Source organism: Neopelma chrysocephalum, unplaced genomic scaffold, assembly GCF_003984885.1.
Source record: "Neopelma chrysocephalum unplaced genomic scaffold, ASM398488v2 Primary Assembly neopelma1_25, whole genome shotgun sequence".
Classification (NCBI taxonomy): Eukaryota; Metazoa; Chordata; class Aves; order Passeriformes; family Pipridae; genus Neopelma; species Neopelma chrysocephalum.
The window spans coordinates 19,635,348-19,779,526 of NW_020897694.1; the positions used below are offsets into that span (position 1 = coordinate 19,635,348).

Below are 144,179 nucleotides of genomic sequence, written 5' to 3' on the forward strand. Positions count from 1 at the left end.
TCCAACTTGGCCTTGAACACTTTCAGGGATGGGGCATCTACCACCTCTCTGGACAACCTACTGCAGTGTCTCACCACCCTCATTCTAAATAATGACTTCCATATGTCCAATCTAAATCTACTCTTTTTCAGTTTCAAACTGACTCCTTTATATATTGAAAGGTCACGATCAGGTTTCCCCAGAGCCTTCTTCTCCACGCGGAAAAAATCTACTCTCTCAGCCTGTCTTCATATCCAACTTTTTATGCAGTTCAGGATACTATTTTGTTCTACAGACTCCAATAAAAGTATACAACAACAATTGCTGGGATATTTTAAAGTGAAAACTGGATCAAAAGTCAGAACATGTTGACTTGGAAGTTGCAGTCATTAATTCCCTCAGTTAATTCATGAGAAGATAAATGCCCACCAGGTCTATTGACCTGAATGTGAACAGGTCTTTCATACTATCTTTGTCAGTGCTTCTGACAATTAAAACAAAGATGTGGGATGAGCCCTATGAATCCTGTATCCAAGATTGATGGATACTGCCAAATACCTCTTTTGCAGCTTAGTCAATAGACAGTCTACCTTTTGGCAGTGGCAGAAAACATAGAATCACAAAATATCCTGGAAAGATTAACTGGTTGATTTTCAATATCTTCTAACCTTTCTGTTGCTCTTTACTCAGCTGTATGGCGTCTGCCTACTCCATTTGCCCTGTAAAACAGAAATGCTTTCTCCATTCTATCTCCTCTTTTCCTTCCCGCTGGGTAAAGCTTAACAGGACTTGAACTCAGCAAGTTGGTAATTAATTAAATAAATTAAAAGCATAACCCCTGAGGTTTGACCTGAGAGCGGAAATTGCTCTGGCCGCTCAGTGACACAGAATGTGATTACTGAAAGATTAACAATGGGAAAGACAGCTGAAGAAACCACCTGAATAGATAGTCACAAGGTGCCTTTCCACTCTACTAGATCAAGAGCCATGCAGCTGGATCTTAGCAGATAGTCTCAGTCTCTTGTAAAATATTTAAGTATGCCTTAATTCTGTCTCAGGATTTCTACAGAAGAAAGAGCCTCAATTTATTGTATTCTTACTGCTGACAGCAATAGTCCATTGAAATGGCAGTGAAAGCACAGGGAGACACTGGGGTTACTCTGTCTTTCTGGCTGGCTGCCCACAGAGGCAAGGAAGTCCCTACTATTGTAATGCAGATGACAGAAAACAAAGCACACACTGCAGCTGAATTAATTGAAAGAAACCAACTACACACCAAAACATAATTTAAACTTTAAAAATAAATCTTGGCATAATAATTAGCATCACGTATTTCTGAGAGATCGTCACCCAACTGAATTATTAAGCTGTGCAGAACAGAAATTTTTTTAAAACAACCAGAAAGATTTTTATGCAATAGCCAATTTGGAAAACATGGCTTTTTGTTTTGGTTTAGTTTGGTTTGGTTTTGGTTTTTTTTGTGAGGGGGAAGGTGAGAAGGAAGGCGGAGGGTAGAAGGAGTAAACAAGGAAATATTAATCACCTTTGAATTTTCTCAACTGCAGTTCCAAACAGCATTCTGTGACCAGAGGACTTTCCAAAATAAATGGACTACAATGATTTAGATATGAAATGCACTTAATGACATGACCTGAGACTCTTACCTGCACGAACTTTATGAAAAAGAAGTTTACTTACTTCAGAGGAATTATTCTTTATTTTCGTCAGCTTAGCGGAAAACAGAATTGCCCCAAAATTATGCTAAAATAAGAACACTAAGTTTTGAAAAATGAACTATTTTCAGCCCTTAGACTATTTTCTCATGATATTCTAATATCTTTGTAAAAAAAAGGTTTATTTTAAAAAGATACAAGTAAAATTTTTATTGGAAATGCACAGACGATCTCTCTATTCAACTCCCGTACAACTAGCTTTGTCATCTTTAAACACTGAAGCCCCTTTGTCTTGGACAGAGGACTACTGGACACAGTGACTTCAATCTGTGTGTGTATTTTGGTGACAAACACGATTAAATTCCATTTTTTTTTTCTGTAAGGCAATAATGCCTTACATATAGGGAAAAACATACCTCTAAACGGAGATTTAGATTTTGCAATCTTAAGACTTCTTCAGCCTATGAATACCAAGGTCAAATCTTTGTCCAATGAATGAATGAATAGTGGCATCATCCTACAAAGACTTTTCAGGTGAAGGTCTTGCTCCAAAAGAAAAAAGGTGAAAGACATTTGCTTATTTCTTTTCTAAACAACCTTCTTTATGGAATAACTTTTGTATAGGAGTCCATACACTAGTTTCTACTTCAAATCCTTCCCTGACTTCCCCATTTTCTTGGCACCACCATAGGTAAACAGTGGTTCAGCAGGAGTCTGTATAAATTCTTTTATTTTATAATTATTTTTGAACAAAATTCACATATTTTATAGAAATTTCTCAGAACCTTCAGCTGTATACCACTTCAGTTTATCTAATAAAAGGATTTCCGCTACTATTTTTTTGCCATTTTTACTTACTTTAATTCAAATTTGACTGTAGACTTCTCAGGGCAAGACAAAAGTTCTGTTCCACTGTTAAACTGGTAATACACAGGTATTATCATACTTTATATTGCATCAGGTGAAGACTTGTAACATTAAATACAGACCATCATAAAATATAAAGTCAAACCAAAAATGTTCAGAAATATATTATTGTATATTATGAATAAAGTTGGTAAACAAGGTTTGATGCAAGCATAAAATGAATTTATCTCATCCAGTTTTAGAAATAAAGAACAGGAAAAACTGATAAAATAGATAAAGTATTTGAGCCAAAAACCTAGACTTAAATGCTGGTGAAATAAACCATCAGAAATTCCCATTAGATTAATTCTGTCTTGCTCTCCTTTGAATCTCAGTCTCATTCTGCTGGTGAATACTGCAACTACAAGTGCATAAGCTTTGCAATTTTGCAAGCCTGTTGATTATATTAAGACTTCACAGATAACGCTACATACAGAATTAATTGTCTTCCCTTACCTATTCAGGAGAAAAAGCTATTCATCACTGTGAGAATTAAAAACCATATCTCAATCATATCAAAACTCATTACTTTCTCAAAATTTTGATTCTGTTCTTCTATCTAAACTCATAAAAACTTGTGCACTGACATAAAAAAAGCACACTCTTGCTTCCACCTCCACCCTTTCAATAATTAAAAGAGACTATAAGGGGAACATGAGGAAGAATTTTTTTACAATGAGGATGGTGAGGCACTGCAGCAGGTTTCCCAGAGAAGCTGTGGCTGCCCATCCCTGGAGCTGTTCATGACCAGGTTGGATGCGGCTTTGAGCAATCTGGTCTAGTGGAAGGTGTCCCTGCCTACAGTGGGGGCTTGGAACTTGATGAATTTTAAAGGTACTTTCCAAAACAAGACACCCTGTGATTCTATGAGTGTCATTGCCTCATTGAAAAATAGAAGAAGAAAAAAAGAATAAAATAACATCTATGATAATTGTGACCTATATTATTTACTGTATTTTAAAAAATAATTTATTTTATTATTGTGAAAGTCTCAACACGAAATGAAGAATTTCAATCAATATGACCTAAAAACTTGTCTTCACAAATAATGGCTATTTGCGAAAATGAAGAGAGTGTATATTATATGTAAATGATATTGAAGAAAATATAAAATAATCTATGAAATTTTGTAACAATGACAGTGAATAACTAAAAGTTTCTTTGATATATGTTTTCATTAAATATTTGCCTCATGCTATTTGGATTTTTTTTTTCCTTTTTACACAAAATTGAATGCCTTACTAGTCATTTGCAAACAAAATTGACCAAAACTATTAAGAAGCTATATTCTTTAATGCTGCCCATGCTAGGATGCTCTACAGTGACATACTTCTGCAAAGTTATGAGCTTTTCAGAACAGCCCAGGAAAAAGAAAAGCTTTGTCTAATTATGTAAACATGTTTGAATGGAAGCACATTGATGCTGTAGCCGATCATTTACCTACGGTTATGTCCCTCTGTAATGTTTGTCTGTAGATCCTCTGCTCAACTTTGATACAAATCAGCCTCCTGATCCTGTGATTTTCTTATGAACTTCTCTGGCTTACTTTAAGTATTATGGATAAATAAATTGCATAAAATTCCATCTCATTCTTTAAAAGGAAATAATCTCTAGATCCTTTATGAATGATAATGTCTTTTAAAAGAGAATTTGAGATAAAGGGTACAACAACTAACCAATTCTTGATGAATTAGAGTTAGGCCATCAACTAGCTGAGACCAGCTCTCCAAAGCTAAGAGCTATAGGAGAAAAAAAAGAAAAGAGTCAATAGTCTTTGCCCATGAAAACTATACAAAGACAGCAAGACTTGTCCTTTGCTATGGGAAATTGTAAGATTGTTGATCCAGCCAAATTCAAGGTTTATGTTTCAAAGGGCACTAATTTCTACTACAGAAACCTTGTATGAAATTTTGTTATGTTAAAAAAAATAAAAAATCCCTCTGCGATTATTAAAACAAATCAAATTAAAAGCTTTAAGAATCTATGCAACATTAACTTTTAAAAAAAATCCAATAGAAAAAAAAACAACTCAAAATGAATATTAAATGTTCAGCTGATTTCCCAGGAATTTATTCTAGTTGATAGTTGTAGTCAATTGTACCTTTCAGTTAAGAATTATATAATCATAACAAACAAGTTTTCTTGGGGGCGGAAAAACCTGAATATTAACTGTCAGAATTTTCTTTCTAGAAAAGCATTTCTCACGTTTTGTCGGCAGATGGCAGCAAATATCCAGTGAACAGCACAGTTTTCCAGCGTACACATTAAATTACATGTTGCTACATCATACCAATGGGAAGATCAAGTTAACTGTCATACATTTTATTAATAAAATTATAAAAATATTTAGATAATAATAAAAATATACATCCTAAAGTATCAATTGAATGAATTTAATGTGTTTTTCTGAGTCAAATAAATAGACATCATACGTAGGATGGAGTTCCACAGCTATGGAGTTTCAAGCAGTAAAATAGGTAGGATTTGACTTGAAGTGAGAAACTGAAAATGCAGCACTGAGGTTATCAACTGATTAAATGTCTTGTGTCATAGGTGCCACTGTTTCTTATATATGCCATTTATATTATTCCTATATTTAGAAATCTCCCTTGGTCATAAACCCATTCTAACAGATACCATGCAAAAATAACAAAAAGATCTTACTGTTCATTCATGGAAAAATGTATGTGTGAGCCAGTTGAGACACTTCCGCTCTTTACAAAGATTTTTTTCTTCAGTGGAGATTGGATTTTAGTATACCTTCCAAAAAGTAGGTCAAAAAGTAGATATAAATTTAAGGCAAATTCAGAAGTGTCTAAGAACACATAGAGCTACAGTTAGAGTTCACATTTGTCTGTCAGATAATTGAGTTAATTTCTATTGCTTCTGCTTTTTTTTCTTTTTTGATCATTGAGCAGTTGAAGTTCAGAAATGTGTTTTGAAAGGGAAATGGATAGTTTAGGTATAATATTAGCCTTGGATTTTTGTAACTGATTGTGATGGCCAAGAAAGATAGTCAGGTTTTTGCACTTGTGCTCCCACACGCTCACATCCACCCTACACTGCTCCCCTCTCCGTTTTAATGGGTGAGTAAAAGCACTAAGATACGGTCAAATACGAAAGTAGCTGAATGGGTGCTTTGTTTCTTTGTATTTGTGAGTTCTTCAAGGTCAAAGGCTGTAAATCCGTACATTTCTAGTTGAACCTGATTATGTTATAACCATCTAGACTGTTGACCAAACCTGAGACTAAGTCGATCAAGCCACACCTAGACCCCTCTTGGAAGTTAAGAAGGCAAGGGGGTCTCACTGAAGCTCATGACTCAGTGGGAGGGACCAAGACCTGCTGACACTATAATCCATTGTAATAGATGACAGAGTTGTTATTTAGATACTGCATCAGCAATATTTAGCTGCTACAGATCAGCAGATTATGATCAAACATAGTCATCCACATTGTGTCCTATTTCTTGTGCCTGGCTGAGAATCTTCTCTTTACTACTCTGTACACTGATTAAAAAAAAAATATTAAAAATTGGATTTTCATATACATAGGGATATTTTTTCTCTTCATAAAGAAGGCACTGTAGGAAGTACTATGATCCTACCTGTCAGCTGACCACATTGGTGCTGTGTTTGTAGCTGCTGACATAAATATTGCTATGAAACACAATCAAACGAATGGACAGGGTGATTGCTGCTGCATTAGTAACTGTAGGCAATCTGTGAATTATAATGGCAATTGAGGAGCAACATCAACTGAAAACAGTCCCTGGAACAACCTTCCCAAGAACATAGTAGAGTCTTGAGGTTCTCCAAACAAGTGGACAGAGAGCTAGATAATCTCATCTAGGTTTTTTTCATCTCTATCTACTGGGAAAGTTTGGACCAGTCATACCTTTGAGGTCCCGTCCAACCTGGGCTGTTTTATGGCTCTGTGAATATATGCAGATGTTCATTTTTTTTCTTTTAGTTTTTTCTTGTGTTTTCATGCACGTGCTATATCACAATAACTGAGATCTTTGATCTCATTCTGTTACAAAAACTTCAAAGGAAGGTACATTAAAATTGTAATGGGGAAAATCTCCCATGGCACAGAAATTCTTGACTTGTACTTGATTCTTTCAGAGTTTTCCATTAGTCAGTTGAGTTAGATTAAGAAATATTATTAAAAAAACCCCACAAAAACAAACAACAAAAACCAAAACAAAAAAACCCTATGTGAGTGGAAAACAACCGAAACAGCTAAAAGTGCTGTTATACTGAATTTCAAGATAATGAATTGTGCTGGTCTGTGGCCTAAAATTCACAGTGAAATATTGCCTTTACGTACATTACTGTCAAAATATTTAATTTGTCTTGGTCACCTTTTTCTCCTTTTCATTCAGAATCCTTACTGTCTTGTATCAGCATCTTTCATGGAACAGCTTCCCCCAGAAGCTCTGCTAAGGCACATGGAGAATAAGGAGGTGATTCACCAAGGGCAAATCCTGTGTGACCAACCTAGTGTCTTTCTATGACAGAGTAACTACACCAATGGATAAGGGAAGAGCTATAGATGTCATTTCTCTGGAATTCAGTAAAACCTTTGACACAGTTCTCCCCAACATCCTTCTCTCCAAACTGGAGAGTGATGGACTTGATGGGTGGACTGTAAGGTGGATTAGGAATTGGTTGGATGATTGCATCCAGAGGATAGTGGTCAACGGCTCAGAGTCCTGATGCACAACAGTGACAAGTTGTGTCCCTCAAGGGTCCATATTGGCACCAGTGTTATTTGATATCTTCATTAATGACATAGACAGAGGGATTAAGTGCACCCTCAGCAAATTTGCAGATGACACCGAGCCCAGTGATGTTGTTGACACACCTGAAGGATGGGATGCCATCCAGAGGGACCTAGACAGGCTTGAGAAGTGGGCACAGGGGTATCTGATGAGGTTTAACAAGACCAAGTGCAAGGAGCTGCACTTGAGAAGCCTTGCACTAATGTAATCAATCTATTAAACGGCAGCTATATTTGAAATATTGTGTGCATGTATATTGTCTCACAATAGAAAACAAAATACTGCTAGCACTACTTGTATTCTGGCTCTAATCCAGGATTTGGTGAGTTTTTTGTGTGAAACTACTTCTATGCTGCAAAGCCTTCTACAAAACACAAATGGTGTGTTACCACATAATATTTTGATGTCAGGTTTGCATGTTAGCAAAATGACAACGACATCTTTTTTTTTTTTTTAAATTACGTTATCTCTCCTATATGAAAGGTAATGTTTCCCACTGACTTTACATCCAATGAATGCTTCCCCTAAACTTTTTTACTGTGTTAAGCAATGCCCTGGGAAATGTGAGCCCATTTATTTTTAAGTTCTTTAGTGTGACACTGACTACAAAGGCAACAGCCATCTTAGGTGCATTGCTCACTTTGGTCTATCCTCTTCTTCGAGAATGAAGAATTTATCTCTAAAGGACACAGTCCCATCTAGAAGGACTGTATGGGATTCAACCCTGAGTGGATATAAATGCAGATTAAATTATGGACAAAATGTTGACAAGTCTGCAGCAGAAACATGGAAAGAATGAACCTTTTGCAGAGCTAGGAATGTGAGTTTCCTAAGAAACTTTTAGAGTCCTCGTAAATTACTATCTAGACACAGATGAGAATAGAAGTCTCTGTTCCTGATGAATTCTCCTAGTTCTTAAATATCTGAAGTGAGTGCAGTAGAGGCTTTACAAATGACCATTCTGCAAATGGTTTCCCCAAACATTTTGCTTGATGGGAAAATAAAAGCTCTTGCACATTGCTCAAACTTGTACAGTGATATTGTGCACTACATCTGCACTTAGTAGCAAAGATGGTATTCTCCCCAAAGTATTCACTGTGCATAATAAAGCTTCTTTAAAGTGTGGAACGTAATTGCTTGGTGTTGACTGCACACCTACAGAACTATATGCCTAGTGCTTACACTAATATAGAACATCTTAGGAGAAGAGAAGCTAAACCCCAGGATTTTTAGTGCAGCCTGCAGACAGGGTAATTGGGGTCCCAGGTAATTAAAAAAATTACGTCATATCCCCTGTGAATGTCTGCTGTTCATAGCGACATTCTAACATATTAAAATCTTTTGTCCTACCACTGGAAAATTCAGTAGGGGTTTCTTGAGGGTAAATAAATTATCATGCCCATCTTCCAGATTAGGACTAGACTGATGTACTGTATAATCTTGAGTAAATTAGGAGTAGCCAGGAATAGAAAGAATGCTTCATTATTTTACAACCCAGAGAAATCACTACATGCAAAATTAGGTTCCTGTAACCACTCAGGTCTGTTCAAGCCACTCCTGAAATTCCTTCATGATGGTGGAGGGGGCACACACCAAGATAATGTTTCCTTGCTACTTTCACCAAAACCCTTCCCTATGGAAGGCAGAGCATACATGGTTTCAGGGAATGGAGTGGGCCTTACACTGAATTTTTCTTCCTTCAGTCTTCTCAGTGTAAGATGCAACCACATTCTCTCTCCTTTGAATGACTGTTCAGGTGTAACTAATTTCTCGGGTACCTGAGCAGTGATCCTGTATTTGGGATTTTATGATGATTCTCTTCTATTTTCTGGGGAAGGTAATGTCCAGGACATGAAGTTAGTTCTTCCTTGGTTATCATGAGGCTTAGGAAGGCACTGGCAAGTATGTGAAAGACAAACATCACACATGCAGACAAAATAGCAGGTAACATCTCCACTCTGCAGTATTTCTGTAAGATCTGAAAAATCACAGCATTCCTTATTCTTTGTTTAATACTTAAAAATGAATGGGCATATTAAGTTGTCTAGCTGTATTTATTCATTTCAGTAAACAGACTTTTTCAGTAATTAATTAATTTTATAAGTGAACTGAAAAGGTCCAGATTTCTTCTGCCACGGGGGTTACTATATGCAGATATGAGTGTGGGTGTAAGAATTTCAGAGGTATCGTGGAAGTTGAGGCAATGTATGAAAACATGAATAGTGCATGCAGCAGTTGCTTAAAACTAATATAGTCTTGTGCAGTCAACCATTCTTTTTTTTCTACCTTTCTAGCAAATACTGGAATAAAATTGCTTGCTGTCTCCTTTATGAGAATAATTAGTCCTTCTTGTAGTCCCATTGCAGTACTCCTGCAGAAAATTGGTTTTTTTCTTCTGTTACTGTTCTTATGGAGCTTTTTATTGAGAAAATAAATTGTCAAGAATAGTAAAATTAGACATAACATCAGAAACATCTTTGTGAGACAGAATTTTACTGTTTGATGAAAACACAGTAAAGGTTGTTCTAATCTCATCTGCGCTTAAGCTTTCATTATCATGAAACCTTCTGACAGGCAGAACCTAGCCAGACTTGTAAAACCAAAGGGAGAGCTGACACAGTTGATTACCAATTCCAAAACTTATGACTTGGCTTAAAGACTGGAAGATGGTCGTGGATATGGTTTTATTTTTGGTTTTGTTTTTTGGCAACAAGATCTGAAAGTTATCAGCAGTTCTGTTGCTGAGACCTTAAATGGCCAAACTGAGTTAGAAATGTCTTGTGCTTTGGACCTTGTTCCTTGTTTGACAGCAGATGATTCAGAGTATGCAGTGGGTGGTTTATGACAGCCTGTACAACAGAGGTTGTAACGTTTTTAGTTTGCAGTCAGCATTATGACTGTGAACTCAAGGAACACTTGGGCAATAGGTACGAAATAATTACGGATAGGTCTCCAGAGCCTTAAACATTAGCAGAGAATTCAAGTGAAATATTGTCTGGGACTATTCAATGGTTTGGAAATGTTGCTGTGCTTATACATATTGATATAATTTAATTTCCCATGGTGAAAAAACTAACCTGGACATTGGCAGTGGTGGAATGGTCTGCACAGAGGCTTTGAGAGTTGCAAATTGATGTATTACTGAACACAGTTCTGCAGAATGAGCTGAAGCCATCTATATTTGTCTGCTTACACTTCATGACAGTGATCTCTCAGAACTTTACATAGGTTAAAGCTGATTAAAGCTGTGTTACTACTCATTTAAGAGTTACCCTGCCTTGTGATAGTGCTGCAGTGCTGCTGAAACCTGTTCAAGATATTAACTGCTAGAGTTGTCACAGAAAACATAGTGCACATCTGCAGACATGCCTGAGAGTAAAAAGAGAGATTTTTACTGTTTTTCCAATCAATATTCAAAATATGAGTTAAAAAAAAGCTTGTAAGGATAAAAGCTAAGTGTCTATCAATGGATACTGTATTGCTATTGCTTTGGGTTGTGATAAAAAATTATAACACTGAAGAAAACTCGTGTAAACTCCTGAAGCTTTTTCAGTAACTTGATTTTTCCGCATGTGTTTTTCAAAGACTACTCTTTGATATTAAGTCTTGAAAAAGTCTCTTATGAAGTATTAGTCAAAGGGTGCAAAAAAGTAAGGCTTTTATGCAGAGATATAAAAATACTTGTTTAAAAACTGAAATCTGTATTTATGAATGCACTAACTATACAGACAATGATATTGGTAAGAATGTTGCAATATTACCATGTAGATTTTCTCTATTTGTTTTTATTTCATTTTCAAAGTCTGTAAAAATACTTTCATGTGTCTTTGGAGGGTTGAGTCATGCAGGACAGTAACACAGAACACTTTCACCTCCCTGGGTCACCCGTGCAAATGCAAGGGTAGGAAGAAATAGTAAAGGTTAAGAGTCCACTGAAATACAAATATTTCTCTTCAAATCTATAAAGAGAAGAGTGAGGACAAATTAAGCAGAGCACTGATTTGAATGACAGCTTTGGTGATCAGGGAAGTTGTCTGCATAGCCTCCCATTCCATGTTGTGACACTCCATAAAATCAAGTGGAGGGTTGGGAATACATCAAGAGCCAGAGCCAGGACTTCTTGCTTAGTAATTAAAGGTCTCATTTTAAGAGGCCAACAATACCTCAGGTCTTATCTAGGCTTAAAAAAGGGAGAATTTAAATTCACATTTCCTGTCCTTGAAAAGTGTACTAGCTTTCAGGTGACAAGTCAGTCTTTAAACTTGTGGTGAGTACACAGCTGTGAAAAGGGGAAGCCCTCCTCTTGCTGCTGCACCCTTGTGTCTGCTGGACCACTCAGGGAGTCATTTTAGATCACTGAAATGGCAGAAAACTACCTCAGAAGAAAGGAAAAAATAGCAAACAAGTAGAAGACAGCAACCTGACATTCTAGTGAGCTGAAGTGGCTTGAGGGAGCCTCTAAGTAGTCCCAGAACAAGTGTAGAGGGAGCAGGAACACTCCTCTTTATGGCTCTGTACAATTAAACCAGTACATCTGCTTCTGAAATGGTGCTTAGGAGAATCTTCCCTTGATTCTGTGATTGCTGTGCAACAGCTGAGGTATGCTGGGCTTGAAGGAACACAGAGCAAAGCAAAAACCTAAAACCAAGTGTGAGTCTAAACTTCTGCTAGAGCATGTGCCTGGTGGTGTCCTGGCCACCTGTAACAGCCCGTGTGTCTTGTATTTTATAATCTGTAAATACTAGGTAGTAACTGGGTATGTTACCCAGAAGACTTCTGATCAGTACATGAGTGACAGAAGGTGAAGCCAACCATCCTTCTCTGGTAAAGTAAGTCTTCCATTTCACTCTCTGACTTACAGTCTCAGCCCCAGATCAGTCTCCTTTTCTACTTCTTCCCATTCTCCTTCTGTCCCAGTTTACTAATTTTTTTTAATCCAGTTCAGCTTTTATCCCAACTGGAATGGAATGTGTCAGGCCACACCTATCGAAGTAAACCACACTGTAGCAGGTGCCCCACAGCTGTCTATCTCTGCTTCCAAAATACTTCCGGGCACAGTGTGGCAGTCAGTGCAGGTCAAGGACTACCCCCAGCAGGCAGTTTAGAAGAAGCAAGCCTACTTTGAAAGGCAGATGAGAAGGGACCATGTAGGCATACCAATGTGACCTGTGCCATATCTGTCCACCTCAGAGTCAGAGAGCAGACTCTATAGACTATGGAGACATGTAGTGACTTTTATCTATGGCTCAAATCCACTGAAAGAATAAGAGAATTCCCTGTCAACAAGTTCTAGCACTCAACTCCACAAAGCTCTGAGACTGTAAATATGGCCTTACTTCTACATCTCTAAGGTGGAAGGAATCAAGTATTTTGTTGGCCTGATATGTGCACAGTTGCTAAAGGAGACTGCTCAATGAGAAGAGAGTTACTGGAGAGTTTATCTGCAAAGTTTTGAAAAAAGTTCGTAGAATATTCACAAATGGCCATAAAATAAACACAAGAAGTTCTACCTCAACATGAAGAAGAACTTCTTTACACTGAGTGTGGCAGAGCACTGGAACAGGCTGCCCAAGGAGGCCACAGAGTCTCTGGAGATATTAAAAACCACCCAGATACATTCCTGTGTAATATGCTGTAGGCAACCTTGCCCTGGCAGGGGGATTGGACCAGATGATCTCCAGAGGTCCCTTCCAGAGGTCCCTATCCTGTGATTTTGTGAAATTAATTTAAAAGAATATAATAAATTTAGCACCCTCTTTCCAACCTTTGTCATACATTTCAAAAGCAGAATTTCTTTAAAGACATCACCAGATGTTTACTTATCGTGCAAAAAATAATGCATGGCCTAAGCCTTATAATTTGAAAGAGGTGAGCTACTTTCATTAAAATTTTAAACATGCTCAATTCTAAGGTAAGATGGAAGGAAAATTTTGGGAATCTGCTTTTGAAAACTAATGGGCAACTTCAATTATGAGCAGAGCTACTACTGTTCAGGTTTGATCACAGAAATTCACCTTACAAAAACTGAGAAGCTGGTATTTTGTTCTAGTGATGGCACTGAGGAGTGCCATTACTGATTCTGCAGAAGTGACAGAGATGTATCTGGATTACGCAAGAGAATAAAGCCTGCAAAATCAAACTGAATGTATTTGTTGAGAATTTATTCCAGCACTTCATAGAAAACTGAGGTAACCCTAACAGGAGCAAAACTGAAGTCAATATTACAAAAAGAATAAGAAAAATCACCAGTGAATTTACATGTGAAAGTACAACCATATACCATTCATTCTTTACATGTGTTCAAATTTGTACATGTTTCTGAAAGACAGATTGGCTTAGTTTGTTGGCAATCCACAACTACTTTGAAAGCACAAATGAAACGATGTTACTGTACTGTAACACAGTATGACATTACTATGAAAGACTCAAGACCCCTCCCTCCCTCTCTAATCTCATTTGAAGTGTGACATCATCAGATCGGCATTGCTAATGCACAGCCCCTCCCCCCCTCCCCGTATAGTGGGTCTCATGTTTGCATGCTCTGAACTAGCTTTCCATACCCTCTTCACTTCAGACTTGTATAGGACTCCTAGCCTTGAGTAGGCAGGAATAATTAGTACACACGAATGAAACACATTTATAAAAGACAACATTTTAAAACTAAATGTGCTTGCTCTTGGACCTTCTACAGTCTGGACATGATCTGCAGTTTGATCTCAGGAAAACTATTTCAGTTTCAGATAAAAACATTTGGAATGTCAAGAGACTACTGAAAGTCCTGAGAACAACCTTAGGAACATTACTGTTATAATTCAGTAAAATCCATTAATGTTTCCCATAACACTGAATCTAAACATGCATTAATGTGAACCATGAATGATAATTCCAAATTGCAATATGGCCTAAAATTTCCAGATATCACAGAAACAAATGGTTGTGGTCATTCACAACACAACAATGCACAATGTAGAATAGAGTGCCTCTTTTTAATATGTATATGGAAATTCCAGAAGTGTGATGAGACAAAAGCAGATATATTTATTTGAATTAATTTATAAGACATGTTAAAGCGACTATCTAATAAAATAAAAACCCGATTACCAGGTAAGAAAATCTTTTTTGAAATGCTTTCTCTTTTCAAAATGTACAAATTCCCTGCTGGCAATCTTACAAAACACATATATGCTGCAAAAATGAAACATACAAGAGCAGCAATGAAGAATTACCTCAGCTTTCATCACCACTTCACTTGACTGAAACTGTTCTAATGTTCCATTAAGTATAATAATATATTTGGAAAATGTAAATAACCTAATTACATTTTCTTCTTTCAAGCTGCCAGGCACCAGTCATATATCGCAGTCGTATAAAAAGAAGATCCCTGCCCATCTGCAGCCAGCTCCAAAAGGGAACTAACTTAGAACCTGTGATTAATGAAGAAGAAAATCAGAAGGACATTGTTAGAAAAAAATGAGCATTGGTAAGACACACACTTAAGCAGTCTTGAAACTCTGCATTCTCAGCACGCTCAGTCCCACAACTTAGATCTTAATAAAAATTTATATTTTGAAAGTTATTGCTTTATAATAATTACACTTACGTCATAGGTGGGAGACTAGTTTGCAAGCAGCACAGTAATTCCATGTGTGACAAGATGCAGTTTTCTCCATGACAAGCCTTTATTCAAGTAAATAGGAACCTGAACACCAATAATTAGGCAAATGATCTTTTTATTGACTTTGGAGAAGAACATCACCACCTTGTCTTACAGCAGTAATATGAATGTGCCAATCTTGAGGCAAGTAAGGAACTCACACCACGAAACCAAGCCTTCTTCCATCTCTGCTAACATTTGTGCAATGCACGTGTGGAACTGCACTGAAAGGTAGCATTTCTTTTCTAGCAAAGCTGGCTCAGGATGTTCTCTACTTGCACCCTTTATCGTCACTGCAGTTCATTGTACTATTTGTTGTTCAGGAGTTGTGTTGAGGGGAAGAGTTTGAGGTCAAGAAAAGATAAAAACATGAAAAGGGTAAAAAAAAATGGAGGAACTGCATTTGATGGGAAGGAAGTGAGCAGAAGCAAGCAGTACCTCTTAAGCTGGCTCTGCTATGACGAAATATGCATGGAGCTATACTTTCCAGTAACCCAGTGTCAAAGACCTCCCTATGGGTCTGAAAGAACATCACATCTTAAGAAGAGATGGTGCCTTAGAGGAGGCCTTAATAGCTGAGAATTTTGGAAGGCAAGACACAGTGAAATGAAGTTGAATCAATAAGCAATGATGGTCAGACTTCCTGCACAGTATTTTACAATGGCTCTATTTTTATTAACACATTACAGCAAGAGGACATGCCAAAGTAGTGTTTTGTCCTAGCAGTATAACTACCTACTCTGGCCTCCAGCGGGAGTGCAGAGTTTCTCTCTCTTGTTACCCCTTCACCTACTATTCCTGTAAAAAGCCATGGAAGAAGGCTGGCAAGGACATGAAATTCAAAATTTGTATGGAAAGAAGGCTGTGAGTTATCAAAACTGCATAAAAAATGGGCAGACCCTTGGACACTTTATTCTGGATTGACATGTAAGGAATCTTACAAGAATATAAAGAATTTGCCTACCTTCTATTTCAGTCCAGTTGACAGCAACTTCTGCTATAGGTATTTTCAAGCGCTGGGCTATATAAAGAAGTTCCACATCAAATGCCCTGAAGAAGAACAGGAAATAGAAAATACAGTCACACTTATTTCCAGAAGAAAGACAGTGGCAACGTTAATTAAATCCCTTGCCTGATTTAATTGGTATCAAGCGCATAACTGAACTAATTGTTCAGTTATGCAGTTGATACCAGTGCTCTCGAGGTCAGATGCACAAGGAAGGGAAATTTATTTCCCTGACTGAACATCACAGAACACAGCCAATATACAATATTATGACAGTAACAATAACCCTTCACTGCATCCTGTTTTTGAAGTATAAGGTCATGCTGTGGCCAGACCACTGCTTGCTTTTCATTCTGGCCACTATCATGATTAAAACATTTTTAAAGACCATGAAGACCAAGCAGTCAAACGTACAGCGTCACTCCACATCTCTAGGGATTTCATCCAAGGGGACAACTATGTGCAGTGGCTTTACGTCGATCTGATGGTTTCTCCTTGTACTTTCTAAGTCAAGAAACTCAAGGCAGCAGCACAGAAGTGAGAAATTATCTAAGTTACTGTGTATAACAGAACCTGAACAACAGTTTTACTTTATCCAGTGACCATTTGAAGCACAACACAGAAACCCTCTTGAGACACATGTTTTTTGCCGGCACAATTTTTGCAGGTTGTGCAGCAAAATGAACTGGGGAAGTGATCCTGTTTTATGTCAGCTGCCCTTTTCTGCTCACTTTGTCCAAAATATACCTCAATCCTCTCAGTTCTCTGCACAGAGGATTGTTTGTGTGTTTCATTCTTGAAACCACATGCTCAAATGGGCCTTGTGGACCTGAAGCACTGAAGCTTTTGACGTTAGACAAGTAGTTTGGCAGCTTGTGCTCATGTAAAAATCAGCATATGAAACTGCCAGTAGCTACTACTGACAAGGGTGAATGCAAATCACAATTATGAAGCTTCTGGTGATTTTTGGTAAATTTCTTAGATTTATTAATTGCTAGGTCTTTTTTTTGTAGTCTTCAAATGTCACTAGAGATGTTCTTCTTCCTTAAATGAGTTTTAATAACTGGAATTTAGGCTAAACAGTCCTCTATTCCCCCCAGATAAGCAGCTTTTTAAAAATACTAGTCTGTATTGGAAGAAACCTGCCAATGGCCTTTCACATGTAATTTCTACTAGATTCAAAACATATCCAAATACAGAGGTTTTGAGTTTCTTCCCCCATAAGACTAAACCTTGAAGGTTAAGGAACTGGAAACATTGTAGCCAAGCTGTTGGCAAGATTCCCAGTTTGAAGTCAGTGGAACAGATGTTCAAGGCCAGCTTACAGAGGGGTCTTGAAAACACGCCTGTGAGGCAGTCAAGTACAATTCAATATTAGTCCACATTTTCTCACAGCAACTTCATAAGTTTAGATTCTCCTTAAATTCTCATTGCTAAGTCCAAGACAGTTTTCTTTTGAAATGGAAAAAATCTTTTGCTACTGGAGAAAATGTATGCAATAAACCCCCCACATTATTCATTCATGCTGCAAGGGTTGCTTGAATTCAAGTCATTGGTAATTCCATTTAACATTACAGAAAGGGTAGAAAGAGACAGACAGGTGATCAAGAGCAGGCAAAGACATACTTTAGCAGGTTGGTAGCCAAATTCAGAAGTTATTTCCTTCTACTTCAAAACACTCTCTCCTTTTTAGCAGTGTATTTCTGCAAAACTATTAATGAATGCAACAACAGCAGTCAACTCTGAAATAAGCCCTTAGGTATGACATATGCATCTAGGTTCCCACTGAAGTGCAGACCACAGCATGTTGGCTTGCTGGCGAAATCACGGGCAAACAGGCATCAACCTGAACTTGTGCTCTCCATGTACGTTACAGGAGAACAACTGATATCACTGGACAGTATTAAAATATGCAAAGATAACAGATGTTATCTACAGAGACTACACTTACTGTGTATGGAGAGTTTAGAGCTACTTTCTAAATCTGATTTTGATCATGACGCAGGCCTTTTAATTGTCACCAAAACAGTTACAGGAATAGAGTTTTTTCATCCTCAGTGAACTGAATCTGCTCCAAGCAGCCTTGCCATTTCACTGCTTTCTTTAAATGAGGGCTGAATATTATTTTATTAATTATGCCATAGTCTCTTTTACTGAAGATATATTATTTAATTTTTTTGCTGACATTTTACATTTGTAAGCCAAAAAAACCATGTATTCACCTTTGAATGTTTATGAATCGTGTATTAAGACTTAATCTAATTTTGTAATACTTACTATTGAAATGATTAAAAATCTTAAGAGACACAGACGAAGTGTCTGCTGAATTAGACTATATGAGTTCCTCTAAAAGTATTACTACATAAAGTATTAGCCTAGTGAACTAGTAGTTATTTGCAACGATTCCTGTGGACAACTGATTACTGGAATGTCAGTATATACATCACAAAACAACAACATTAAATAGTTCTGTGAACTACAGTGCTCAAAGTAAAAGATTAAAAGCACAGAAATTAATCAGCTTGAACACTAATATTGTTACATGTGCTTGCCCTTTGGGTAACAGTGAACATATCCTGAAATTAAAAAAAAACCCTAATCAAAGCTGAAGGGAGAATGACTTTAGTAGAATATTACTGGGGTATCTTTTTTCTTCCCTTTCCCCCACCACCTTTCAGTATACCAGAATAGTTAATCAGGGAATACAGACCACAGTGTCTTCAATACAATGACAGCATTACACCACACTGCTGATCACCAGATCCAGATGGTATAGAAGAACCATATAGAACCTTCCACAGCGAGGATTTAAGGGTGAGTATGTTACATGAAGCCTGTCCTAGAGGAGATCACAGCCACATCAGTGGACGAGTTGGTGACTGTGATTTGCCAGGAAGCCATTTGTGACTAGTTAACATGTGACAAAACCACTCTTTGAAACAGCAAGGTATTACTCACATCCTGTACTTCATCCTGCTGCAGAGACTCAAAGTAGGTGCCTCTTGGAAGGGGGACACACAGCTCAGAATACCTAAGTTTGGCTCCAGCCTGAATGAATTCAGGCTCCAATCTAAGTTTAGATCCAAAAAATTTAGACACATAAAAATATATGGTATGAACAATTTCCCCATCTATTTCTAACACTGGCACCATTATGTGTTAGTTAACACTAATATATAATGTAAAATAAAGAAAAAATTCTCCAGGTAGTTGCGTTTTGGTTAAGTTACAATTTAAGACGATGCTGGCTAAAATTAATTTGAACACCAAGTTGGTATGTGTTTAATTAATTCAGTCCTTTTAAACTGAACCCTTAAAATGCTTGAGCTTACAAAATACCTATCCTGAAAAATTATTCTGTATTTTAAAATTGCACTAGGACTCTTTTTTTTTCTGGTCCTATATTATGTGTTTCAAAAAACAAATTTAGACCTTCAGTTATTAAGTTTTAACTGGAATTCAGTACTTTTGTACACCCCAGATATGTTTTTCCAGTAAACTCTTACTGGGTAGAGAAAACTTCCAATGGTCAAAGAGCTCTAAGAATGAAACAGGATGTCAAGTGGGTTAGTCTGCCAGCACTGCTCTAGTTAAACTGGGGCTTTTGAAAGTCCACATATGTCTGTCAGGAGCAGGACTTTTTACAAGACAAAAGAGACAAAGTTAAAATAGCAAAATGTTTTTGTGTTGATTAGACATTAATAAACAAAACTAATTGCCACGCACAAAGCCAGGAAAAAAATTCATTCCACTACTTGTGTTAGTCTACAATGCCAAAGAAGTAGGGAAAAAACCCCCGTGGCAATATGAACGCTAATTTTTCTGTAATTTTTATATAGTGACTCACAACTAGAGATAACCGACAAACTGGAGAAACAAATGCTAATTTTTTATATTGATCTTTCCAGTTTTAAAAGTGAAACAGCATGGTTTGTCCAGTGCACAAGGCAACTTTTATAGACAAAAGTAATAGCAACAATTTGATCTAATTACTGATCTGCTGGCTTAGGTAATATACTACAAATTGCCACTTCACAAAAGTTTGTCGATCAAACCAGGACTGGAACCATGTTTTGAATTTCCCCTCCTCTTATCATTATTCCAGGTAGGACAATTATCTCTGCTATGTCTAATTTTCCTAAGGATGGACATTTTCTGGCTGGAAGGAAATTTTCCTTTTTTTTGTTGTTGTCAGAAGAAAGCAATGATCAAATTTAGGATAGGAAAATTCTGCCAGTGAGACCATTTAATTTTCTAGCACTTCTCCTGTGCATCAAAATTTAACACAGTTACATTTCTCAGGTCAAGACTGTAGATGCAGAACTAGACTTTCTTTTGTAGCCTGAAATGAGTAAATACAACTGTCTCTGTTATGTTTTTATAATATTTCTTTTAATTTTAAGTTTTAAATTAAAAAATGTGCTCCATCCATTTCTGAAAAACAGATTAATAGTGTAGTCAGAGTCAGAACCTAAACCACAAAGCATATGGTCTCTGTTCAAAAGGTTTTTCTCATTTCAAACTAATGTCAAAACATTGCTATTTAGAAAAGTAAATTTCAAGAATGTTTGGTTTGTATTCATTTACGCACAGCCAGCTCTCCAAAGGACAGTTAAACAAAAAGACAATGACAACACTCACAAAAAAAGGACAGTTTAGGATTTAAGCATTAGTTCTTAATATTGAATATATAAACAGTTTGAAGTATCTATTAATTTTCAAATGCTTTCTAAACTTTAATATGCTAGGAAATATTTTGGTCTCTCTTTAAAAAGTGTTACATGATCCTTATTGCCATAATGATAAAAGTGCATTTTTCCTTGTATAGTTCAGTTTGCTTTCAAAATTTCCTAAATAGAAGCATCTATAAATCAAATTCAACACAGCAAGAAGAAAAATGTCATCTGTTTTCTAGTACATTTAACATTAAAGAGGTGATTTTCCCATCAATATCCACTGGAATGGAAAAAGCATGAAGAAAGCATAAAAAAGTCAAGGTCTAAGCAGGTAGAAATTACTAGATAGCTGATTTTACAGTGATTTTATATTAACATCATGAGTAAACATGTTTTGCATGAATTTTAGTCTAAATATTTGTTACATGCTCACACAAGAATTCACCTAGCACTGTAGTACCTCAAAAAATCCTAGCCTGACAAAACTTGAGCAGACAGGACAGATGACCTGGTTTTTGCAGAAGCCTCATGTTCATTCCCTTCAACAGCTCACCACATGCTCCAGTGCAGCAGCTGGGGAGCCCTCAACAGATTCAAGGAGCAGGATGCTCTCAGATGGCTTTTATTCGATGAAATGCTGCTTGTTTGGTGAATATTCTCTAGCACTCTCCTCCATTATGCACTGACCCTCCTGAACTGAACTCTTCTTTCAATACCTAACAGAGCTGCACTTCACTTGTGGGATTTTAAGACTCAAAGAGAATCAAATAATTTCTTCACATGTTGAATAGCTCCAGCGCAGTGATGTAACAAACCCAGATTTCAGAGCCTCTTACCCAGTATCAAGATAGTGGTTTCTCTGCAACCCCTTGCTGATGGTCTCAGTATGAATGAGCTGTTCTGTGACACAGCTGGGGACCCCACGCTGTTTCAGGTTCCAGCAGAAATACAATACCAACGACTATTTCTTACTCTTACGTTTTCACACTTGTGGTATATACAGAACCATTATGGCACAATATCTAATCAGTTTTTATTTTCCTTTTTACACAAGTTATGCAATGGAAAGGTATCAGGGGCCAGATTTGTTTAAAATAAAAGCTTTCCATTATTGGGCTATTTCTGGTTCTTACATAATTACATAGAAAAGAATCTAATGGGATGACTATTTGATATCCCCATATAATTTCCAACTGCAATTATCCCACTTGTTTGTACAACACTGACATTTCACTTAGGACTATCATTTCCTTTAATTTACCCACTCTCCTCATACACTTATACCTCCCCATGCCCCAGTTTATTTCCGGATCTTATAAATATTAACTGGGAAAGGGATAGTACTCTGTTTTGTGCACTGACAAGTTACACATGTGAAATGACTAGCTGTGAAGCTGGTAAGTAACTTTTGAGTCCTTATTGTAGCTTTTTTTTCTTCAGCAGTGGGTTTCTCCCCCTAAGAGGGTTTCAGTTTCCACAAAACTTGCCAAAACTTTTGATCTTGAAATCTCTACTGTTCTGCCAGATTTGGTTTAAATTAGCCAATAAATATGAAAATGAAGGCAAGGAAACACAGAAACTGTTGACAGACAGATGAAGATAAAAACCAGACAATATATTTCCTGTTTTAGTGGAAAATTAAACCAAACTAAAAAACCCCAAACCAACTACTGTTGCAAATTTGTGACTTGGAATTATCTGAATAGCTTCTTTATTAGAAGAATTTGACATATTTGACAAATTCTTTCCTTGACAAACAAAACAAACATTTTTCATCATTAAGTAGTACATTTTTGATAAATAAGAAAACGCACAGGGGATTAGTTTTTGCATTACCATAAATAGCAAAGCTAGAATAGAAGGCAAATTTTATAGCAGCACATACAAGGCACAATGAATTAAGATATGAAGATCTGGTCTGTTACATATCAATAATATAATTACTATAAAATAAGTAAGCAATATTCTTTTTCATTGCCTCTATTCCCAGATAATGGGGTACAGCACAATTATTTTTACTCTTTCATTCCTTCGGTGATAGAGAATTGAAGTGGCAGAAGAAAGCTTATTAAGATTTTTTCTGTAGAAAACACTTTATATAACCAGTAAGTGCAATTACAACCAGAATCTTCAGTTTAGAAAAGAATAAAATTTAAGATTGCATTTTTACAGCTTAAACTGATTATCCTCATTTATTTTCAGTTTTCTTCTTGAAGAGCTTAATTTATTAAAGTTAAACAGGGCAATTTTGGGATGTGCACTTCTGGACCTCACATACGTGTTTAACCATGTATTTAGAAAATCCCTGCATGCGAAATTTACAGAACTTTACAGATCAAGTTTGGGTTTGGAGGTAGCAGCACAAACCATACTTCTGGCTCAGCTACAGTTTCCTTTAGAGCGATAAGCAAACCACTCCAGTAGAAAAGTGATTTTCTGAATGTTGACTGCTCACAGTTACAGATTCCATACAACAGAAGGTCTGTGTTCCACACTTATGTGCCTAAACACTACCTTTGCAATTTCATTCTGGAGGAGCAGTGTAGCTCAACTATCTCTGCCAAACCTCAACCTAAAACTAGATGTATTGGACTTGACTAGCTACTGTAGGATTGCACACATTTTTGTACAGGAAAACTGTTCAGTAATTCTGTTCCCTGCCAGCAAGCAGTAGCCCCATGAGAGATTTTCTTGAATGAAGACAACAGTTTGAAAATATTTGATTATACTTAATTAAACTATCCTTTTTAGCAACAGTTCGGGTGCAGGAAATTTACAGAAACGTTAGCAATTGTGTGGAAACAGTGTTTTAGTCCCATAACAGTACCCATGATTGTATCACTCTCATAAGGGAACTGTTCTAGCTAAATTACAACAAAAGGAGCTCTAAAGTAATTCAAAGACTATAAATCATCTTCTATTGTCTTAGACTAATGATATCTATCAGTAGTCCTCTCATCAAATATTTTAGCAAGAAAATAAGTAAAGAATAGGTATTTGCTTTCACTTGAGTGTTGAGCAATTACAAACATCAGATATTGATTCTAGGTAAAATGTTTTGCTTAAGCAGTACTGAATTGTAAAGAATATAGAATTTCTAGCAATTACCAGGATATCCAAACATAACAAGAAATCCAAGCTGCCATGCAAGCAGTACCATAACTGGTTAAACTGAGCAGCTAGGATTTATACACAGACATGACATGCTTCATAGTAGTTGCAATACTAAAATTACTTTTTCAAAACCATGTTCAATCATAAAAAAAACCCCAACAACAAAAAAAAGGAACAATTTACCAGCGTTCTATATGAAGAGTTGAGAAAGTCCGCAATGCAGCTTCTCTGGTTAGAAGTTTAAATCCGCACTGTGTGTCCCTGATCTCTTTGACACAGAGAAACCAAACAAGGAAGTGGAAGCCATACATAAGGAGAGTTCGAAAGTAAGAGCGCTGTGGACAAAATGCAGTAAGTTAGATGGTTTCATTTAAGTGATGAGTGAAGTGCTTGAACAGAGCTGTCTTACAGGACAATAATACTGTTTTGTGACAGCTTTCAAAGTTTGTAAACTGGTTTTGGTTTGCACTGGAATAAAAACAGAACCTATCAATTGTTACAGTGAAACAAAACTACAGCTGAAAGGGAAAGACTTGCCAGCCAAGTGCTCTCTAGGATAGGAGAAGTCCAAGTTCTTTTTTCTGCTTTCCCCAATTCACAGGAGCTTTTCACTTGGAATAATGCTTTATTAAGTAAAGCAGGAACCAGCACCTGGATTTCAAATAATGAGTGGGACAGCCACAGCATCTTCTGCATGATTCTTTGGGAATTCCCCAAGGAAAAGTAGAGTGAAGGAGGAAGAGGATGGCATGTTACACGCTCTACTTCACTGGACACTTTTAAGCTATTTTTCCCTCTGTCTAGTCCTCTTGTTTTTCTAAAAATTGGTTGCACAGATGCAACAAATTCAAAAATTACCAGGACAGACAATGGACAATAGCAGGACTCCATAAAGTGCTACTCTTAAGAATACACATTTAAAATAAACAGGTTCCAGCTGCTAATCCAACAAAAAAACTGAAGAAGTTTTTTATTATTAAAAAACCCAAATGGGACCATCTCTTGTAATTTGCCACCCACTTCTTTCATTCAAGACTGTAGGATCGCCAGAGCTTGCACACACCATGTTAAGGCACTTAAGAGAATGCAACTGAAGAATGCAACTTTTTGCAGTACACAACGGACCAAGTAAACACCAGGTCTACAGTAAAAGGTACTGTGCAAGATAATATTTCATTTTATATTTCCAGCAATGTTACACAGTCATCTCTTTTGTTCTTTTGCTTTCACAGATATATTTTATGTTCCTGGTAAACGTTCTCCCAGCCTGCTCTTTGGTTACACTTTTGTTCTTGATGCAATAATCATACGGATAAGTTTGTCCATGGACTCCAGAGGCTGGAGTCTGGATTTGCAGAGGTTGCTCTTAGTCTTTTATTCAAGACAGTTCCTAAACAACTAGAACTCTGATCTACAAATCACTTCTGAACTCACTGCTGGTCTTAAGCTCAATTTAAGCAATTGTATCTAAGACGGCAAGCCAAATATCATATAAAATCTTTAGGAGCCATCATTTTAACGGGTAAGCATCTCTGGGTGAAAAGAGATGCCTTCAAACCTAACAATTTAGAACCTCATTCAAAAAATGAGAAGATGCTCAGCTTATTATATAACAGCCTTTGGCTTAAATTAAAATCCATAGCTTGTGCTTTTCAAAAAGTGCTCCAGTCCCAGGTTAATGGTGGCTTCTTTGGCTCTTTGGCTCTTTTGGTTCTGCGACCAAGAACACAAGGCTGCCACTAGTGTCACAAGGGAAGCGCTAAGAGGCTGCATGATTGTCAGACAGTGACAAAAGACTTCACAAAGAGGAGTTCCTGGGTTATGATTATCACTCCTAAGACTATTTATGCAGGTAATATTTTGGATTAATTAAAGTACATTAACAATTCTGGAGACAGAACAGAATTCTTGATGTCTTCAGACTGAATTTAAGGTGAAATTCTGGTCTCAATAAATCCCATACAGCTGATTATCACAGCTTCATTCTACTGTTTTAGATGTCACTAAGTCCAGAGGGAAATCCCAACACCTAAAAGATTGTTCTGCAACATTTTTATACCTATTGCACTACACAATAGGTATTTTCTTCCCACTTTGGTAGTCTTTCTGTGTCAGACTAGGGACAGCTGCGTGACAAAACAAAATGGGCTACATATTCTAAACAAATCAGTACTACCTAACCAGTTGTTGATTCCTTTATTGAAGTCAGAAATATGGGGAGAAACAGGAAACAAAAGATGGACACATCCTAAAAATTGTACTTTTTTATTAAAAGACAAAAGTACTGTTCCAATTCCTTTCCCCTATGTAGCAAAACCTTCAAAGATGAAAAGATATATGAATGCACTAAAGAAAGTTTATCTACATTCAGAACCTGACCATACAATGAAGCATTTTTTCTGGGCTCAAATTTCTGAACATTACCAGTGTAACTTGTTTGGAACTTTTGTAACTATTTTAGTAGTTGTGTATACATTTTAGAATTATTTCAAGTATTAAACATTAGTATAAACAAAGCTTACTCTTGAAAACATTCAACATGATGAACACATCCATTGACGTTGAAAAAATGAGCCCAGCAACGCATCTGTTGCAATACAAATCCCATACCTGTACTTTGTCAACTACTCTCTGCCAAGACATCAGAAAACCAGATGCAAGATAAGGTCATGTGCCTATGCATCACTGTTTATTCCACAAGAGACACACACAGAACAGTACTGTCTGTGTGTTCAAAACTCAAAAATTTTACAATGAGTAATACAGAAAAAATTACACCAGTTTCCCATGAACTGAGATACTCTTCAAACAGTCAGCTGCTAATTATCCCTAACTCACTTTAAACAGGTTTCAAGATCTGCAGGTCAAGCTCTTGCACTGGAAGGGAATCAGTAATGATGAACTCATCAGTTTCCTTCCACTCTAGCCCCAGTACTGGTTACTAGTTACAAACTTTGTCAGGGTTTAGAAGCTCTGCTCGTGACATGCTCTCAACTCGAAAAATTAGATCTGTAGATTGCAACACTAACTTAAAACAGTAAAAAGTGCCTGAAATCTAGAACACATCTTCTGTATATGACAGAGCACATCCTACACTTATGACAACCTTTTCCTTATTTTTAGCTTCCATTCTTTTACAAATATTGATTATTTAATTGCAAAATCTGTAGAGCAGAAACAAACAATGGAAGTATTTGGGTAATAGTACAGAGTAGGAAATGGAAACAAACCTTTGCTACTGAGTCCTTCTCCAAATGAGCTCTAGAACCACAGGAAATAGCCATCTGGTTCTGTACAGGAATATAAAATAAACAGTTATTACTTAAACTAGTATTTTCGGAATCAGCGGAATCTTGTGTTGAGAACCATATAATAAAAAACTTCAAAGTAGTATACTTTTATGCTTCGTCTAGCTGCACCTCTTTTACTCCTGAATTCTGACCCTAAATCAGTCTTCTCTACAGTTAACAGATAATCTAAAGTTTATTACAATTTGCATATGGTGCATACAAATTGCTTCAATTTATTCAGGTTTGGTTTAGCTTACATTGTTTACTGTATGCATACAGTGTATGTGCTTAACAGCACAGATCAGCATGCAGCATTCCTAGGAACTGAATGTTTTCTTTAAATATTGTGCAATGAAAGGGTAACAGAATAAAATACTTGTTGCACTGATGTATCTTCAAACAAACAAAATGACATGGTGTTAGGCAAAAATATAACCTCAAATTAAATCAAGGTGATGAAAACAAAACGTTTAGCATTATTCTCATGCTACTATTTCTCACATGAAATCTCTCAAATATACTATATTTGAGAGTGTGGGACTGTTGCTGGAGAAGCAGCAGCTGCTGCTGCCCTGGCAGCAAAGACCATCAGAGTCACACTGCTGCCTGTTGGCTCCTGCACTTCCAGCTTCTGGCTGGAAGGCTGCATATCACTTCTGGCCTTTGGGAAACTAGCTACAAGTACCTCACTCACCTGTGTTTAAGCAAAAAATAAACCTCAGTTCTTTCAAGTCAAGCTCCCAAAAGAGAATGACTATGCATGGAGGTGTTCTTGTTCCACAGGTTTTTGAATTTTTATTTACAATAAAAGCTCTTCCAAATACTGTCACTTAACTAAGAACCCTGAGAACACAAAACCTCTTTAAAAGAGGGTGAAATTAAGATGTATCCTTAAAGGTATACAGGATGATGTCAGATAAAATGGAAATACAAAACAGTTAACAAAGAAAACTAAGTAGGCAATACATGGTATTTATACAGAAAAGAACAGCTTCAAAGAACTTAAAGGAAGGATAAATAAAACATTCTGTACTGCATTGAAGTAGGCACAGTGGATGCAAAGGAGTTAAGAACTCTGTGGAAGCTCCTTCATACAGCCCACTCTTGAGGATTCTGAGCTTACACGTAGGTCTTCAGACTTACATCTACATCTTCAATATCAAGTTGAAGAGAATTACAAAAGGTCAATCTCTGTGCATGTGTATTAAACTAAAGCCATGAGAATTTATACTCACAGGCCATGGCTGGAGATTTTTTAGACCTTCTTCTACTTTTTCAATATCTGCAAATTTTGTAGCTCCATCTGCATCAGCCATAAGAATTTTTTTCCCCCGAGAACTAAAGACACCCTGCAATGAAAACAGTCAACAAAAATTAACACTTTTCAAATCAGTATTTGTCACAAGCTAGGTGCAAAAGACTCCAAAAACCTAATGTAGTAAGAAGAAAAGTGATATCTTACAGATTCAACACAACAGGTGAGTCTTAATATTCTGCTGCTAACAACAATTTACCAATTTATATCATAATAACATCTAGAGAATTTACACCGCGTAGTGTCCAGTGACAGACAATGCATGAACACGAAACCCTCTGAAGAGAAGGTTGCAAACTAAAAGCTTTACAAAGCAAAATCTGAAAGTCAACAAGTTGCTACAGTCAGCTGTAGAGGGGAGCACAAGGAGCAGTGATTAGCAGCTGCCACTGCACTGGATGGCTTTTCTTTGTCATTTGAGCTATGGAAAGGAGGATGCAGTGCTAGTTTTTCCCAACATTGTTTCAAGAGAATTCATGAGCTATTTCTCAAAACTAATTTAAGATTCAGCTTTAAGTCACAGTATCACTACAAAACATTTGTGATGCACAGGTCTCACAGACTGTTTTGTCATTTTGAAATTTGTCAGGCAAATTTCAAAATTTTTGAAGGGGTCCAGACAGGAAAAAATTAGCAGCGGGTTTGACCAAAGTACTGTCGCAACCAAGGATGTGTGACTTTGGAAAACCCTGTCAAGGAAGTATTGTATACACATCCACTCTACACTCTGCATTGCAGGAGTGTATCACACAGAGAATTTTCTCCTTCTCTTGAAATAAGTACATAGCTTACAAAAGTTGTAGATGTTCTAATATAATGTTCTCTCCTTTTCCTATATTTACTCATTTTTCATAGAAAAATAAAATTGACATATGAAAGATAGAGCTTAAAACACAGAAAAAGACGAGTCACCGATAACCCACAGACGATACCACCCTTTTTCATAAAAGTAATCTTAGGAAAAAATATTCCTTCTAAATGTGTAACAGCTATTTTATTTTTAGGACATGATGATTTCAGGATAATGTCTATGTGCAAGCATTAATTGTGCAGTTTCTGCTATTGAGTGTGGGTGATAACAGTAAACACAAACTTTGCTGGATGAGAATGCTTCTTTATTAGTCATTTTAAAAAACACATCTATGACCTGGAGAGCAAAGTTTGCAAATTTGGTTCTATTTTGTCTACAAAACCTTAGCTTTTATCTGTAACAGTTTGGTGGGGCGTTTTTTTTTTGGTTGGCTTTTATAAACACAAGCCTATTCCTAAGTGGAACTAACATGAATACGAAATTCAAGTATTTTTTCCCTTTGAAATCTCACATAAAAAATTGTCTTCACTATTGATCTTCCTGGCAAGACAATACTGTTTCCAAGATCTCAAATAAGCTTATTTTGAAAAACAGGTTTTGCTTTAATTTATAGAATCTGTACTCAGTTTTCTCATATTCATTTTGTTAATGCATTGAAGTAAAAATGTCAATCAGCACAGCTCTGTCTTCTGCATATTTGGTAGTTCAAACAGAGAAGGAGATGAAAGTATCAATTACCATCCTGACTGCTCCTCCTTTCCCTCGATTTTTTACCAAAGAAAGCACTCGCACTTTGTCGCTTCCATATTTCTTGCAGTACTCCATTGCAACCTGATAGACACACAAAAAACCAGCATAAAACAAACCCAGGAATCAAGGTAGAAGTTTACATTTGCTCACCCTTTAAAAGAAAATAAATTAACAGCACAGAGCTATAACCACTTCAGTCGGCACAAATACATTGCCAGTGTTCGCTGGAGTCTGTTCGGGAAAATAAAAACCAATTCACAGTCAAAACAAGAAGACTGAAGAAACCAGTCATGTTCAAAAGAACAGGATACTCCAAACCCCATCCTCCCACCTCCAAAAAACTCAATCCTAATTTAACTTATACATTACAGACCTTTCATATTAACACCAATAGTTAATAAAAGAAATATAATTTTCTACTACAGCCACTTATTTATCACTTTTCTTGCTGCTACTTGTGGTTTTAAACAAAAATTCACATTGATCTAAAATTCCACTCACACTGCAAGGATCTGCAGATTTTATTCCATGCTGTGAGGAAGACAAAGCATGAGTTTTCTCCTCTTAATTTTTTCTAAAGGTTGTCTTGAGTCCTTGTAAGTCCACAGGCCCGCAGCCATTGTATGCTCAGTTAAAGGAGATGCCAGAAGGAACGCACAGTAGTAAAAAGTATTTACGAGCAATCCTTAACAGACAAGCTTAAGGAAAGTAAATCAAAAAGCAGTACGCATTTTAGTAGCTACCTCAAACATCTTCCAAGCAGTAATAGTAAGAAAAGCCCTCAAGTTAGCAAGCCTTCCTTTCCAGTGATGTACATCAAAATCAAACCAGGAGAATTCAAAACTATTTTGAAAATACTACTACTGGCACAGGGATTTTTAAATAAACAATGCCATGAAGGGTGTGAGGAAGAACTATGTCAGATGTTCTGTCAATCACAGTATGAATTGAGTATTTTAAAAGACTTTTCAGCTTCCTCAAGTTCATATTTACATCATCACTATGCATATATAGAGTATTTCATAAGAAATTTCTTGACATTAGGATTAGAATTCTGAGAATCGCAGCTGCAGGAAAATGGCTGTCACAGTCACCAATCAAGAAAACCAAAATTTGCAAAAGAATTATGTATATTCATATGCATATGTGACATCCATGATGCATATAGAATAACAGAAAGCACTCAGAAATAGAAACTTCAATTGTCAACTATTTCAAGTACCAAAATATAAATGCAAAAAATTGTTATATTCCACAAATGTAGCAAAAAACCCGACACCCCTGATGCTTGGGAAGACACTTCATTTTTCTTACCTTTGTAGTTTGATCTTTACTACCATCATTAACCACTATCACTTCATAAGTGAATGAAGGATCTCGTTTCTTGAAAATAAAAACAGAAACAATACATTTAATCCAATTTCTTAAGTAGGCAGTAAGCCTTTCAAACATCATTATTCTTTTCTCCCTAGCAGGTTTTAAATTATTCATGGTTGCCAATGGACACTAATACGATATAGTAAATTTGTTCACATGGCATAATTAAAGAATTTTGCGATATTTGATGAACATACCATTACATTGGGCTGTCATGCTACCATCCAGAACTGAAAAATCAATTCAGTTGTAAAAGATGGAACGCTCAGAACAACATCACTGTTAAGAAAACCCAAACAGAACAACATCCACAAACTTTCACAATGGGCTTCTTACCCAGAGAACAAACCAAAATGAAGAACAGACACTTAAAAAACTTGTTGGAACAAACAAGGATTTAGTCTAGAAAGTTAAATGTATGGCTAATCCTTAGCTTTGTCTTGGAAGGGTAATATTCACATGAAGATTTCTTCATCCCATAGGAGTATATTAAATGTTTACTTAATTTAAAAATACTTTTTGGCACTTGATCTAAAAATAACTAAGAGACCTAAGCCTTACTTTTAAGTGGCCACTTACAGTATTACTGTTTAACATACACCAATATAACAAAGTGACTAGATCACTAACTTATTAAACATAATACACACACAAAAAAATATTGAATGCAAAAAGAAAATACCTGTCTTTTTTCTAGATAATCCAAAGCTTCATCCATCATAAGAGGTACTAGAGAAAAGACGGAGGAGGTCAGGTTAGTAGATTATAACAGGCAAAGCACCAAAAGCACTTGCACAAGCAAGCTGAGGACAACCACAAAGCAATGCTGAGCAAATTGACTCTTTTATACAACACTACCTTCAGCAAACAAGCTAGCAGCTGCAACTCTAAGTGCTGTCCTTTCTGAATGCAAAAAGAACACTGAAGAAAATCACATACATGATAAAAGACAGGATAAAAACATTTCTTCTGAGGAACCAACTTTTCATTTTGAAATTTGTAATTCTCTACACAAGATTAAAAGAAAAAGAAATCATTCTTCATGATTGACCCTGAAAACCAGCACTGACTTTATCTATTTAAGCAAGCTGACAGCTTCTGTACTACCATGTTTGATTATTTCTATCACATCTGAAAGCCTTTCCTCAGTATCAGGTACTCGTATCTATTGCCAAGTCAAACACAAACGTGTGAGATCATCCTTTGTCTGCTCATCTGAAGTTGCTGTTGTTTAAAGAGTGGGAAGCTCTCAAATCAGTTTTAGAAGTCTTTTTTTACTTCTTGCCTTGCAGCATTTAGAGAGGCAATGAACAACCATTCTTCTGGGGTTCACTAAAATAGAGAGAATTCTTACAAGTGCCCCATGCTATTTTTAGCAGCAGAAATCAAGTTACACAATGCCTTAATTTTGAAATTCAATGTACTTGGACTGTTTTCTGGAAACTGTGTCCAAAATATGATACACAATCTGGCCTGCCAGAATCTACCCCACACATAACTGACCTCTGCATTATTACAGTAACAACAGATAGATTTTCTTCTTTTCCTCAAAACAAGAAAAATCTTACACCGGTCTTCCTCATTGTATGAAGGCACAACAACAGAGAGTTCCCTTGTAGGGGGATCATGTATACTTGGTACAGTTTCTTTCCTGCCTTCAGCGTTTACAAAGAATTTCTCTTCTTCGTATCGGTGAAGGGTTGGCATTTTTTTGGCAGTTATATGAGCAATTGCACAAATCTGTGATGAAAAAGAAATAAGAAAAATTGTTGAGCATTCTATTAGAAGTGGACCGAGCTGTTGAATGTGCTACAAAGGGCAACCAACTGTATTTCAATAATGCAGTGGGTCAGTGGTGTGGAACTTCATCCACTGACAGAATCACAGAGGACCAAAATCCTCTCATGCCATTTGGTTACTCCTAGTCTGACCACTGTCAGCATCACTGGCTTGTTGCTATTTTCGACTGCAAAGTATGCAGATGCCTCCAAAGTCGTGGTCCAAGCCTCCACTGCCCGTTCCCAAGTAATCCCGAGCACACATGCTGGTGCTGCCTCTGATCCCACCCTGCCCCACTGCAATCAATGGCATGGCTCATGACCAGCCAGCCTCATGTGCCTGCAAAACAGAGGCTCTGACGGCCTTATGAATGGCTAAAATGAAGCTACAGAACTTGGGGTTTGGAGCACTTAATTTGGTGACACCACGAACAGAATCACAGAATTAATTAGGTTGGAAAAGACCTCTGAGATCATCGAGTCCAACATCGAGACCGAACACCATCATGTTAACTAGACCACGGCACTGAGTGCCACGTCCAGCCTTTCCTTAAACACCTCCAGGGACGGTGGCTCCACCACCTCCCCGGGCGGGAGGCATACGTGGCACTGCGGACATTCCGCCTTCTAGGGTGTACAACTTCTGCAACTTGCAGGGTATTTCAGCCACGCAGAGACACCGCGACCTCCCAAACGTTTACCGCGAACGGGCGTTACCAGGACACTTCCCAAGGCGTCTTTACCCCCTCCTCAGGTCCTCGGACGCCTTGCTCGCCCCAACCCCCGCACCAGCGCAGCCCCGCCGGCTGCTGCCCGCACGGCTGCCAGTGTCACCCGCGCTGCCCCCAACCTGGGCCAGCCCTGCCCGGGCGCGCCGCAGCCCTCCCGCGACCCCCCGGCAGGGACAGGAGCCGCGGACAGCGCCCCGGCTCTGCACCACGGGGGCGGGAACGGGGCGGCCCCACGCACCGCCCTCGCCACAGAGGCCCCCGGGCCCGCCGTGACCGCGCTGCGCGGCTCTCACCAGGACGAGGAGGAGGGCGGCGAGGGCCGCCAGCGCCGCCGCGGCCGCGGGCAGGGACAAGGGCAGGGACGGCTGCAGCGGCAGCGCCATCGCCCGCGGCGGCGCGCGGGACCCGGTCGCGCGGCGGCAGCGAGGCGGAAGCGGCCGCATCGCCGGGAGCCGCCGGCGCCCCCTAGCGGCCGGGCTCCGCCACCGCCACCACCCCGACCGCCGCCGCCAGCGCCGGTCCGCCCGCAGAGCCCGCCGGGCGGGCCCACCGCCAGGGGGCGCCACATCCGGGGCGGTGGCGGTGCCGCCACGGCGGCTGCCTTCAAGTAAGTGCCGGGCCTGGCGGCTGCGGTCCCGCCCGCCCCGCTCCGGGGGTCCCGCTCGATTGCGGCAGCTCGATTTGGAATAATTATAATGGGGGAGGTATTATTAATATCAGGTTATAATAGTGACCTTAATGACTTCCTAATCGGTTTTCTTGGTCCTTGCTTTGAAACAAGGAAGAGAAAGGATTTTTATTTACTGTTTCAGCAAGCATGAAAGAGAATGCATGGTACAGTAATGTACTTTAACATTGTTTTCAGTCCTGATCCTGGGCTGATGTGCACAGTGTGATTACTCGGGTCTGCTCCTGTCCGGGTATGTGCAGCACAATTTAGGTGGTTGTGGAGTCTTGTCTCTGTCTAAGGTCAGCAGTATCTGTCACAGATGCTGAAGGCAGCATCAAGGCATACGCTGACCAGTACAAAATTGATGCCCAAGCATCTCGGGAGGGACACTGAGTCCTGGCTTCTGCTGTGTCCTGAGCTTGGTGGGCAACTGCCTCGAGCAGAGGCAAAATGAGCCAGCAATGTGCCCTTGCTGCAAAGAAGCCAATGTTATCCTGGGCTGCATTAGGCACAGCAGGTCAAGGGAGGTGATCCTGCTCTCTGCTCAGCATTAGTGAGGCCACACCTGGAGTATTGTGTCCAATGCCAGGCAGTGTATAGAAATACCTGAAGGGAGGGTGTGGGAAAGAAAAAGCCAGGTTCTATTCATTAACACCCAGTGACAGAACATGAGTCAGTGGGCACAAGCTCAAACGCAGGAGGTTCCCTCTGAACATGATGAAACACTTTTTTACTGTGAGAGTGATGGAGCACTGGCACAGGTTGGCCAGAGAAGTTATGAAGTTTCCTTCCTTAGAGATAATCAAAAGCCATCTGGGTACAGTTCTGGGCAACCAGCTCTAGGTAGTCCTCCTTGAGTAGGGGTGTTGAACCAGAAGAGCTCCAGCTGTCCCAGCCTCAGCCATTCTGTGTGATTACCTGTTTAATATAGAGATTCCATCCCACTCTGGATTTGAGACATTGCTTAGCCTCTGTTTAGTATAAAATGATGGAAAGTTAACACTTTGTGAAGGTAGATGTTAATTAATGCTCTTTGAATGAAAAATAGATTTTATTGAACAGTACTTTTTCTCTGCAGGTTCAATTAAAACTGCAGATGGTCCTGCCCTGGTGAAGTTAGGAAATACCACAGTGATTTGTGGAGTGAAAGCGGTATGGTTGGTTTTTATTTTAATTTATCTGTTTGCTGAATTTGTGCATTGGTGTTTAGAATGTATCGCCCACAGAGTTACATTAATGTGCCAGTCAGACACCATTACAGTCTTTCACCTGAGTTACTTTCAGACGTGAAAGTTAATATAGAATTTAATTACCTAATCCTACCTGTATAGTCTGAGAACGTGTATTTTTGTGGTGCCCATCATGTATGGGGAAAGATGTATACAAATATAAACTCCTTGTTATTTCTAGATAAAAGCTGTATAATTGAAAAGTTACTGAATATTGATCAATAAGTGCACTGGGGATTAGTTGGCTGGACTATTAAGTGCTTTGTAGCCTCAACTTCACTGCTGGCCTGCCATGAACTATGGGCCAAATCACTGCATGCCCCTGTACTGAGTTTTCCCATAGGAAATTTACAGACAAGGACTGATTAAAAATGGCTTTTGTAAATCTCATTGTAATGATAACTGGCAAGAAAATTACTATTTGTATATAGAATAGCTGGAAAATCTTGTCTTTTTTGTTTCTACCAGAACTTGCTCCACCTGCAGCAGATTCTAATAAGAGGTATATTGGTAAGTGTTTCAGTGTGGATCTTGCTCAGGTCTTGAATTGCTTCAACTAAGAGGCTGTAATGACAGATTGTGCTGTGAAGATTTCTTAAAAGAATGGATTTGGTAAAATTATATTTTCAAATTGACATCTAGGCAGTGGTACTTCAGAACTTTTAGAATTCCCTCTGCTCTGCTTGTGAGTTTTCCACGTAAAACTACTTTTTTATTGCTGATTCCAGGCCAGGTTGGAAACAAACCTGCAGCAGGGGCAAGTGTATATTAAGAGGGGGAAGGTAGTTAAGATTGTGGCATGGAAAGTTGTTCAAAGGCATGTTAACTTCTGTGAAGTACCAGTAGGCAAAAAATGTAACCCTTAAAAACACCGAAATAAACCCTGTTTATTTCTCAGAAAACTGTAAAAGTCACGGGGGTACCTCCCTGCTCCTTTTTGGAGTTTCTTTGGAAATAAAATAGTTCTGTGGAATTGAGAGGTTAGACCAAATCCTTTCTTTGCAAGGCATCTCCAAAGTATGTTGTTTTCAGTGAGCTTGGGTTTTTTTCACAAATGTTTATGCATGTTTTTGCTTCAAGTCTAAAGCCTCAGTTTTTATAGGCTGATTAAAAACAGGTAGCATACCAGTCAAGTCAGGCAGTGGGATGAAAATACTGCTGTTTCTTGATCTACTGAAGAGTGCCTAACACTTAAAGAAGAGTTTGTATGGGGTCATGATAGTCACAGCAGGATTATAAATAGAAAATGGTAGTTAGGACTCTATGTTTTTCCATGAAATATATAGTCTCTAAATACAGAGTACTACAAGTTCTTTAATACCAACTTATGTGTAACTTTAGTTTTGAAGGGAGTAGGGAGGCTTGATTGAAAAATTTTTGGTCTTGCCTTGAAGTACATAAAATGGTATTAAGAGCGACTGTTGTCTTATATCCATTTTTGATATCCCACTGCCTGCTTTTTTGATACCTAGTACCAAATGTAGAACTGCCATCCCTCTGTTCAGAGAGGTTTTGCTCTGGACCACCTGGTGAAGAGGCTCAAGCAGCAAGCCAGTTCATTGCAGATGTGATTGAAAAGTAAAAACCATCTTGGTGTATTTAAAACACAGACAACTCTGCAAGAGTTTTCTGTTTCCTGTCTTATTCCCTCATTTTAGTTCACAGATGATAGTGATCTGTGTATTCCAAATGGCAAGGTAAGTTGTATATCAAAATGAAGAGGGGGACATTAACAACATCTCAGTAGTGAGCTGTTAAAGAAAGTATTTGGGGTTATAGGTTGTTTTCTTGTTGTTTTGCTGCTCAGTCTTCATAGCTTGGTTTACATCTGAAGTGTAAAAATTGCATGATAGAAATAAGTATCTGTATTCAGTGTGGCCAGACCAGAATTTTCTTTCATATTGGACCATTTGCTTAGCTGCTGTGATATCTCACATGTGCAAACCTTTTTTGATAGCTTGTTTGGGTGTTATACTGTAATATCATATGTTTGGACTATGATGGAAACCTTTTGGATGCCAGTGTCTTTGCTTTGTTAGCAGCATTAAAAAATGGTAAGTCTTCCATAGAGCAGGAGACATGTTCTGATTAGTGTTGCTTGGAGAAATGCATTAGTTTTGAATCATGATTAATAGGTAACAGGTTCACAGTTCATTAGGACTGTTTGTTTCCTGTCATTTGAATGCTTAATTACTAAAGCACAAAGTGGAAATGATGGTATGGGTGCCATAGGTGTGTAACACCTGGAGAGACTATATTCCTGGGTTTTATGTATCCAGTAGGCTTTTTGGGGTGGGGAAAAAATACTTTTTGTTAAATATGACTCCAGACCATTTTAATTGCATGGCATTTTGGAAATAGAAAATGCTTCTGTGTAAGGAGAAATGCTTCTGTTACCTTGAGGAGAAAAATCAAATAAGTCCTTGAACAGGTAGTCCTAAGCTAAATACTTTGCTTGAAATCAAGATTTCTTTTTGTACAGAGTACCATTAATGTAGCCAAAACTCTATTCCGATTGATTGTCGGTGGGTTAAAAGAACAGCTTAAGTATTTCAGTAGACTTGGACATCCTTAGGCCTGCTAAACCCAGCAATGTTTAATGTTAGACCACTGTAATTTTTTCATCAGTACAATTGCCATCGGTTATTATAAATGAAGAAACTGGCTTATCAGAAGTGAATTTAAAACAGAAGACTGATTATCAGAAAGCATCCAGTTGCCACATCATTTGCTGTATTTGATGAATAAATGCGTAACTGTTTTGTACTTATGGAAACAACTGTGTCTGTAAAAGTTTGAGTGAAAGACAGAGGATGCTACCAGTGATGCTTCTGCACTTCTAGTGATGAGTGTGCAGCCTTAGGCAGTGCTGTTTAACTCATCTTAAATCCAGGCCTCTCTTGTTGAACTGACCTGTAGTTCTGTGATGTGAATGAGTATGCAGAACAAAACACAGTCTATGTAGCTTCTTCCTGTGACTTAAAGCAGAACTGGTTCCCAAAGTAAAAGATATGCTTAAAAGTACAGGAGTAGGTATTGTTTTAGGTTTTTGAAGTATCCGTGAGGTGAAACAATGCTACCAATGCAATTAATGTTTTAGAAGCTTATGTAAATAACTGATATAAAAGATGGTAGTTTTTGAACAGCTTGTACTAAGGACATAGTCAACAGAGGAAGTAAGAAGTAACAGTCCAGTTAGAACAATATAACCTCTGGATAACTGAAAACATAATTACCCAAGATGAAGGATGACCAGCACTCTAAACTCATTGTTCATATAGGAAAAGAATCAAAGTGTGAGATTTCAAAATAATCACGTCTGACAATTTATTCCTCACCTGAAATTGTTTACTGGCTCTTCATTAGTCCAAGTATGTTAAGGATATTTTCTGCTGCTGTTTATAAGAAATGCAGTCATTTCTGGTGGCATCCATTTGAAAGTAGAAAATGACAAACAAGACAATGCTCACTGTACCATTTAAGATTTAGGTCTATTTAGAGACATCAGTGGTTTATGGCACATTAATCTGTACTCACAGAAGTGATTAGTAGGGCCTTTCACTGAAATAAGAGGTAGAGTGGGGAAAGAATAAACCCAAATGTTGACTAAGTGATTACCAAAATTAATCAGAACAGGATTTTATCAGTACTTTAGAGTGCCTGTGTTAATTGCTTTAATACCACTTCTGGTGGCTCTGAAGTTTTATGTAGACTGAAAGTGAGAGAGTTTGGGTAACATAGCAGACACACAAATCACACTTACTTACACATGGACAAAAAAATGGCCTTTGTAAGAAAGCTCTCCATGCATGTCTCTTGGGCTCTTTTCTTCACTGAAATCAACTGTTGTACCAACAAGATACCCACGTCCCCCTTTAGCTCCTAAAACTAAATATCGAGGGGTGTGTGTCTGTGTTGTGTGGTTGTTTGGTTTGTTTTAATTCTGGTTTATTAGTTTTTCTACAGCTGTTGACACAGCCCTCTAAGTAAAATGCTTTACATACTCTGGCATTCAGAGGCATTCTTCTTCTGCGTAAAAGACCTCCTTGAATAAATAAAACCTGTAGGTTGCTGGAGTGTGGCCATGGGTGAAGAGCACTGGTGCAGAATGTAGTGCAGCTCCACAGCTGGCTCCTGGGTGTTGACTTGTACATAAAAAATAAATGATACATTGACTTCTTCATGTGTTCCTGTATCACACAAAGAGCTGATGTGTCACAGTGCATGGGGTTAGACTTTTAAAAGCAGCATTTCTGAACAGGTAGCTAAGGACTTATGTTTTTGTTACTATTGCTATTAAATGGCAATCCGAAATATTGGCGAGGTTTTAAAGTTCAGCTTTAAGTTCTAGTTTTTCTTGTTGAGCAAAGTTGGCTTATAGTTTAGATCCTATAGGTTTCCCATTGATTTTGCTCTATTTTTAACTTAAATGGTTAAAAAATAACAGTATTTAATCTCTCAAAGATATGCATTGTGATGTATGACAGTTTATATTGGATGTCAAACACCCCATAAATCCATTTTTTTAACTATTCCCAGGCTGAGTGATATTAGAGTTCTCTGACAAGAAACTGAGAACTACTTTGGTGAACTTACTATTGGAAATGAGTTTTGCATTAAGGTGTCTGGTAGAGATTAGTGCAGCCTATGTCCTGTGCCAGTTTTTGTGTAACTGCAAAATAAGTGACTGCATCCTTCAAATGGCAGTTTAGTGGCATTTTCCTGCAATACATGGATGTCACAATTCTAGGAAACTTCAGGCATAAAGCTGCATTTTCAATAGACATATACACTTGATTATGTGGAATCTCCCGTATTTTTTTGACTTTTTAATTTTTTTAAAATTGGTGCACTTTGGTAAGAAAACAGGTAAGCCTGGGCACTAAATCCATCTACAAGTATTTTGTAAGACTACAGTAAAAATTAATGTTATGTGTGTTTTGCAATAATGGTAATGGAGCAATACGTACAAACATGTCTGCATGCCTTTTTCTTTCACAAGCACATAATTCGTTGTTGATCCAACTGCTGAAGAAGATGATTTAGCAACTGGAACAGTAACCATTATCTGATGAAGAAGGCAGGCTCTGTTCTGTCTGTAAACCAGGTACTTCCAAATTTATTACAAAGAAACCTATGGAGATGATAATGTTTAGGTCAAGAAAAGACTATGTACCTGCTTTGTTTTGTAAGATTTGGGTGCTTTATAGTAACAGAGCATCTGCTCAAATACTCATTAAATTACTTGCTCTTGAAATTAGTTTTTAAGATGGTGGCATGAATGAAATTCAGAAAGAAGTCACAGCTTGACCTATATACAGCAGAGGACAGATTTTGAGCATGTTTCCTGTTACAGCTCTAGTTTGTTTCCATTATCTTTGCCTGAGGCTGGAGCTGGGAAAGCTGCATGCTCCCCAGGTGAAAGGCGTTGGTCATAAAAATTACTGTATTAATACTCTTATTTGGAAATCACATTTAGAGATACATAACTGAAGTATAAGTAGAAAATCAAACTATTTCCTTTAATTTTTAGGTGGAAGTCCTCTTACAGAAGCCAAGCTTCAGGACTATATCACCAGACCAATTACAAGACACAAAGAAGTAAAGAAGCTGATTGACAAAGTAATAAAAAGTATAGCACCCAAGTGAACAAAAGGAGAGATCTTTTCAAAAATGGATTTGTAAAAATTGTATTTGTACAGTGTTCACCAACCTTTTATACTAAATAAACAATTACCAATACTACCTTTACAAAGTTCATTTTTTTCTAAAATGTTTTTCACCCTTATTCTATGTACAATGCTGTTGAGTGGTAAAAAATACAAGATAAAACATTCTGTTAAAAAATTAAGTGACTTTAGAAAACCAGATCCTAGCTGCTGTATAGATTAAATTTCTACGTTCTGTAGGGTTGGCTTCCAAAATCAGTTCATTTTTTTTAGTGTAATGTCAAAAGTTAATTTTCCCACCAGTAATAAAAAGCACTATTTTAACTTTAAGCTTTCTCGTTATTAATCTGAAAAAAATTCCCTTTGAATCAATTTTTTGGGGGGAGGCAAGTATCATGGTTTTGGAGAGGTTGTGTGCCTCTTTTCCTTTTACTTTTTGAGTGGCTGCCTGAATGCTGTTGATGATGTAGGTGAGCTGCTTGTGCTGCTGCCGTTGCCATAGCCATTTGATGCTGCAAGAATCGCAACTGCTGCCATAAAGGAGAAGGGGGAGAAAAAGCTTGTTAGTGTTGACTATAAAGCTTTCACGTCAGGAAGAATGAGAGGAAGGTGCGGGGGGAGAGGGAAAGGTAGAAAAATAAGGAAGCACCAGGTTGACGAAAGGAACACACCATGTACTGGGGCAATGGGTACAGTCAAGTAGCACCAGTGGCACAGAAGCCTGCTGAGGGCACAGCTAACATTTTGTATGTGTATGTGCCCAGCTTTGTTTCTTTGCCCTTTCCCTCCATTGAAGTAACTGCAGTAACTCAGCAACTTCTGTGAATGTTTGGGTTACATAGTACATTTTTAACATAATACCTTCTCAGTGTATGCATTGTATGTAATTTCTGTATATATTACAAAGAGGAGACTGTGTGCTGAAAAAATATTAAAATATTTTCATAAAGCATCTGGATGACAGAATGGTAAACGGAATGCTTTGCAGAGTTGTTGCTTCCATGTACTGACTGTAGCAGTGCTATATTTGAACTTGCAGGTGCTTACATTCATGCCATTTTAAAATGGCAGAGCTGATTTAGATATGTGCCACAAGCAACTCTTGAATGTTTGCAAATCAGGAAGGTGGACGGCTTAAAGGAACAAAAATAAATTCAGTGCTCCAAGCTGAGAGAACCAGAGATTATAAATCTTCCATGATAGTTTGCCAAATTCATGTTTGTTTGTTTGTTTGTAAGCTATGAGACCATAGTGACATCAGTTAAAGAAGTCAAAAGGGCAAGATTTTTGATTTTGGAACTGAGAATTGTATTTTTAGTTTGTTGTTTTGTAGGGGTTTTTTTGTTTTTGTTTTTTTTTTTTTTTGGTTTGGTTTGGTTTTTTTGTGTGTGTTTTTTTGTTTGGTTTGTTTTTTTGTTTGTTTGTTTGTTTGTTTGTTTTTGTTTGTTTGTTGGTTTGGGTTTTTTGTTTGTTTAGGTTTTGGTTTTTTGGTGGGGTTTTTTTTGGGTTTTGTTTTGGTTTTGGTTTTTTGTTTTTTTTTAAACACAGAGTGAAGTTGCTGGATTAGTTGTAGCTGTTGATGCTGCAAGGCTTGTTGTTGCTGTTGTAGGGCAGAAGAGAGCTGGAGTCTCTGCTGAGGAAGGCTTTGCCCAGGTCTGTTCATGGCAGAGCCAAGCTTAGACAACACTGAGGAAGGAGAACGGGAAAGCAGGCAGGTCAAAGAGGTCAGGTTGAGTTTGTCAGAGTTGGGGAAAGAAGACATAGGAAACAGTGCAGAATAAGGTATACATGACATACATACTCAGAACATAATTAGATAATGAAGTGCTTGTGGAGACACAAAGAGGTTTCTCACAGTGGATGTTAAGCACAGAGTTAAAGCAATATTCCTCAATGAAGTCTGGCATGGAAGTTCCCTGCATTTTCTTTTTGTATTAAATGTAGCTTATTTTCATGTGATAAAATTAATTGACTGCACTTAACTGCCAAACAAAACAGAAGTGCATGCGTTAAAAGTCCAGTATTTCTCATGTAATTCACATGCTGATAATCAGTAAATTGTTCTGATCTAACATATGACTTCTTTAAGACCAAACTTCATTTCAGTGTGAATTTATCACTATACACACTTAACTACAAAAGGAGGCTCAGCAAGCACATACCTGTGGCTTGAGGTTGCATAAAATTCCCTACTCCAGTCAGGTTAATTACAGCAGCTTGTTGGGCAGATAATGCCTGATCTTGATTGGATGGACCTTGGTCAGACCCCTAGCAAAAATGAAAAGCTTGATCCTTATTACCAAACTTTGGTATTAATGAATAAGCAAATAAAGCCAGTGTGAAGGCAAACTTTTGAAGTGCCATTTAAAAACATTTAATGCTATGTCGTCCAGTGTGTGTGTGTAGATACAGGCTATAATGCAGTCACTACAAGTAGAACAGATGATGAATGCCCCAAAACAACTTTGTTTTGGCAGAAATGGTACTGCACCTGTTACACCACAGAAGTCGCATGTAGTTGTCAACTTCCCTGCAGTGTAGCAGAGACGACACTTTATGGCTGTGATCTTATGACTATTTCCTGTCCCACTCCCAGCCCCAGAGTCTTCAGGTGACCCTGAAACCATTCATGTGCAAAGGTCCTAATCAATCAAAGTGTGCAAAGCCCAACATTTTACCTTCCCATGTTCATATTGTGCCACACACTCCTTAATTTCATAAAAAATACAAACTCCGCTTTTAAAATTATATTTTCAGAACAGAGTAGTTCTCAAGTAATCACTCAAATGAAGTAAGTGGAGTCTGACAGTATCTCCTGAAGTCAAAGGGTGCTGAATTGTGACCTCTTCTAGAACTTAAATTAATAATAATAATGGCCCATCTTCGCGAACGAAGATTTGGGGAAAGGTCTTTTACCTTTCCAGCCTGCGCAATGGATTTTTTAGGTGAGACACAGCCTGCGCTGAACTGAGCCCACCCTTTAATCCTAAGGTTCATCTGCCAGGGCCAAGCAAGCTTGGACAATGGCAGTGAGGTCCTCAGGACGTAGGTTTGTTTAGAGTGTCCTTCTCATAGATGGATGGCCACACAGGGCTAACGACCTCCATCAGGCCAGGAGACCGGGGATTCGAACCCGTGGTCGCAGCAGTGAAAGTCCTGCGCGCTAACCACTAGGCCACCAGGGGTCTCAGAACTTAAATTATGCATCAATTTATAACATAGGGAAATTATATTCACAATCCAAGCAAACTGCATGGCTTATCAGTCAGATAAAGAGCTGGTGCATTCCAGGAGCTGTGATGCTTCTTTAGCATAACCATATGATATAATGCCACTAAGATCTAAATAAAACAGACCAAAAGATTGCACATTAAGAAGACACCATCACCTCAATGATGACTAAGACTTACAAAGTCACAGAACCACCCTGTAGGGAAAACCCTAAGAATGAGATGAGAATGCATATATTCTGTTGGCAGCCAAGAAAATTGTCTTTTTAGGCTTTAGTTTCTTTCCACTAAGCACCATGAGAACATACATTCTTGTCCTTATGAAAGGTAAGGGATCTAATGTTCATAATAGCTCATTTTAGGTAACGACCCCCTAGTCTTCCCTCTACAATGCACAGTAAGAGAGAAGTTCCTTAGGGCAATTTAGCCAATGCAGAGATTGATTTCCTCCAGAAGAACTTTCTGCCACAAGAAAGACTAAGCTTACATCAGCCTTTTTGTAAATGCCCTTGATGTTCAATGTCTAGACTATAAAACCCAACAGTATGAGCTAGCATGATTTTTTTCAGTAATTGAACCAGTAACTGACATTCAGACATCTGGATGCTGTGAACAAATCTGAAAGTTTCCCATTGAACTGTCCCACATTCCAGAACAAGGCCTGTGACACAGGAGACTATACACCATAAAACATTTGAGACAGGCATCTTGTTTATGAAAGGTCTACAGTAGCACAAGTGAAATTATTATGACAAACTTCAGTATCCAGTAGAGACTACTTGATAAGCAGAAGTCTTGCATGTCTGGGAAGATGAACACAAAAGCAGAGCAGCTAGTTTTCCCAAACTGCTGCATCAGGTTGGTAAAGATTTTTAAGTGCAGGTAACCACTTAAAATTTGTCATTTTGAGAACAGGTCTCAATCAAGACTTTAGACTTTTTCAATGCTTAAAGCCTTCAACACCAATTACAGGCAGCAGTAGAGCAAATGGCTTAAGATTACAGCTTTTAAAGCCAACTGATACTTCCTCTGGTGCAAAGAAAATTCCGTTGAACTACAGGAGTGAGGATTGTAAGCCAGCTCACAGCAGTGTAAGTAGGAAGTTTTAGTTAACTTTGTAATAATTGTGACATCATTTTTTTCTCTATTCATCTGATGTATCTGCTAGTTATGATAAACATTAACACTAAGCTGATTTTACACCATTCATACAGTGGGCTGGCTCTCTTTGTGATAGAGTTAGTGCTCAGCTAGTTGTTTTGTTACAGCTCTTCTACAAATAAAGAACTATAACCCAGTTCCAGCCATAGTAACAGAGCCACTGCAGTCTTTGCTGTTTGAGAATATTTAGAAGGAAGACTTTCCTCCTCCTCTGCTACAGATCTGTTGGGTGAAGGCTCATTTACTTGTGAAGATGGGGAGAAGAGGAGAAACTGTTTCATCCATGCACCCCAGATTGAGGGCTGTTAGCACACACCTGTTCTCCCTGTTGCTGAGGACTACAGGTTTTAGGCTGCTGAGATCGTTGCTGTGGAGAAAACTGTGATAGCTGCTGCTGGAGTGGGTTAAAAATACGTGAAGGACCTGGAAGCTGTTAAAGATTAAAAACAAAAGGCATAATTCAATCAAACTGCTGAGTTTCCCACTACTATAGGATGAACATAACATTGATAATGACGTACTCCCTAGAGGTTTGTTTTTTGTTTTGTTTTTTAATTCCTTTAAAATCAATAAGTTTACAGTTGCTGCTGTTTGTGAAAAAGTCTTATGTTTCCAAAACAAACCTGTGTGAAATTATAGTGAGATATATCTGCAGAAAAATACATTTTAATGATTCTAATCAAAACAGCAGATACTGTACTGATACTGAAAATGTAAATGTTAGCCTTGAAAAGCCCTGCATACTATTTCCACTTTCAGAATATTTCACTGGATTTTAATAGATAGTGAGACGGCCTTGATTCCTTTTCCTTACCCCAGCTTTAATTGCACTGATTTCAGCCAAATATTCTTGATGTGTATGAGTGGCAGAGCTAGCTTGAAAGAATGTACTTCAATGTGGAATCACAAAAATACAAGCATTTAGATCTGTAGAAGAGCTCTACTCTGGCATAATTGCTTCCTGTGCCTCACTTTTCCATGTTTCTGGAGTGTGTACAGGAATGGGAGGAGGAAGTGGCAAAACTACAGCTCTCTTTACTGATAATAACTTCTTGAAGCATGGTGCAACACACATGGAACACTGTAGCTGCAATTCTGCACCTGTAAATGGCAGCTGACTTCAAGATCTGGGAACTCCACCCAGTTCCACAAACAGTCCCTGTTCTGCTTTTAAATGCGACTCTGACATAATAAGCAATATTCTGCTCATGTTTGTATTTGTATGTATGCTTAGTGGAAAGAAAGCATTTACAGACCTTCTAAACTCCCTATCTTTCATGAGCTTCTATTTCCCTTACCAGAAGCTCTTTAAACCTATTACTGTACCTACCTGGGCATGCTGAGCTCAGCTTTTAAGCATTCTGTGTGTAACCCCTGAGTGATTCTACTGTACTGTTTTGTACAGTATAATCATAATTTCAGTATAGAGAATGATTTGCAATAAAAGCTTAGGCAAATCCTGAAAATAGAAGATTGTATTTTGGGATTAATCTTTCGAATTCAAATGTCAGTATTTTTACATTGTTACTGAAAATTATCTGTTTTGTTCTGAGCTAGGAATATAATTTCCACCTGGTATCTCTATGGAAGTAGCTTTTTCTCCTATTCTAAGCATTTTAAATAAGCCATTAAAATTTGCAGTAAATGGTCTGACCAACTGGCTCCAAAGATCTGTATGGGGCAGTGCAGTAAACAGGTCTCTATAGAAAGATAAGAAATTATCATTCTTATTGTGTCCAAGAATATCAATTACCTGTAGAAGATTTAAGGGCCGAAGATTTGATGTATTTTTCAAACCAAAGGGGCTGCCTGTTAAAGAGAACATCTTTTCATTAGTAGGGAGTCTTCACTCAGTTATATTTGTGTATTGCAATACACCTTTCCATGGGGACTATTTCTAAACATTTGGAAGTTGGAAAACTGGCAAGTGTAAATTTTATACTTAATACAATGCTGCATTTTCCATAATGTTAAGTTCATAGTTATTCAGACTCACAGTACAAGAGAGCTGTATTGCTACTAAACACTGTACCCTGTAACCTATAACTTGCTAATGCATTTACAAAAAGGTGAAAGGAGAACACCTTAGCAGTTACTCTTCCGTGATTCTTCTTCTGCCTTTAAAAACTTTTACTGTTTGTACAGTAAATCCAAAAAAGTCCATGGTCTTAATGAAGTAACACACTCTCAGTTTATCAGTCTTTAACAGAAAACAATCCCACACAAAATCTGAGCAACTCTCCAGTAACCCAGCAACTATCAAGCAGAACCCCTGGAGGTCTCGCACAGACCCAGCTGAGTTCACTACTCCCATGTGTTGTGTGGGTGACAGCACAGCATGGAAAAATCTGTGACACCAAACCGGTAAAGGCTGGTAGTGCTTGAAAGGACAGAATTAGACTAAAAGCAATCCTAGTGAATTGAACAAATGGTCCAAAATCGAATAGCACTGAATTTAAAAAAGACAAATGAACGAGTACAAAACTGTAACTAGCTTTGTGTCTATACAGCAAAAAAGGATGAGAAGTTACAGTAAGTCACAAACATATCCAAATCATCCATATCTCAAACTACAGAGCACACAAAAGAACATCTTCAGAGAGTTTACATTTATAAAATTCACTGTCACAAGATGCTGTAGGTTCCAGAAATATAAATGGGTTCAGAAACCAATTAGATAAATCCACAGACTAGAAATCTAGCATGGGATATTAAGCACAAAGATTCATGTGGATATTCTTCAGCTTAGAAAGTCTCAAAGCTGTAGATTGCCAGAAGAGGTACAGCTGTAGAGAAGGGATGTTTTACTTCACACTTTTGCCTCATCTTAAACTCTTTCCTCAGTATCCTCTAATGGCAACTGCCAGAGACAGAATATAAACTGGATGGATTTTTGGCCTAAACCAGTAAAGCCATTCTTACATTAATGTAATGCTGTTGCAAAAAATACAGACAAAAAATAGGCAGACCTCTTTTGGGGACATGTTAACAGGAATGTTGTGAAAGAGATGAGATGCATTTATTCTGCTGTGCTCCACAGTAGTAAATCAGCCAAGCTCAGGCTTGTGTCCAGTTTTGGTTATCACATTTTAAGAAGGATGTAAGCAAATTGGACAGTCTAGAAGAGAGTGACAGGATTATGAAAGGTTTGAAAAATATGACCTATCAGAAAGAGAAGACAAATGTGGGACATGACAGCATGTTTGATATTTAGAAGGTAAAGAGAAAGGGTGAACGACCATTTTTCATGTCTGAAAGGTATAGGAGAAAAAAAATAACTTGCAATTAAGGAGATGTACTGTAATTAGAAGGAAACATTTTGCACGGATAATAAACTATCCAAACAGCTACTGAGGAAGACTGGAATCTTCTTTAGTGAAGGTATTTAAAGAGAATTTAGACAAACATTGGTTCTGTACGGTTTAGACAGATTTGGCTGTCTTACCATAAGGGATGGATAACTTGAAGTCTCCTATCATTCTAATTCCATAATCATACATCAGGGTTTTTTTTCTTTATTATACGTTCAGAAAAATAAACTGAGAATTTAAATTGGGCTTTTAAGATTTATACAGTCACACCTGAAGACAAGAAGAAATCACTTAATTGTTGTACTGGAAGAAAGGAATACCAGGGACAGAATAAAATGCCTCACACATTTAAAAAGTGAGGCCTCTTTCCAAGTTCAGTCATGCCCTTTATCTGGCAGTCATCATTATCAAAGTTGCATTTGAATTTGGGGTTTCTCTCAAACTTTCTACTGAGTATACCAAACAATCCAGGTTTTGAGTGTGTATCCCCAGTCTAGCTCACCAAAAATCAACTTCAAACAACCTCCAACATAGTCTATACTTTGAATGCAAAAACACATATGTTATTTCTGAGCTCCAGCCATCAAATACACAATCTATTCACACAATGGCCACTTCTGTCCATTTTTCTGACAAAATGTTCCCACACTGTCCCTATCTGAAGGGTGGCTTTTCAACTGAGTCACACTGACCTGCTTGAGAGGCAGACTGCATTGGAGCGGGCAGCGCACTTGGTACCAGACCTCCTGATGGTAAAATGCCACTCAGATTTATACCTGCAGGGGCTATGGCACCAGTGTTGCACCCCAGCATAGGGTTTGAACCACTCATCAGTGACTGTGCTCCACTGTAGAAGAGGAAAGACAACACATCAATCCCAAGTGGCACAAGTGAATCTGAGTAACTACATTTTTTCCCTCTGTCTCATGGCAAGTAAATCAATTGTTGGTTGTAAATGGGATTATGGATAAAGCATCAATGCAGCATAAAAAAAATGCTAGAGTATAACATATATGTTCCATATTCTCAGCATATACAGTTTTTTTAATTCTATGGTATCAGCTAAGGAAAATAAACCACAAGCAGTTCTTTTATTCTAGAAATACTAAAAGATCAACAGTCTTCAAAATCGTTGTACTACCATAAAAGGAACAGGTTTGCATTTTCTTTTTGCCCTATAAAAAATATCCCCAATTTATCAACAGCGATCAACTGCTGAACACCTTCAATGAATAATTCAAGTGTCTGATACTTGCACTGGAGCACAGTATGTGTCTTACACTGACTATCTTAATTACAGAATTTCATTTAGTCTGAAAAGCAGTTCATGTTATACCACACAATCTATTGTTGACAGCATTTATTGTTTTCTTTAAACCATAAAATGAGTTTTAAGGATCAAAGAATGTTTAACCTCAATGTTTTTTTAAATTGATCGAAACAAACCTGTTTCCCTTTTTCGTTTGAATCGGTCTGCATATGGTATTCTACGTCCTCTCTGATTAATATAAGTTTTCAAACTTTAAGAGCAAAACCTCCGAAACCAACTAATTGAGAATAAGCCTTAAGAGATTGACCTGTATGACTCCCAAAAGATTAAAGTAATAAAGGTCTTTCTTAATAGACCTTTTCAATATTCCAGTAGTAGGTGCCTTCTGTTTGAGAAATACAGTTTGTAGTGGCTCTTCACTTCATAATTACAAAGTGAGTCATCTTATTGTATTGCAGATCCTGAAATATATCTACCCTAATGGATTGTGGACAGTCCTGGACCACTCTCCCTCTCCCACCAACCAACCCATGGCAAATTAAGAAACCATCATAACAAAAGACTTACCACACAGAGCCCACTACATTGATGAAGTTAAGTCCTGTAGGGTTTTCCATGACCTGGGTGGAGGTTGTTCCTGTAGTAATGGATGTTACCATGGTAGAAAGAGGAATGGTCATTACAGGCAGTGTCTGGCTCAGAGACACTTGCCGCTGAGCAAACGGGGTTAACAAAGTGGGCTGAGGGGTGAAGCCTGAATCTTGGGGAGTAGGGGTGGCAGAAGGGGTAATAGGAGTTGAGCTCTGAGCATCAGGAGGGTGTGGGGTCGATGAAGGGTTGTTGGTTGGAGTAGGAGTAGATGGTTTAGGAGTTCCAGACCCTGCTCATTGAGAAAAATAAAAAGTGCTGGTTTGTTATAAAAGGCCAATCTTTTTTGTATAATAAGGTTAATGGAATCTTACTTAGCATTGTCAATTTGTTCTGGTTTTTAGACTGCAAGTGTTAATTTCTACATGGCACAAGTGTTGCAGCACACGCTTATTGTTAAGGATGGAGTATAATTACAAAGAAAGCCCACTCTCCATGCTTCATTCCTTACGGCATACACCGATTTGTATCCTCCTTTAAGGCTTCTATAATTTATTGTACATTAAGTCATAACTCCATTCAGGAATACTTACAACAACTTCTTAGTGACCACTTTAACCTAATTAAAGTTTTTGTTCTAAACTGTTAAACAAATACTACATATGCACTGTCTCCACAATAGCACAGTGTTAAAAATATATAATGGAAAACAACAGAGTCAACAAAGAACATGTACTATTTCAATCATCATGGGGCTGATCTAAATTTCATTAGATAGTTAAACTGCCATTTGCCAAATTTTGATCAACTAAAAAGCAATTATTTAAGAACCAGAGGATAATACTGCATCTTTAAAAGCTACTGGGTAATTCCTTCTGCTTAAATGTAGTACATACAGCTGTATTTGTTGTGGATGCAGTAGCCAAAGTTTATCAATAGAAAAACAAAACAAAACCCCCAAAAAACTTAAACGGGTTTTTTTTGTTTTCCTTTTTTTTTTTTTAGCTTTCATGTCCTGCAGAAAGAAATAAATGCGAATGGTGACCAGAGCCTTAACGTAACAACTGTGTGCAGTAGATTTACACAATTCATAGCACTAACATAAAACCAGAGTCAATATGTTAGAAGAAAATTTTTATAAGTTTTCTTCTTTTTTTCTTTGTGCAAAACAGAAAGGCAGAAAAGTTACACCTTTTGAGCTACCCAGTTTTTAAATTATTTAATGCAAAAAGCATATTATAATACTGTGCAGGATACTGGAATGTGCAGCGCAAATTATTCGTAAGAAAACTGAGAAAGTGCAGCTATGGTTTCCTCTTTGTACAAATCTGTTCATGAAATAGCTCAAGACACACACATATTTAAAAAAAAAATTATGATCTATAGCTATGATTACAATGAACCTGTCAGTGATAATGAAAATACTTAAACTAGGACATCGCTTCTGGTTGAAATTTGCATTTTAACACCTGAGCATATGGTGCTATCATCACCATCATCACCACCACACTTGCCATCAGCAATGATCTGTAAAACAGTGTAGGAGTGTTTTTAAAAAATCATCTTATCGTTTATTGTATCATCACCTTGGGACTGATCAGATTATATACATACATAGATACACAACTGCACCAGCTCCTATAACATTTAATAAACCAGATGCTTAAATTATGGAAAGGCAAACTGATCTAACATACTATTTTTACACTGGCGGACAAAAATCTACACTTTGGAATTTTATCTCATCACATCATCTACCAGCCTTTCATATATGAGGAGATCACGTCAATTGCACAAAAAGTATTAAACGTATACACAGAGGGTGCATACATATATATACAGAACATGAACACAGTTACAATAAACAGAAGTACATACAGTGAACAAGAGACCTATCTACAGCTGCACAACTTATACAATTTAGGATACACTGTACACTTAAGTTTCATCATTCCACAGGTTAAGAAGTGTATCTCAGGAAGCATTTATGCAAAAGCCTAAGATTTAATGGAGAACTTAGGTCGTGACTCACTTTGTGAAGAGCTTGCAGGAGACATGGCAGCTGGAGAGAGCATGCTAACTTGATTAAGATCAATAGACTGTTTCCGAGAAAGACCAGCAGGCTTAGAAGGAGGAGGAGTTGGGGATTTTAGATGGCCACTTGACTGTTGTGAACTAAAAATATTACCTGAAAAAGCATAATTAAAATACATTATTGTTCTGTGAGAACAGATTAACTCAAATATTTGTAAGATTACAATTTTGTAACCAATATAATCAGACATCAAAAAAATTATGCTCTTCTCACAGATAAGATACTGTATTTTTTTAATTAAATCTTTACTAAGGGATATCCTGTAATTTTAGAACAGGCAGAGAGGAGCCCCAAAGAGGAGATACAAGGACTCCCTGAAACAACATCTCAGCCTTGGCCATATTGATCATCATCATTGGTCTACTCTGGCCTCCAATCGGGAAGTCTGGAGACACACTATCTATAACGCAGCTGATGCTTTTGAGAAAGCACGCAGGATCACTCTCAACGAGAAAAGACAACGCAGAAAGAACCATGTCCTGTTGATACCACCTAAGGAGTCTTTCTGCTGTGCCTTTTGCAACCAGACTTGTCTATCTCGCACTGGCCTATTTAGCCACCAGCACGCTTCATTCGCGAAGCCTAGCCATGATGATGATGATCATGACAACAGGCAGAACATGTAAAAAGGAGATGCTGGAGTCAATAAATAATTACCTGAAGAGCTACTTCCTGAACTTGAAGGTAATTTGATAGGAGGAGGTCGGTGTTTTACACCTTTCCCCAGCACTGAAGACTGAACAGAGCCTGATATACTTTCTGGCTGCTGGGAGGAAAGAGAAATTAACACTACCACAGCAATGATGTGAGCTTCCACATAGTTGACAGAAAAGACAATTTGATTAATTTGTACTAAGACGCCCCAAAACTATGCCAAAATTCCCTTCAAACATTTCAGATTTTTATATATTTATTTTAAAAAACATAACCAACTCCCTTTAGATAAAGTGTTTACCATCAAGAAGCAGCATGAAAGTGTTGGTAAAAATTTAAACTGAGCAAAAAAAAAAATTAAAGTAATTGAGGATTTTCACTTTTCTCCATAATTCTGAAATCCTTCTTAGTAATTTTCCCAAATGCAAGCATGATAAATGCACTTGAAGTAAAAGAACACTTTGGTTTTACTTGAAAAGTTACATAATTTCATTCATTCACTCTGTATATATCTGCCATTTCCAACCAAGACAGATTTAAAGAACAGGATCAGAATTCCTGATTCTAGGAGTGGGATTTTAAATACATGCAGTAAAATCCTGAATGCACAGAAATCAAGACACATTTCCCCATTGGCTTCAGTGGCATCAAAACTTCATTCATGTTTTTAGAGGGAAGATGCTCCCTTTTTATTTGTTCTTAAAATCTACTAGTCAGGCTGTCTGAACATAAATTAACTTCAGCTACTTGAGTCTGTAGTTCGCAGTCCCTCACAACAGACCCTAAATCCATAATTCCAATAGCTGACACTGTCAAAAAACTCAAGAATGAAACATATTTACAATTATATATAGTCTATGTATTTTTCCCTATAAATTTTTCCCTATAAAATTTTTACCTATATGTATTTTTCCATAAATGAAAGTAATGTCTAAACAAACATACAGCCCACAAACTGCTGGAACTAGCAAATGAGGTTGTTGATATGGTGAATGGAATATTTCAATTCTGGAGCCTAAATTACATGTGTATGGGTTGAGAAATCAGATCATTCTGCATTGTGCAGAATCACCCTTTTTGGTAAGCTTAGCTTCCACTAATTCTCAGTAATGTGTTTCTAATTGTTTTGAAAATAAAGACTAATGCCCCATTTCAAAGCTGACTAGATCATTGAATGCAGTAACCTGAGTAACTTTGGCCCAGATTTTGGTGGGGGCTTGCACAGGCAGACAAGATGACTTCTGCAAGTACCCTCCCACTCGAAGTTATTATATGATTTTAATGCATATATACACACGTGCAAGTACATGCCTGTATGTGTATACACATAAACATTCATATCCCTTTCTGCAGCTGCTGGCCTTGGAATGCTGCTGGTCCGGCTGACACCAAGAACTACCTCTTTCACAGCAATGTTGTTGGATTTTAAAACTAGGTGTTTAGGGGAGAGATGTCGCTAAGGAAATAGCCTAACAGATACAAATCTCATTTACTACTTGGAGCCTAAATACAGCTAAAGTACTGAATCTGACCAACAAAGCCAGAAGCAGCATGTAAAACACAAGACAATGCCAACAGGCAGGAAAATTTGGGAATGCAAGAATTTATACTGTAAATGTAGAAGTGTTTGTGCATGCAAATATACAAAAATATATAAGTTGTTGGGGGGGGATGGTTTATTATTTTTTGTTTTGTTTTGTTTTTTTTTTTATTTTGTTTTTTTCTTTAAGTTTTCCTCTTCAAATTAAAGAGAAAATCATTTTAATTTCTAAAGGTAAAAAGTATAGGTACTCCATCTGCTTCTGTGTTCACTGACCTGCAAAATAAAACACATAGCTGCATTTTACTATACTGCTCTGTGAAAGGATCATCTGAACAGGGGAAAATGCTAAAACAAAACCTTGGAGATAACTACACTATACGCAGCCAAAAAAACCCCAAAACAACACTTGAACCCCCTAAAAGACAACACTTGAACACTGAAAACAAAAATGCTTTCCTTTAACTTTTCCAATATAATCACATTGAATGATCATGACCACAACACATTTAAAAATTCATTCAGGATGACATTTTTAGGTTATTTTACTTTGAAATGTGGATAGCAAAAATTACCCTGAGATCAGCTCAGTTGGTTAGAGCACATGCTAATAATGCCAAGGTCATGGCATTTGATCCCCATATGGGCCATTCACTTAAGAGTTGATGTTCCTTGTAGGTCCCTTACAACTCAAAATACTCTTTGAAACAAACAAAGAAATCTTTGAAATTCTAATAATTCGATAATCAAGGGAAAATAAAAAATGTGTGGCTCAATAAACTCACTTCCATTTCCTTCCCTGGAGAAAGATGACTAAGATTGACTGATCCACTTGAATTATGAAATATTTTCACAGGACATTTAGATTCACTTTGTACTAACTCCTGATACTGGTTCATGACCCTGAAACAAACAATGAGGACATAAAAAGGTTAACAACTTTTAACTTCTAAAGTAGATACATATATATAAACACATAATTGTATATGTTATGGTCATATATTTTATATATTATGTAAGTATCTCTCTATATACAATAGATATGCGCATATATAAAAACTATATCTCTATGTACTGATTCTGTAATATGCTGTTACTTGACTAATGCAGACCTAAGCAAGGGCCCCGAGATACACGACAGAGGAAAGAGTGCAGTGTACTTTTTTCAGCAATTAGAATTCAGACTAACTTAAAATTACAGTGGAATTAAGAGCAGTAAAATGCCATGTATTCAAAGAGGTGGTCCTGCCCTCCTGTATTCTTGCATCTTGTCCTAGTTCCTGAAACCCAACTGCTTATTCTGATAGAAGGACTTGTGCAACAAAGTGACAAGCAGGATCATGAAACCAATCCCAGTTACAACTAGGCCCTTGTATTATTGTTGTGCCAGTTTTCAGCCAGCCAATCCCCCAGTTCAGCTTACAGAACAAACAGCAAAAGTATCAGCACAAAGGAGGCAGGAGAGAATATAAGCAAAGGGTTTCTTGATCAAAATTACCTATTTAAAAAAAGAACATGATTACTGATTTTGGTCAAATCAAAGACTCATTTCCCTGCCACACATATAAGATAGGGATAAGAGCTATGGCATGTACATCAGCTCGAAGTATCCTATGGAGGCACAAAAACACAACTGGCTTTGACAAGAGCTTGCTTTTTAAAGGTTCTGTGCTCATACGCACAGGTATCTTATGTGATGCACACTGACAAACATTTGAAAAAACACTTATTTTGCTGCCTGTTATCCCTGAATTGCTACTCCTACTCATTCTATGACTAAAATATACTGAAAAACTGTCTTATTACTTCCTTCTTTAGGAAAGCTGAATCAAGTAATGCACAACACACAAAAGTAAGTTGTATAAATCTTAAGTCCTAGATTACACTTCAAATGAAAAGTTCAAATGAACCACTTCCATGACTGGTAATTTACCATACAAAATGTCAGGATGGAATTCCTGCTAAGCGCTCTCAGAGTTCAGGTAGCACAACAAGCTGTAATCATATATTTGACTTCCTCTATTCTTCCTTGCTTCTTAAATACAGAAACTACACACTAGATTCTACTTCTTGTTATGATGATTAATTCCTTTTTTCTCCTCATCTGTTCTGCATCTATTTCCAAAACTATAACATTAGCAGTCAAAATGGTTAAAAGGAATAAAATTCATTATTTGGCACCACACCAAATGGCTGTACATATTATATTAAATTACCTTTCAGCATCAGTCTTCGAACCAATAAGGAACCTAAAATGTAAAATACATTTGCAGTCATGAACTGGACTAAAAGATCATATTTTTATAATCACAAGACTTCAAAGAAATGTCAGTGCTGCCTTTTTTTGAGACCTGCTCAAAATACAAGCGATAATGTATCCATTCAATGGACTGGGTATTATTCAGTACTTGAAATACATACTTGAATTCCTAACTATATATACAATATACACACATGGTCTAATATGGTCTCTTTTAGGAGTAAATTACCTACAAAACAAAAGACAGAATATGGAAGTTTTGGATTTTATATTTTTAAAGAAATGGACATAACTGCTACAGAATTCTTACTGTAAAAAGTACGAAGTTATGTATAAATCAACCACATATCAACATGCTCACACTGAAATATAACTGTCCTGAGGGTATGTCAAAAGCAGCCGTACCCATTAATATTTTAGCAAATATTTAGTTTCCATTATTTGATTTTACTTATGCAAATTCCAATTCCCTGTGATTTTCCAGCCCTCCTAAATAAGTATTCCTCTTTTGCATAAAACTTATGGCTTGCAAACTTATTACTGCAGAGATTTTTTTTAAACATTTTTTTCTCTTTCTCCAGGTCCAAGAATAAAAAAAAAAATTAAAAATATCATTTTATTTTACTGAACAACAGAACTGTTTACTTCACCTTTTATTTTGTATGACAGTTTGCTAATGAGGAATTATCCAAGTTTTGATGAAGTTTAATTGGCAATGTCTTAGCAATGAATTCCACACACCCCCCTAGGCACCTAATACCTCTAAATCATTTAATTCCCAGCCTTATTACACAACTCTAAGCTAGCACTGCTGTTCTAGGAAGATAAATTATAAGTATGTGTGCTGGTTTTGGCTGGGGTAGAGTTAATTTTCTCCATAGTAGCTGATACAGGGCTGTGTTTTGGATTTGGGCTGAAAACAGTGTTAATAATACATGGGTGTTTTAGGTATTCCTGAGCAGTACCTACAAAGTTCTTTTCTGTCTCTCACCAGCAAGAGGGCTTGAGGTGCACATAAAGATAGGAAGTGATACTGCAAGGATAGCTGACCTCAAGTGACCAAAGAAAGGGATATTCCATACCATACTGTGTCATGCACAGCCTATAAAGCCAGTGGAAAAAGGAAGAAAAGTGGGGAGGGGGTAATTAGGGTGATGGCATTTGTCTTTCCAAGTAACCTTTAGGCATGATGGGGCCCTGCTCTCCCTGAAACAGATTAACACCTACCTGCCCATGGGAAGTGGTGAATTAATTCCTTGTTTTGCTTTGCCTGCATGTGTGGGTTTTCCTTTGCCTATTAAATGGTCTTTATCTCAATTCTCACTTTTAACCCTTCCAATTCTTTCCCCCATCCCACTGGAGAGGCAAGGGGAAGAGGGGCAGAGGGAGTGCCTGCATGGTGCTTAGTTGCGAGCTGTGGTTAAACCACAACAGTAAGGAAACAAACCGTAAATAGCTCAAGTCTATGGATAAAATATTCTTAATACTCAAGATGTTTTAAGATTTGGATAAAAAATAAGAGAGGAATTACATACTAGACAATAAAAAAATTTTCATTAGCAGAACTAAAAAGTTTGCTCAGGCTCACTGCGCCTTGCCTTACTGAAATTTATAGGTTCTACGCTGCTGTACAGGTTCCTCCATACAAATAATCTGGTACATACAACAAAAAGAGCCAAGAACAGAAAATCTTTGTAGAAACACAGCCAAAACCAGTATATTCAAACCAATTCAAAATTAAAAAGCTTCTTAGAAGCTTACATCTTCCTTCATTTATTTAGCTTAAATTTCTCTGCCTAAGGGTAAACAGAATATAGTCAAGTCTTAAGTTTTCACAGCATCAGGGAAATTTTAAGAACAATCAAAATTCTGAATAACACTAAAAAAGAGTGCAACAATGTCTCATGGTGTCTCCAGAATTTTCATGGATTGTGTTTGTTGGTGGTTGTTTTTACACTGTTGTGTTTCTTCATCTATCAGATCGCAGCACAGTTTAAAAGAGCATGTAACTTACTGTGATGGAGTTAACAGGTTGTCATTTTCCTCATCACCTTTGAGTGTCTGAATTTTACCATAGTACAAGGGATTGCCAAGAGACTGGAAAATGGTCAGCTTTGTTTTTTGAAGCCGATTACCAACTTCCCATTCAAACACATAATCATCTTTTATTTCCTAAAAAGAGAGAAGAAAATAACCAAGTAAGTCTTGAACAATTGTTAGCAGAACCAGTGAGTAAAACAGACCAGCTCTATATACAGTATGGTAAGAAACATTCCATAAGTAACTCTGTAAGTAAAACTCTACAGAAAGGAGTGCATTATCTGAAATGAAAGTGATTTGAGAGTAAGTTATCTAAAGGGATGAAAGGAAAAAGAGTTTATCATCTCTTAAAAAACACAAAGATATTGCAAAACCTAAACAATTATGTTAGACATGGAAAGGCAGACTGGGTAAACATATAAATAAATATATAAATTATATAAATTATGACAATGCAAAAAATGTTCAGAGTAAAATGTTGGGAGTGAAAAATAAGTTCTGTGGGAAAGTATTACTTTTTTCCAATATGAAACTATGAAGACATCAGGATACATGCTGTTAATAAAGGTAGTATCTTGTCTCTAAAATTATAAAAAAATAATCAATTATCTATGGCTGATTATATTAAATTACTACTTCTTATCAAATAACGTATTTTGTGCCAAAAATCTTAAGGTTCAACTTACATATTGCAGAAAGAGCTTTTTGTAAGAGGCATTTAATACTAATCTCTTTCAAAATTTAACATTTTGATTTTAACTGAAGCTCTTTTCCATCACCCTTTGATTGTCTGAGTAAAGAAAGGAATTTGTTGAGCAGAGTACTGCTCCCTGTAAATTATTATGCTTTCTTTACTGGAAGCTGCTCTTCATTGTATTTCTGGGAAACCTTAGGAAATTACAAGACTGATAACATGCTTGCTGTACTGTAGAAAATCAAAAGTATCTCTGGTAATCTTCCCATGTCTATATAACATGGAAGATTAATTAAATTTGGGCAGAGAAGATTATTCCTACGCTACTTTAATTTTGTTGAAATAAGAGGCATTTTAACTAAAGACAGCGAAGTTTGGCCTAAGGTCTAAACTACTCACATGTGCTGGCCAGACAGCTGGTTGTGAGTCATCAGGCTTGATAGACTTTTCCACTTTGGCATATTTCTCCACCTTACAGAAAACAGAGAGATCAGAAAAGAAAGAATCCCCTATTTTATGCATTCAGAAAAACTAAATTGGAGAATCTTCAGAACTTGACATTTATAGTGTTACATCATATTTGCTATGTTAAACAGCAAAAGAGCGAGGGATGTGATTGTCCCGCTCTGCTCTGGACTGGTGCGGCCTCTCCTTGAATATTGTGTGCAGTTTTGGGCACAATATAACAAGGATATAAAGCTATTAAAGAGTGTCCAAAGAAGGGACAAGAAGATGGTGAAGGGCCTTGAGGGGAAGCCGTATGAGGAGTGGCTGAGGTCACTTGGTCTGTTCAGCCTGGAGGAGACAGGGGAGACCTCATTGCAGTTACAACTTCCTCGTGAGGGGAAGAGGAGGGGCAGGCACTGATCTCTTCTCTGTGGTGATCAGTGGCAGAACCCCAGGGAATGGTCTGAAGTTGTGTCAGGGGAGGTTCAGGTTGGATATTAGGAAAAATTGCTTCAGCCAGAGGGTGGTCAGGTACTGGAACTGGCTCCCCAGGGAAGTGTTCACAGTACTAAGCCTGATGGAGTTCAAGTGTTTGAACAAGACACTTGGTGTGATTTTTGGGGTTGTCATGTGCTGCAGGAGATGATGATTGTTGTAGGTCCCTGCCAACTCATGATATTCTATGATTCTATGAGTCCCTTCTGTACACTGGTAGTATGTGTTTTAACAGTACCAGAGAGACGAATGCACACAGAGTGATCAAAAGAACTCTCAACTAGAATTCTCTCTATAAAAATCAAAACTTCTCAAAATATTCATGTGCCATAGTATTGTAACGCATCGAAAGAGAGGAGTTTCTACCAAGACAAGAAGTGACTAATTTTTAAATAATCTACAAACCTCATTTGTTTTTCTGGTTTTTATATTGTCAAACAACTTCAAATAGACATTTGCTCATTGAACCCACAGAAGAAAATTAGTAACAGTTGTACTGTTTACCTCATACAAACTATTCTGTTACAATTGCAGCATGGCTTCACTTGTGTTTATACCTTATGGTACAGAAAACTGTAAACAGTAAAGTCATCCCATTTTTTCTTTGATACTGGATACTCTTTAGTCTTTCTTCATATAATACAATGTTCAATACAATTGCTAATAATTGCTAATGGTAACTGGTCTTACGTCTACTTCAGAAGGGGCAGTCAAGTAGCAAGGGTTCTGTTTCCACATATCTACGCACTGGAAAATGAAAAAGCAGGATTAATGTATTAAATGTTTTAATGAAATAGTTAGAAGCATACGAACTTACTTCTCAGAACACTTACATTTCCAGCTTTAGAAATTTTGAGGTCATACAGCTGGGCTGCTTTCCTCTCCTTCCTTTTCTGTAAGTAGTCAAGTAGTCTGAGCTGAGGTGGAGTTGAGTAGTGAGCTACTTCCTGCTGTCTGTTCAGAGAGGACCTTGAGTACCTTTTGAAGCACCTATGGCAAAATGACACAAGCTTGTAAAACCATCAGCATGAAATTCTCCACTGCCTGTGTACGAACACAAAAATATGCAGAGAACTTCTACTTACACTGAGACTAATAGGCTTTTAAATATTAATTTAAAATTGCTTTTCTAGATTACACTGTACAACTCTTTTTACTTCATATTTATAAAATATACTAGTATTCTGTTCATGTGTTTCAGCACTAGGAATGGGGTTATTTTTTAAATGCATAATTGAAATACATTATCAAAAGGATAATTAAGAAGTTGTCAAGCTTAAAATATTTGTATTTTATCATAGATTTCAGTTCCATCAAAAGATCTTTGTACTGCTTATGTGACTACAAACACAGTAATTGCCCTCTGTTTCATTACAAACTCGTTGCTACAATAATGCTGTTCTAGACATTCATTTAACACCTTTGCCTATTTTTCTAGTGGAATATTTGTTGACCACCAAGCTTTAATTTCAAGGACAGCTTGATCAATTTCACTATTTATACTTTTTTAGACATTGCCACTAGCATAGTATTTCAATTTTAAATATTTCTAATTTCTAATTTTAAATATTTCGGTAATTCTGCCAGACCATTAGTACATTTCCCTTCTACAGAGTGAATGAAACTCTTGTAGCAGAACAAATATGAATCATTTCAAGCTTTTGCGGAAAAAAAGTGAACAACTATGCAGAAAAGTGAAATAATTTCAAGTTTTCCAAGATTCTGATATGCCTACACTTCTCTTTAGCCTGAACATCAAATAACAAATAAATTCCTTGATTTCCTCATTCAGGATTAAGCTTATATATAGTTTTTAACAGATCAGAGACCAATATACAACATATCAATTTATGTGTTTTATAATACTGAGCTGCCATCTGATTCAGCCTACACATAAATTATAGAGAAAAAAAAGTCTAAATCCAAACTGCAATATAATAGATTATGTTGAGAAAATATATATACACTTTCTTTTGATATACAAAAATAAGCACACTACAGTATCTACTACTAACTGAAATATAGTACAATATTGAGCACTTAAAAATAAGATATAATTTCTTGACTGTTCCTCACACAATCCTAATATTTCAGTAAGTATTTCATATGAGTAGCTAAATTTTCACATAAAGCATTATTTATATTTTTCTTTGAAAATGTTTCACACTGAAAACTACCGTTTCATGGGACGAGTGTTCATCTTCTGCTTGTTGTACAGGAGTCTGTTTGTAGTGCACGTCACTGCTATTGAAGGATCAAGACACAAAGGCTCTGCTGTAGCCAAAATAAGTTGGCTCTCAAGTAGGAGTTTGTCCTCCTGTAATATACACAGCTATTAAAAAAATGTTAAAATATGAAAACTTTTACACTAATTAAGCTCTTATATACCTATGGAGATGGACATCATCTTAGAGAAAACTGAAAAAATTGTGTGTGGATAGTCAAAAAAGGAAACTATTCAACAATTAAGTATCTCTAACTATTGAGACCCCTGGTGGCCTAGTGGTTAGCGTGCAGGACTTTCACTGCTGCGACCACGGGTTCAAATCCCGGTCTCCTGGCCTGATGGAGGTCGTTAGCCCTGTGTGGCCATCCATCTATGAGAAGGACACTCTAAACAAACCTACGTCCTGAGGACCTCACTGCCATTGTCCAAGCTTGCTTGGCCCCGGCAGATGAACCTTAGGATTAAAGGGTGGGCTCAGTTCAGCGCAGGCTAAAAAATCCATTGCGCAGGCTGGAAAGGTAAAAAGACCTTTCCCCAAATCTTCGTTCGCGAAGATGGGCCATTATCTCTAACTATTATTATCAGTTACAGAGCTTGGGTAGGGTTTCCAATAGGAAAAAAACACGAAATATGCTGAAAAGAAGATGTCATGTTCTGGGGGTTTTTTTGAGTGAGTTTTGTTTGCTTGCTTTAAACACAGCAATGAAATCCATTTTCTGTCAGTGATTTATATTGATGTACTGGCAATCAGTGCCATATGATCTACCGGGGACTTTAGATTACAATTTGAAATATATTTGAGCATGACTGTGGCTCTGAAATGCAAACAACCACATTGAGTACACCATGCTGTTCAGCAATTCACTAACTATAACTGTACAACTGTAGTTACTTTGGATTCTCTTTACTTTAAAAGTATCGATAGTAAAATAAAGGTGGAGGAGCAATTGTGTCATTAGATTGCCAGTGCTGTTCTGGGGCTGCACATTGCAATGAATGAAGTAGGGTAAACTACACTCCAAGGCTGTCATTTGGCACTTCCAAAAATTAAGGTCTCATTCTACAAAATCTTTAGCAAATCCTATTGTATTTTATGGCATCTTGTGGAAAGATGCTATTAATTTAATTTGGCAGCTCTCTGAAGCATGTACCATGCACAAATTACACACTGACAGTTTGAATTAATAAAAAAAGAGTAATTTCTATATTTATTAAACAAATAAAAAATTTTAAATAATTTAATTTTATCGTGTACTTATGACATCACTGTAAAGTTTTAAAATAACCTCTGACCCACCTGTGTCCATTTGTGGTTGTCACTTGTTATAGAATGCACATCACAAATTAAAGTCTGAGGAAGAAGACATAATGGTAATTAGCTTTCAACTGAATAATAAGATTTCTTAATATATGTTCTATAATAGTACATATCCAGTCTAGGAACTATGGTAACACTGAGAAGTTACCTAAGCCACTTCTTACCTGCATTGTAGGACGCAAAAGAATGTGCTTGCTTTGGTATGTTGGAGATTTCATGTTACCAGACTGCCTATAGTCACGTATTTCTGCTATGACACATCCACAATGAAAAATATTAACCTAGTTGAAAGAAAGAAAAACAACTTTTAAATAAACAAATATTTACCAATCCACCCCTGCTTTTAAATAGAAGGTTTTTATATAAGGTATAAAATTCAGTGAAACTATGAATAAAACTAATCATTAATTTTTTCAGACCAGTGCTCTTTACTACATACCTAGACATACGTAAAATACAGGCTTAAAACAGTGTTTCATACGCCAGCAATGTAGTTTCAAGAAATTCCCATGCCAAACATTGTCGTTATGATAAAGAACGAAGGGCATTTTGCTACAGCACAGAGTTGAAGTTGTTTCACAGCTATAACCATAGCAATTTTCTATCTCTTTCTCCTCAGTATTTTTTTTCCTGAATAACAATAAAATATTTGAGGCTTTAAATATTACGGTTTCAAATGCACAAGTGTCTTGTGATTAGAATGCTGTGAGAAGCATTGAAAAAAATCAAGGTTTATCTGGGTACAAAACATAAAATCTTTTTGAAAACAAAACTTTCAAACCTGAGATTTTTCCAAAAGATCAACCAAAATAGGTGGTAGTTCTTCTGCATCCAAATATTCAAGCAGCTCTCCTTCCTCATAAGGCAGACGAATGGTCTCAGAATCTGAATTTAAACAAAACATATTACTTTTCTTTCGCCTCTCAAGTTCCAACTTTAACAACGAAAAATCTAAAACAAACTTGCTACAGGGGAAAGCAGGGTTGGCAGAAACCTATCCAAACAGACCATTTTTTTGCACAGTATTAATTTTCACATCCCTTTCTGTTCCCAGAGCTTTATTTCGCTCTTACGGTGCTAATAGACAGAATTTTTGCTTCCAGTTGACACACTGTATGCTCTTATTGCACATCACAGTACCAACAGCAAGGAGATACAACCAAACTGGAACACAAACGCCTTTAGACAGACCTAGATATAGCAAACAGTGAAAGAAACAATCTGACAGAAGGAACCTGATGCAAGAGAAACTTAGATATGCAACTCCACAAATGAAGTGGAAATAAGAGAATGAAAGGCTATCAAAAAGACTCACATCTACAGATTTATACTGCACCTCAAGCTTTATGTACAATTTTAATTCAAGTACAGTTGTTTGTTCTCCCTCCACCCCTCACTCCTGGAATTGTCTTAGAAGCAGAACAGGTAAATGTAAGCAACAACACGTTCTAACTATTTATATAGCATTCTGAGTATTTTTAAAAATTAAAGAGCAAAAGTATTACCTGAACCATTTTTTCCCCTGAGCATAAGTGAATAACCCTCATTTCCCGGATAGAGGTTCACTACTAGACATGACAACGTCTCCTGCACAACCAGCTTCTCAAGTAAATTCACATTTCGCCTCAGCTTCTGCTTTAAAAGTAAACATTGCTCATGAACATAATACAATGAAATAATTAGTAGAAATAGAAACAATTGCTAGAATATGACTATTATTTAGATTAATGACAAAGTATATATCTAAACACGCCCAGTTAAATTTAATTGTACTGTATTCAACAGAGTAAATATATTATGTATTATCACACAGATTTTTTGAAAAAAACCCACTCATTTAAATTACAAACCCTAGAACTGAAGTCCACAGACAAAAGAGTTAATAGGAATGATGCTATGCTACAATGTTATAAATCTACAGTGTCTCTATTTATTTGTAAAATTTCTGCAAACATCATTTATCCACTACACATATTGCTTGATAAAAGCAACGAAATATTTAGTACTTTCAAATATTCCTAACAGCAGCAGATATTTCTCTCCAGGATTAAAATACTGAATTACAGCATTTGGAAGCTTTACTTGCATTTTCTTGTCTGTATTTGCTGAAATCTGATCCAGCAGCTGCAGACACTATTCCCTTATTTAACTATAAGAATGATCTTTTCCGTGTATAACAGATTTTTAAAATTACTTGGTATGTTTCAGAGACCCCATATATATCCTACCAACTGAAACATTTAAAGCCCCCTTAGAAGGGCTTTAAACAATGAATTAAGACAACGAATTCTAAACCTCAGATAATTTTACACCTTCTGGCTGGAGGCCAGATTTCATCTCTGAATACCAGCCCTGGGTGGAGCCATTAACTGGGAGTTAACCCGAGCGCTCTACTAACCCTGCCAAGCTACTCATTTCATGTACACCCAACTAAGTAGCAGTGGGCTATCTTTTTTTTAACAATTTCATCTTTCCATATATATTGAAAAGAGATAAAGCAGGATTATAACTTACAGGAGAACAAAATTAGAGAAAAGGACTGAAAACAAAACTTCCAAATCCCACAGCAACATAATTAAACAGATAATTTTAATAGGTATGCAGAAAAAGAGGAAGAGAGTATTTTCAATTTCCTGCTATGTAGTTCTTAGAACCATTGCCTAAAGTTAACACTTCCCCATGCATCATGAATGATGGTGACTACATCTCACTGGCTTTTACAGTACAGAAACAGTGGAAACTAACACAAAGAAACAGACAAAGTGGCATCTAAATCCTTTTAGAATTAATGGGAAAAGAACTGGAAGAGCAGGGGACAATGGGGGAAAGTATGTCACAGCAACAACAGAGGTAAGAGATGCTCATGAAAGCCAATTTCTCATACAGGATGCTGGAGATGCAGAATGTTATGCAAAACATTCTTCAGCTAGAACTCCTATTAACCTCTCTACCATCCACCAAACACCAGGAGGCTGCATGTGCAGCGCTTCGATTTTCAGACACATCCTTGGGTAGGGGATTTAGCTATTGGGCTTTCATTTAGACACAGTAGGAAGCAGCCTGAGGTACAGTAAATGCCATTTGAGAGCAAAGTTAGCACTCAAATACTCTGACATCCTCTCTTTTAAGACTGAAAAGTTTTTGAGTATGTTCCCCTGTGTTGGATAAGTTAATTCTTTCATATTTAGCTATGAACTAGCATTAGGACAGAAAGAAATATGAGAGTTCTGTAAATTATGTAAAAGAGATTAGGAATAAATTAATTACACTAAAGTTATATTTAAAAATAACAATTAAAAATTAAAAAAACAATTCCAGTACTCTATCACTGGGATAGAACAAATACAACTTCTGGAAGCTGTTACTGATAATACTGTTAACAGTTCTAATCCAACTTAACTATTTTCAAGAGCTGAAGAAAAAGGATCATTCAGTTAAGGGCATTATTCCATCCAAAATACAGGCACAGAATAATTTATACTAACTAGTAACCACTCATGGAATTTCTAAATAAACAAAATTTTTTTCCTAACAATTTGTCTATGTATGCAAAAAACAGCAATAAGATTTGATTTATGGAAGGCTGCTGCTCTGTACACTAAAACCTTTAAGCTACATCCAAGTCATTGATTAAATTCTAGTCAGAACTTAGTTCAGTTTTGCTTTAGCAATTAAGAGACAAATACACATTCCTATGCTTGTGGATGAACTTTCACAGTAGCACTATTTTTTTACCTGTGTAACTTGATCTTTGAGCTTCTCATTTTCAATTATTACAATCCATAACATAAGACCAAGGTATGTATTAACCATCCACATCTTAGTTCAGTGAATAAGGGCTCTACATACAAATTTCCAATCATAAGCTTCCAATTCCTCAATAAAGAACTTAATTTTTTATTCAAATCTAAATCAGCAACAATATCTTTCACCTACTGTGATGTTATAACTCTCTTCACTACTTCAATTTTATTATAGTTGGGTAAGTTTGCCCAGTGCCTTCTAGTTTAGCAAGACCTACTGCATTAAAATCCCAGGGTTTTCCCAGATTCCAGTCTAGCAAGGCTGATCTTCTCCCTGCTGCTCAAGTATTTTATTACCCATTCACTATTGATGTTTTAACCTTTTCAAGCCTATAATTTGCTTAAAACCTCACATCTGTGATTTGAATCATGATCATATGCTGAATACAATTAACCATATCAGAATCACTGAAAGGAATTACAGGTCATTGGTAACTAATGTCTCATGCCCATTTATCTTCTCATTCATTTTTATTTCCTTGGAAGCAGCAATACAGCATTCCACAACTCGTTCTTATTGTTCCATTTGACATTCACAGTTTAGCAAGGTAACTTGTGCCTTTTTATACCTTATATTTAGCATTGCTAAGTCTGCTTGAACTTCTTTGCTAACGTTATGAAAAATTTCACAAACTTCAGAGTTTACCAGCTGTTTGAGAAATAAATTTGAATTTACAACAAGGCACAGAGTCAAAAATTATCCACATTTTTGCCCATGGCAGTCATTCTAAGTAATTGACTATGAAACAGTGATACTGACAACCATGCACGTGGCATTGACACTGGTCCTGAACTTGACCTCAACTGACTTCTGTGACACAGGATTAAGACAGAATGAACAGGTCACTCAAGACAGTCTAAGCCTTACTATTCACATTATATCGTTCAGTTACTTTAATAGTACTGTTCTCTAATAAACATATTAGATACATCTGTCCATTCCAGACCATTCTTTTGAAATTCTCTCTTTCTGTATAAAGGAAAGCATCTCAAGAGTACACTATATACAATCCTCAGCAAGCATTCTACTTCATTACCTCTAAAAACAGATTTAGGGTTACCAGGTAGTCATTGGCCCTCCCGTTACCTTGTTTTCATTTCAAACTGAACTAAGATGATGCTATTAAATTACACAGTTCAGTCCACAGAAGTCATAGTAATCGTTTCTCCTGCAGTTCTAGCCTTAGGTAACTACTACAGTAGGAAGAGTTTATTCTTGTTTTAACAAAGAAATTAGGTGGGAAAAAAAAATGTATTTTCTGAACTTGCCTGTTTAGACAGCAATGAAAAGCTTCTCAGCAATTTCCACTTACCTTTATCTCAGGTTCTTTTTCACATTCTTCTATATATAAATCATAAAGTTTTTGAAACACAGATTTTCTGCAATTAAAAAAGCTTAATTTGTAACCAAAATTAAATCAAAGAAATGCTATTTAAAAACTGAATACTGAAACTCTTAGTACCTTCCACTTGATAAATATTTTCTTTTGGGAGGTCTCTGACGGGCACTTTCAATGATATACTACAAGAGAAAAGTAAACCAAAAAAATAACATATGTTACAAAGAAATTTAATTCTATTTACCACACAACTTTACATCATTACCAGACAGTGTTCCATGAATACAGAAAATAATTAACAGCTATGATACATGACTGTTTCAAAAGAGTACTGAACACGATCTGGTTTATGTTAAAGTCATCAACAAGAACCACAGCTCAGTTTAGTTGTCAAAAGAAGCATTTCATGGCTATGGCACTAGTTGCACACAAAGGTTTGATTCTGCATTTGTTTTTTTAATTACAGTAGTAATTAACACTACTGTATGTAGCTAACGTTTCTGAAGTTAATGTAGTTAACACCCTGACATTAATGTGGTGAACATGCTAAGATTTGACCAAATGCATGCTGGCTTGACAACATCTACAATCAAGTATTCCTCAACAAAACTAATTTCAGGAAGTTTAGTTTTCCCCTTGTCTTTTGCATTTACATTTGTTTTCTCTATAGAGCTGTGCATTATAAAAACAATTCATGTACATTAAATATTCGAATTAAAAAAGAATAAGAGAGATATCATCCCACATTAAATATGATTTATATTTTAATAAGGTTTTTCCTAATCTCTATTGTTTGTCAGAAGTATTTTGATTAACAGCTTAGTTCAGAATGTCAGTGAAGAGAGGTTCTCCCACAGAAACACGTATTTCCCATAACAGCGTTCAAGGTAACTGTTGTACCACATGGCAGCATGAAAGAACATGAATGTGAAGGCACTTGCCTCTTTGTTCTAACTGGGCTATCCTTAAACAGGATTTTAGCATATATTTCTGCCAGCTGTCTCTGTAGAGCTCTGCCTATTTCACAGCACACAGATATACTGGTTTAAAAGGGGAAAACTGAAGTCCTGCATAGTCTATCACCATCGCACTTGATGATGTTTGCAGTAGAATGGGTGAGAGACAAATACATGACAGCAATTTTAGTGAGAATTTTGTAAACTCAGTGTTACATGTATGGGTGATTATTTATACACATACATATAATTACATAACATGCTTTTACACTGCCTTTCAGAAGAGATAAAAAAATAACTGTTGTATTTTTATAACTGTGAGACCAATATATTATGTACAAGCAAGTAATTTAGCTGCTTCTTACCTCGGCACGATCCAATGCCAGTTCCAAAGCTTGTTGCTGCAAGAATCACAAAGGGGTTTTTAGAAATTAAATGACTTGTTTAAACATCCTCATACATAAAAACACTATGAAAGCTTTACTACTGATATGGACTTATAATTAGAAGATGGGCTCAAACATTCTTTGGCACATACTAAAATTAACAGCTGAAACCTTATGTAACTGTATCACAAGGTCTGGCTAAATTATGTAGCCTTAGAACAATGAAAGGCAATTGGAATTAAAAATAGGAATAGAAATTACATCTAATAAAAGCAGTAACAAATATTAACCAAAACAGTAAGCGATAACAAGTAGAAAACCTGTTCTCCTTTGTTAAGCTGGTCAATAATTCAACAGAAAGGCTATGCCAAAGTGTCCCTGAACAGCTCTCCAGGAAGAAAACATTTTAACTTCTAGATAGTGGTGCCCAAGTATTAATACACAAAATACAAAGATCTTGTGCTCAGAATGTTACTTCTGCACACAATACAATTTGAGAAGAGTTTCTTATGACATACTGTTAGTTGGCTAAGAAACGAAACCAACTTCCACTCCGGATTTCCTCCACGGCAGGCTAAGAAGTCTGGCCAACTTTACCAAAACATGGCAAAATCTGGAAGAGCTGCTCTATCTCCCATTGCATAGTATACTAAATACCATTTACTTTAATGAATTTAGCTCCTCTGGAATGTCTTTCACTTCAGTATACCTGCAGCTGATATTCCTGTATTTCAAGAAGAGCAAAAAGAATAATGAGTTCTTGGACTAAAATTTAACAAGTATTTTAAACTGGAATAAACAAAAAAAGAGAGAAAGTCTTCCTTGGCTCCTAACTTTCCTCCTCCAGCACTCACTTTAGCTCTGTTGCCTCCTTTGTGCAGGAATAACACGCAGCTGCTAAATGCACCAGACAATGAAACTGATTCAGGGCAGGGAGGAGAGAGAGGACAATAATAAGAACCAAAGTCTTTTAAGAAAATGCTTGGGACTTGATTCAGCTCCAAGTCCAGAGAAGCAATGCATTAATTTCAGGGGCAGGTGGATAAAGCCCCTAGGAATGTATTGTAACAAGCTCTAATATTCAGTAAAGCTTAGAAACATTTGTAATAGATACCTCTTCCCACACAGACATTTGTGTTATTTCCTCAGTTTAAACCATCTCTATCAGCTGTTCATGAAAGCAAATATCTTCACTTGAATCTCAAGGAACAGAAGGCACATGAGCCACGTCCACTACAAGGTAGCACCACTTATTTCATAGATAGTGAATATTTCATATTTCATTATCATAAAGCTCAAGGAAGAAAAACATTACACAACAACAAAGTAACAACAAAGAAATATACAACAAAACCACTCAGGCTTTTCACTATTAATCTACAACGTATCTAACACAAAATTTCTTACCTGACATGAAAAAAACACCTACTTTAGGTGCTATTGCTTGTTAGAATCCACCACTACAGAACATGTAAATTTTCAAGTGTCTAGGTGTTTTTATGAAAATGTCTAACACTCGTGCTTTCTATTTAAGTCTAAATCTGCATGATTTCAGATATTCAATTCTGAATTGAATTAGGTAACAATCAACATTAGGTAACAATCCAAATCAATATTAGCACCAGTCAACAGAATACTATGTGGAAGCAGGATTTATATGCACCCGTCTACCATCAGCTGTGACTGAAGACCCACCATTAGCTTTATATAACAATTCCTGTGATGCACTGGCCAGTGTTTAGAAGCATTCACAGGCTGTGAAGGAACACATCCCTGAAAAAAGGAATGTCAGAGCTCAGAAGTGACATACAAAATAATTTTTTAAAGACAATGTGAGACACTTTTCAATGTGAAATGTGATGGTATTCTCCTCATCAGCCAGACAGCTAGCAGGCTAGAGCAAAAGAATCTGAAAATATATTATCCAAATCATAACTTACCATTGTAGTTGAAGCCACGTGACCAAATGGCAAAAGAAGTACTTAGGGAGTTTGGTGCAGCAGGCAAAGAATCTTATTTTATGGTCACACTTAGGATACTGAAAAAAAAATCAAGAAGAAAAAGTATCACTAAGAAACTAAATGGGTATTTTATTTAAATGCAACATTTTTGGCACCTAATTGTACTTAAAACTCATTTGCATAGCATCCTTTCCTCCAAAAGTAAAACCAAAAGAATTCCATTCACTGCTAGTGCAGAGGTTCTCATTCTAATGACTACTACTACTCTTCATAACCATTTTACATCAGTTATATTAAATACTAAAGTAATAGGCATATAAGTGAGCTTACATAGCCAAGTACTCTTCTGTATTGCAGCAGTCTGCCGAGACATCCCAAATATCACATCCTCAGATGCACAGACGGCTAAAACATTTAATGACAATCAGTCAGAGCGTTTAGCACACCCCATCAGTTCCTTTTTTTGCTTTCGAGCAGGTGTTATTCCCAGCCAACACCTCCACTAGCGGTGTCTTCCAGCACTGTTCTGCGATGTTAGTTTAACACTGACTCACAGCAAGCGTCTGCCGGGGCGGAGAGTGATCGGCGGAGCCACCGATGGCAGCGGCCGGCCAGGAAGGGCCGGGCCGGCACAAGCCGAGGGCGCAGGACGGGGCCCCGTGCCGCCACCTCCCGCCGCCCCCTCCCCGGCGCGGTCGGGGGAGCGCCGTGCCCGGGGGAGCCCCGCGCCCCGCCGAGCACCGCTACCTGTGGGCCTATCCCGCGGAGCCCCCGGCACAGGGCCCCACAGCTCGCCCGACCCTCCACCCCGCCGCTTCCCAGCCGCTCCGGAAGGGGCGGGAGCGGCGCCATGGAGACCGGGCGGGCAGGGTGGTGGACGGGGAGAGATTGGCGGGATGTTTGGTGAGGCGGGAGTCTGGAGGGCTCAGTGGTAAAAATGAGCCGGGAGAGTTCTTCAAGGCAAAGGTTTAATGCCGTTGTGAACGTCAGGATAGGTCTCCATGTGTCTCAGGGGTGCTGTAAAGATATTTGAAGGTTTTTAGTGTGTAACTCCCGGCCAGCAGCACGTTGTGAAAATTGATTTCTCTTGAGAGCAGAGAGGACTCAGAGTATCCTGAACTGGAAGGAACCCACTGGGATCATCAAGTCAAGTTCCTGGCCCTGCACAAGACAACCCCAGAACCCACACCGTGTGTCTGAGAATGTTGTCCAGACACTTACTGAACTCTGTCAGGCTTGGTGCCTTGACCACTTCCCTGGGGAGCCTGTTCCAGTGCCTGACCACCCTCTGGGTGAAGAACCTTACTATAAAATCCAACCTAAACCTCCTATGACACAGCTTCATGCCATTTCTTTGGGTCCTACCACTAGTCACCCAAGAGAAGTCCCTTCATTTTCCCTTACGAGGAAATTGTAGACTGCAATGAAGTCTCCCCTAAGTCTCCTCCAGGCTGAACAGACCAAGTGACCTCAGCTGCTCCTCATACGGCTTCCCCTCAAGGCCCTTTACTGTCTTCTTGTCCCTCCTTTAGATGCTCTCTAAAAGCTTAATGTCTTTCTTACGTTGTAGAACCCAAGGCTGCATGCAGGACTCTAAGTGAGGCTGCACCAGTGCAGAGCAGAGCGGGACAATCTCCTCACTCAACAGGCTGTTAGCTGGGCTTTCTTTCAAAAGTGTTAATTATAATTTTTTAATTTCTGTTTAAATCTGTAACTTTCTGTATTTTAATGGGATTAAAGAGTTGAACATGGCAAAATACAGGCATAAATTAAATCTCATTTCATCTCAGCTTCATCTGATGCTCAGAGCAACATTGTGGAGCGCTGGCTTACCACAAAAGTGACAATCTGCAGAAAGTTCTTGTGTGTGTAAACTCTGTCATGTTTCACTTGGATTAGACAGGCTACCTCTCTCTGCCCAGCAACATCCTCACTCCCTTTGAGGGACCTACACATTAACATGTTCTTGTTGCCATGGTCTAGCTTAGTGACCGTGATGCCAACCCTTAGTTGACTGCACAGTCTGTTACTGCTCAGTGCCCATCTGATCAGGTCTTCTTTTGGCTCATGTTTGACCTGCTTTGCTAGCAGGTCTTTGCCAGTGTGCCAAATGCGAGAAAGTCCCACAGGCATTCACTGCAGAGAAACAGTGACTTGAGTAGCTGCAGAAGTTTCATAGGACCTCCTATCCAAAGGCTTAGTTAATATACCCAATGTCACATTTTCCGGTCCATTCCTCTAGGAAGATTATTATTATGCGGAAAAAATTATCTACTGTCAACGATTCACTGTCTGGCTATAGAAAATGAAAGATGGGCCCTTGAGCCTTCTTAGCCTGTACCACCAGGGTTCATGTTTTGAGTGCCTTTTGTCTCCAGTTTAGGCTGGAGTGAGGAGATCTAACCTCTTAAAACTGGTGTAATGCATAGCCATGATGTGCCTCAAAACTCTCCAAAATACCTGGTATCTAAGGCAGAAACGTTTTCTCAGACCTCGACAGTAACCTGTGTTATGTTTGGGCTCCTGGAGGGTGTGCGACCTCCTTCCAGAGCTGCCTCCAAGCTGGGATATGTCTGGGCTGGAGAATCTGGCCAAAATCTACCTATTGGTGTGTGGGTTTCGGCTTATCTAACACAACAGTGACATGGGTGAGAAACAGCATACTGCTATTACTGCAGTGTGAGCCTTTGTTTATAAGGCATCTCAATGTTGCATCTGGAAACGGGCTTTCTTCTCAAAAGAGGAACTAGATGTCTTAGAATCACAGATGGTTTTGCAAATTCTCTAAATATATTGTCTCTTTATGCCCTATTTGTTCCCTTATGAGAAACTAATTAATATGTATTCCTTAGTGTATGCAGATGGAATAAATGATGTACATATGGCCAACTTTTACATAATGACAGACACTGTTATGGTTATGGTCTTGTGAATGCTTAACGTTATCTGTTCTAAGTGTATTATGGTCATTCTACCTTCTTCTGCTACACTTGACATACATTAATTCTATGCATTTTACTGAAAATTAGTCTTTTCACTGCAGATAGTTTGTCAGTGGAGCTAACTAGCTAAAAATCACTTACATGGCAGTAGTAAATCTAGGATCATTAAAACTAGAGGTATAAAACATCAGTTTAAATCAAAACATTACTTTCTTTATAATTCTACTAAAAATATGCAGCAAGAGATTCTTGGGAGATTCTATCTATGTCCTTATCCTTCTGCAAAGATTGTAGGATTTGTGATGATGGTTTTGAGATAGGAAAGATTGGTGATGGGGATTCAAATACTGTAATACATTTCTGAATTTTGTTATGCTTGCTCAGAATAGGAGGCATTAAATTCTGAGACTTTTATTCTGAGTTCAGTGATTGACTTGGGAGCACTGGATGTGCTTTCCTGGTCCTTTAGCTACTGATTGTGCTAGGTGAACTTCCTCACCACCATCTTCCATTCCAAGGAATTCTGAGCATCAGGCTAAGATAATTTGAAGTATTAACTTCTATATAGTCTTTTCCCTCTTGAATGACCACAGTGGATTTCATTATGAAGACTGCCTTCCTCAGTTACCCATTCTTTTGGAAATCTTAGACTTTCCTATACCAAGTCATATTTTCTTCATTTCAGTTAGCTCAATCCAGTTGTTTTGTGTTCTCTGTGCTCTCTACAATCCACGTGGAAAAGCCTGAAGATTTTGAAATAAGCAAAGCTGGAGGTTTGAAACTGATCTGGGAACCCAGTGACTTTTCCAGTGAAAAAAATGGGAAATCAGACCTCGGGGTAGTGAAGTTGGAATATCTTTATCACTGGGTACCAGAAAAAAAAAAAGTAGCCATTGCTATAAATTTAATTGCTTTTCCCTCATTCTTCTACTGAGCACTGTTACACTTGTATTTTAACAACCTGAACTTCTCCAACACTGGCTTCATACCCTAGTCTGGATTAGCTGGGTTTCCATTGCTATCTATATGTTCAGAAAAATGAACATCTGGTAATGAGTTGTGCAATCTGACCATTAAAAACTAAATAGAGCTATTTTAAAATCTTTGTTTCAGTTACATAATTCCTATTAATTTCAGTGTTTCTGAAAAAGGAGTAGCCCTTTATTGTTATAATAGTTGGGTATGGAAGTGATTTACAATCCTAGTTTACCAAGACCATTTCATCATTTAATAAATTCTTCTGCCAACCTGTCAGCTTTAAATTCATATAATTTCTTCTAGAGTTTTAAGGCTCAGATCTAAATTGGAACAAGCCATAACTTTTTATCTCATAATGTTTTAATATTCATCCTGTACTGAAAGGCATTATTACTCACTGGTGTACATGTACAGTACATGACTGTCTGAGTGAAGGCATTTCCATCACAGTATTCTCTCCTTGAAGAGTGACTACCATGGAATATTATTGATTTACTTGGTGTATGATGATTCAGAGATTAGACAGCTCAGAGTACAGCTGTTTTAGAACCTTTCTGTCAAATAAACTAAAATGTGATTCTGTAGATGACAAAGTCAGGCATTTTCTGCCTTCTGGTGAAAGTATAATTTTTAGGTTTTATATTGTATTTGTGTATAAATTATTTTTCTTTTTGACCCCAAACCAAAGAAATACAAATCGAGGAAAAAGAAACAATTTAGCAATTGTTACCTGCAAGAAAGAATCAAAGCTTCTTTCCAGAAGACATTTGCCAAAAATAATGTTAGCACAGGTACAGTCTCATTTTCTAGGCTTTAAGTAAATTTTAAAATATGCCATCAAAAAAAAAATACAACCTCAAGCCTAATTTTTTTTATTTAGTTCAGTGTTCAGAAACAGAAGCCAAACGTTTACATGATTTCAGCATGAAATATCATTTCCCTTTTGCATTTTCATAGAGGTTTCTCAGACAGAACTGAGAAACTGCTTGAAGTGAGTTTATGCATTAATGTACTCACCTCAGAGGGAAGGAAACCCAAATGTGAAGGAAAATCTTTCTGATTCAGAGATAAGGCATGTTTCACACCAGTTGGATACCTTTTGTGTAGGCTGTCACTCAGACTTTGCAGGAGTGGTGCTGAATCAGGTGCAGCTGCCATGAGCTTCTGATAAAAACACTTTTCTTTACTCTCTTCATAACCTTTCTTTTAAATTCTTAATGTGCCATCCATCCTTTGTTTCTCCCTAAGGAAATGAGGCAGTTTAAAAATAAGGGTACTCTGTTTTTTTCCTAATATATGGAGATCTTTTAAAGAATTTGTTGTCAGTCCCTCCTTACAGAATTATGCTTATTTGTTGCCAAGACAATGTTTGTTATGGAAGCAGATGCAGATATGTTATTTTATAGTTGTGAAGCTGGAGAGAGTATCAAGAACAATCATAACATAAGAGTCAACATGAACCAAAAGTAAAAACAGGAGAACAATTTTTCCCCTAGGTAATAGTGGGTGAAATAGACCATGGGTAAGCTAAAAGTACACTTCTTACAAATAAGTTGCAGACATTCTTTTGTATTTTATATATTTTTAGTTAGTGGCTTTATTTTAGGTCACAAATTGCTTAAGAACAGAACAAGAAATCATTGAAAATGATACAAATATTGTCAGATGTGGTAAGATAATACATTTTATGGTCTAAATTACAATTATGTTAGTCCAAGTACTCCTTATCCTCTAAAAATATTCCATAGGCTGGGCATCACATAAGGAATAACTGCTGGGAGCAGAAGTTTAAGTACTAAGAACTTTAATACTTTTCTTTTCTTTTCTTTTCTTTTCTTTTCTTTTCTTTTCTTTTCTTTCTTTCTTTTCTTTTCTTTTCATCCAGACTTTCTCGTGTCAATTGTTAGCTATAATGAGCTCAAGTTGTGAGTTATTGAAGATATAATTTTAAAAATATCTTTTGCAAAATGTCTAATGGATATGCAATGTGTTGCCAGAAGACATGGGAGTTTGAAACAGAAGGGCGGGGCACAGCTGCCAGCCTGGAGTATTTCCTGATGAGCTGATAGTGGCATATACTTTAGCACCTGCTCTTTTGGCCACAATGGCATGCTTTTTTTTAAATTGTGTTTTAGATCATAGATCACTCCTCTTTCACAGTTTTACTATGATATGCAATAGCATTTCAAGAGAATAATATACAAAAGAAGAACAGCTGCCACAAAAAATGTTAGGATTATATTGAAAGAAAATACATCTCATGGTTACATCTGTTCTCATATCATCATACTAAAGTGTTTTGTTGTCAATATTAATAAGTTAATACAGAATTAGTGATGTGTTAAGTAAATATTAAAGAGGTATAAGGTTTGGGATGTTTTTCAGAATTAAGTTTAACACCTAATCTGTGATTGTTTCTCTACCACAATTGCACAGACAGAACTTGTAGATTTTTTACTTATGTGGATGTATTTCTTTTTCAAAGGTTAGGTTTAAGAGACAGCTATGTAAAGAATAAAATCATATGCATTACTAAGTGAAAGCAATATTTTTAAGAAGCCTTATAAAATACCAGGATTAATGCATACATTGAATAAATCATATGTGTTTTCTTCTTCAAAATAGCAGTGCATCTAATCACAGATCTTATCACAGACTAATATATAGTATATTTAGAGGCTATAGGAATTTCAGTAAATAATTAAAAAATGCCACAGTTATCCTAGAGGATGGCAGTTAAACATTGGTTGGTTTCCTTGTTTGTTTTCTTTCTGAGTTATCCATTTTAAAATCCTCTATGAGCTTATATAAAAACTCTTCACACCCAAAGGTCAGGAATTTAAAAAAAAACTCTTATATAGAATAAGCATGCTACAGAGAATTCATAGAAAAATGTTTTCATTTGATTTCTCCAAACTCTAGTTTTCTAAGAACTGCACGGAAAAGCTCATAAAAAACCACGGTAAGTTTCCAAAAGAGAGTTAAACAGCTACTGCAACAGTCAAAGGTTGCCTGACAAGGAAAAATATTATGAAGAAAAACTAAAACCAGCAGTAGAAGTAACAAGGATTCATAGGGATTTTCACATAAATGCAAGTTTTCAGAGATTTTCTTTTAAGCAAAATCACTGAATCACAGAATTGTTGAGGTTGGGAGACACCTCTGGAGCACATTTGGTCCAACAGCCCTGCACAAGTAGGGTGCTTCAATCTGGGTTCCTCGGGACCGTGTCCAGGCGGCTTTTGAGTATCTCCCAAGGCAGAGACTCCACAACCTCTCTGGGCAATGTGTGCCAATGTTCAGTCACCCACAGAATAAAAAAGTTTTTCCTCTTGTGTTTCAGTTTGTGCCCACTGCCTATTTATAAATAATGAATAAAGCACTATGGGCATGATTTGTCTATGTATCTTCCTCATTTAGAAGATATTCAGACATGGAGGGTACTGGAGAGTGTCAAGAGACATGCTATTAAGAGCATGATTATGTTGTTCCAAGTTGTCATCATGAAAGTTTGTGATGAAGTGGAAGGAGTTAATTGATACCAAAGCCACTGAATTAAATGAAAAAGAATATTGTCCCGTTGTCAGTTTTCCAGTGAGCAAAATTTTGTGTGTAAAACAGAGAAATAAATATTACCTTATTATTTTAGATTATAAATCTCGGAATCTGAAAATTTTACTTAGTATGGATTTTGATAGATGGGAAATAGTGATATACTCTTTAGCTATATTACACAGATGTAACGATGTATTCCCATCTTTAAAAATACTCTTGTTGGCTTATTGTAGAGGCAGAGAACACATTTTGCTACCATTGGGTTTTGTGATTGTTTTGGGTTTTTTTAATTATTATTTCTTTATATGATAAGAAAAACCTTGAGTATACTTGTAATTTTTTAAAATAAAATTAATTACAGTGTTATGTATTGTCCAATTAACCACCAAGTGGAGTTCTAACCTAGAAAAAGAATGAATCATTTTATAACCAGTGCAGATACCAGCAGTGCTTTTTCATAAAACAAGCTAAATTTGGAAAAAAAAAAAAAAAAAGTCAGCTGCACCCTGTGCCAATTACACCTGTGCCATTCCATGTCTTTGGGATCTGTTTTGTCCGTAATTCACAGTTCCAGTCAAGTGCTGTAAAAATAAAACTCATTGCAGGCAAAGCAGAACAGTGATTCAAATTAACATGGAATTCTACTGCAGTAGACTGAAGATTTTACTTCAAAGAAATTACAGTTAATGAAAATGATGCTCGATCCCTCAAGTGTTCTGTGTTCAAGGATCCAAGTTCTAGATAAAAGAAACTGACTTATAAATTGTTCAATGGTTAAAAGAACTGAATAAACCCTTAATAATACACATTTAATTGCCTGGTTAGATTGACAGAGAATTCTATTTACATTTGAAAGCAGAATGACCTATTTAGAAGACCATCTAATGTTTAAATAAATGAGGCCAAATACTAATGACTGACATTTATAAAAAAAATTGCTATGTGTCGATTAGTTGATTGACTGTCTTTATAATATAGTCTTGTGATTATTTCAAATCGTATTTGGAATGGAATTACAAACAATGTAATACAGTAGATTGCATTTGAATTGCTGTTGTTTTTTGGATTCTTTGTATGCACTTTTTCTACTTTTCCGGAAAAGTTCTGCTTACTTACCTGATTTCTTTTAGTTTATATTCTGTTTGTTATATTCTTTCTGTTATATTCTTTTAGTTCTATTCTGTTGCACTTGTTCTATACACAAGTGAGAATAGGACTTAGGAGAGCTTTGGAATTCCAAGGTCAGTTTGTGCATCTTCTGATAACATGTGTGTACATTCACTCCCATCTCTTCCTCTCACCTTCCACTAACATACTGACTCACACTGTGAAGGCAATCCTGAACTCATATCTCACAGAAAGCCGTGATTCTACAGGTATCCAAACATGGGCAGGTGGGAGACTGTGACTGAGGACATTGAACAGAACAAACCTGTGTTGCAGGGTGTGTGCATGTTGCACAGGTACATATGGCTATAGATGTGTGTGATTCTTAGTGACCATTCACCCAGACTTCTCTGCAAACAGCATGGGAGGCAGGCATCAAGGAGCTGTAAGTCTGCGCCAGATACTGGTGTGACCAGAGTGTCTGCAAATCACCCATTGAAGGGACCAGAAGACCCAAGTATTATGGAGCTTGGGGGTCGACTGAGAGACCCATCTGCATGTTGTCTGTGTGTAAAGCAGCCAGAGCTGAGAGGATCCAAGGGCCAGCTGCTGAATGGATTGAACGTCTAAGTATGGGTGTGTGTTCAAGAATGTCTAAATGTCGCAGTTTGTAATGAAACACACAACAACCTACAGGGTTTGAGGAGGAATGTAGGTCTGAGTTTATTCAAAATGGCTCCTCCATTTCTAGGGGGGGGGAGGGAAGGTTCTGGAATTAGGGGCGGAAACTTTCCAAATAAGGGAAGAGAAGGTGGGTACAAGCCATGAAAGGGAGAGCATGGGAGGAGCTTTACCCAAATATGGAGAAAGGGGAGGGACATGACCAAATATGGAGATTCTGCACTGCAGCAGAATCCAATCAATAGGAAAACAGTAGATAAACCTGAGGGAAAAAGCATTATAAAATTGAATAAAATCATGGGGGTACAACAGATTTAATCATGCATTAACACTGGCTAGCAACTCTTTCAGCCAAAACAGTCTGTGGTCAAGTAATATTGTATTGAGTCCATTCACAGCATATTTTCTTCTTCATGAGCCTCGGTTAAGCTGTCTTGTAGTCTTTGTTTCCATTCAAGGAACCTTTCTTCTTCATCTTTGATACTTCCAACATCTAAATACCTGCAGCAGCAGAAGGGATGTGGACCCCAAATACTCATCTCCCGGGTGCCAGCAATGGGAGAAACCAAGCATCCAGGGCCAGCTGCCAGATACAAACACTTAAAATATTTTGAGCAATTCTTTTTATATTCTGAACCCATTATGCTTACAACAAATAGGAACAAAGATGTTCCTATCAATTTAACTTTGCTGATTTCAGTAGCTTCATACATGTGAATGATTTTATAGATTTTGTAGCTTTTATACATCTTGTAACATATTGCTCCCAAGTAAATTCAAGTGCTTAATATTCACCACGACGAATCTGTTAAATGAATTCAATAACAACAAACTGTTGCATTAGGAATCATCTAAGAAGCAACAAAACTGAGACTCCTCCCTCTCTATATCAGCCTGAGTAAGGTCTGAGTATTTTAATACCAATTAAACAGAGAAATTACATTGTAACATTAATTTTTTAAATATTTCTTTATGGAGGAACACCGAAAGGAATGGCAACGTTTCCAAGTTTGGAGAGACCTGTATGGAGCTTAAAGAAGACAACCACCCATGGACTTTCATGTTATTCCCCAGTTTATACCATGTTTAATGTACTCCAATACATATCTCTGCATTGATCCCCTTGATTTGTATTATATAGGGCTTGCCTGGAATTGCCCCCTTTTGGAACAACCAAAAGTTGTTACCACCTCACTCTCCCTGGTTTTCCCGCTCATCCCACAGTGATTGGCCGATAAGTGCCACAGTGCGGAGTGAGCTCCCATTGGTCCCAGTTACCTAACTCCTCCCAAGTTCCTCCCTCCTTTTCCCTGCTCCCCAATCCCGTTGTATCCTGAGATGTCCATCCCATGCTCCGCCCCGGTTACCAGACTTCCCCTCACCCAAACCCTATATAAGTCCCTGTTTCCCCTCAATAAAGTGGCCATTGCACCCTGACATTCCGCCTTGTCAGAACCCTCTGTGCAGTGTCACATCCCTATTCCCTTTTCCACCGGCCTGTGGCACTCCTTCTATCTAAATTTACCTTATAGAATGGACAACAAATAGCTGAACTTCTACTTCCATTCGCTCTAAGCTGGAGACAAGGCCTGCACATCCAAACATGATGGCCTGCTTTAGTTCACAGCTTTGAAAACTGACATTAAATAGATGGTGTGAGAGACAGAATAAATGGAGACAGTTTTATTAATCAAAGTTTTACCTCAGACTACACCTTATTCTAGGAAGAGTATATCTTGTAAAATGTTTTGATGATTATGCTAATAACCTTCACTTAATGATATGTTCTCTTGGACTAGTACTTCATAACTTCCCTAGATCCTTATGCTTCCAGACTGACAGTTATGACTCTGTAGCATGTAACCTAAAATTATAGTAAGAACATGGTTTCTGTGATCTCACTATGAAGAAGCCCTGAGAGCCACAAGCTGTGCAGTCTGTAGTTTTCTGCGGTAGGCAGTCCAGGACTTGTGACAGTGTTTTCTGTCTTGAATCTGTGTACTGCAGAAGCATCAGGATGCACAGCAGCACACTGCACCCAGTCAGAGATTTTCTGAACACTGCTTTCAGTTTCCTAATGACTTCTGGGAAAATACTTCAAGCAAGGTAGTCTTTGTGAAGCAACATTTTTTATTAAAATTCTCTTTCATCATGTTTCCCCAAATAGCTGTATTTGGCAGATCTTCACTTTCTTTCTGTCCTCCATCAGGATATTATTTCCAATCACATTTTGATGTGTAGATTGAAATCAGATTTTTTTTTAAATCTCTGGGTTAGCTTTTTAGTTATGCATGGACTCATAGGTACTCATATGTATCATGGCTAAAGGCAGTTTAAATTAACTGATGCCATCACAAAGAGAGACAATTTCAATGGCATAACTTTGCTATTGTGTTTAGCCTGAAAGAGGCAGTGGCTGAGACTGGAGGTTATGAAGCTCTGTTACAGATCCCCAGTAGACGTAAAGGTAGGAGATGACACTTCAAAGAGATTTCAAGAAAGTGAGGGAATTTTTGAAGGATGTCCTGAACCAATTTATATCCAGGAGATGCTACAAACATCATATTATATTATAATACTACAAGCCAGATTGTGCCATGCATCATCACATCAAGTAATAGTCCCTGATGTCTTTGCCTCTAAGTTGCTGTGTAATCATGCATTTTCAGAAGAAATCATCAGCGTAAGTTCTAAGTAGCTCCTATAAATACTAAAATTATTCTATTCTGTGACTGAGTGAAAACAATGTGACGGTGTATTGCCATCAACACTCATGGAATAGTACTCCATGGGCTATAAAAGAATAGACAGGAGTTCTGTATGACACAGACTCAACGTACTTGCATCTTTCCAATGATACTGCGTTTCAAAGTGATTTCCAAATCTTTATCTTCCAGAGGTGCAGCAGCTTCATGGTTTCATGGCTGTTACTTCTCCTTCTACAGAATATTACTCACATGACCTTTCAAATATAAATCAATAGAATTTATTTGTTGCTAATTTAAAATTAAATGAGTACACATTGCAAATTAACCCAGGATGAAAAGGACTGATTAAAAAAAAAAATTAGGTCCTATTAAAAAAAAAAGAATTGATGGTATTGGAACACAAAGAAAACAACCTTGGAATTAACTTTGTTTCTCTGCAGCCTATATCCCATTATGGATCTTTTTTCATTACCCAAACTCAAAATCAGTGTTATTCTTTATACCTTTTTTCTTGCAAGTTTTAACTTTGGTGTCTTTTAATATCTTTCTGCCAATCTGTGATCTAGCACCAATTATTCCCCTACTCACACTGTTTCCATTTGAAACCAGAATATTTGCTCAAAGCTTTACAAAATATGTTAAGGCCTAGAACAGCTCCAGTAAGCACAACAGAGAATGGGAAGTGGAAGATCTTCTTTCAAAGTTTCACAAGCAGTGAAAAATAGTCTGTTATTCAGATTTTGGAAGTAATGCAATATCCACATCTCTCTGTACTTTTTTCAGTTCTCAGTCTTCAAGTCTTTCTTTTCTTGGAAAATTTGTAATAAGGATTTCAATCTACTATATTGTTGTCAAGGTGTAGTAGGAAGCTATGATAAAATGTTCCAGTATTAAATACTCTGAAATATGGCATGTTAATCCTTTCATTAGAGACCAGCCTGTCTAATCACTTGAACTCTTCTCTAAGATACTGTAAATTATTCCTCGTCGATTCTGTAGATCTCCTGTAGATCTATTATTCTAGTTGATATGGCCCTGAGCAAGAACATGCTTTGTAAACTCACTCAGCTGTAGAAATACTGTGAGAGACATTTTGTCTGACTGTGCTGTGTTTGACTGCCCTTGAGAGCAGATTCTGTGCTTGTCCAGTCAGCAAACCTGCAGGTACAGATGAAGGTCATTCCTAAAATATGTGGGCTTCTATCTGCCTTGGTGTTTTTACCATGTTCACAAACCATGTTCACCTTGCAGGCAGGTGCTGGGAGAGTGTCCACAAGGCTGCTCACAAAGCCGTGGGTCCTTATGAATAGTATTGACAGAATAATTTTGTCTTCTTCCTCCTTGCATCTTGCAAGGTTCCGCATTAGTGCTAATGCTTTTCTCTGCTGCCTCCCCTCATTACCCTCTGCTACTTTACTTTCTCTGGCAAGCATAGAAGTGTGTGTAGAAGGCAGATTCATGGGGTCTTTTTATTTCTAGAGACAAGAGTTATTTCAGAGAATAAAGTAACTCTGTTTATGGGGTTCCATACCCCATATTTATACCCGAAATGTACTTAACTTCATATTGATGCTTAATGCTTGTTTCTCAGTGATGAGGGAGGCACTTCAAGCTACTACATTCCTTCCTTCCTTACAAAAAAAAATCCAAGACAACTTTTATGATCCAGTCATTAAAATCATTAGAAATACCTCTGCCTGAATTAAGGTACAAACGAGACTAAATGCCAAAGTCAATTTTATGGGTTTTATTTTATGGTAAATGTGAGACAGAGAGAGAGAGAGAAAGAATTAGGTAAAAGGGGGTGGGGGAGGTAGAAGAAAGAAAATGACAGAGAGAGATTACTATAGAAAAAGTATCACCACTCCGTGTAACCTGGCAGCATCCCCTCGGTCTGGCTCTTCTGGTCTCCCTGATGGTGAGGGTTTCCCAGAAAATGTAGAGTTCAATGGATTAATATATGTTCAGAAGATGCCTGGCACCTCCCCTTGGGAGGGGGAAAATTTGCAGTCTCTTGTAACAGGTTTGTTGCCTCACTTGGATCACATGCAGTCCTTCAATGGCAGAAGGCCTTAGGAAGGAGTGTGGGAGGAGGGCGCTTTGGGGGTCTTTGGTGGTTTATGACCCCTTCTCAGCTGCCTCTCACATGAATATCCTGTGTGTACTTGGTCTTCCCAGAGAAGGGGCATGGTTTGCTCCTTCAGTTTGGTGTGGAGAGATTTCACCATCACATCCCCAAAACTCTTCTCCCCCCCAACCCCCTGAGCCCAGCTAGGGCTGATTCTTAGCACAGATACATCCTTCTTTCCTGAGCCTTGTTTACTTCTCCTCAGACTTGAGATGATTAGCCAATAATAACTGTGGCAAATTGCATAAAGAAGTAACTGCTTGTACACGTCACCTGTCAAACAAAGATCACCACAAGTTATGGGGCAGGTGGCATCTGCAACAGCCAATGACCACTGAAGCCTCCCCCGCCTCTGATTATGACCTCAAACTTGGACTGTAAGTTAAGCCACTACAGCAAGAAACTTGATAAGATAAAAGGTGGTACTATTGTACAGGTGTTATCTCAGAACTAGGGGCAGGTTACCACAGTTTGGAGAGAAGAGTGTATTGTTGATAATCATAGAATCATAGAATCATAGAATAATAGAATGAGCTGTGTTGGAAAGGACCTCCGAGATCACCAAGTCAAACCCTTGATCCACTACCACCGTGGTTATTAGACCATGGCATTAAGTGCCACATCCAGTCTCATCTTAAAAACCTCCAGTGATGGAGAATCCACCAATTCCCTGGGCAGCCCATTCCAATGCCTGATTACCCTCTCTGTAAAGAATTTCTTCCTAATATCCCACCTAAATGTCCCCTGGCAGAGCTTAAGACCATGACTTCTTGTCTTACTTCTTAGCTGCCTGGAAGAAGAGACCAACCCCCACCTGGCTACAACCTCCTTTAAGGTAATTGTAGAGAGTGATGAGGTCTCCCCTGAGCCTCCTCCAGGCTAAACAACCCCAGCTCCCTCAGCCTCTCCTCATAGGACTTGTGTTTGAGTCTCTTCACCAGCCTTGTTGCTCTTCTCTGGACCTGCTCCAGCACCTCAATATCCTTCCTGAACTGAGGGGCCCAGAACTGACCACAATACTCGAGGTGTGGCCTCATCAGTGCTGAGTACAGGGGAAGAATCACTTCCCTGGTCCTACTGGCCACACTGCTATGGACATAAAGAATGTAGAATGAATGGGCCACAAGGAACGCCAATTTAGCAATTGTGCAGAAATCAGCTCTGTCTGGGTAAAAGGTCATTCCAGCAGGGAGAGGTGCATTTCATAATTTATCCACCCGCTGGATAAAGAGTTGGCTGGATGGTTGCACTCAAAGAGTTGTGGTCAATTGCTCAATATCCAAGTGGAAAGCAATGACAAATGGCATTCCTCAAGGGTTGGTAGTGGGATCAGCACTTTTTAACACTTTTGTCAGAAACATGGGCGGTGGGATTGTGTGCACCCTCAGGGAGTTTGCTCACAACACCAAACTCTTGATGCGGTCAACACACTGGAGGGAAGGAATGGCATCCAGAAGAGCCTTGACATACCGGAGAGATGCGTCTGTGCAAGTTCAAGAAAACCAAGTGCAAGATTCTGCACCTGGATTGGGGCATCCCAATCACATAGAGGCTGGGTAGAGAACAGATTGAGGCTAGCCGTGGGAAGAAAAACTTGGGAGAGTTTTGGGACCAAAAGCTCAACAAACCCAGCAATGTGTGCGTGCAGCCCAGAAGGCCAACCCCATCCTGGACTGCCTCAAAAGGGGCAGTGACCCTCCCTGGAGTACTGCATCCAGCTCTGGGGTCCCCAACACAAGAAAGTGTGGACCTGTTGGATTGAGTCCAGAGGAGAGCCGCTAAGTTGATCACAAGCTGGAGCACCTCTCCCATGAAGACAGGCTGAGAGAGTTGGAACTGCTCAGCCTGGAGAAGAGAAGGCTTCATGGAGACCTTACAGCAGCCTTCCAGTACATAAAGGGCCTACAAAAAGGATGGAGAAGGAGTAATAGGACAAGGGGTAATGGCCTTAAGATGAAGGAGAGTAGGTTTAGATTAGAAATTAGGAAGAAATCCTTTCCTGTGAGGGTGGTGAGGCACTGGAACAGGTGTCACAGAAAAGTTGTGAATGCCCCATCCCTAGAGGTGTTCAAGACCAGGCTGGATGTGGCTCTGAGTAACCTGGTGTAGTGGAAGGTTCCCTGCCCATGGCAGAGGGGTTGGAGCTAGGTGATCTTTAAGGTCCCTTCCAACCATAACCATTCCATGATTCTATATTAGCGTGTTATGAACTCTGCAAATTACAGGAGATGTGCTTTATTTACAAATAGATATTCTAACCTCTGAATGCCATATTGCTTCATTTGAAAGTGTAGTGTGAAGGATGGATAGGTATGTATAAGTAATCCATTCCATTAATAACAAGATCTTCTGAAGTACTCAAAAGTGCTAGAGATGTATTTGAAATACACAGCAGCTTTTTAAGGAAAGTAGCAGTAAATTATATAGAAAGAAAGCATATTTCTTTAAAATCATATCATGCAGACTTACACAGACATTTTGAAACTGGTTATTAAATTGAAGAAAAGAAAAACTTAATAGTGAAAGGCATATAATGAGTTGCTATTGTTATTCTGCCAGCCTTCTCTTAAATAATAAAAACACCATTACATAATCTTTATCTCTTTTGTCCTGGGTAATTGGTAACTATTGCTTTCATGTTTAAATTAAAACTTAAAGAAATAGTGAGAAACAAACAAACGCACACCCCCCCCCAGCAACTGAAACCCTGTTTTCATTTTTGTTCTTTAAAATGGTAAGACTAACTGCCAAGACCTGTTTTAAATATTAAAAGTGCGGAGTAGTGCGGACTGAGCTCATGCTTTCATCTGGGGAAAAAAAAAAAAAGGATATATTCTTCCTAGGCTTTTCACTCTTTTTCACATTTTTCTGCATGATTGATGTTATCTCCAAATAAAATATGTAGTCTTGCTGAAAGATGCTAAATTAATGGCAATAAAACAGAAATTGATCAAAACACACTTGAATCATACCATTCTTTCACATTCCTTCTTTCCTATTTTGTTTGCTTGCAAAGTATTTTTGTGAGAAGAGTTATTGATATCGTATACAGGATATATCAAAGATAATTAAACATCGTCTTGTTTTCTAGAAAAAACTTTAAACAACCACTTTTTTTCATATCTACTTTCCCTCAGAAGTAGAAACAAAATTTCTGTGTGTGCTACAAGTGCTGTCATACAGCGTTTATTTAGCAGTGCTTTGCTGAGGGGAAGGAGCTGTTTGAATGGTAAGCAGCTGCACAGGCTTTACCACCTCTGTGTCATAAAAAAGTTTTCAAAAGTACTGCAAACTCACTATCGACTGCCAAACAGGACTTGAGCAGTTCCCTGTGAGGGAAAGAAATCACCTATAAATTCTACAGAAGTGCAAACGATTTCACACTCAACCAGTTCATTTGTATTTGACCTTGTCTGAAAACTAGCTTTCTTGGAAACTATGTAGCTGAATGCATTTTTGATATTTTATTGAGTTTATTAAGTCACTTTTATTAATATAAAAAGGCATATACCTAGGCCAATATAACTAGAATAAGGTCATTAGGAAATCCTCCTGAATACTCTCCCAGCATCCAAAAATGTCATACCTGAAAAATACCTAAAGAAGAACTTGCATTTATGTATTTAACTCTAAACTACTAGTTTCTTTTGAACTCGGTATTGTATTTGGGGTTGTGTGGCAAGGTTTTGGTACTGGGGAAGGGGCCACAGAGGTACCAGAAGCTTCCCCGATGTCCAACACAGCCAATGCCAGACAGGTCCCAAACGGACCTGCCACTGGCCAAGGCTAGTGAATTAGAGAGTGTGGTAGTGCCTCTGGGGTCACAGATTTAAGAAGGGGGGAAAAAACATGCAACTGCAGCCAAAGAGAGGAGTGAGAATATGTGGGAGAAACAGCTCTGCAGATACCCAGATCAGGGAAGGAGGAGGGGGAGGTGGTGCTCCAGGCAACAGAGCAGACATTCCCCAGTAGCCTGCGGAGAAGACCACAGTGAGGCAGCCTGTCCTGTGCCTGTGGAGGTGCACAGTTGAGCAGAGAGCCACCTACAGCCCACCTCACCCAAGAGCAGGTGGATGCCCAAAAGGGGCTGTGACCTTGTGGGATGTCTGCAGTGGAGCAGACTTCTGGCAGGACTGGTCACCCCATGGAAGGTACCCACGCTGGAGTAGTTCATGAAGAACTGTAGCTCATGGGAAGGATTCACAGTGGAGAAGTTAATGGAGGACTGTCTTCCATGGGAGGAAGCCGATGCTGGAGCAGGGGAAGAGCATGAGGAATCAGTCCTCCCCCGGAGATGGAAGGAGCAGAACAGACGAGTGACAAACTGACCACAACCCCCACTGTCTGCCCCACTGTGCCACTGGGGGGAAGGAGGCAGAGAAAATTGAGAGTGAAATTGAACCTAGGAGGAAGGAAAGGGTAGAAAGGTGTTCTAAGATTTAGTTTCATTTCTGATTATCCTGCTCTGAATTAATTTGAAATAAATTAAATTGTTTTCCCCAAGCTGAGTCTGTTCTGCCCTCGACAAAAACAGTGTTGATGAGACACCAATGTTTTAGAACTTGCTGAACAGTGTTCATACAACATCAAGGACTTTTCTGTTTCTCATGCTGCTCTCCCTACCACCAAAGGAAAGTAGACTTGGGTTGCACAAGAGGGTGGAAGGGGACACAGTCAGGACTGACCCCAGCTGACCAAAGGGATATCCCATACCATATGCTCAGCAGTAAAAGCTGGGCTACAGTTTCCCATAGTTACAATTGCTCAGGAAGTAACTAGACATGAGTTTGCTGGGGGTGAACTACTGCATTTGCACTAGTTTCTTTTTTTTTTTACCTTTTTGCCTTTTTTTCTTAATATTTCTTCTTTTTCTTCTTTCTCTTTTACTTTTTAAATTGTTTTTATCTTCCCCATCCTGATGTGTGGCAACAAGTGGGGGCTTAGCTCATATCTCAATTAATCCATAGCAGTGCCTCACTTAATTTTATTTCCATTGACTTTAATCTGTCATTTTATTGAACTTCATCATCACTAAGTCTAAATATAATCTGTGTAAACCTGATCCAAGAATGCCAGATTGTGTACTGAGAGTTTAACTATTAATAATCATTTATGCTTTTTTGCAATTAATTAGTTTCTAAGAGACTTTCTAACTATTTTCAAAGACCCAATTTTTATCTAAGCTTTTCTTCCAGTAGAAAAAAAAATTCGGATATCCTTCTTCAGGTCAAACTTACTTTTATGTCATTATTGATAAATGAGAGCCCACTACAGAGGCAAAAGCACTCAGTGCACATAATGAAGGTCTGTGGTAATGTTGAAGCACCGTCTTGAACACTTTGACCAATTCTGTATCTGAATACATAAAACCTTCTGGTTATGAAGTAATGTGTTGAAAGAAGCTTTGATTAGTTTGCTTTTCTTTAGTATTAGAACAGTTTTGACTCCAGAGTTTTGCTTAGAAGACATAGACTCTTCAATCCTATTCTCAAACCCAATTAAACAAGCATAAATGTCTCTAACTTTTTACCCTGCTGAAAAAAAATCAACAAAGCATCACCATTTAAAAAAAAGAGATTTTGAAAACTCTCACAAAAGACAGATTTTGCCTGTAAATTCATCTGGAAACAATAGAAACATTTACAAAGAATCAGGGACTGTAGGAAGAAATGCAGGAAATAATTTATTTGTTCTCTTTATTCAAGACAGGAGTGGACTTGAAAATGACATCATTCACTGACTTTCATGGAACGATGCTAACTGATATATGCCAAGAAGCTGGCCTCTTTGTGTTTAAAACTTCAGTATTGAACAAATTGATTTAAAACATTAGGAAATATTTTGAAATAAAATATGGCTGTGACTTCACAATGTAATTCAATACTTGATAACCATCCCACTGTAACTGCCAGATAGTTGTAAAGCTGAATATAGAGAACAATTAGAAAAATTATTTGGAAAACTAGATAAAATATATAAGGGACAGATCCTCAGCCTGCGTAAAATTTCCCTTTTTTTAATGAATCTGTGTTTCATTATACCTGCTGATAATTTAACCCTAAGAATTTATCAGCTCATGAATTCAAAAGAAAACCTTGGCTGCCACAAGTAATCATGTATTATAGCTCTAGAATTTTAATAGAATTGGAATGATTTTTGAAATCAGAGTATTATCTATCATATGAACACAGAAAAAAATTTTGAAAACTTAAAAGAGTGACAAGAAGATTCATTACAGGAATAGGTTCATGGCATTCTGAAGTTTATATTATACCATAGGACAAAATGAAGAACTCAAAGGTGAGCAGGTCTTATTTTAACTGGTTAACTAAAGCAAATTAGGCCTCCATCTAGTTTGGTGTTTAAGTTTTTATCTATCCAGAGTGTAAATAAACTCATTGACTTCTAAATTAAAGTTTGCACATTAATTTATAAGTAATAGTTGTTGTTGTTGTTGTTGTTATTATTATTATTATTATTATTATTATTATTATTATTATTATTATTATTTCCTGGCTGAATCAAGATTTGGTTAGGAATTAACTCAGTTTTCAATGCAGTTAAATTTTGAGTCTTTTGATGAGAAAGCAATGAAAGGATGATCACAGAAGGATTCTTCAGAAATAAGAATATTAAACCAACCATATTCTTATTCCCAAATAATACCTTAAAAAGGACAACAGCATTAGCTGTAACTGGGAACAACATACTGACAGGAATATAGTTTCTTTTAGCCTCCATTTAGAACACAGAACTATTACAAAACTATTCTGTTCTCCAACACAGTTCAGACCCAATGTAATTTCTTTTTCTGTAACTTTTGACATATAATTTAAGAAACATAAATTTGTCATTTAGTGATTTCATCATCCAGTTAATCCATTAGATAATACATTAAAAGTCATTAGGGGAGATAATGGAGAGTTCAATTTCACTACAGTCAGCTGAAAAAGTATTAAATTGAATCAAAATTCCATTTATGAAGTAGTCTTTGACATTAACTTTCAAAATTGTCCCTGGAATGTACTGGACACTAGTTAAGTGATTCTGAAATACTTCTAAGGTAAAGGAGACAAGGTTAGAACAGTGGCCATGAAGTCAAGTCACTCAAATCCATTTTTTACCAGTCACTTCACTGTCTGCAAATCATTTGGGTTCTTTAATTCTTCTCACTAGCTTTATAATTTCTTTGAATTTATTAAACTTTCTTTGACAGGAAATGTCCCTTACTATGTGTGAATTTCGGGCGTATAATATTGCCTGGAATCCTTTAAAATGTATTTCTTATACATACACCTAATTGTTAAGTACCTGAACACGAAAAAAACATGGATTTTTAAAATAAGATGGTCTGATAGTTCTGTGAAATTATTTTCTACCAGTAAATTTCAAATTCAGATTTAAATAAGTACAGATTTGATGGATTTTGTGCTGTGATTTGGACATTCTCAACATTTAGTAGCTGAATTCTGCTTTTAATTGCAATAGAACACAACCTGTCCATTTAATTAAAATTAGTAGACCTGGTCTTCAATCAGATTTTTATTAGAGTTACATCACCTCAGCTGGGTCAATAAATATGTATGTCACATTGATCAGTTGAGAAAATAAACCAGAACTGCACTGAACAAACGCAAAAGAAATTGAGACAAAACGCTAATGAAGATGCATGTGTTCGGCTCCTGACAAAATCTAGGGAAAAACTAGGTGCAGAATATTTGTGTGGATTTGACAGTTCAGGTTTAAAACAAAGGGTATAAACAGAAAAAAAAAAAAAAAAGAAACAAAACCCCTTCAAACAAACAAAAAAATTCCAAACAAACAACAATGAAACAAAACCCCCAAGTTAAAAAAATAATTCCCCCCCCAAACCAAAATAAACTGCAAATTCTGAAATAGTAGATAGAGTCTTTGTGATGTATGAGAGCACAAACCCCCCTGACATTACGTCTATGACATTATTACCTTTCTTAGAAGGACACAGAATGATTGAGTGAGGCATTACTTACCCATCCTCCTAAGTGCTCATTGAGGTGACCTAGTTTTTAACATTGTCTTTTTTATCGTTTGACTTGCACAAAATGTTTTGTCTGTTTGAGACTGTATATTAATCTTTAGATTTTTCAAAAGCTGTTCTGTTTTATTGTAGCTAAAGAGGAAGAAATTACAAGCAATTTGTTCTTTTTCCATCTGAGTGGAAGATTTACTGAGAGTGAAAAAAAAAATTACTAAAACTTGAAAATGTGATGAAGTTGCAAATGATTTGTCACTTTCTTAAAAGAAAAAGCTTACACATTCAAAGTATAAAAACTCTAATGAAAAGACTACACCTCTGTGTCACCTGAAATAAGATATGTAATGACATAATGAGTACAATACTTAGGTATAATGCTACATATTATTTCATTTCTGTCCATTTTCATATCTGCTCTTTTAAAGAAAGATTGGTACTCAACTTTGTCTTTCCCTCCAAATGTGAAAAATTAGTTACCAGTCTGAAAAAATCCTAGACTCTCAGCCTGTCATTATATACAACTTTTTATGCAGTTCAGGATATGATTTTGTTTTACAGACCCCAATAAAAGTATACAACTACAATTGCTGGGATATTTTAAAGTGAAAATTGGATTAAAAGTCAGAATATGTTGACTTGGAAGCTGGAAGAGACCATAATGATCATACATATGAAGTCAGTCAGTACAAAGCAGAACTTCATTCAGTCATTAATTCCCTCAGTTAATTCATGAGAAGATAAATGCCCACCAGGTCTATTGACCTGAATGTGGACAGGTCTTTCATACTATCTTTGTCAGTGCTTCTGACAATTAAAACAAAGATGTGGGATGAGCCCTATGAATCCTGTATCCAAGATTGATGGATACTGCCAAATACCTCTTTTGCAGCTTAGTCAATAGACAGTCTACCTTTTGGCAGTGGCAGAAAACATAGAATCACAAAATATCCTGGAAAGATTAACTGGTTGACTTTCAATATCTTCTAACCTTTCTGTTGCTCTTTACTCAGCTGTATGGCGTCTGCCTACTCCATTTGCCCTGTAAAACAGAAATGCTTTCTCCATTCTATCTCCTCTTTTCCTTCCCGCTGGATAAAGCTTAACAGGACTTGAACTCAGCAAGTTGGTAATTAATTAAATAAATTAAAAGCATAACCTCTGATGTTTGACCTGAGAGCGGAAATTGCTCTGGCCGCTCAGTGACACGGAATGTGATTACTGAAAGATTAACAATGGGAAAGACAGCTGAAGAAACCACCTGAATAGATAGTCACAAGATGCCTTTCCACTCTACTAGATCAAGAGCCATGCAGCTGGATCTTAACAGATGGTCTCAGTCTCTTGTAAAATATTTAAGTATGCCTTAATTCTGTCTCAGGATTTCTACAGAAGAAAGAGCCTCAATTTATTGTATTTTTACTGCTGACAGCAATAGTCCATTGAAATGGCAGTGAAAGCACAGGGAGACACTGGGGTTACTCTGTCTTTCTGGCTGGCTGCCCACAGAGGCAAGGAAGTCCCTACTATTGTAATGCAGATGACAGAAAACAAAGCACACACTGCAGCTGAATTAATTGAAAGAAACCAACTACACACCAAAACATAATTTAAACTTTAAAAATAAATCTTGGCATAATAATTAGCATCACGTTTTTCTGAGAGATCGTCACCCAACTGAATTATTAAGTTGTGCAGAACAGAAGTGAAGCGTTTTAAAACAACCAGAAAGATTTTTATGCAATAGCCAGTTTGGAAAACGTGGGGGTTTTGTTTTGAATTTTTTTGCTTTGGTTTAGTTTGGTTTGTATTTGTTTTTTTTTTTTGTGATGGGGAGGTGAGAAGGAAGGCGGAGGGTAGAAGGAGTAAATAAGGAAATATTAATCACCTTTGTGTTCCAAACAGCACTCTGTGACCAGAGGACTTTCCAAAATAAATGGACTACAATGATTTAGATATGAAATGCACTTAATGACATGACCCGAGACTCTTACCTGCATGAACTTTATGAAAAATAGGTTTACTTACTTCAGAGGAATTATTCTTTATTTTCATCAGCTTAGCGGAAAACAGAATTGCCCCAAAATTGTGCTAAAATAAGAACACTAAGTTTTGAAAAATGAACTGTTTTCAGCCCTTATTTTCTGTTTTCTCATAATATTTTAATATTTCCTTGTAAAAAAAAGGTTTATTTAAAAAAGGTACAAGTAAAATTTTTATTGGAAAAGCATAGACAATCTCTCTATTCAACTGCCATACAACTTGTTTTGTCGTCTTTTAAACACTGAAACCCCTTTGTCTTGGACAGAGAACTACTGGACACAGTGACTTCAATCTGTGTGTGTATTTTGGTGACAAATACGATTAAATTCCATTTGTTTCTTTCTGTAAGGCACATAATGCCTCCTAGTGTCTTTTTGTCACTCTCGCTTCCTTATTAATAAAATCCTGAGTGACCACAGGGACACCAGGAGCTCACAGAGGCATGTTGGTTGCAAAGATTCATTTCAGCATATACACTGGTAAAAAAGTGAATAGAGAGGTCTGTAGTTCAGAAATATGTATATATATTAAGAAAACTGTTACACTTTACCACCTAAGGAGTCTTTCTACTGTGCCTTTTGCAACCGGACATGCCTATCTCGTGTTGGCCTTTTTAGCCACCAACACGCTTGCAAGAAATGTGGGTAGACCCCTTCCCAAATCTTCGTTCGCGAAGCCTAGCCATGATTGTTACACTTAAGGTAACCCCTACCTGCATTTTGAATAGAATTTTGGGACTCTGCATTTTCTGACATAAACTATAAAAACATCTGTTATATTTTTCCATCAAATGACATATCATGGTATTACAAAGATTTAAGGCATTAAATACAATAGGGAAATCTATGCAATGATCTGTCTTCCACTGAAAAGGATCAAACAAAAAATAAAATAGAATTTAGCCTTCCACATTAAATATGGCACACCACACCTGATGTTTGCAGTCTTAGAATTTGAATTGCAGTTGTTCATCCACAGCTGGTTAGAAGCAAGACATTACAAGATACAGTCGTGATACTTGGATGTTACCTCCTGAGGCAGGAAATGCTGTGTACAGAGAACGAGTTTTTCAGTTGGTTGCTTGGTAAGCAGGAGTTTGCCACAAAGTCAGTAATCACAGGATAGGTTGTAAAGGACCTCTGGAGATCACTTGGGGTAACATCCTCTTCAAAGCAGGGTTGTCTAGGCCATGTTGAGCCGAGCCCTGATGACCTCCAGGGATGGAGACTCCACAGCCTTTCTGGGAAACCTCTTCTTCCTGTTTAGACCTCCCTCACAGTTGTTTTAATGTCTAATTCAAATGTCCTGCTTTTCTAACTTGTGCCTCACTTCTTATCCTTCCTCTATCCATGACCCTGTAAGGGAAAGGTGATGTGGAGCAAGGGTAGTCAAAGGCGAGTCAAGGGTAGAGAGATAAGCGCTGAGGGTTAGGGCAAGGCAGACTCACCAAGGGATGCAGCCAGATGGTACCTGGCCGGGAGAGCAGGGCTGGGATGGGGATGATGACTGGGGTCAGCTGGGAGACCATCAATATCCAGGCAAATCCAGAGTGACCAGGTAAGCCTGAGGCCAAGCCAGTGGGTCAAATCTGACACCAACAGTGCAGATGTCCAGATCCAGCATACTTGGCACGCAGCTCAGGCAGGAACCAGGTAGGAGTCAGGATTAATTATTTTATTCTATAATTATTTTGTGAACAATATTCACATATTTTATAGAAATATCTCAAAACCTTCAGCTGTATACCACTTCAGGTTATCTAATAAAAGGATTTCCGCTACTATTTTTTTGCCATTTTTACTTACTTTAATTCAAATTTGACTGCAAACTTCTCAGGGCAAGAAAAATTTCTTTTCCATTGTTAAACTGCTAATACAGGTATTGTCATACTTCATATTGCATTAGGTGAAGTTTATTTACAGTTCTTCTGAAGGCTTGTAACAATAAATACAGAACAGCATAAAATGTCAGGTCAAACCAAAAACGTTCAGAAATATATTATTGTATATTATGAATAAAGCTGGTAAACAAGGTTTGATGCAAGCATAAAATGAATTTATCTCATCCAATTTTGGAAATAAAGAACAGGAAAAACTGATAAAATAGATAAAGTATTTGAGCCAAAAACCTAGACTTAAATGCTGGTGAAATAAACCATCAGAAATTTCCATTAGATTAATTCTGTCTTGCTCTCCTTTGAATCCCAGTATCATTCTGCTGGTGAATACTGCAACTACAAGTGCAATTTTGCAAGCCTATTGATTATATTAAGACTCCACAGATAATACTACATACAGAATTAATTATCTTCCCTTACCTATTCAGGACAAAAAGCTATTCATCACTGTGAGAATTAAAAACCATATTGCAATCATATCAAAACTCATTACCTTCTCAAAATTTTGATTCTGTTCTTCAGTCTAAACTCATAAAAACTTGTGCACTGACATAAAAAAAGCACACTCTTGCTTCCACCTCCACCCTTTCAATAATTAAAAGAGACTATAAGGGGAACATAAGGAAGAATTTTTTTACAATGAGGATGGTGAGGCACTGCAGCAGGTTTCCCAGAGAAGCTGTGGCTGCCCATCCCTGGAGCTGTTCAACACCAGGTTGGATGTGGCTTTGAGCAATCTGGTCTAGTGGAAGGTGTCCCTGCCTACAGTGGGGGCTTGGAACTAGATGAATTTTAAAGGTACTTTCCAAAACAAGACACCCTGTGATTCTATGAGTGTCATTGCCTCATTGAAAAATAGAAGAAGAAAAAAAGAATAAAATAACATCTATGATAATTGTGACCTGTACGATTTATTGTATTTTTAAAAATAATTTATTTTATTATTGTGAAAGTCTCAACACGAAATGAAGAATTTCAATCAATATGACCTAAAAACTTGTCTTCACAAATAATGGCTATTTGCGAAAATGTAGAGAGTGTATATTATATGCAAATGATATTGAAGAAAATATAAAATAATCTATGAAATTTTGTAACAATGACAGTGAATAACTAAAAGTTTCTTTGATATATGTTTTCATTAAACATTTGCCTCATGCTATTTGGATTTTTTTTTCTTTTTTTACACAACACTGAATACCTTACTAGCCATTTGCAAACAAAATTGACCAAAACTATTAAGAAGCTATATTCTTTAATGCTGCCCATGCTAGGATGCTCTACAGTGACATACTTCTGCAAAGTTATGAGCTTTTCAGAACAGCCCAGGAAAAAGAAAAGCTTTGTCTAATTATGTAAACATGTTTGAATGGAAGCACATTGATGCTGTAGCCGATCATTTACCTACAGTTATGTCCCTCTGTAATGTTTGTCTGTAGATCCTCTGCTCAACTTTGATACAAATCAGCCCCCTGATCCTGTGATTTTCTTATGAACTTCTTTGGCTTATTTTAAGCATTATGGATAAATAAGGAAAAGGAAATAATCTCTAGGTCCTTTATAAATGATAAGATCTTTTAAAAGAGAATTTGAGATAAAGGGCACAACAACTAACCAATTCTTGATGAATTAGAGTTAGGCCATCAACTAGCTGAGACCAGCTCTCCAAAGCTAAGAGCTATAGGAGAAAAAAAAGAAAAGAGTCAATAGTCTTTGCCCATGAAAACTATACAAAGACAGCAAGACTTGTCCTTTGCTATGGGAAATTGTAAGAAATCTGTATTACTAACATTTGCTGATCCAGCCAAATTCAAGGTTTATGTTTCAAAGGGCACTAATTTCTATTACAGAAACCTTGTATGAAATTTGGTTATGTTAAAAAAAAATTAAAAAATCCCCTTGCAATTATTAAAGCAAATCAAATTAAAAGCTTTAAGAATCTATGCAACCTTAACTTTTAAAAAAAATCCAATAGAAAAAAAATCCAACTCAAAATTAATATTAATTGTTGAACTGATTTACCAGGAATTTATTCTAGTTGGTAGTTGTAGCCACTTGTACCTTTCAGTTAAGAATTATATAATCATAACAAACAAGTTTTCTTGGGGGCGGAAAAACCTGAATATTAACTGTCAGAATTTTCTTTCTAGAAAAGCATTTCTCACGTTTTGTCGGCAGATGGCAGCAAATATCCAGTGAACAGCACAGTTTTCCAGCGTACACATTAAATTACATGTACTACATCATACCAATGGGAAGATCACTATCATACATTTTATTAATAAAATTATAAAAATATTTAGATTATAATCCTAAATTACCTATTGAATGAATTTAATGTGTTTTTCTGCGTCAAATAAGTAGATATCATATGCAGAATGGAGTTCCACAGCTATGAAGTTTCAAGCAGTAAAATAGGTAGGATTTGACTTGAAGTGAGAAACTGAAAATGCAGCACTGAGGTTATCAACTGATTAAATGTCTTGTGTCATAGGTGCCACTGTTTCTTATATATGCCATTTATATTATTCCTATATTTAGAAATCCCCCTTGGTCATAAACCCATTCTAACAGATACCATGTAAAAATAACAAAAAGATCTTACTATTCACTCAGGGAAAAAATGTATGTGTGAGCCAGTTGAGACACTTCCGCTCTTTACAAAGATTTTTTCTTCAGTGGAGATTGGATTTTAGTATAACTTCCAAAAAATAGGTCAAAAAGTAGATATAAATTTAAGACAAATTCAGAAGTGTCTAAGAACACATAGAGCTACAGTTAGAGTTCACATTTGTCTGTCAGATAATTGAGTTAATTTCTATTGCTTCTGCTTATTTTTCTTTTTTGGTCATTGAACAGCTGAAGTTCAGAAATGTGTTTTGAAAGGGAAATGCATAGTTTAGGTATAATATTAGCCTTGGATTTTTGTGGCTGATTGTGATGGCCAGGAAAGATAGTCAGGTTTTTGCACTTGTACTCCCACACGCTCACATCCACCCCACACTGCTCCCCTCTCCGTTTTAATGGGTGAGTAAAAGCACTAAGATACGGTCAAATATGAAAGTAGCTGAATGGGTGCTTTGTTTCTTTGTATTTGTGAGTTCTTCAAGGTCAAAGGCTGTAAATCCGTACATTTCTAGTTGAACCTGATTATGTTATAACCATCTAGACTGTTGACCAAACCTGAGATAAAGTCGATCAAGCCACACCTAGACCCCCCTTAGAAGTTAAGAAGGCAAGGGGGTCTCACTGAAGCTCATGACTCAGTGGGAGGGATCAAGACCTGCTGACACTATAATCCATTGTAATAGATGACAGAGTTGTTATTTAGATACTGCATCAGCAATATTTAGCTGCTACAGATCAGCAGATTATGATCAAACATAGTCATCCACATTGTGTCCTATTTCTTGTGCCTGGCTGAGAATCTTCTCTTTACTACTCTGTACACCGATTAAAAAAAAAATATTAAAAATTGGATTTTCATATACATAGGGATATTTTTTCTCTTCATAAAGAAGGCGTTGTAGGATGTATTATGATCCTACCTGTCAGCTGACCACATTGGTGTTTGTAGCTGCTGACATAAATATTGCTATGAAACACAATCAAACGAATGGACAGGGTGATTGCTGCTGCATTAGTAACTGTAGGCAATCTGTGAATTATAATGGCAATTGAGGAGCAACATCAACTGAAAACAGTCCCTGGAACAACCTTCCCAAGAACATAGTAGAGTCTTGAGGTTTTCCAAACAAGTGGACAGAGAGCTAGATAATCTCATCTAGGTTTTTTTCATCTCGTATCTACTGGGAAAGTTTGGACCAGTCATACCTTTGAGGTCCCGTCCAACCTGGGCTGTTTTATGGCTCTGTGAATATATGCAGATGTTCATTTTTTTCTTTTAGTTTTTTCCTGTGTTTTCACACACGTGCTATATCACAATAACTGAGATCTTTGATCTCATTCTGTTACAAAAATTTCAAAGGAAGGTACATTAAAATTGTAATGGGGAAAATCTCCCATGGCACAGAAATTCTTGACTTGTACTTGATTCTTTCAAAGTTTTCCATCAGAGTTATATTAAGAAATATTATTTAAAACAAACAAACAAACAACAAACAACAACAAATCAAAACAAGAAAAAAACCCTATGTGAGTGGAAAACAACCGAAACAGCTAAAAGTGCTGTTATACTGAATTTCAAGATAATGAATTGTGCTGGTCTGTGGCCTAAAATTCACAGTGAAATATTGCCTTTACGTACATTACTGTCAAAATATTTAATTTGTCTTGGTCACCTTTTTCTCCTTTTCATTCAGAATCCTTACTGTCTTGTATCAGCATCTTTCATGGAACAGCTTCCCCCAGAAGCTCTGCTAAGGCACATGGAGAATAAGGAGGTGATTCACCAAGGGCAAATCCTGTGTGACCAACCTAGTGTCTTTCTATGACAGAGTAACTACACCAATGGATAAGGGAAGAGCTATAGATGTCATTTCTCTGGAATTCAGTAAAACCTTTGACACAGTTCTCCCCAACATCCTTCTCTCCAAACTGGAGAGTGATGGACTTGATGGGTGGACTGTAAGGTGGATTAGGAATTGGTTGGATGATTGCATCCAGAGGATAGTGGTCAACGGCTCAGAGTCCTGATGCACAACAGTGACAAGTTGTGTCCCTCAAGGGTCCATATTGGCACCAGTGTTATTTGATATCTTCATTAATGACATAGACAGAGGGATTAAGTGCACCCTCAGCAAATTTGCAGATGACACCGAGCCCAGTGATGTTGTTGACACACCTGAAGGATGGGATGCCATCCAAAGGGACCTAGACAGGCTTGAGAAGTGGGCACAGGGGTATCTGATGAGGTTTAACAAGACCAAGTGCAAGGAGCTGCACCTGGGTTGGATCAACCCCCGGTATCAATACAGGCTGGGGGATGAACAGATCAAGAGCAGCCCTGATGAGAAGAACTTGGGGGTGCTGGTGGGTGAGAGGCTGGACACAAACCAGCAATGTGCACTTGCAGCCCAGAAAGCTAATCGTATCCTGGGCTGCACCAAAAGCAAAGTGGCCAGCAAGTCGAGGGAGGTGATTCTGCCCCTCTACTCTACTCTCATGAGGTCCCCAGTCCAGCCAGGACATTGACCTGTTGGAGCAAATCCAGAGGAGGGCCACCAAGAGGATTAGAGGGATGGAGCACCTCTCCTATAAGGACAGGATGAGAGAACTGGGATTGTTCAGTCTGGAAAAGAGAAAGCTTTGGGTGACCTAATTGCGGCCTTCCAGTACCTGAAGGGAACTTAGAGGAAAGATGGGGCAAGACTATTTACAAAAGCGTATAGTGAGAGAACAAGGGGATTCAGTTAAAATTGAAAGGTCTGAGTAGGTTTAGATTAGATATTAGGAAAAAATTCTTTAATGTGAGGGTGGTGAGGCACTGGAACAGGTTGCCCAGAGAAGTTGTGGATGCCCCATCCCTGGAGGTATACAAGCCCAGGTTGGATGGGGCTCTGAGCAACCTGCTCTAGTTGAAAGGTGTCCCTGCCCATGGCAGAGGGATTAGAACTAGATCATCTTCAAGGTCCCCTTCCAACCCAAACCATTCTATAATTCTCTGATTGCACAAAAGTTTGAATTTTGTAATCTCATAAAATTACAGACTTCAAGAAGTATTCAAGCAGATTGTACATCTTTAGATTGCATACATTCCTTTCTAAGCCATTAATTCCTTCTTATTTGTTGATACAAACAAAAACCACTTCAATGTAACTTTGCTTGTGGTTCTCTCTGATGTTTTTTATTAATGCAATTGTTTCAGAGTTTTTAGTTCCTATTAAGAATTCAAAATACACAGCCCAAAACACAGAAAAAATCCAAATCATATGATATTAATCTACATCATCTTTTCTGCTTTTTCTGCCTTTGAATATTGTGTATGCTGAGCCTTAGTTGATATTGCTAGTTCCCTTGCAGTAGCATGCAATCATAAGTTCATACAATTCTCATATGACACTGATTCAGATTTCAGTTTTGTTTTCCTTTGAAAAATCTTTATTTCTGGTGTGATACTGTACATCTAATTAATAAATAGTGATGTTTCCCAATAGATTTTTTCCAATGCTGATTTATAATAAAATCAGAGGGGGGAAAAATGGCTGGCATATATGACTGTCTTATAATGAACATGGTGAAACTGAGTGCAGACAATTAGAACATCATTGCCTGCACAGCTGTGCATACTAATACGCAATTCTAAGCAAACAAAAAATTCCCTTGGGGAGCTGCCAGCTACTCCTGGAAATACTTAGACTTCTTACATCTTTCCCCATTGAATTAGAAGTTCCCTGGTTCTCTAGCCAATTCCACCTCTGACCATGCCTGAGTTTGGCCAAGCTTGAGTATCTTGACACCTCTCTCATCTAATTCCAATTTGAATCCGGCTGTAAATATTTCTCTGCTCAGATGCCCTAACCTGATTTACATTATAGCAAGGGAACCTGTCTTAAAAGAATTCCCTTCTGGAATATTTACATCTGTCAATAAAACTTCCTCATGTAGCAACTTTTTTTTGATCATTATTATGAGGCTCTGGGAGAGAAGTATGTGTGTGTGTGAGGTGAAAACAAACTTCATAAGGGATTAAATGGAAACTACCTCCAGCTAACCATACTGTTGTTTATAAGAAGATATTTGTTCAGAAATCAGTTGATCAGGATGATAAATTACCTGATATGAATGATCCAAGGAAAAAGTGTTTGTCACTCATAGAAGGAGATTAGCTTGCTCAGGCTGAAGTTAGTTTTTGTGCTATCTGTGCCTCACCTGAAAGACGCTATGTCTTATCTGGCCGCTGGGTAATTGCGACTCTTTGAAAAGCCATAGATTGGAGCATTTCAGGTGTCAAACTTAAAAAAACCAGATTAGCTACCTAAATAATAAGTATACACATAAAGTAACACAGTGAAAAACAAACAAAAAAAGCCCACACAACTTTCAAATTTTTATCTGAGCCTTCAGACCATTAAATTTGGCTCTAATACGCATTCAGTGATTTATATATCACAAATACCAAAAATATTTTAAACATTATCGTTCTTACTAGCAGCCCTTAAAATCCAGGTTTTTAATTCTAACAGAAATGTGTGAAGCAAGAGAAGCTTTACTTATGGCAATTGTTTGTTTTTTCCCTCCATGAAATAACAGAAATCATTAAAGCAAATGCATTCATTCTCTTGCCTAGGAGGCTCCTTGAGATATTTTTTTTCCACTTGGAGAATTTTCTTTTCGATTTGATTAGGTCTGCAGCTGTGCTGCTTTGGAATTGCTGCACATCTACCCAAAGACTCAACTATTAGAAAATTAAACAAAATTAATCTGTCATAGGAGCTTCCTGTTAATCCTACGATGCTCTGTGGAGCCTGTATGTCATGCAAGTTGTTGTGAATGATGAATTCAAACACAATGATTCTGGAACATAGGGAATCAAAATGTTGACAGTCTTCCCATGTGAATTAAAGAACTTTTTTGTTATGTTTGTGTACTTAAACTCTCTCAATGCAGACCAGTCTTTATAAGACTTACTCACACCATAGAAGGGCTTGTTTCATATGGACTTTCCCTGTGTGTTCAATTATAAAGCATTTTATTTTACAGGAAGTTTTGGCATTAAGTAAAGAAAATATCCTGAACTTCTAAAAATATAATGGTGGATAATAAACAGCAAAGCTTACAGAGATATAAAGAGTATGCTTATGGCATGATGAAAATTGTTTAGAATACCGAAAACCTTGTGTTACAGAAAAATAAGAAATAACATGCTTTGTGGCACGAGTAGCAATACAGTGAAGGTGCATAAATTAGTTCTTCATTACCTAATCCCTATTACAGAAGAGTATAATCCATTGCCTGCCAAAAACTTAAAGAAGTCAAGGACTGATGGTTAACTTTGTTCATGGTAAAAATAATCACAGAGCTTTTTCACCAAAAAACCCACCATCCTACCATGGTCCCCTGAGTAAAGCATTTTATTTGTTTGCTTTCCAATGGAAAGCAATCTTACTGTAAAAACTCAGGCTCATCTCAATATTTTATAGTATAAAAGGAAGAAATAATGGCAAATAATGGTGTTTTTTCTTCCCTTTCCATCATTGATTATATTCAACAATAAAATTTCCACTATTTCATCCAGTCTATTTGATAAAGACCTCAAACTTTCTTGTACTCTGTTCAAACCTCTCCATCATCTTTTGTGTGTGTGTTATGTTGTGGCTTTTTCCTTATTCAATTTCATATCTGCTTTCAATGTTTTTATGTATGAACTTATAACCATTTTTATTTTGACATTTCTTGATCTGGGGATTTCATAAACTGCTTCAGTTTAGTATAATAGACATTTAGTAAGACGCATGGCACATTACAGTAGCTATTAAAGGAGATTTATACCTGTCCTGAACTCCTTTTCAATTTTTCAATTTATTGAGACTCTCATTTTAATATTTTATCCAGAAACCCCCCACACCTCCAGATTATACCAAATAAGCTTATCGTGGTTCTGCCCTGGCACCAAAAGTCTATGGTTCTGGGAAGTATATCTTCTGGGAAAGTCTGAGTGTTTGGGTTCAAGGGTTTGTTTAGTTTGTTTCTTTTTCTAGTGGTCTGTTATCACTTGTGAAAGCATTCAGATGGTCAAAAACCTTTTAGCAACTGTATAAGCATTTATGACTTTGTGTTATATGCCTCCTGAAATGCGTGAAGCAGTAAGCTTACAGATCCACTGACATTTTTTGGAAAAGATGAAGGATGGGATTCTTCCTCTCTTATCCTTCAGAAGATGATACATAATACTAGAAAGAGATATGTCCTCTTACTTAGTTAGTTGTCTTCATGCCAGAAGCTTTAAACTATCAGTAGTTCCCCACAGCAAAGTGATGAGGGAGCAACAGGAATTGTTTAACCAGATCCTATCACACACTCTCCAAATAAATGTAATTCTGGTTTTGAGACTAATGTTGCCAACTAGACACAACTACTCACAACTAGATTTCATAATCATGACAAGCAAACTGTAATTTAAATGTACAAGGAAGATGAAATTTCTGGTTGGTATTTTTTTCTTCTTTTTCTCAGAAAGATGCTCCTTGAAATTCTGTCCAGAAGAATATTGAAAGAGTAACATAGTCTCTGAGTAAGGATGACATACCATATCTTTACCTGCTTATGAAATTTTATCTGCTCTGGGTTTCTAATTCATTTGAAGGAGTGTGTACACTTCATAAATCTCTGATTTAACCAGATTCATCATTAAGGACTGTACCTAGCTCATCAACTTAGGCCTCTGTATTTTCACCAAAAGAACAAACAAAGTAAATTCAATGTTTTGTCCCTACAAAACAGGAGACAAAGAAAGTATTAAATATGTAACTCAGATCCCCTTAAGGAAAATTTGCCCCATACATAACAAAATTAAATTTACCAAAATCTCCATTAAAATTATTTTCTAAGATACTATCCATTACAAATGACTAGTCATGTAGGGAACATGTCCCGAGGTGCAACAGGTAGGCACCGAAGCTAGGGGACATGCGCAGAGACAGACACTCCTATTGGTTAAGAGTCACGTGGGATCAAGGTATAAAAAGGCGCGCGTTGTTTGAATAAACCTCTTTGTTTACCATCTCAAGAGAGCGTGCCATGATTTCTTTATTATATAAAGGCAGCATGCCACGTGCATGCTACATATGGCGACCACGAAGGGACCGAATCTACATTAGATCAGATATTTCAAAACCTGTATCAGGTATTATCGGTAGGTCTCCGGTTATCACTTTAGTTTTATAAAGTGGGAGTCCTTTTACCGAAAAAAACATAGACGTCTGTAAACGTTGCCTTGGGGTAGACCAAGGAACGAAGTTTAGTGAGCTCAAAAAAGATAGGTTAGTGCACAGAAACAGGAAGAAAGAAGAAAAAGAAACCTAACGGAGGGCAGCGGACACCGGAGTCGGGGACCAGCAGGCGGGAGCGGACAGCGAAACAGCGAAGCTGAGTGAGTTATTAGCCTTGCAGCCCCCAGCCCCCGCCAAAGGGGGCTCGGAGCTGCGGTGCTTTATCTCGCGAGCTGCTTCTGAGAACTCTACGGCTAAAAGCAGTGGAGACCCAGGCAGTAGCAGCTGAGCCGCCCCGCGCCGCCACCCCGGAGCCCCGGGGACCCCAGGACCATATCTGCCGCCCCGCCGCCCCACCCCTCTCCCCCGCGCACGTCTCTTAAGACTGCCGCCAGCTGCGGGACCGGCGCCTGGTGCCTGTTGACCCGGCAAAAAGCCCCAGTTGCAGCTGCCGGGGAAGCAACAGCACCACGCACGTGCGCTGGCCGCCCTGCCCGCCACCGCAGGGACCTATAACGGTCGCGTCGGCTCTACCCGGCGAACCGAGCCAGCGCCGCTCACCACCGCCCACGCCGCCCGCCTCCCCTGCAAGCGTTCGCTGCCCCTTTCTCCAGCCCCGCCCCCCGCCCAGAAGCCGCGCGGGACAGGGGAAGGCACACCGAACGCCCGCAGCCCCCGGACCCACCTCGCCTAGCGAGCCCCCACTACCACCTTCTGCCGACCCACGCATGCCTGTAGCCACCGCGTGAAGCCTCAGCGTAGAGGAAAACCCCCCCCGCGGCGCCTAGCGAACCGCGGGACACCCGGAGCCGCTCCCCACCGACCCTCGGCCGTCTGTAAGGACCGCGCCGACCCTTAAAATCGGGAAAAACCACCGAAAGCCACCGCGAACCCACAGAGAACCTGTTGCCGCTTTTGCCGCCGCTTCCCCGCCACCGCCGCCGCGCCGAGCCGCCACAGCCGCTGCCCCAAGCCGCCGCGGAGAGGAGAAGGACCCCGCGCACCACCGCCGCAGCCGCTGCCGCAGCACCCCGAGCCCGCCGCACCGCTGTTTGCAGCCACCACCGCTGAGCCGGGAAACCAGCCGACCAGAACCAGCAGCCAGCAACTACACAAAGAACTTCCGCCCGCACGCATCCAAACCGCTGCGAAAAGGTAAAATGGAGAATTTTTTCCCCACCGCAATTTCAAAAGACACAGATACACTACATACAGCCCATGAAAGGACAACGCAAGAGCATAAAACCCATAAGCACCCCCCCAATAATACTGCTCGCAGTACCCGCCCAACTTTTAGGCGTAGGGACACAAACGCCCGAAGTCTGGCGGGGGAGGGAATGGGAGATGTTCGTGAATTGAGCACTGAGTCAGAAGCCCAGAGCCAAAGGCACATGGGCCGTTGGGAGGAGACGGAGCCTGAGATGCAAGATCCCCACTCATGGGACCATCGCAGAGGGCTCCGTCACGGCGACCGGGGGGGCAAGCCAGCAGAATCGCCTCCCCGTCCCGCGAATGACTGCCGGCCACGTGGTACCTCATGGGCGTCGGCATCTTGCCCATTAAACGGCCCGGGTACTGAACTGTCTCTTCCGGTCCCTGAGCTGCCCCGCCCCACCCATAGGCGTGAGGGGGGAGGTAGCCCCGCCCCCTCGCCGCCTCCGACACCCGCCCACACCCCCCCACCGGCAACCGAGGCTGCCGCAGCCACGGGGAGGGGGGGATGGGGGGAGGAGGAGGAGGGACTACCAGTAGTTCCGTCGGGAAGCAGCGAGGAGGCAAACAGGGCAAAGTCGGATAACAGGTGGGAACAAAACAGGGGTAAGGCGATTCGACTGGGCAGCCTGGAGGTTAACCGGGCATACTTAAATGAATTTAGCCAAAGCCACGCCCCTCAGCCTGAGCTCCTGCAGGGAGCTATTCAGAGGCTGAGGCATTTGGTAAGAGATAGTGGCATATCCCTAAATGATACCTGCGGGTATCCGAAGGCATTAAATTCCATCCATTTTTCCACCTCACATGACACAGAACATGTGCACTGCTTATCTGACTTTCGGGAGAACCGTGCCAATAACACAGCAAACACCCCAACTGGTATAACAGTAAATCCATTGACTGGAGAAGGGAGACACAGCACAGCAGGTGCCCAATTAAATCACTCCTGAGAAAAATACAAAGTAACAATCAAACAGGCGCTGAGAGCCATGAGAAGGCTTCTCACCACAGATAAAAACAGCAACCTGCCCAGCACAAGAGTGTTACAAAGTTGTGCTGAACCAAACTCACAACATTTAAATCGGCTGCGGACTGCTTTGCACAGGCAAATTGAATACAATGAGGCCAGAGAGATGCTGTATAAGCAGTTGGCTTCTGATAAGGTGAACCCAAGCTGTGAAAAGGCTCTGCAAACCTTCTCTGGAGGAGTTGAACACAGCACCGCTGAGCTGGTTCAACCTTACCAAGGAATTGGCTCTGAGGAGCACCGGTCTGCCTCTCTAGCTGCGGCCCTAGAAGCCCAGCTAGGAATACGAAAAGAGGCCAGACTCAGAGCAAGTGGTGTCAGGTGCAGTAGCACTGACCACTTCCAAGGAGATTATATCTGGAGACCCCTTTGCAGCAATGCCCCAAAATACTCTAATGGCAAGGAATGGGCTGAGTTACACCCAGGGTGCCGAGGGCGAAACAGATGCTTTGCTGCCAGCATCGTCCTGCTTGTTGCCGTGCTGCTTGCCGCCTTCTGTGCCACAGGCCTTCATGTGCCAGAGAGGAAGCAGCTCGAAGCAGGCCCCAAAGTGACAACAAACAGCCTAGACAATGCCCTTATATACTGCACACCCAAGAAAGGTGACAGATGGAGAATGCTGCCAGACTCTAGAGCAGTAAGCGCAGTCATAAAGCATGTAGGAGCACAGCAGCATGGACTGCCTTTACCCACTGTGCTCCCAACGAGTTGGCCGCTATTGGTAACTGATTCAAAGACTTGTTCCTCTACCACCTTCCTACACCCTGAGAACGTTCCAAGGCTTGCCTGTCCCATCATGGCCTTGTGCACGGCCCGTGCAAGTATATTGCTGGGCTGTCTGTCCTCAGGGGATGCAAATAGCCAAGCAAGATATCAGACAACCACGATACACCCTTATACAGGTAGCATAACAATGAGCATGGCCACAGGAAATGAACTGCCATTTACTCTTACTGCTCTAATCCAAAATGTCCAAGGCAGGGTTACAGCTTGCAGCAGAAGAAATTCAGCAATCGTTACCCTGGACTTTCCTTGGACAGGAATTCATGCAGCAAAAAGATTCTCCACAACTGCTGCAGCTCAAGGTAAAAAACACTTTATATTTACACGAGTTGCAAAAGCTTCAAGGGGCCACAAACCGGTTAAGGCCTATTTTAGGCTTGACCACAGAGGAGCTACACCCTCTGCTTCAGCTGCCAAAGGGAGACTCCAGTCCAATGTCTAACAGGCTACTGATACCAGAAGCCAAAAGAGTGTTAGACATTCGTACCAAGGCAATAGAGAGAGGGATAGGCAGAGGGAGAAATCCTGAACTACAAATCTGCCTAAACCTCATTCCCAGCAGGTATCAACTATTAGCAGCCTTGTTACCGTGGGATCAGACTGAAAAAGACCCACTGCAACTTCTAAAGTGGCTAGTTTTGCCCCATGTACCATCTAACACTGTGTGGACTGTTAATGAGATGTATGCAAAGCTTGTCATTCAAGGCAGAGAAAGACTGCAAAACTGGAAGGAGGGGACCCTGCCTTTACCACCATCTACATGCCAGCTACGAAGGACAATTTGGATAGGATGCCAGCTGAGGACGCAAGGTTCCGAGCTGCCTTAGCAAGCTTTCATGGTAAAACTTTAATGCATCTCTCAAAACACAGGTTGTGGGCAAAGATCACTAATCTACCTTCAAAAGCCACGACCAGATGCAAACACGGACCAGTGAAAGGCTTCAGGGCCTTCACACCTGCATCTGGAAACAGCATAAAAGGCTGTAATAACTCAGGTAAAATCCTGCTACAAAACAAGGGAAGGACAGACGCAGACCACGAACCACAGCTGTGCAGGTTCTGGAAATGACCTCGTCTGTATTGTCTTGGGAAAGTTTATTAAGCGATCTTTGAATGTTATAACTGATTTCTGTTATGTTGCAAGTTGATGCCCCATCTTGAAGGTTTGTTTGTTTGAGATGTCCTAGTATTTACTTGTTAATTGAAATGCGTTCTGTTTGGTTTCCTGTGAATTACAGAAGGTTTAGATTTTCATACATATGCATACAAAGTAACACAATGACAGGTAAGGGCCAACAACTGATAAAGAACTAAGTGACTGGCAAATTAACAACGTTTAACATCATATCTAAGGTCTTGAAGCAAGCGAAATTGTCTAGTTCATTTTTCCATCAGAACGCAAGTTCCCTAAACAGACAATTCAAATAACATTCAATTAGCCCAAGACTCCATCATGTCACGCCCAAACTGTCAAAAAAATCACAACAATGCCATCTCAGAATGCATTAACCCCACATGGTTAATTGCAAATGAGATTGAGCAAACAGATATCACATACATCTCTGAATTGGACATATTATAATATGTACATGTAACAGTAGGTATATACCCGCACCACGTAACCTACACAACACCCACTGCAGAAAAGGCCAAAAGTGTGAGACACTTTGGCTTAGTTGCCCAGCAACTCTTGGTCCATAATATTCACATTAAGGCAGCTATATCTCCTATCAAATAGGAAAATTCTCATGTCACAAGTATTCCACACTCACTCATTACACAGGTAATTACACAAAGAGCACACAACACAACAAAACAGTGTCAACTAAACAAAAAAGGGGGGAGAGAATCTGTATAGCTAAAAGAATATCTGTGAAAAACCATGTATGTATTAATTTTCAAATTGTGACAAGCTGGAAACATGTGAGTATGAAAGGTAATACAAACCCCAGGCTAGTGTACCTCTCCCAAAACATCGGTTATGGTAAGGGATTTGGTATCTGGGCAGTGGACAGAACCACTGAATCTCATTTGGGAGAGAGGCTACGCTGGTGAGTCTGAAGAAAAAGAGTTAAAATGAACCCCTTCCAGGTCTGTTACACTCCACAAGGTACAAAATCACATCAGCAAGAACCAGAATGACGCAGAAGTTATAAGAAGGTTATGTTTATGTTTAAGGTTTACTTTAAGGACGACCAGTGTGGCAAAAAAGAGTTTATAAAAACCCATGAATGTGTGTGTATGATGCGTGAGATGATGGCCATCAAAGCGAATGAGAGAATGAATGAACATGAGTGTTGTATGTCTGGACAAATATTGGAACACTAAAACACCTCACAAATAACAATACCTCCGCCACAGGGTCATTTAAGAGAATGTAGTTCTGCTAAGCTTAGCCTGTTTCTTAATAAAGTTGTACTCCCCAGTTATTTAAAACCCTCAGGTTAATAAAGCTTATAAGTTTGCACGGTTAGGCCAAGGCCTATAGATTAATAAAGTTATTTCTCCAAGTTGCACTACCCTATAGGAATATAAGAAAGTTTTAAAAGGTTCACAATAGGACTATAAGAGGCCAAGGCAAGCAGTATGCTGGATCATTGCAAGCCTTGGTAGTTTATAATGTACTGTTCTGATTGTTTGTGCTGTTGCCTTTGTAATGTTCTCGTGACCTTCTTATACAATTAGGAAGGGGGAGATGTAGGGAACATGTCCCGAGGTGCAACAGGTAGGCACCGAAGCTAGGGGACATGCGCAGAGACAGACACTCCTATTGGTTAAGAGTCACGTGGGATCAAGGTATAAAAAGGCACGCGTTGTTTGAATAAACCTCTTTGTTTACCATCTCAAGAGAGCGTGCCATGATTTCTTTATTATATAAAGGCAGCATGCCACGTGCATGCTACATAGTCACAATCAAATTTTTGAGATCAGAAGTGCAGTCCTGTAATACTTAAAGAAAATCTTATTTCATATTCCTCTGGCTGATTAGTTACTAACCACTGTATCGGAACATTTCAAGGGTAATGTAATACAGAGACAGACAAAGCCTGAGACTGACGGGGAAGAAGAAAGAATCTCTGCAATCAAATATTAGTCACAGTGAACAATACAGCAGGTATTGACCACAGAAAACTTTAATATTCCTGTAACTAGACAGTCTTAATTGTACAGACACTGTGACCATTGTGACCTGTGACCATGTAGAATACATGACACGTTTATAGTGCTAAATAAAAAAGTGTGAGGGAATGAGCTCAAGCAATGTTCCCTGATGATCCACATTGTTTAACTCTAAGCTCACTTTATTGCTCACTTTTACCTGCTCCTGCTACCTCTCTCCCAAAAAAAGATACCTCAAAAAAACCCCAAAACCCACCAAAAAAACTCCACATAACAAAAGCCACAAACAAACGAAAACCCCCCATAGTTAAAAAAACAAATCCACAGTGGTGCCTGTTGACCCTGAGTCAGGAGAGTACTAGCCATTCCTCTTTGGTATAGCAATGTATACAAGCAGTGAAGCTGATGCTTGAAGGACACATTAGACTTTCTCCAAACAAGACTTAGATGGAGGAACACATGCTGTAAATCAGTGTGTTCTGTGGGCCTTGGACCTCCTGTACTGAGCACAAAGACCATACCTTGTACAACATACGGATCTCAACAAGACTAATTAAAGTAATCTCAGCAGACCAAATTGCTACTGGCATCCAAAAATGCTTCAGTATATTCTGACCAAATATTATTGAAAGTGGTGCTAGCACTTCTATCCTTGACTAAAAAGCTGCATCTGCTGCTCCAGCAGTTATTTATTCTGTCTGAACCAGATGAGATCGGCTTTTCAGTTCCATCTTCTAACTCTACCTTCTAACCCAATTTAACTTACATTAACCAGTGTTTACTCTTAAAAAATAGAAAGACATCTCAAAAGCATTGGTGAGATAGCATAAATAATATATGCATGAAGTTTTGAAAATGCTGCAGTTGAAAAGCACGTCAAAGTTAATTGAATACAAACACAAGAAATTAAGATGCTGTCAGAAAACAAACAAACAAAAACCCCTTCATGTTGAAAAGGAGAGTAGAAAAAGAAGGGATAATGCATGGACTGAATCTATTTGAAATGGCAGAAAGAAGTCCACAAAGCTATTGAAGAATGTGAAGGCTGGCAAATATTATTCAAGGTTGTTGACAATAGAAATGTCATTCCTCTATGATAAGCTTATCAGTTGGACTGTACAGAATAAATAAGAATTAATAACTAATATATAACTAATATTCAGATGTCCTATTCTGCAATAATAGTGAGAGGGTTTCTTTTCCTAAAACTTTAACATTATCATTTTTCTGAGAAATGTGTGCTATCAACATAAGGTCCTGTTTACACGTTTTAAGCCATCTTGTATATATATTGAACATTTCAACACATAAGCTTACCTCATGGATAAGTGAACATCAAATAAGGAGAAACTAAGGAACTTTTTACTTGATTTTCATAATCTGTAGATTAAATAATTGAAATGAAATCTGTATGTGGTCATGCTCAGAGGTCCTTCCTGAAAAAGGAAGAACCTTCTGAAAGTCACTAAAATGGGTATTAATATACATTCCTGTATTTATTATAACCTAAGATTAATTGGGTTTTCAGCAGAGGGCTGAAATTTTCTCTGTTACTGTAAATTGTTTAAAAATGGAACTATGTGTTTTGTTGACATTACTTTACCCTCTGAGAATTTCAAAATCTTGATTCTCTTCAACAAATGAACAAATGTTTATTTTACTGTGATAATCGTGGACACTCAGCTGAAACTAATTATAATTTTTAAAAAGCATGAAGTGTTTAAGTCATGCATTTTTAGAGCCTGCTTTATGCTTAATGAAGAACTAATGCTCATGAGGCTAAGTTGATTTTTAAAGACATTATTTTGCTGCTGACCATAAGGAGAATGGAATGTATACAAGGTACGAAAGCATGGATTTCAAATATATGTACATCAGACATGTATCTCACGATGTGGTGCAGAGGAGCACAAGCATGAGGTGGTGATAAAAGATGGAGCACAGGCTTAGCACTGGAGACATAGCAAGTGTGAGGAATTCACCCATGGTCGGTTCACGAAATGCTGATCTGGGGCTGATAAAAATTGGTTTCAGGAGTTAAAAAGTGACATATGTCTGTCATATGTAAAAGACATTAGAAATTGTTAATTTGGATTAACAAGGAGCTGCAGACTAGTGATAAAAAACCAAGGCACAAATGCATATTAAAGAGAGGAAGAACAACCTCAAGTGAATCATACATTGAGAAGGAAGAAACTGACAAGACCAGCACATTTCCCAAGGTGAAGGACTGCAGAAGCTAAATGTTATCCTTTCTCCCTCCCTGTGTGTGTGTGTGTGTGTGTGTGTGTGTGTGTGTGTAGCAATTAGCTTTGGACTAAAAAGAGCTAGCATTCCTATTCCTGAATTGAAAAAAGTAGATGTTTTGCAGTAAGCATATTTTAAATTATAAAAAAAAATAAAGGTGGGAGGTGGCTAATCTTTGGTATCCTTCTTTAATTACTTTGCTCTACAAAACACTTGGCTCAAAGAACTGCAGAAACCTGTAAAGAATCATAATCATTTAAAATTCTTAAGTATTCATCGTGAACTCAAACAGAAAGAGAAAGGATTTAGCTGCCTCTCCTATATATATTTTTTTTAATTGGTAAAAATTGCATTTATCATGGAGTTAAGTAATATTATTGACAATAATCAAAACAAAAGTATATATGTAATACTTAATTTTCATAAATGTAATTAATTTAGTAAATTTCTGCCTCAGGAGTCTACTAAACCCCTCAGTAATAAATAGTCAGTGTGCGGGGTTTAAGATATATTAACATTAAGAAGCACAAGTATTCTATATTCTTTTTATTTACTTTTTTGTTTAGCAATGGAATGTACTTGACAATAAAAACAATTCCTCATATCTAATATAATGCTTTTTGTTATCCATTTGGTAAGTACTTACTATGAGGAATAGAAATCTTGGGACTTTTATATACTCTGAAATTCACTTTTTTTTCCTTGCTATCTTGTGTTAGTAAGTAAACTCCCTCTTTGTCCTTTTCCTTCCCCTCTCTGAGACTCTGTATACTGCAGGCCAACAGCAAATCTATATAAATGCTCTCAATTGCTCTCTGAGATAATTTCTGCAGAGATGATTTCTCAGTACTTGAGACCTTTCTGGAAAAGAGCAACACTTGAAACACTTTGTATCATCTTGGTGGACTAAATCTAAAGGACAGAGATCAGAAACATGGTATTCATTAACCAGTTCTGTGCTAACACTCAGTCTCTTTTCCTTTACTAGTGTTATTAGTATTGTAACTGTCATTACCACTAGCATTGCCATTAATATCCTGCATTTTCACACTGAGGTCTCTACAGTGTTGCAAAGTTTGAAACAGACTCAGCAAAATTTAAATATTGTTGCTGTTTTGGACAGATCAGAGTTGGGGTTATCTTGCTTTTAGGTTTTGTTTCATTTGTTTGAGTTTTTTTCAGGGGAATTTGTTTTTGCGGGGAAGTTCCTTTTTTTTTTTTTTTTAGTGTGGGGAAACGTTCAATTTGCCACTGAAAAGTTAAAGAAAGGATTTATAGAAGGAATAGTTAAAAATAAATATGAACATTCTGTTTGTTAACAAATAAAGTTAAGCCATTTTGAGATTCCTTTACTTCCCACTGTATTCAAAAGCAGACAAAAATGTTTCATTCCGTCATTAATACTTGTGAGTATGAAAGATATTCTTATATGAAGAGTGGGAGCACATCCACTTCTACTGTATAGTTTATGGCAATATATAGGAGATTTTTACTAAGAAGGAAGCCCAATGTTTTAGGTATCTCCCAAATGATAACAGGACAATCCTGAGAGAAAATCTACTGCAACATGCTCAAATTTGCTCTTAACTGCTAAGTAGGTACTGTGGAAGCAACTCCAGTGTTAAAATGTTTTCTTCAGTGGATTGAACGAACACTAGTGAAAAATGTATTAAACTTCTCAAAATATAACAAATAGATTTTTTACAAATGCAAAAAGAAGAGCACATTTGTGGAATTAACTACCATTTTTTCAATCTTGCCTATCATCCTATTTTCCTTATTTCTGAAATGTCCTTATTTTTGATTATGTACTGAATATAATCTCATAATTGCATGAATTTGTCTCTATTAAAATCTGTATGTATGATTGATTGATCCCTTTTCTTTTGCACATATCAGTATTAGTCTTTTGGTTCTCTTTTTTTCCCCCCAAAAAAAATCATTTAGAATTAAAAAACTTAAGGATTTAGCAAAAAATTTTAGCAAAAGGCTTAGATCAATTTTAGTTGAAATCTTCTGGTAGTTTGCATTTCAATGCCCTATACATTTATGTTTAATTGTTAGGAAGAGCACATAAAAAGTTCAAAGGCCACATTATGCCATGTCATAGATTATATACAATTATTTCATTCTGTTATATACCCCATTCACAAACAAAAAAAAAAGTGTTTTTTTTCACTTTCAACATAAAATATGTTACAAGTTAAGTTTTACTCTTCAGGAGAGATTAAGGAAATATGTCTTTAACTACATTTTATGATAACAGCCTGATTGACCTATAGAGGCTATATATACATACATTTAAATGAATTAGTATTAAAGAAGACTTAGATACTGATAGTAGTGTAGCTGAGCAGTTTTCCTGTCTTTCTTGTCCAACATTGTCTCAAAATTATCACATTTTACTACATTCAAAGTCATTATTGACATCCCACCAAAGATTTTCCTGAGTAGAAATTAAAACCAGAATTTTTTGTTATTTATATGGAGCGGAGATTAGTATCTCATTTGTTTATTTTTGTCTTCACAGTAGTCTTTTAAAATCTTGTTATGTGAAAATGGAGATTTTCTCAACCCCCTTGTGTGCTATTAGTTTGTCAGTGCCCCAGGAAAGGCGAGACCCTTGTGCTTGCCCAGTCTGTCAGCGTCCTGTTGTGGGGATACTTCACTGATCAGAGGGCAGTTCGACTAACTTGTTCAGAGTCACATGCAAACAGAAAGATCCCCTCCCAGGTCTAGACACTCAACTGGTCTCTCAGCACCCCAAGAAAGATCCAGGAACACATGCCAACAGCATAAGGGAGACCTTCTCCCAGGCCTCCACAGTCAAGTGTGTTACCCACTGCTGGCATCTGTGAGCTTCCTTGAAGGACTCAACAGTTTATGGAATAACTTTCTTTATTAATATAATAGATAACTGTGACATGTTAAGGTTTGAATATTGTCAGTGGCAATATCTGACTGCAAAAACATATCCAAAGCAATATACTGACGAACTCTTAATTCCTAACAAAACCTAACTCAAGATAATCATTCAACATGCATAGAGTATGGTTCTTACCAAATAGGTGTCCCTGTGGGGGAGAAAACAGGTTCATCCCATTTACTGATCCCAGAAGTTACAGTGGAGTTTTCCCTAACTTCTCTGCATTTTTAACTTACTTTTATGCTATTTTGCATTTAAGTGGAACTTGAGTGACTCTAGTCATGTTCAGTTGGGTGTGGCAATGCCTTGGAGGTGGGTAACATCAGTATAACACGTGAGGTAATCTTTAGGATGGAGACGTATGTCTGTGATCTTGACACATTTCCTGGTTCAACAGCAGGAAATCTCTATTCTCCCTTGGTTGACAGCTAATATGTGGCTTATCAGCTACAATGTACCACCAAGTTCCCCCTCTGGCAGCTCTATTTCTGTTCCGTTCCACCCTCTGTTTAGCCCCTCTTGTGTTTGGGAAGTCAGGCATGCTGACTGCATCCCATCCAGGGAATAGCAACTGCATTTCACCAAGGGAGTAGCAACTATATTTCATCCTATAATTTCTGTACTAAGTTCTGTTAGAACACAAATATAACCTCCTATTTTCTCTAATTTTACCTCCAGTCATTTTCCCACAAAACTTAAACATTTGTCAGGCCTACTTGTCAGTTGTCTTTTCTTCAAATATCTTTGCTATTGGATGAATCGTCATTAAAGAAAATATTACTTAATCTCAAAAAAACTCAAATCTTATTCTACTGCTCATAAGCCATAGACACAGGAAATTTTGAAGAAAAGTGACTTATTTTCTCCAGAAAAAAACCCAAAAAACATTATGTGTAATTATAATCTACATGAATGAAGAAGCTTTCTTGGACTAGCTGACCTTTTTGGATGAAGGTGACTTTCTCAACTACATGTGCTTGAGTCTCCAGAAACAATTCAAAGCCTTTATAATCTCCCTGTGGGGCTTTCAGGATTCTACTACAAAATCTTTTGTGATCCTTTATTTCATATATTTAATTATGTGCAGAAGGTCACCCACTTCCTAAAGCCCAAGAATCTCATATATGTTGCCTTATCACAGTTCACAAAAAAACCCCAAAGAATGCAGTTATCTAGGCACTAGAGTGGCTTAAAATTAATTAAAATTAATTCAGACAAAATTCATGGCTTCAATCATGAAGCCTGAGCAGCATATTTGAACAAGTCATTGTGCTTTGGTGTTCTTATAGCTACTAATTGTCTCAGGTAGTCTACACAGAAAAAACCTTCTTTGGAGAAAGGCAGCGATAATGGTAGTGGAAGGATTTTTTTATTATCAATTTATTATTTCTAGTCTGGCTTAGGATTGTTTGTTTGTTTGTTTGATTGATGGGAAACTATTGTAATATGAATGAAAAAATAATGTAAGGGAGAATTTACCCCAGTTGGACAAGAAACAATAAGAATGCTTTCCCATTATGAGTTCCTCAATGTTATTGCTCTGACCTTAAATAATGTGTTCCAAAATAACTTCAAAAGGTCACTGTAACAATTTTAGATGCTGAGAACATCAAGATTAACTCAGTTGTTTAGAGTATGGTGCTAATCACGCCAAGGTTGAGGGTTTAATCCCTCAGTTACTGAATGAGCCATTCAGTTATGAGTTGGACTCAATGATCCTTGTGGATCCCTTCCAATTCAAAATATTCTGTGATTCTGTGAATAACAAGATGCTTGATTTTTTTCTTATTTAAGATGTGACACTTCCATCTTCACCTAGCCCTATGTTTTACAGGCAATATTGCCTGCACTATATTTCTGTAGAACCAGAATCTCTAATTATTTGCAGAACATGCCTATTAGACCAAGCTGTGTATAACAATTAGGCATAGGACAGCATCATTTCTCTAGACCATTTTCAGGGATATGTGGGAGATAGGTGCCAAAACCCTGTCAAAATTGAAGTGCTTCTTAGAAGGTGTAAAGACAGCTTTTCAGTGATTGTGGAACACAGTCAAAAACTAACACATGCAAAAATTAGGTACTGCCTAAGTAGGCTTGTTTGAAACTAAATTTCCCTGTGTTAGGTAGCCATGAATACAAACTGGAAAAATAATGATGAGTTAGCAAGTTCTCAATAAGATAGACTGGGTATTATAGTTAGCCTAGCTATTGTAGCACATCATTTTACCTTAGTTTTTGCACAAATGTGTGAGTCTTGCTTTAAATTCCTTCTTCTGACTGAGGAAATTCAAACTTGTACCTACCATCCTCCAACTTACAGTTTCATTGTATTTTAGAAAGAATGTTACTATGAAAAATATGAGACAATGTACGTCCATTTTACTAAATGTACTAAAGTCCAAGGAAGAAAATGATGCAGCAGAATAGAAACATCAAAGATTCTTTGCAGAATAGAAGAAGAACAAGAAAGTGAGAGCCAACAAAGCACTCTGTTGAGTAGCCTGTCAGCACGTCTTACTGATATGAGTTGCATTCTTTTTCACAGTGTATTTTTTCTTGTAGCAGATATGTTTCCAGTATTTTGATGTCTGGATATTACATTTAGTGTAACAGTGATGTAAACAAAAGTACTACATAAAAATTAATGTAGGATTTCAGATTATTATTTTCATTGTATTTAAGAAGAAAGTGGGAGAACTTTCAACCCACTTGTCCTTCTGAATAACATTAGAATCAGCATTGAGAAGTTCACAGAATGTGTAAGATCAGGCAAAAAATACTGTATATATGAATTTGCTGATATTGTATGTAAGAATGCTGTATGATGTGATTTCAGATACTCATGTCTATAAACGCAGGGAGATACCATTTCATACAGAAAAGCATAAAACTGATACTAAGCATATTTCTTAGAAACTACCATTTAGATCAGGATTATTCATAGAAATTTTAATAGTGGCCATGCCTGTGATGAGTTAACTCATATGGAACTAGCCTCTTAAAGGAAATTACATGCATCTCATTGCATTTAGTTGCATGCCTATTTTTGAGATAAAAAAAGTTTCTCTTTCCAGTAAAGACACTGGTTCTTACTATAGGTTTTTTGAATCAGGAATATTTCTGGTTATTCTCTAAGGATAATTTTGTCCTGTAGGAATGCTTTTGAATTCCTGTATTCGTCAGAGTTATTGGGATATGCAGCTGTAAAGAAGTAAATGGTAAATAAGCATAGAATCTTCGATGGAAATTAATAATAGGGTATCTGGATAATCTGTCTCACATTTGAGTGTTTTTCAGACTAGATATCTGGCCTTCTTTGAAACTTTCTTATGGGGGAGACCTAGGTACAAATATTTGTATTTATTCACCGTGCTTCTAAAAAGGTTAAATTTCTCAGATGTTTTCTGAATCCGAAGCACAGACTTGATGTAACCTCTCTTGTACTCCAATGGAGTAATCAAAGTGCTGTGGATTTTAGGATCCAGACAACTGGGAGTGTACCCTGTGTGTGATCAGGTGTTCAAGAATCTGTGTATTCCAAGTGTTTTAGGACAGGTCCAACAGTAGCTCTATTAACTGCAATCATGGTGAGAGAACATTTGGACAGCACCTCTCCCACTGCTCCCCTGTTGTCTCTATTTGCAGAGACCCAACCTACACACGATTTCAGAAAAAAAGAGAAAGAGATGTGGAAAATCAATCATTTCAATATTAAAAAAGTGAAGTCCTTAGAAAATGCTCCTTCACTCAAACAGGTGAAGGCTAAGGCATAGGGACCACCAGTAACATCTAGAAATTAATTTTACACCTCTTTCTCATATTCCTTTTCAGTTATATTCAGAATACTTAGTGGCAGCATCAAGTGCGTTTCACACTTTCAGAAAGCAAAGCTAACAGTTCACTGAGACCTTATAGAACCCTATATAGATAGAAGCAGATTCAGAGAGGTGAGAGAAAAAAACCTACTAGAATTCCCTGTGATTTCAAGTGAAAAAAACAGTGCCACAGCTCTTCGTATGTGGTATTTTTCATTGGTATTGACAAGCCTAGTCCATTTTTCATCATCTTTACATCTCTTGCTCACTTTCCCTCCAAATTCTTCCTCCAGCTCCCTTGGATATTAGGCTCAATATTGTTATTGCAGAAACAGTAACTCTGGGAACTTCAGCACAATGCCAATATGTTAGCATAGAATCATAGAATGGTTTGGGTTAGAAGAGACCTCAACGTTCAAGTTCCAACACCCCCACCATGAGCAGGGTCCCCTTCCACTAGACCAGGTTCCTCAAAGCCCCATCCAACCTGGCCTTGAACACTTCCAGAAATGGGACATCCGCAAGTTCTCTGGGCAACATGTTCCAGTGCCTCCCCACCCTCGCAGTAAAGAATTTCTTCCTAATATGCAGTCTAAACATACTTACTTTCAGTTTAGACCCATTTCTCCCCTTGTTCTATCACTACCTGCCCTTGTAAAAAGTGCCTCTCCAGATTTCTTGTAGGCCCCCTTTAGGGAAGGCTGCTATAATATCTTCATGCTATAAGGTCTCCCTGAAGCCTTCTCGAGACTGAACAGCCCCAGCTCCCTCAGCCTGTCTTCACAGGAGAGGTGCTCCATCCTGCTGAGCATATGCATAGCCCTCCCCTGGACTTGCTCCAACAGGTCAATGTCCTTCCTATGCTGGGGCCCCCAGAACTGGACACAGTACTCCAAGTGGAGTATCATGAAAGCAGAGGGTAGAATCACCTTCCTCGACATGCTAGCCACACCTCTTTTGGTGCAGCCCAGGATACAATTGGCTTTCTGGGCTGCAAGTGCACATTTCTGGCTCATGTCCAGCCTCTCATCACCAGCACCCCAAAGTCCTTTTCCTTGTGGCTACTTTCAACCCCTTCGTTCCCTATCCTGTGTTTGTGCATGGGATTACCCTGACCCAGATGCAGGACCATATTTTTGGTCCTGGTAAACTACATACAACTACATATGCCTTAAGAGTGAACATCCCTGTGTTTTTCATAGTATGATTTAGTGACAGCATGTGAGAATACAATTCTTTTGCACTGGTAACAGCAGAAGTTTCACAGATGGTGGCTAAGAACAATATACTTATACATTTTACTGTCAGGAAAGGGATTAACTAGATGTCCTCTAATGTCATTTCTAAATCTATTTTCCATTATTTATTACCTTTCCTCACCTCACTACCCCCAGGAAACATCCTTCCTTTCCCTAGGGCACATTAATTAAACGCATCAGACTCCCACAGCACAAACAGGTCAGCTGCAACACATGCAACATAATCACATTCACCAAGTCACTGCTTCAGAGAAACTGAGTCGCAAAGAGTATTCAAAAGCATAAAAGCCTGGTTGTAAGTGACAGGGCATGTGACGCATTCAAGGCTATAGTTCAAAGGAAACTGTTTTTTGCTAGAGTTTTGAATTCGTCTTTTTACTGAATGTGCTCCTTCCCTAAAACTGCAGGTTATTTTCTGATGGAGATTATAATGACCACTTGATGGTAACTACAAATGATAGGTTTAGGAAGGCACAAAGATTAATATGCATAAATATGCATTATAATTCCCTCCATGCAGCCTGGACAACAATGTTCCATGCATTTACAGGTTTTACCTATGGGAGATATGATTTTGGGGGATTTTTTAAACAATTTATTACCCCCCCCGCCCATTCCTCCAGTAAATGTATTCTTGGCAAATATAGAGACTGTTTAACAAAATCCACGGCTTACAGTACTGGATGAAAATTGCATATATTATTTACTGTCACTTAGTTCAGTCTTCCCAATTTCAGAAAGCCCTTTAGCTGTATTCACATTCTTAATAACCCAAATATATGTACTCACACCCACACAAATTACTCTTTTACACAATGAGAAAGATATGGAAAAACAAACAAAACATTAACACACCCACTATCGTCTTCACTCCAACACTTGGGAATTCACAGTAAGAGAAAGTCCCAGACCCACATTCTTTTTTCAGCACTCAATACCCTGAGTCCTCAAACCATGACATAAGAAAAAGCTTCTTCAGCTATTAGTTCTCTCAAACTGTATGTACCAATTTCTGTTATAACTATAATGATTCAGAAAACGGAATGATCAAAAGGTACATATTGATGGATCTCGTATTTTTAAGAAAATAAGGCAAAGAAATGACAATATAGGAAAATATTCCAAAATAAAAATTGTTCTATACTCTTAAAGGTGCAAATCCTAGAAAGATGAAAAATCATATTTATGTTAGCTTGAGAGGTTTTAGCACTTTTCTCATGTGTGTAGATACAATAATAAAGCTCTTAATTGTATATTCACAAATTATTCTTATCAACCTACCCTCTCACAAAGGCATTCTCTCATTCCCTGCTGAAACTACCAGAAGTCTGCTATTTCTCTGCATTATAGAAACTTATTTTAGAGTTTAAATATTTTTTCTTCTTTTGTATCTGACCTCTGGATCTGGAAAGGTAAGAGAAAAAGGTAAGTAGTATCATACTATAACTTGTTTCTTTAACACATTTGAAAAAAGATGTAAGTGGTGAAATGCTATTAAAATTATAATATGATTTTATATTGAAGACAGTATTCTCCTAGTATTTGTGTACCAGTATACGCATTTCAGTAAACTTTTTTTGCTTGCAAATTAGCCTAAAGCATTTTCTTCCACTGCCACAGAATATCACTTTCTGCAGGTTGGTGCAGCACTTGCAAATTCAAGGAAGTATTTGCCCTTTTTTTTTCCATACAAGACCAATAAGAGTAGAGGTGCAAAACACAGAAAGCACTTTCTTCTTTCTTTCACTTGTTTTAGTCTCCCCTTCATCATTTGCTTTGTCAACATATCTGTGCTATTGCTAAAATTCACTACCACTTCTGACACGTTCCTGATCACAATATCATTAATTAAATAAGAGTTCCGCTTTAAATTCATGTCCTACTCATCCTTAGAACCCAGCAAATATGACATTATGATTCAGCTGCTTTAGATGTCTAATAGTGATTGAAGAGCAGCCTTTTACATGGTTGGAAGTGAAATCTATCTAAAATATCGCTTATTAGTATAAAAGAAAAGACAGGATAAAGAGGTAAAGTTTTTTTGGGGGGGAGGGAGGTATTCAGGATTCTCAAAAAAAAAAGAAACCCACATATTCTTTAGCAGTCTCAAAATTATAACATTCAGAATATGTCTATTCACAATTATTCATCAGGTGAAAGAAGTGAAGGAATGTTCTACAATAATTAAAACAAATCCATTCTAAAATGCAAATAAATGCAATCCTATAACAGCTTGAGCTGCTAAATGCTAATACCTGTGACCGACAGCAACCCCATAAAATTTAACTTTAAAGACGGTTATTTAAGCAAGTGAGCACACTTGCTTCTGTTATTTCTTCATGAAAGTTTCTCTAGATGGAGCTCTAGGTCAAACATCCTTGCAGTTACCTTGAATACCTCATCGTGCTAATTTTGGAGATTTGTTTTAATATCCTCAGTTCACCACATCTGTTGCTATAAAATGAGGTGCAGAAACTGCATTGTCTTTATCTTTTTTTTAATTTTATGTTCACTGTTTATGTAAAAGTACAATTATCATGAAAGATGAGAGGATTAAATAGAAAATCACAGAAGCTGTCAACCCAACAGGACTGCTGCTGCAATTTAATGGCATATACAGACATATCAGATTTGTCATGGTTCACATTTTTCTTAGCTGTACCATAATGCTTCTGCAGTGGTGTCGTATTAAATAATAATTCAAAAAGCTCATAAAAATTCAGTTCTTCAGGACATATTCAAATTATTGATCTACCTTAATTATGCATAACAGATGACCTGATAGACTATAAAAAAATACAGATTGCAAATGTCAAACTAAATTTTTTTTAGTTAACATATAAATACAAAACCATGGCATAGAGTGCTTTTTCAGGAAAGGTTGGAATCATCAACGTCTTTTTAAATGTATAAGTCCTCCAAGTGATAGTCAGAAATCAAGCAACAAATAGTTTATTTGTTTTTTGGTTGATTGTTACACAGTGTGCTTCTGCCACAGGAAGCCTTAGAAAGAATAAGTAACTTATTCCTATATTCCTGGAACATGACTCTTTGCAAAGTAATAAGAATTTCTCTCCCATATGGATTTTTTTAATATCTCCTCCCAACTTTGCTCTCCTGTGAAAGAATGCATGGTACTCAAGTACATGCATGTTCATTTGTGGGTGGGCATAGGAAGAAAAGGGTGAAAGAATCAAGATTCCATTATCTGCCTGTTCAGTCAGATGACAATTTTCATGTACTACTATAATAGTTGGTAGGAAAGAAAAAGTAACAGTAAAAAATGTCAGTTATACCTACAGATATTTTGAAGAATGGTGTGAATTTGCTTTGCCTCCTGTAAGGTAGTAAAATATAAACTGTGCACCATTACTACGAACACAGCACTATGCTTGTGAGCTTTAGTGAGAGATAGGTTATATCAGATTAAGCTCAGAGATGGGTTAATGTAGCTATTCAGCTTCTGGTCAGCTTACTTAAATAAAGGCTTAAATACTTACCTACCATGTGTTCTGTCTGGATGGGAAGTTATTCCTCATCTCCTACTGACTGTTTCCCAAGACTAAATGAATAAGAGCAAACACAAATCAATAAAAACTAAACCTATACTCAGCAAATGCAGAAGACATAGTGGGACAGATGTACAAAACCAGGAGTACTTATTCTCTAATGAATATCTTAGTCACTTGGCTATGAAGGCATACTTGTCCTCTGCTTTTATGGATCTTGACTTCTTCCATGCAGTATCACAGCTTTGCCAGGACCACTGGAGAAGAGAATTCTCAAGCATGAGTTCTATGAGCTGGCAGTTCAGTGCTAATTTAAAAGATGAGGATTTGAATGCTTTCAGGGACAAAAAGCATTAATCTTTCACCACTTTTTGTTTGAGATTTAAATTGGAAAGAATATACAAAGAGTGTAGGTTTAAAAATGTATTGAAATTTTTTGTATAATCTTCATTTTTTAATTGTACACTACATGTGAGGAGAGAACTGACAGCACACAGAAACTTTTCAATTCCTTCTATTAATCAAAGCAAGAAAGATTTATACTTTTTTGAAGGTGAACTTCAAAAAGTGCTATTTTGGATTGTAAACTGAACAAGGCTCCAAATAATTAAGTCATCAGAGGAACTGGGAACAGGTGAAGGATGTGAAAGCATAACATGAAAAAATTTTATCTGTAATAGATTAAAACTTCTAAAATAAGAGCAACTGAGGCTTTTTTTACCAGATCTCCTGCAAATTGATGGTACTAACAGTTCTTTGTACTTTAAGTGCACCTCTCTAATAAAAATCACAATGCTCTGGCTGGGATTCAATTTGTCTTCTCAGGTACAAAACCACATGAGTTAAGTACACAGTAAATTCCCAGCCAGCTGGGACACCACTTACAAAATTCAGTAACTGACTGACATTTAAAGACAGAGACACTTCAAAGGAACAACGATGACAACAATAAAAATACGTACGTAGTCTAAACCATCGATAAGCAATAGACTTCCATTTGTCCTATTCACAGATGAAATTTTATTCTGCTGACTTTAATGGACCGAAAGTAAAGTGTGTGTTTGAAATCTGGCTTGGCAGCAAAATTAGAAATATTTTCTGCATTTGACTTTTTACCAGCGTTACAGAAGTTTGCACGGCCACTGATTTGCAACTAAGTGTTCAATAGCACTGTAATTCTCAAGCAAAACAAAGCACAGATGAAACACCAGTTGTGTGTTTTAAGGTGAAATTCTCTCTAATATGGTCTTGGTAGCTTCTGACAAGACAGATAGGCTGAATGGTACCAGGATTAACAAAAATCTCTGCCATATACAGAGAGACAGATGATTTTCTAACTCATGTTCTGAAGATTTGAACTTTCATGTAATGACGCATATTTTTGGTATACAGGAGTAAAAATAGGATCAGAACTCTTTAAAGGGACCATTTGTCAATTACCTAAGTATAAAACTAGAAATCTGGCTTGAGATAGCCACCAAGGCTTGTGCTACTAAACATAGATTAGCATTCTGCTGTCATTTATCTGACCCAAAGGACAATGACAGCAATTAATTGCATACACGAGGGAATTGCTGTCTGTTTGTGACTGAGATACTGATTTTTGGATTGCCTATCAAATGGACAACTTCAAAATTAATCAGACTGAAAGAAAAATCTGTCTCAAAAGTAGGACATAATTTTCAAATCACTTTTTTAACTGACTGGCAAATGATGTAGTAAGACAATATGAAGGCATCTGTTTCAATCCTATAATTCTGTAATGCTTTCAACTACATATGAAAGGTCACAGACTAAGTATATCATAAAGGAATAGAATTATCCACATTTTATTTTATACAGGCTTATCTTAAACTGTCCTGCTTATTCAGATACCTTTTTAAACATTTCAATTACATTTCCAACAGAAATTACCGCAAAGAAATAAAAGTTTAAGGATTATTTATAATGTCTCAGTCTCCAAATTGAATAAGTGAGTGCATAAGTAAATATGTATTGATATTAAGTCAAGACATGTTTGATAATACTGCTTATGTAGTGGATTTTTTTTCTCCCTTCCCCGCTTCCCTGTAAAATATCTGGACTTAATCAGCATATTATTTCTTTGTCTGACATTATAGATTTGAACCAAATGAAGTCAAACAATCAAGAATAGAGTCCACAAACACCAAAAACCTAAACACAAAGTAGTAATTCACTTAACGTTCCGTGATGTATAGTGGTTAAAGATATTTGTCCTTCCTAAAGGACAGTTCAAAATCAATATGAGCTTTAGCAACTTACTTATTTTGTTTCTGCTAAAATAATGTATTGTTTTCAATCACAGAACAGTTGAGGTCCAAAGGGACCTCTGGAAGTCATCTAGTTCAAACCCCCTGCTCAAAGCAAGGTCACCTAGAGCAGGTTTCTCTGGGCCATGTCCAGTTGGGATTGGAATATTTCTAAGAATAGAAACTCCATAACCTCTCTGTGAAATCTATTCCAGTTTTCAAATATTCTCACAGAAAAGAAGGGCTTTTTATGTTTAGGTGGAATTTGTATTTGTGCCCATTGCCTCTCATCCTGTTACTGGATACTACTGAGAAGAGTAGGCTTCATCTTTATTCCACCCATCAAAAGTTTACACACTTTGATAAACTCTCCTGGGAGCCTTTTCTTCTCCAGCTCTAACAGTTCCAGTTCCCTCAGCCTCTCCTTGTTTGACAGGTGTTCCATTGTCTTTTTCTGGACTTTCTCCAATATCTCCATGTCTGCCTCGTATCAGGTAGCTCAGAAATGGACATATATCAACAGTACTGAGTAGAGAAGGCTTATATCCCTCAACTGGCTGCCTAATGCAGCTCCAAGGTAAGTTTGTTCAACTTGATGTCCACCACTACATCCAGGTCTTGCAAAACTTCTTTCCAAACAGTCAGTCTCCAGGCTGTACTAGGTCACAGAACTAATTCTTCTCAGGTTCAGATCTTTACATTTGCCTTTGTTGAACTTCATGACCTTTCCACCTATTTTACCAGCCTGTTGAGATCACTCTCAATTGTATCATACCTACTCCTCAAGTCCAAGCCTGGGATCCTATTATTTTTCTTGTCCTCCTGCTTCAGAATCCTGAACTCCACCATAGATGGTAATTACCAGCAAGGTTGCCCCTGACTTTCAACTCTCCAACCAGTTCTTCCTTGTAGGTATGAATTAATCAGTTTCAGCAGAGCTCCTCCCTTTGCTGACTCCTGCATCACATGTGCCAGGAAGTTTCCTCCAATATCTTCCAGAAACTTCCTAGATTGCTTGTGCTCTTCTGTGTTGCTCTTCCAGCAGACACCAGATTGATTAAAGTCCCTGTTGTCTGACAAAAGCCTCATCTACTTCTTCCAGATCAAGCAGTCTGCAATAGTCACCCATTGCAACTTCACCTATATTGGTCTGCCTGTTAATCGTGATCCATAAAGTCTCACCTGGCTCATAACTTGTCTCCACACAGAGCTCCATGCATTTCCAATGCTTTACCTCAAAAAGTACAATCACTGTCCTTGCCTTCCAACTCTGTTTCCATTCATCACAGCACTTCAGTAGCATAATGAACTATCTCACCATATCTCTGTGATCCTAATGAGATTATATGCCTGCAGCTTCACACAGGCAACTGTGATTTCCTCTGATTATATCCCATAGTGTGTGCGTTATTGTATGGTCATTACACAGAAACACCTAGCCATGCTGATTTCTCAGAAAAGGTGATAGATATTTCTCCACATCGAACTTCCTTATTTGTGTGCATTAAAGTGGGTCTCCTTCAGCCTTGTTTTGTTGTTTCCAGGGGCTCTTACAGGTTGCACCCTTCACCTTCCAATTCCCTTGAGAATTTGTCTTACAGTTAGTTGGATTTCATAACTTTATTCTTAATGTTGGGTTAGGATATCATTACAGAAAATTTTCATTGGTCTATGAAATTAGGATTGCTCATAAATCTTACCTGCTCAAATTGTTGAAAACTACAACGTAGTAAAATTTTTAGCTTTGTAAACAACTACTTTATATCTGTCTCTTTCTGAGTAGACCTATTTACACTGTTAAAGCACTTTCTGCCACTTCAGCTGCTTTGTTATTTCAGAACGACACCATTTATCGTTTCCTTAGTTTAAATTTTTTTCTTCAATACTTAAATTACATGTAATAATGACTTTTTTTCCCAAACTGAGTGGATGATTTCTGAGGTAGAGCATTCTTGAAAAATTAATGCGGTTTTATATGTTTATCTCTGAACATTTTATGGGTTTAGACTTTTAAGACTTTCACCTAATATAGGCTTGGGTTTACAAGTCAAGGTAGTTGAAAGAAAGGAAAAACAAGTAAGCTAGTGGGCAATACTGTCAGGCTACAGAAAAAGTAACAAACAGTTTTAGAAATAAACTTGACACAATTCAGAGATATTTTAGCCTCAAGTACATGTTATACAGATGACTGAAATTTCATAGGAATATATTAAAAACCCAACCAACCAAACTGAAAGTCAACAACATCCTATTTACATTTCTCAGCTTTTTAAAATTTGTGGGGTTCTGAAAATTCCTGTATTGTCTTTTAGAAAGAGTTTCCTCTTCAATCAAAGTTTCCCACTGAATAAGAACAGATTGTTCTATGAGTCACTAATAATTTAACCAGTTATTAATTATGGAAGTTTTTTTTGCTTCCTGATTTTCTTTCTAGTGAGTTTTCATGAATTTAATTAATTTTCATTCTAACATGTAAACCCAAAAAATGCACAATCTTATTTCAACAACACTTTTTAAATCCCTTTCATCCTCACCTGCTAGTGCAGTCATCTGTGTACCTCATTCCATTGAACATATACAAAGAAGCATATCGGTATTTAACTAGATATAGATAGTCCCATAATAACTGAACAGTTTCAGATACTTACAAATGTACATTGTTATCCCTAGCTAGTGCTAAACTGAGACTTAGTGAAACATTCAGTGATTTCCTTATGTTTTTGGAGCATAAGACATGTACAGGAAAGGACTATGTTTTCCTGATTTCTAGTTATGTGTGCCAAGAGCACATAATTGTGTGGTCCAACCATGCACAGAGTTCAGACTGCAGAGTATTTCAGCTTAAACTTATTTAGTTTTGGATGAACTAGTCTTAAGAAAGAAGCAGACTAGTTTGCGCTGTTTCTCAGGTTATCACAGCCTGACCTACTATTGTATCTAGACGGTAGTTACTATGTAGGGTGCACGTGTCTGCTGGCCCTTATATGATAAAGAAATGCAGTCCGCTCCTTGTGAGATGGTAACCAAAGAGACTTTATTTCAAACCTGCGCTCCCTTTTATCTCCCAGAACCATGTGACCTCCTTAACCAATAGGGTTGTCTATTATCGGCGCATGCTCCCCTGGGCATCCTTGCCCCGGCACGTCCCCTAGTACCTTAGACACGCCCCCTACATTACTATCTTACATAATTTTAAAAAAACTTAGGTAACTTCCCTCTGCTATTGTACTATCCAGTGCAGACAACCCTAAGGAATCAACTGGAAAAGTTAGAAGAACATAGGTAGAAATCTATTCTACAAACTAAACTCTAACTTTATGGACACTGTTGTTTTGTCTTTGTTTCCTTTCCTTCATAGTTAGGGCAGAAAAAAACCCATAACATATTTCCCTCAAGTCTTGCCCATGCCATTCCTTCTTCATACGGTTCTCTTGCCTGCTGCAGCCTGAACTACCTGTATGTTTTCTGGAGATGTCTCCACAGAGGTTTGCTGCAGACAGGCAAACAGATTAATGGACAAATCACTGAAGTCTTATATTCTAGGCATCTTTGGACACAAGCTACTTGTTCTCAGCAATGTACAAATGTGACAAAATGGATGATAACTACAACTATATACCTAATCATAATAATAAGCACTGGGAGTGAATATGATAAAGGATGTATAAATTTCTGTCAATTAGAAATTAAATTTTCTGCTTTTAATAGTAGATTTCACAACTTCTCCTCTAGTCCTCTTTTCAAATTGTAAATTATGATACCCAAGAGGGTCACAGGAGGATTCAAAGAGATTGCAAAGTGTTTACACTAATTGGATAGCATTAATTACCCAGCTGTTTCCAGCAATTAAAGACAGTTAGCTGTTCCCAGGCTAATGGTACACTTGTAGACAATAATTAGAGCAGTTTCTTGAAGCACCTAAACAGCAGCCCTATGGTTTGAGAGGGAAAGGAGCAAGAGGTTTCACCTGAAGGATTTGTCTTCAAAAATAGAAGAAACTTTAAGGAACTCGCGTTAGCAAAAATCATATAGGAAATGCTAACTTTCTGCTGTGAAAAGTAATAATACTGAAGTTATCTTTTCTAAAAATTTGTATTTAGATGTGAAACTCTGGTCTAGCTTAGGTCACACGACTAATTTAAAGCAGACTGTAATAGCAGTTTTCTTTGTACAAGCACATTCACGTCCAGGTCACAAAAGCCTTCTCTTTTTATTTCTCCTCTTAGAAAATACTTTATGTTAAGTTTATCCTGAAATCTATTACAACTTCTGTAACATAAATCAAACATTGTCTTACCCTAAAACTAAGTCTTCTGCAACTGTTTATGAAGTATAATTGAGAGAAACAATTATCATTTAATTTTCTATTTCATCTTGATAATACAATCTCTTGTGTCATTTAAATAGTATTTGCTACTCACAGGACTTTCTATTATGTAAAAATTGGATATCTAATCTCCTATTTTTTGTGGGATCTTATAGTGATAGTAAATTTCAGTAATTAGTAGTTTCCCTTCTAATGCCATTTAGTGCAACAGTAAATAAATACCAAGTACAGTGGTTTTTGCTGAGATGCAACAAATTATTTAAGTAGCATTTGTGTTATTCTGCTTTCCTGGAAGGTCATATACTTGAAACCTGTTAGATATTCAAGCCTCTGAAGAATGACAGGAACTCTCTAGGGTTCCAATTCTCACTGTGTGCAGGATAATAGTATTGAATTCACCACATCACAGGCCTAAATAGATCCTCTTTCACTCTTTTCATACAGTAATTTAAAAAATGCTTAATACAATGCCAATAACAGGTACAAGAAATTTCTCTTATAATGGGACTAATGCTGTACAGGTTTTACACAATAAGATACCCATAAGTGGTGCCTAGGTTCAGTTTTCCCTTCATTCCCTACTGCATGTGGCACATGCATGTCCTAACTACCTGCCTGGAGGCATTCTCTGTACTCTTTCAGTTACTTTGATTGAACAATTGAATTGAAGATTCATTAATTTTATAGCCCAATAAGTGGACCATTTCATTTGAAAGCAGGAGTCTCAAGTTCTGCTCCTTTTCCTTCCTCTCTTCTATAAAAGTATAGAGAACCACCATTTTGGGCAAAACAAACTAACAAGCAAACAGAAAAAAATACAATACACTGAAAAAACCCACCACCACCAAAGAAACAAACAAAAAAACCAAACCCCCACCCTTTTAAAATTGAAGAAGGAATCTGCAATTTAAATCTAGGAGAGGATTAGAGGCTGTAATCTCAGTTTCTAACAGTGATCTGTCCCATCTTTCCAAGTATTAAATTCCTAAGAAATTGTAGACACCATCTTCTATTCACTGACTAGCTGAAGCACCCTTTTTCTCACCAAGTCTATTATTAAAAAGGTGGTAAAGTGATTTGATGAAAATATCAAATGTCTCAGAAGACTGATTACTGAATTCCATATAGATTCAGAAAAGACTGTTCCCAGAAGTTAAAGAGTTTCCTTGGAATTCACTAGACTTCTATCCTGTGTCCATTCTGGAGGCCTTTTGCAAGTTCTACAAATATTACAATCATCTCTCCTTTGGCAGATCTAGGGAGAATCCTGAGAAGACCTTCTTGTACATTTACAAAGATTATTTTAGCACTTCCCATCTCATACCATGTGCAGCTGCTGCATCCTTTCATGACTAGCTGTGCTGGGAACTCTGTTAGAACAAAACCAGACCAGATCAAATCCCCTGTGTTTATTGCCCTGTGTCTATGCCTGAGACAGGTACTAAGGTAAATACCAAGTCTGGGTGCATACCACAAGGTGACCAAGCCAAAACTGGTGTGACAAATCCTTTGAGTTCTAGTCTTTTGGTCTACAGAAGATGTCTTCCCCGGAGCATTCAGTTCTTCTCTTTCCAAATAAGGGACACTGCTGTTCCATTCTCCCCTCCAAATTAAACTTAACACTCCTAGCAGAGGATCCTCTCAGTAACCCCACAGTGAGGACTGAGTGGGTTACCTAGGACCCAGGGTGTTATTATTGCCAACATTTGGGACACAATAAAGTGGATAGCCCTTAAAAGAGATCATCATTCTTTTTGCACAAGAATGGAATTTAACTTTCTAGAAACAGAAACCATAAAGAAGGCCCAGATGTCAAATAGACTAGTCTGAAAGCATTGAATGAGGGTCGATGGACTGGTGCTGAGTGTAGGAGACATGACTTCTCTGTTGTCAGTGTGCCTCTGACAGTGCCAGAATGAGAAGGATGCTTTTCTCTCAAATACCTTTACCTTGGGCTGATATATGAACACACCTACTGGATGGTTATAACTCTGTACAGTGTGATGATCTTCACAATAATGGGCTGATGTTTGATTTTTGCATGAACTATTTGCTGCTGACGTTGACTGATAGTGGTCTGACTGACATGGCACTGGTCGGTGGATGTCTTGGTATCATTGTACAGAACTTGCAAACTTTTTATGAAATAAATGTGAATTAGACAAAACTGAAGACAAATACTGAAAAAGATTAGAATTCTAGTGTCAGGAAAATTTTTCTTTTTCCCCACGAGTGCGAAAGAACAATTTCCTTTAAGAGAAAGTGAGAATAGTTCTAAAGCCATACATATATATGGAGCTAAAAACTATGGCAGTTTTATTAAAACTGCAAAGGATTGACATATTATGCTGAGCTACCAAAGCCTTCAGTTTCTGAGAGTTGGAATTCAATTTTCCCTATAAATTTAAAGAGTAAATAAATGGCAATTACTGAAAACTAAAGGTGGAACACTGATTCCAAAATGGCGGAAAAATTTGTAGGGTCAGCTTTTACTCAAGACTTGGAGGTGTTTTTTTCTCTCAGGAGTGGTGGAGTCACAAGGTGATTTTACTCAAGACTGGTGAGGATTGAACTTAGAGAACAAAATCTGTATTAATTACAGACAAGGCAAAAACAGTCTTCCAGAGGAGTTACATGGAAATTTTATGAAGCAAACTGATAGCAGGTAGGAGACAAATTCTGAAAGAAAATTATTTTTTCGTTGAGAACCATGTCTGTCTTTTATTCATTTATTTTTACTGCAGTGCTCAGACCTACCCAAAAAAGGCCATTCTAGTGTTTCATCATTCCTAAAGTCAGCGTCTGATATTGCCTCAATCTATTCCCAGTGTCTCGTAATGCTCAAACCATATCTGTCAATTTTATTCAAGAAAAAGGATTTCAGCAACATGATACTAACACCACACCTATTCCTCAGGGAACAAGAGTGTCTGTGGATTTCATAGCATGTTAACATTAGTCTATTGGACAGGTTCTTTTCTCTTTCTCTCTTTATAAGCAGCAGCAAGATTTCTGTTTGTCCCGGAGCTACTAAATGAAATGAAAATAAACTTGCATCAGATGTTTAAAATCAGAAAGTAGAAGCAGTGTTAAGTCAGAAAATATTAATGCCAATTTGCTATCTGAGGCATCATTCAGGAAAAAAAGAAAAGTAAACAACAAAATACTTTAGATCCATATTTTCTATTATACTCCAAACATATTCCGTTGTGGCTGGCTTTATGTCCTCTGGAGATCTTGTCTTTGGAAATAATAATAACAAACACATTGTTTGCTAATGCAAAAAATTAATCTCTATTCCAGCTTTCTAGCTCTTCTAGCACTCTAGCTAAAGTAAATAGATTCGCATGCTACATTTTTGAGGGAAATGTATTACAATCAGATGCATACTTTATATCAAGGATAAATACCTTATTATTGATAAGATTCAAAGCATATCTTGAGGGATGTAAAAATCTTTATGTGGACTTTCTGAATATAATATACAATCAATAAAGCTCTAAAAATAGGAATACAGAGAGTGGTTTTAAGCCGCCTTCTCACCATTGCTGAGATCAACCATCATCAGACTCTCTTCAAACAATATTTTTGAGTTATTTTTTCAAAAAATGGTAATTTGTTATATAATTTTGATCAGCTATATTTATCCAGTTCTGCCATGATAAGAGAAGAAAAGGAATTTTGTGACAATGCTACTGTTATTGGGTATGCCTTCTGTTCGCTGCACAGGAAAGGAGAGGTAAAGAACAACATCCATGCTTGGCAACTCTAGGCCTATAATCTTTGAGATTTTACAATCAAAGGGAACATCCCACAGACTTAAATATAGTCATGGTTTCTGGATCAAAATGACAGACTTTTTTATGTTATTCATAATCAAGTTACTCAATTGAAAGTCTTTGTTAGGTTACAAAAAGAAATTTAAAAGTAGACTCTTCAGTGAGACGATCCTTTAAGAGTGAAATTTTCAAAATTTTCATAATTTAGGAACACCATTTCTTTTGACAAATAACAGAAAAATTACATAGGAAGATCTAGAGTGATTAAGTTACAACCAGTTCTCTGGTTTATGGTATGAATTGGACAGTTCTGTCCTACCATAATGAAACGGTTTGTTCCATGGCCAACTACAACAGAGACTGACTGGTAGTTTATATCCTTCATACTTTCATATTTCACTTCTGTGAAACACATTTAACATTAATGCAGTTCACATACAAACTTTGTTCCAAACTAGTCAGAGGTAGTGTTTACACTATAAGTCGTATATGCACATACTGGATGAGAAAATACTATTTTACCTTTAATGATTTCAAAACTCAAGATGACTGCCTTCTAGTCACTTACTGACAGTGTGAAAAAGAAATATTTTGAAGAAAGTATATCCTTATAGAAATTAAATCTAATAAAGATTGCTGTAATCTCCTAAATGGTTGATTGCTACCTGTGACATCTAAATTTGTGGAATAAACCTAAATAAAAATGATTAAAAGAAGATTCTTTTCTAATTGTCTTGATCAGTAAAGTTATTTTAACATGAATAGGGGAATCAGGATCTCTTTGATTTTTCTACTATTCAGGAACAGAATGGAAATATCAATCTGAGTGGATCAGTGACCTAAATTACCCAACGAATCATGGAGAAAAGATAGGCATGATTAAGGTTTTGGGTTAAAAAACTCTGAAGTACTAGAAGGCTCTGCTATTGCATTTATGACAAAAATAGAAAAAGTTAAATATTATGATTCATCTGAAAAAGAAATATTATTATGTCAAAATAATTGCTGAAAATCCAAACTTTAATAATTATTGGAAAAATAAAAAAGATGAAAAAATCTTCAGAAAAACGTAGTACATTTCTTATACATGTTAACATTTTCATTTGATTTTCCTGTACTTCTTTTTTTCCAGGATAATTGTATTATTCCAGTAATTGCTTATAGTTGCAAGACTACAGAGACTTTATTATTATACAATTTGTAACTCTTTTTTTCAACTGAGGTATAAAACCACTTCAAAAGGAAAAAAAACCCAAAACTTACTTTGAAATATTCCATGCTGCTTCCCATTGTAGAGAAATGCAAAAAGTTTTTTTAAGTTCCTTAGCAGTGTTGCAAAGATAGGTTTGCAAAGACAGATTTGTTTAACAAGGCATAAGTTTATATGAAGAGGGTAAGGTGAACCATGCTATGTGTGCTACACTAAGGTTCCACGTGGCTAAAAATTAATTTAACCCATTACTAAACAAATCAGAGTAGGATAATGAGAAATTACAACAAATCTTAAAAATATCTTTTCCCCTCCCCTTCTACATGGCCTCAACCTCTCTTCTGATTTCTCTACCTCTTCCCCCAAGCGGCACATGGGAATGGAGATTGGGGATTGGGGTCAGTTTGTCACACATTGTCTGTGCCACTCCTTCCTCCTCACACTCCTCCTGTGCTCCAGCATGGGGTCCCATCCATGGGAGAAAGTCCTTTATCAGTTTCTCTAGTGTGGGTCTTTTCCATGGGGTGCAGTCCTTCCGGAACATTCTGTTCCCTTGTGGGTCCCCACAGGGTCGTAAGTCCTGCCAACAAACCTGCTCCACTGCAGGCTCCTCTCTCCCTGGGTCCGCAGACGCTGCCAGGCACCTGCTCCAGCATGTACTTCCCATGAAGTCACAGCCTCCTTTGGACACATCCCCTTGCTCCAGCATGGGGTCCTCCATGAACTGCAGGTGGGTATCTGCTCTAACAGACTTCCCTGTAAGTCCCATAAGTCAGTGTACTGCACTCCACCAGTTCAGTGCAGAATGCACCAACAACAGCAGAAGAGCAAGTACTAGAAATGTGATGAAAAGTTATTTCATAAACTATTTTACATGGAAAGTTAGGGCCGTTATCTAGTTTTTACTGCTTGGTTTCTAGGCCGTAGCTGTAACTTTGAAATTTAGCAAATGTAATATAGTTTTTTTCAATGTTTTGTCACCTTGAACTACCTTTGCACACTTTTTTTCCCATGATGTTACAAGCACTCATTGTGTCAAACTACCTTTAAATACTTTCATGGTAGTTCTTTGCAAGATGATGATATTTATAATTTGACAAAAGAAAATAAAGATGTTATAAAAAAGCTGCCCAAACCAGACTGAGTTGCACTATTTCTCTTTAAATATAATAATAAATTTTTGTGTGTTGCAATTGCTTTATACTGCAGGCCATAGAATTATTGTGCTTCCTTTGACTGCCACATGATTTATGAACCAGATCTTTCAAGATAATAAAAATTTTAGTCCTGACAAAAACTGAGTGGGAACAAGGTACAAGGTGTGGTTCAACTACTGCACATACTATCAGAAGAATCTATAAAAATTGACACAGACAGCTCTATATGTGATGGTCCGCAAGGAAGCTATAAACTTAGTTTAAAGAGTTGATGGAAGATCAGAAAGATTTTCTTCCTTTTTTTCTTTTCCCTTTGAGATAACTCAGTTTTCTTACCATGTACAGCTACAATTACCTGTCTAAAAAGGTGTAGAATAGTGTCCCCCAAATGCCAACCCAGAAGTCTGAAATACCTTTGATGTCAATACTAAAATATTGTATCAACCTTTAAAGTATGAAGTTATGAAACATTACGTCAAAACAGTCCAAAACACTTGTGAAATTTATATGTAAACTGAAAATGGAAACTTCATTTTAGCACATGAAGAATATCCATAAATATGAAGAAAACATTGCTATTGATATTGCATTTAGTAGTAGTGGAGACTCTTTTAAAGCATAATTTTTTAAAGCAGAATTTCCTGTGGGCTTGTTTGGTTTTTTGGGGGTTTATGTTTTGGTTTTGTTTTTTGTTTCATAACATTCCATGGAAGGAAGGGAAGAAAGGAAGAAGGTCGTTAAGATTAAATATTAAATCATACTAAACAGGAAGAATTTATGCTGGAAGGAAGACTTATTGAGATTTGTGAGCATGTAAATATGCTGCATCTTAAAAGAAAGACCTGGTATAATCACGCTTAAAAATTATTCTTTGTCTATCATTCCTGTGCAGGCCCTTGCAAATTTGCAGTTATCTCAGTCATCCATTTAAAAAGGTGTTTTTCAGTATGATTTGGGACATATGTAATTTCCGTGATTTAAAAAAAAAAAAATCTACAATATACACCAGAAGGTTCTTTATCTTAAGAACGACGGCATGATGCAACACATGAAAAGAAAAAAAATGGTAGATCAATTAAATCTTGATTATTCAAAAGTATTGCTGGGATTTGGCATTATAAAATCTTGAATGATGTGTCATCAAGAGCTTTTTTAATGGGAAAATGGCATTTCCCATATCTATGATGATCCATATTGACAGTCCTCTATGAAATAAAGATGCCAGATGTTCCATGACATTTGGTACAACTTAGTTGTGATCTTACTTGAAACACCTTTAAAAGGGAAAGGTCTAAACTGCTGTAATAAGAGCAATTAAAAAAATTAAAATTACTAAGGATCTTTAAATTCTCTACCTGAATCACATTGAACTGAGTGTGCTAAATGCAAAAAAGTGTGAAAAGAGTGAAAAAATCAAATTCTAAAATAGAATTTAGAAAGAGACATCCTTGTTATCCAGTTCAGCTCAACACCTTTCTTCTCACACAAGCAAATGTGCTACAAACACTAGTTTTCTTACTAGACCTATTTGTGCTAAGTGAACAAAGCTTCTTCAGATGGTTTAAGCTGCATTTGCTAGCTTCTTAGGGATTTCAGAGACACTATACCACCTGTGAGAGCAATCCTTGGATAAACCTTTTGTTTCACTAAAATGAGTCACGACATTTTGTTTGACTCAAGTAGGACAAGGATTTGCACGTGTATGAGGGTCCCTTTCATTTCATGTAGCCTGCCTCTGAGTCTAGTGTCCTGACTTTTGGATAGAGTTTTGGGGTTTTTTTGGCAGGGAAGAAGATGACAATTATGGCTGCTTATGACAAGGTTTTTAGGGTACTTGATCTTTGCAAGGATATGAATAGAGCTCAGATGCAAATACATAAGGAAAAGGAGTCTGAGTAAAAATGTACACCTGAACTGGTTCTCATGTTCCAGCCTTGCATGCTGCCAGGTCATACTGCTGTGTTAAAGCTTCTATCTATTTCCAAAGCTGGCTTTCATGGAGTCAGTTTGAGCTCCTTTATTTGCATAGTGTGAAAAAAATGTGACTTGTTTTTTTTTACTTTTGCCCTTGTCGAACTGGGATAGAGTTAACTTTCTTCACAGCAGCTAGTACAGTGCCATGTTTTGCATTTAGGTTGAGAGTAATGTTGGTAACACACTGATGTTGCCAAGCAGTGGTCAAGGACTCTTCAGCTTTTCATACTGCTCCGCCAGCAAGAAGGCTTGGGAGCACAAGAGCTTGTGAGGAGACACAGCCAGGCTAATTGACCCCAACTGACCAAAGGCATATTCCATAACATATGGCATCATGCTTAGTACATAACTAGTGGGAGAGCTGTCTGGGGGCTGCTTATTGTGAACTGTCTGGACATCAGCTGGCAAGTATATCACTTGCATTGTATATC

At 37.7% G+C, this 144,179-nt stretch overlaps 2 protein-coding genes and 1 pseudogene across 3 annotated transcripts; 1 reads left to right on the plus strand and 2 right to left on the minus strand.

Moving 5' to 3' along the window:
• Window positions 1–13,488: 13,488 nt before the first annotated feature.
• ALG5 (ALG5, dolichyl-phosphate beta-glucosyltransferase) lies at window positions 13,489–73,724 on the minus strand. Of its 2 annotated transcripts, XM_027674620.1 has the most exons (11): window positions 73,521–73,724; window positions 73,170–73,267; window positions 32,906–33,077; window positions 32,020–32,066; window positions 31,275–31,343; window positions 29,949–30,041; window positions 28,320–28,433; window positions 27,025–27,084; window positions 23,978–24,129; window positions 15,963–16,048; window positions 14,656–14,768 (listed from the first exon to the last, which is right to left on the minus strand). In XM_027674620.1, the coding sequence occupies exons 2-11, from the start codon at window positions 73,170–73,172 to the stop codon at window positions 14,656–14,658; spliced, it is 909 nt and encodes a 302-aa protein (XP_027530421.1). In that variant the 5' UTR covers window positions 73,173–73,267; window positions 73,521–73,724. The 2 variants fall into 2 exon arrangements, with proteins under 2 accessions (XP_027530420.1, XP_027530421.1); XM_027674619.1 differs by lacking the exons at window positions 73,170–73,267; window positions 73,521–73,724 and adding an exon at window positions 34,140–34,229 and having other exon boundaries at window positions 13,489–14,768.
• LOC113963792 lies at window positions 34,664–41,744 on the plus strand (annotated as a pseudogene).
• On the minus strand, window positions 41,833–72,643 carry LOC113963587 (transcription factor SPT20 homolog). Its single transcript, XM_027674860.1, has 24 exons — window positions 72,637–72,643; window positions 71,939–71,994; window positions 71,209–71,244; window positions 70,011–70,069; window positions 69,861–69,927; window positions 66,250–66,376; window positions 65,526–65,629; window positions 64,909–65,025; window positions 64,724–64,777; window positions 63,377–63,516; window positions 62,033–62,189; window positions 61,890–61,946; window positions 60,657–60,728; window positions 59,538–59,695; window positions 57,480–57,512; window positions 56,049–56,166; window positions 53,727–53,832; window positions 53,007–53,162; window positions 50,954–51,266; window positions 49,809–49,963; window positions 47,559–47,614; window positions 46,095–46,235; window positions 43,577–43,682; window positions 41,833–41,941 (listed from the first exon to the last, which is right to left on the minus strand). Exons 1-24 carry the CDS (start codon window positions 72,641–72,643, stop codon window positions 41,844–41,846), a joined length of 2,493 nt encoding a protein of 830 aa, XP_027530661.1. The 3' UTR covers window positions 41,833–41,843.
• Window positions 73,725–144,179: the final 70,455 nt, after the last annotated feature.

Coding starts and splice junctions, on each gene's coding strand:
- LOC113963587 (XM_027674860.1), bottom strand. Junction 66,377..69,860: donor AAAAAGAACCTGAGATAAAG/GTAAGTGGAAAT, acceptor CTTTTAAAGCAG/AAGCTGAGGCGAAATGTGAA. Junction 46,236..47,558: donor GGCCCTTAAATCTTCTACAG/GTAATTGATATT, acceptor AATCTTTAACAG/CTTCCAGGTCCTTCACGTAT.
- ALG5 (XM_027674619.1), bottom strand. CDS start 34,229: ATGGCGCTGCCGCTGCAGCCGTCCCTGCCCTTGTCCCTGCCCGCGGCC. Junction 33,078..34,139: donor CCGCCCTCCTCCTCGTCCTG/GTGAGAGCCGCG, acceptor TTTTCATCACAG/ATTTGTGCAATTGCTCATAT. Junction 16,049..23,977: donor ACTCTTCATATAGAACGCTG/GTAAATTGTTCC, acceptor GTTCTTCTTCAG/GGCATTTGATGTGGAACTTC.